Genomic DNA, 144,179 nt, shown 5'->3' on the forward strand with positions numbered 1-144,179 from the left:
TTTGTAATTCTATGTATTTTATGTTATGAATTTTAAAATGTGATTCTGCAAAGGTCTCTACCAGACTACCAGAGGGGTGGGGTGGGGGTCTATGACACAAAATAATTTATGAAGCCAAGCCTTAAATGGTCCCCCCACCTTCTGGAGCCTTTCTTTGTAAGGCTACTTTCTAAAGGTTTCTTTTGTATCTGTTCATATATTTTAAGGGAGGAGGTTCTCCATAGTCTCACTTGATGTGGTTATAGAAGGAAGTCCCATTTGAAGCTTTGAATGTGTAAATGAGATGCGTCTGTACCCTGATACCTTTGTGAGCTAAATATTGTATCCCCTGATCTAACAGTCAGCTTCTTGAAGGCGGGGACTGTTTTGGCCCTCCTTTGTGTTTGTTGACTAATTGCTGTTGTCCTTATACCTTCAGAACCTAGCACAGTATATGATGCACAATAGACACTTAATAAAAGCTTGTTGTTTGACTGACTTGATGCCTCCACGAAGCTATGATCTCTTCCACATGAGTATTCTCTGCTAGGGTGCAGGTTGCAGCACATTTATGCCTTCTCATCCTGTATGACTTTTAGCCATGTTGTCCAATCAGTCTTCCATGCAACGTGGAAGCCCTTCCTTTAAACCTCTAGTCATTGCCTGTGTATCAGTGGAGCAAGAGCTTGCTCTTACCTCTCCCTTCATGACTGGCCCATCTCCTCACCCGGGCTACTTACTGCTTTTTGGCACTCTCCTTGGAGTAGCGCTTGCGCGCAGGTCATCAGGGATCATTGCTTCAGCCTCTCCACATCCACCATATGCTTCTCCAGTGGCCTTGGGGAGATCTGTAGCTTTAATTCTTCAGAGACCGTGATACTCCATAATTAGCAGCTGTGTGTTCGTCCTTCGTTGCCGAAGACCATGCCATCAGAGAAATGATGACGCGACTTGCACTTGACTTTGTTTTGAGTAAGGGAGGGCTATACAGGTCACCAGCCTCACTTCTCCTCCAGAGCCATCTGAATCCAGTGACCAGATATTCATCAGGATGACTGGAGATGACCCAGGGTGAGGCAATTGGGGTTAAGTGACTTGCCCAAGGTCACCCAACTAGTGAGTGTGAAGTGTCTGAGGTGAGATTTGAACTCAGGTCCTCCTGACTCCTGTACTGGTGCTCTATCCACTGCACCACCTAGCTGCTCCAATTAGCAGCTGTATTGGCTAAGCAGATGAATATTGGGGTTTCAAAAGTGGACCTTTGTTTCACTGATGAACTTGGGGCATTTTAAAGCATTGTAAAGTCTTTCAGATGCGATCCAGACTTTTCCTTCTATTCAGTCATGGGTCCAATTTATTGTCTAACTCCAGTGTCTAGTCAAGATAGATATACTGATGGACCAGCTTTAGAGGCTGTACATCCCATTTTATGTCAGAGTCTGGAAACGAGGCACACTTTGTGACTGTGGTGGTTCCTTTGGTTTCCTGGACTGAACTCTGATGAGCAATGTTGGACCTCATTTAGTGGTCCTACAAAGTCCCAGGACATGTTGAAATCAGTACAGTTTATCTGCCAACCAGACCATGTGCAAGAGGTCACCTATAAGGAATCTCTCTTCAATGTGGATTGTTAACTGGACATTATCCATGATGGCGGCAGGCACCTTTGGCGAGCATTCATCTCCCTCTTTGATGTCACCTTTGATATTGCATGTTATTAAACAGTCATCCTTCCCATTGGAGTTTTCAAAGAATCTGTCCAGTGTGGACTTGCATGGGAGACACCCACCAGTGTAGAACAGCTTTTAAGGAAGCATTTTAAAGATTTTGCTCTTTTATTGTGCACAATCCTTTTGTCTTTCTGTAATCAAGCCCATCAGTCTTACCTCTAATGATTTCCATTTGACTGATAAAGAATGTCTCCCCTCTCCAAATCATCCTATTCATTTTCCTCTAGTTTTTCTTCTAATTTGTTATTGATTTTGATCTTTTCTTGGCAATCTGATTGTGTACTCAGGTGATTTGGAAATGACTCTCAGCTAGGGGGTGAAGTGCTGGACCTGGAGTCAGAAAGACTCTTCTTCCCAAGTTCAAATCCAACCTCAGACACTTACTACCTATGACCTTGGGCAAGTCACTGTTTGCCTCAGTTTCCTCATCTAGCAAAGGAGCTGGAAAAGGAAGCAGCAAACCACTCCAATATTTTTGCCAAGAAAATCCCAAATGGGGTCAAGAAAAATCAGACACAACTGAAAAATGACTCAATAGCACCAAAAACAACTCACATCACTAACCAATCTTTCTTGGTCTGAGTTAGATACATCTTTATCTTTGGTGACATTGTTTAGTGCTCACTATCCCCAAGCAACTCCCAACTGCCTTGAAGAACATCTTCATGAGATAGAGATGAGAGGTATCTACAGAGCCTACAATCCTTTGGTCTCTTTTGTTTCCTATTTTCTACCCTATTTTTACCATCCTTCACTATGCCCACCTTTGCACTGAAATCACCAAGTATATGTTGACTTAAATTGGACATTCGCACTGAGTTCTTGGCATAATTTCTCTTCCTTCAAATCTTCCGCAAGGTAAATTGCTGGGTAAGCATGAGCCCTGTAGTTTGAGGTGACTAAGGGTCCCATGGAAGGATGGTTATTTTTGCCTTTGGACATACAATAATCCTAATTCTGCAACCTCCGATATTTGTTTCTCCAAAGCAGACCTGTGAGCCAGTCTTCCTTTCACCTATAACTTGCTTTCATCTTCTGGTTTCATTTATAGCAAGAATGCCAAGATTGCCATGATTCAGTTCTCCAGCAGTATGTGATTAGCATTCATAGACCATCTAAAAACTGTCATTCTTTGTTCCCTCTGCCCCCTTTTCTGCCTTGCAAACAGTAGGCACTTAATAAATGTTTGCTGAGTTGAACTGAATCTTTGTAAGCATTAGAAATGGAATTCTGTGTTGTTCCATTCTGTTTCTGCACTGGCATTACTCAGGTAGTCGAATGAGATAGTATATTGCTTAAAGAGGGGAACATTGTTGATATCATGCTGAGGACCACAATGGGACTGGCTTTCTTTGTTGCCATGTGGGGCCTGTTAGCCAAAAGTGAACAGCTGGATTTGGTAACATAACATCTCAGGTGTGGGAACTTTCTCCAAATTTGGACCTTTGTCCTGGGGCATAGAAATTTGGTCTTTCAGGCAGCTGTGTACATTTTGATTCTCCAAAGTTTCAGCGTATATGTTTGCCTGCATAATATGAAGTTGCTTACTGGTGAAATTCCATGATGGCATCTGCCAGGAGGGTTCCAGACTGGATTGCAGGTAAGGCACAGAGGTGCTCGATATGTAGGAGGCAGAGATTTGGGCAAAATTTCTCCTTTAGCATCTATACAGGGGACACCATCATGCCATAAATAGAAATTTCAGCAGATTCAGCAGAGGCTGCTGCTAACTGGTACATACTTACTTCAGGAACAAGGGCTGTTGGTTTGGGGCAACTTTTGACAAGAATATTTCGTTCTTCCTTGATTCTTTGACCTTGGCATAGCAACTGTCATTCATAGGTATAAAGCAGAGATTTTTAACCCGGGCTCCATGAACTTTTTTTTTCTCTTTTAGTATTTGACAACTATTTCCACAGAATTGGTTTCTTTTGTAATCCTGTGTATTCTAGGCATCTAAAAACATGATTCTGAGAAGAGTCCCTAGGCTTCCCCAGGATGACTGCTACAGGTGTTCAAGGCCCAGAAGACGAACAGAACCCTGGTACAATAGCTGAAAGGTCCCAAAGGGTTTCTTCTGACAGATTCAAATATGTCCTTACAGGTGCCCAGTGGAACTTCATTGGAAGGCAAATATTTTTATTTTGCTTTCACATCTCTTCCTATGGAACAACACATCTGAGCCATCAACCCATCAATGGTCTTAGGACTTCCTTGCAACTTTGGGTTTGGAGTCAGGGAACCCAAATTCAAACCCCACTTCTGAAACCAGCCAGCTCTGTGAACTTCTAAGTTACCAACTTGTCCTCTGCAAAATGGGGCTAATAACAGTTACTATACCTGCCAATTTTAGCAGGTGACTCTGAAGCCCAAACTACAGAATGTATGTGAAGTGCATTGTAAACCTTAAAGTGCTATGTTAACATCACCCGCTATTATTGTCATCACTTGGTCTCTCTGCGTCTCTGATTCCTCATTGGACAAAGTGGGCTAATCAGAGTTACCTTGTCTAACTCACCAGGTTGTTATTAGAAAAACTCTTTATAGATCTGAAAGTACTATGAAAATGAGAATTAGAAGTCATTTAAATCATTTAAAATGATTTAATAGGTTTGCTGAGGCAACGGGGCTGTTACTCTGAGAGGTAAAGCAGATGCTTGCAAAGTAGCCCATAATATTGCTAGGAAGTCCCAGATAACTTCCTGCTTATCTTGTTTATTTTCTGATATCAGATCCGATTTTTTACAGTATTGTCCAAAAGACTTCCCTTCAAATTGTAATGGGACGTTATCTGGTGGTTTGGAAATGGAAAACACCATCATTTGGATTCAAAGGAATCCGTAGAAGACATCCATTTGTGGGATGTAAAAAAATATTGTTGATTCTGTTTTTAAAAAGTACGAGGGGGGTTTTGTATTCATCAGGCTGTAGGGCTAAAGAAACTAAATGATTGGATACATTCCCGGTAACATGAAAATAGGTGTGGAATGCAGTGATATAAGTTGGAATTCATACTACAAACAATGGCTTCTCAGGATTCAAATTCATGTCAGAACTTGATATAAATTGGGATAATCTGAGACTATTTTTAGAAATGATGTTCTGTGTTATGAAATATTGCTAACTGGAAAGTTTCAAAAGGTAATCTATTTGATTTCCCCTATTGTTTGTAAAACATTCCATTTGGGGCTTCCAGCAAAATGAAGCTGTTTCACACTCAGAGGGTTTTGCGGCAAATACAAATTTGGTCTATGCATATACCCATTTGTGATTCAGGATTTCTTTTTCAGTAAGGGTCTCTATGCTCTGTTATTTTCTCTCTTCTCGATAGGCTAACCCTAGGAACTACTTTAACCATGAAGATGACCAATTCTGGATTATCCATGTTAACAATATGGAAAAAGTCGCTAACCTAATGCAGCATATTTCTATTTCAGCTTCAGAGTGCATTATAACACCCCATCTCCTATTTTTTTTTTTTGCACCAACAGGTTTCCCTTGCTAAACACTTATTGCTTAAATATTAAGCTGAGCACTGAGAGTTACACTGGACAGCAGGGGGAAGACCAGACTGAGATGATGGATTTGATATGGCTAAACTTGGGAATGATTATATATCGCTTGGAGATTTATCTGTGTAAAGAGACGTACAATTTAGTCATTTGATAAACATTTATTGAATGTTTATTATATGGAAGGCTCTCTTCTCTTCTGTGTGCAAATAAAAAAAGATACTTCCTGCCCTCAAGGAACCTCTGATCTTGTAGGGTTAATAAGATTGTACATAGCTGAATAGAGATGTGAGTAAGAGAAGTACGCAGCACTACGAGCTCATGTAATGACCTTGATGCCATTACCTCATTTATCAGCCCACCTGTTTAGAAGTCCTGTTCATCCGCATCACTTTTCTGTATGAGTTTACTGACACAAGAACTTGTTACTCTGTGGATGGGGGCAGAGAGACTGTGCCTTTTGAGATGTCCATGTTCAGGGACGAAGGAAAGAAGGAGGAAGACAGGGAAGGGAGGGAGGAAGGAAGGAAGGAATTAAACGTTTATTAACCGTCTACTCTGTGCCAGGCAGCATGCTAAGCACTTTACAGATCTAATCTTATTTGATAGAGAAGAGGGGGGGGGGGGTCCAGGGTTAGAGGAGGCAATTCCTTTAGTTGGATATCTTCTCCTGAATAAGACCCCTAAGTCAATCCCTCTGTCATGGAGGGGGCAGCTCTTAAGACAACTCTTTATATTCTGTGAATTTTTTTGAATTTTGGGATCATGTCTGTATATTCTGAGATCCTAGTTCGCTGACAATGTGGTGATTTAAAGTTGGTTGAGTAGTGCAAATAGCAGTAAATCATCTTCAGCCACATGTGTGATCCCACCCACATAATTGAAGCCTTTTCAGCAGAGATTATTTTATGAGAGAGGGGGAAGTTTAGGCCTTGAGCCTGCTGCTGTGGCCACGATGCTGTTAATTGGGCTGCCTGCTTGAGACCAAAAATGTATTTTGTATCCTTCTCTGCCATCAGACTTGAAAATTGAAGTAAAGATTTTTCATTTCCACTTTTGATCTGTGCATCCTCTTTCTTCTCATGCAAATTATAATCTACAAGCTGTGATATAGCTTTCAGCATCTATGCTATAGTACATTTACCTAATAGGGATACCTGCTGACTTGATTATGTATGCTGGGTATGGAGAGGCTGAACATGTATGTATTCAACAAATCCCAACCTTCTAGGGCTCAGGGTGCTCACCTTGGAGGATGCTGGACAAACAGAGGGAAATGACAGCTTTATGTAGTGGGTAGGAGGTTTATACATATTTTTTAAAAGTCTGAATGGTAAAGAAGGCTTTACTTAAATTCATAGATGATTACTCGATCTGGTGAGGCACTTAGGAATGTCTGAATGGCAAACTTTCTGACAAAATCTTGGGTTGGATGGAGCACAGGCCTGACTGTAGGTCAGTGCTTCTGGTCTTCTGGATCATCACATCTCTCTTGAACTTTCAAAGACTTAATTCCACTTGCATTGTTTTTTATGTAAATTAACTTTTCTTGATTTATTTTCTCAATCTAATATTGACCAGTTGCAGTCTGGCTGGGATCAAGGCTAGACTGGCTGACCCTTAGGATAAGGGGGGATGTATGCTCATCAAAGCCTTCTCAATACTAGAAAATATAGTCATCCTTCTTTAGGCCAGGGTTCCATAGTAACAACATAGTCTGGGCTTTCACCACAAATCATTTCTATTTCTATCACTGATGACAAATTTTTGAGTTATGGAAAAAGCTCCTTTCCTCCCCCCTCCCCCCTCCCACTCTTCATTCCTGGATAATCTTTAATATACTGTATTGTAAGTCAGTCCAGGGCAAGAAACCAGAAACCTTAGGGGCACAGCTGGTGTTTTCATTACTGCTGTTAATTAAAGGTAGAGGCTTCAGAAGTGAAAACCAGATGTTCTCTTCCCAAATCTGGAACAAGATGGAGGACTAGACATTTTCTCCAGGTCCCACTAACTTTCAAGAAACCCCCAAAAGAGGAGTTATGAGCCCGAGGTATAGCAATTATGCCTCTAACAGCTTTATAAATTAACAGCCGAGAATGCTAATCCCTAATGTACTCACATGGTCACCCAGCATGGCACAGAACCTTTCCCACAAGCTTATGCTCTGGGAACCACTCAGCAATTTCCCTGCTGCTTCGGTGTCTGTTGGCACATGCCACTCCTGAACTTACCCAGCCTTCTGTTGCAACAAGCAGCTGACTTCAACTCTTTCTGGCCATATGTGAAGGAGGTAAAGGTATAGGCAGAGTGAATCACTTTCTACAAGGGGTAGTACTCAGCTCTGCCTGGAGTGGCCACTAGGTTAGGGAATCCCAAGGCAGCAGTGACTGTCCAGAATACCTCCTCCCCTCCAAGTCTGCAAATAGCGACAGATACTGACTCGTCCCAGTCAGGGAACTAAAGAATGGGGGGGAACTGGGGTTGCAACAGGCCTGAAGGAAAGGAGACTGGCATCCAGCAAAGCCTACTCCTAGACCCCCAGAATTTACCTGGGACTGAGACTGAGGTCAGTAAAAAGTGAATTCCTCAGCATGGGAAAAGTTTCTCCAAAGAAGTGAGAGAACAACAGATTGTGAATTCAAATATACTGAAGCAAAGGACAATATGAAAGAGAAGGAAAAAGGAATAATATTAAAGAATACAGGATCTCTGTACAATCAAAGCACATTGATTGAGCTGCAAGACAGCTTAACAACTTAAAAAAAAACTTAAAAATTGTAGACCTCCCAGAAGAACATGACAAGTAAAAAAATCTTGAGCCTCATAATGGAAGAAATAATGCAGGTAAACTTTTCAGAACTTCAGAACACAGAAAAAAAAGCACCAACAGAAATAGGCACTAGGTTGCCTATGGAAAAAAACCCAAAAAAACCAACACTATTCTTCAAATTCCAAGAAGTATAATGTTAAATTTCACAATTCCAATGACAAACAACAAGAAATAGTACAAGAAAATTGTCCAGAATGTCTAAATACAGAAAACAAAGCCTAATGGAAATTCTGTAATCTTCAAACTCCAAGACGCAAGTGATCAGGATAAAGACATTCAAATATAAAGGACAAGAAACCAAATACGATAGGATTATTTGGCAACCACCAGTGGCACAGTGGATAGAGCTCCAGGCCTACAGTCACAAAGACTTGAGTTCAATTCCAGCCTCAGACATTTACTAACTGTGTGACCCTGGGTAAATTGCTTCCCCCTGTGTGCCTCAGTTTCCTCATCTGTAAAATGAGCTGGAGAAGGAAATGGCAAACCCCTCCAGCATCTTGGCCAAGAAAACCCCAAATGGAGTTAGATACAACTGAACAATGACAAGGAACAGCTGGCTATAGCTAGTGTTTATATAGGTTTTTTAAGGTTTTTGCAAAGCACTTTGCAAATATTATCTGATTTTATCCTTACAACAACCTTGACAGATAGATGCTTTATTATCTCCATTTTACGAATGAGGAAACCGAGGCACGTAGCAGTTAAGTTCCTTGCCCAGGGTCAGAGTGTCTAAAGGCTGGATTTGAACTCATCTTCCTAATTCCAGGTCCAGCCCTGTTTACACTGCGCCACCTAACGCCCTCAGCTAGAAACTACAGAAAAGAATGGGATAATAAATTTCAAAAAGCAAAGGAGTCCAAGATGCAACCCAAAATGACATACCCTGTAAGCCCGACCCTAATCATTAATAAAAAAGATGGACATTCCATGTAAGAGAAACACTGGAAGCACTGCTACAAACAACCACCACCACCAGGCAGATGTGAACCAGAGAAATACAAGAAAGGTAAATAAATACACTACCAAGGAAAACACAAAAAATGAAATAAATCACTCTATCTCTAGAAACTGTCGTTCAGTCCTTTTCAGTTGTGTCTGAATCTCCGTGACCCCATTTAGGGTTTTCTTGGCAAAGACGCTGGAGTGGCTTGCCATTTCCTTCTCCAGCTTATTTTGCCGATGAGGAAACTGAGGCAAACACGATGAAGTGACTGGCCCAGGGTAAGTGTCTCAGGCTAGATTTGAACTCACGCCCTCCAGACTCGAGCCCTGGCATTCTGTCCACTGCAGCGCCACCTACCTGCCCTTCTCTTGCGGGGGTGGGGTGGGGTGGTAAAAAAACCAAACAAACCAGAAGGTGTTAAAAAAAACCTAGAAAAACACTTTTGGAATTAAAAAAAAAAATTTAAAGGGTCCATTAAGACATTTTAAAAAAAGTAGATAAAGGGATGAAGATGAAAGCAGAATGTTAAAAATAGAAGTGATGATGGAGAAGCAGGCTGGCCAGAAATACCACAGACTAAACCCTGCAACGCCCTCTGCAGGTGAGTCACTGTATTTTGTTGGACAAAATTGCATGTTGGGGTGGGTGCATAAAATGTGAGAGGGGATGTGGAGGATAGAGAGGATGGTATCCTAATTAAATCCATGGTAAGAAACGAAGGAAAAATAACTTCTGTAGTTTCTTAGCAAGAAGAAGGGCTACAAGACAATGACTGAGGTGACAAAAGGAGACATTTTAACAGGGAGTAAGGGAGAGCTGAGAGGGGGCGGGGATCCTACTAAACAGCTATCCCTTGGGGAAAGGGGTATATTCTTTGGTGAGGGCTGGAGACCTTAGACTGGATTTAATCTGCAGGAATCTGTTACACAGGTAGACCACTTCTGATACTGTGGATGTGTTGTCCTCCATGGACCACAGCTCGCCTCGGGTGAGAGAAAATGCTCCTGGGGGTGACTGCTATCTATAATATAGACAGGAGACGAAACAACATAAAACGCAGGGAAATGATCATAGGTAGGGCAAGGGGGAGAACTGGACTGAAATCTTGGGGACACAGAAAAATTTCTAGGCTGGGGAAATTCTTCTAGCCTCTTTACTTCCCCTGGGAACTGAGACTTCTAAGAGTGAGATACAGCAGAAAAAAGGGGAAGAGGGCATGATTTATAAGATAATAATAGAAATTGCTTAGAAAGGGGGGAATAAATAAGTATAAAAACTACAGACCAAAGAATAAAATTGTGATAATAGACAGATAGAGAAGAGAATTAATGAAGATAATAAGGCAAAGAAATCATTTTTAGGAAAAGGCACAGGAAACAAACCAAAAAAACCCTAACAAATAAAAAAACTGGGAGAGGAGGAGGTATTTTGAATTAACCATTTAACTAAGAGAGAAAAGAGGGAGAGAACACATCCCAAAATGTAGACTTATTAAATGAAATCCTAAGTAAATGGGTCGAAGAAAAATCCTAGTCATAATTAAAAATCGTAACAACATTTCTAGGATATAGCTAAAGAAATCCTCAGGGGAAAATTACATCCCTAAAAATATATGAACAAATTAGAAAAAGAGAAAATTAATCAATGTGCATTTTTTTAAAGTTGGAAAATCAACAAACCCCAAATAAGCACAGGAGATATTGAAAATGAAAGAAGAAGTTGATAAATCAGAAACCAATAAAGAATAGAAAAGCTATAAAACTAAAAGCTGGTTCTTTGAAAAAACAGACAAAGTCATAACCAATGTGAGTATAAAAAAAGGAGAGGGGACAGAAAATCAAATTGGTAAAATTGCACATGAACAGGGTGAAATAATAAAAAACTGAACACATGAAAAGAATTATCAGAATCTACTATGCTAAGTTATATACTAAGAAAACTGGGAACACAAAAGAAAAATTACATTCAAAAATATAAACTGTCCAAGCTAACGACACTAAATAGAGATCTTAAATAGTCAAATATCAGAAAAGTAAACAGAGCTAGCTATAAATGAACTACCAAATTAAAGAAACCGAACAAACCTCTGGGTCCTGACATACTCAATGGAGAATTTTTTTCAAATCTGCCAAAGGTATCTGAGAACTGAATTCAGATTTGGGGACCATAGGTTGGGATGTAGGAAAGATAGACTGTTGGACAGGGATGGAGTACATTTAAGAAGAATGGGTAAGCATACATTTGCCTGGGTTCATGAATCTGACTTGGCTATTTTATTTGTTTGGGGAAATTTCTGGTAAGGAAATGTCCTCTCCCAGTGAAGTGTGGCATCTTCTCTGTATTATATAGTCTTAGCTGCCTTGGGGCACTTGTTCAGACTCACACAACCAGTACATATCAGAGGCAAGACATGAACCTGCCTCTTCCAGACTTCAAGGTGGTATCTCTAGCCACTAGTCCATCCTACCCTTTTTGTTGTGGCTGGTTTGTTTTTTTGTTTGTTTGGTTTTTTGTTTTGTTTTGTTTTTTTTTTACAAAAGCTTGTGCGAATATAATTAAGAAGGATTTAAATTGGAAATGGAAGAGGGAAATATAGAGGCAAAATTCCCACATATATAGCCACCAAGCTAGATACCACAGGCACACTTGAAAAAAGGTATCAGTGGAGAGGACCAATAATTAAAAATAACATTAGCTAGCATTTATATCGCGATTTAAGATTTGCAAAGGGCTTCACAAGGATCTCATCTGATCCCCACAACTATTAGTATCTCCATTTGAAGGATGAGGAAACTGAGGCAACCACAACTCTGGGAGGTAGGTGTTATTATGATCCCCATTTTACTCTTGGGGAAATTAATGCATACAGAGAGAGGTTAAGTGACTTGCTCAGTCACTGGACTCATAAGTATCTGAGGTCTGATCGGACCTCAGTTCTTGCTGACTCCAGGGCTAGCACTGCACCACCCAACTGCTTCACAAAAGACAGTAGGCAAAAAGAGAGGCAGGAATAACTCATAGCCTCAGGTGGTCAGAAAATGAGGAATAATCAAGGTGAACTAGAGATTGGGGGGGGGGGGGTAAACTGACCATGCAGCTAGCTATTGTTAGAAGTCAGTGGGATGGGACTTCTTCCATACTGCGATGGTTTTCTGATATTGTGATGTGGATAAGGAATTCGGTACCAGAGCAAAGTACAATCCCGCCCCCCACCCCCATGCTATTGCCATAATATGCTGTAGCCCATGTACACCCATTTTGAGTCCCCAGAGTCTTGATTCCTTCTGCTCAGGTGATTCTTGGTGCGGAAAAGATGAGGTTTTGTGTCAGGATCAGATACTCTGATGTCTCATCATGGTATATGGTTGAACTTGGAGTTTCTAAAGCCATGCAACAGAATGCAAACTCTGGAAAGATTGACTTTGAGTATGGTCGCAGTAACAGACTTTATCTGCTGCCCAAGGACCACCCTAGCTGAGAGGAGAGAAGCTCATAACCCTGAGTTTGGTTGCTAGGTGATGAATTTTTTGACAATACAAGTCATTTGCATATATATATGTATTTGTATATATACATATACACGTGTGTATAAATACGTGTATATACATAATACATAAATTTCATATTTATGTATTGGACTTTTATGTTCATAAAACATTTATATATCTTATTGCACCCCATGTCCCCAACTGCCTTGGTCTCATTTTTAGAAGGAGCTCTGTTCCCAATATATTTATTAATCAAGGTATTGCTATATAGCATATTTGGACCATGTCTATAGTAGATAAATAAGTGTTGTTTGGAAAGACCTAATGTTTTCCCAAAGGTTTAGTGAGAATGTAATTTTTTTATAATGAAAGTGTTTGCAACATCCTAATAACCAAAATATTTTTTGCAAACATTTCCGCCAAACAGAACTTTTGGATTGGAAGTAATGTTTGGGAAATTTTTATAGATATTTTTGGTGCTATAAAAAAAAAAATAAACGTTTGTTTTGGCTGCAACAGCTGAAAAAAAACCCCAAAAACCTGTTACATTTGGCAAACACTACCAGTGAAAGAAATCAAATGTTTATTTGCTAAAGCAAATGTTTAGTGAGAAAGCTTTATGCAGAAACAGCATATATATTCAGCTACCATCAGTCCTGAATTTTCTGAGATGGTCCCCATTTCAGGGAAGTAAAGCATACTCTTAATAATGTTTTAGAAATGTAATATCCTTTGTCAGATCCTATCTCCTGATTTTTGTTTTGGAAAATATGCTCATAATATCTACTTATTGCTTTCTTTGGACCATCCGCAACACACTTTGTCATATGGTAAGGTGATAACTGCGTGTTTTTATTTGTAATATAATTTTGAAAACAGAATAGCTTGATGCAGAAGCTTTAAAAAGTTTTTAAAAATTTTAAAGCTACAAGTGGGATTATATGCATGCTATATGCTCTAAAGAAGCTGCAGATCGTAGATTTGAAGCTTGAAGGAATCTTTGAGCCTGTCTTTATTTTACAGAGGAAGCACTGAGGCCCAGAGAGGTGATTTGCTGAAAATCATACAGGTAATAAGAAATAATGGAGCCAGCATTCCCACCCACATCTCATCCTCTGACTCTTTCCAATGCACTGGGCTGCTCTGTGAGTGCTCAATTTTGTCCTAAAATAAGCTGCATCTTCCCCTCCCCCTCTCCCAATCTGGCTCATGTAAAACTTGAGTATGGCCCATGATTGTTACAATGTATATTTGTAGTTTGTGTCTATGTATCTTTTTTCCTCTCAGAGAGACCTTTTTTTTTTTCCAGAGTAGAGCTTACATTTCAATGAATATGGTCACAACTCCTTGGATTACATATGATGAAAGTAGTGAAGGTGAAATTTAGTGTAATTTGTATTAATTCATCCTAGATCTGTACAAGGAAAGGCAAATAATGATCTATTATCTTCTCTCTTTAAAAAGCTCTGATTGGTTTGCTGATTTTCCTTGGTTGGGGGAGTCCTTCCATCCTTGGGACATCATGTAGTATCTCTGTACTATACATTTAGAATCTTATGTGGCTTGAGATGGAAGAGGGCCATTTTCTGGTCACAGAAATTGCCGACGATTGTGGAAATTCTGAGTAACTAGATGCATTTTCTAACAATAATGTTGGAGTCTGTCAATGAATCATACGCTTAGACAAGTGGGTTCAGATTATTTTCTGAAAAAAACTGCTTATTGGGTTTTAAAGCATAGGCCAAGAATGACTTGATTGAAACAGTCAGATTGGGCTTGCTCTACCGGTAGGTAAGTGGAAAAATGTGAAAGTGTATAGCAAAGAAACTTCTAAATCACTAAAACATTTTGTCTTGGCAAATAACCTTGGTGTGCACCTTTGAGACCATGCCATATTAGGGTGGGCTGAAGGAACTAGAGAGGCCATAGGGGAAGGGGAAGGGTGCTGGGTAGAGATAGCAGTATTTCTTCAAGCATTTGAAAAGCCATCTCACATGGAAGAAGGATTAGGCTTGTTCTTCTGGGCCCTGAAGGGAAGACCTTGGAGTAATTGTGTGTGTATGTGTGCTGGGGTGTTTCCAGACAGCATAACTGGGCTCCTTGACCTATTAGTTAAAGCTATCCCAAAATGGAATGGCCTACCAGTCTGGGAGGTTTGGAGTTTGCCCTCGCTGAGGGGGATAGGAGAGGGGTTACAAAGCAAAGACCAGGTGTCTTCTTGTCCAGTATAGTGTAGAACATGGGTTCTTAACCCTGGGTCTACTAAGGGTCCTTTGGATAGATTTCAAGAGGGTCTGTGAACTTGGATGGAGAAAATTATCTTTATTTCACTAATTTCCAACTGATCAAATAATTCCTTCAGTTACTTACAGACATAATTCTGGCTTTGCCAGATTGCCAAGGGGGTCCAGGACACAAAAAGGGCAAAGAACCCTTGCTTTAGAAGGAATCCTGAGTCTGAGCTGAACTCAGAAGCCTCTGAGATCCCTTCCAGAGCTGTGATCCTGTGATAGGATATTTTCCATTATTTGAAATTTTCCCCAACTCCACCTGGAGAGACTGTGTTGGTTGCTCTAGAAATTGATTCTTGTCTGTTTCCTCAAGCGGATTATAGCAAATACACAGAGTAACAGGAGAAGACAGACAAAACATAGTGTCCCCCCCCCCCCATCTCCACCTCCCCCCGAGTGTCAGAGAAAGAAGAGTCATTAGAAATTATCTAGTCTGAACCCCACTATTTGAGAGAGAAGGAAAATGGGATGGAGAGGTGAAGAACCTTACTCATGGTCACACAGCACAGAGCTGAGATGGGGCAAGAACCCAGATCTCCTGACCCCAAGTCCTGGGCTCCTTCCACTAAACCACATTTAGACAAATTGAAGATATTAGGCCAGTGGGGCATGTATGTGAGCTCAGCTGGTGAACAGATGCAAATAGACTGAATTTTTTTTTTTTAAATTTAATACTTAGAAGCACATTCTCTCAAATGGAAAATCAAAGCCATATAACAATGTATTTTTGAACTACGATGCCTAAAATCAAATACAATACTTATTTATTTATTGAATTTATAAAATATATAATTTGGAGTTAGCTTAGATGCTGTGAACACTTTCATATTTAAACAATAAAAAGAAAGATCTATAGCTTATGGTCAGAATTCTTAAAATGTAACTAGCATAACTATTTATAATTCTCCCCTGTCTTAAAAATAATGGGGGGGGGGCATTTTCACAGGTGTGCAGTTTCTACTGCTGGTAATAAAAAAAAAATATAAAACTACCATCCCTCTCAAACCCAGCTGCTCATTTGTAAGCTATCTTAACCAGAAACACAAATTTTCTTTCTGCTGCAATTCTCAGAATAATTTTGAGTATGGGAATTCCACACTGGTGGTGCACATGGTGAACAGATTTTAATCTGTTGCTTGTTTCAAAAATTACTCAGACTTTAGGGATTGTGGGTGTAGTAAAGTATGGTCCCACTGTTGGCATAGTGGAGAAATAATCTGGAGAGCCACATTTCTCATGGATGCTAATTATTACAGCTGTTGTTAAAAGGGCAAGGTGGAGCAAAAGAATACTTTATCATTGGAGTTTGGGTGGACAGTCTCTAGTCATTTGGTTTTTCATTAAGCCGAAGCCAGGTATTCAGCTTTTTGGACACATTTTTTCTAGCTTTCAATTTTTCCTGAACTCAAGTTTTTTTTTTTCTCTTAATGTGAGAACATTAGATATTCTTATCTATTATAAAGCCTTTAACACTAAAAAAACCAACAACACCATTTAAACCAATTTTTCACCATGACATCTATTTGAAGAAGAGTAGTAAAGAGACAAAGTTTAAAATCTTATCAGTTTCTATAAAATAAATAGCAAATTTGGACAAAAACTCTACAGCAGCATTTAACCATTTATATCCCTGAAACACTTTTGCAAGCTTAAAGGTATCTCTATCTATTGGTGGTTTTCTACGTCTAAGTCAATAGGAAAAAGATCTGTGATATCGTCGGTTTGGATAAAACCCTTTACCAACGCAGATCGCAATCCTTTGCCACCTGGGCTGGGACGGTGGGTGACCTCAGTTGCTGGGGTCGGTCAGAGTCCTCTGTGGGCACGATGGTGGCAGCCGCCACCAAAGTCTTAATCTGTCACAGTCAAGACCATTGCTTCCAAGCCTGGAGACCGTCTAGGGGTCTGGTCTGTCCGAGTCCCGGGCAGTGCCGGTCGGGGGTGGGGTGGGGTGGGGGGTCGGTCAGGGTGTCATAGATCAGCTCACACTTCTCAGGTCGTCTTCTTTCGCTGGCTCCGGGTGTCTCGCGTTCCGGCTCCTTTCCTCGAAGTGTCCGTCGGGGCCTGGTCCGCGTCCTGTTCCAGCGTGTGGGCCCGGTCCAGTAGGGGGATGGTGGGATAGACAGCCAGCCTGCCGGCGTGCCTCCTCTCCATCCCGGCGCAGACCTCCCCGTCGGGTCCCAGAAGCTAGCTGCCAGCTGGGGCCGGGCTGGCCTGGCTCCTAGGACCCCCCTCCCCCGGGTCCCTGAGGTTGCTCTCCACCTCCAGCCGGGGTGGGTGTGGAGCTGGCGGGACTGGAGTGGCCGGGGCCCGGGCGGGACGGGACGGGGCGGGACGGGACGGGACTGGATAGCTTGGCTGGGGAGGTAGGCCGGCCGCAGGGGCGGTGGGGGGCCGGCCGCCCGGAGAGCGCCTCAGGCGTTGGGGCGCTTTTCGGGGCTTGCCCTGGGGGAGTCGCTGGCGGCCCGGGGCGGACTAGCGGCCCGGGACGGACTGGCGGCCCGGGACGGACTGGCGGCCCGGGACGGACTGGCTGCCCGGGACCGACTGGCGGTGGCCCGGCGGCGGGAGCGCTGGCTGACCGGCGGGGTGACCTGCGCGGCAGAGACGGGCTGCTGCGGAGGGGCCGACCCCGAGGGCTCCGAGGGGGCCGCCCCCAGCTCCATGGACGACTGGACCCGCCGCAGGGTGTTCACCACCAGCACGATGTGCCGGAGGTTGGGCTCGCCCTGGCGGAGGCCATAGTGGAGCTTGAGGAGGGACAGGTTGAAGAGCGAGCTCGGGGGCATCTGGGGCGGGGCGGACTGCCCCGAGGGGCCGGGGCGGGCGCCCGGGTTAGGGCTGGAGCTGCGGCTGCGGCTGCGGCTGCGGCTCCGGCTCCGGCTAGGGCTCGGGCTCGGGCTCGGGGCCGCGGCCCGGGGGCGGCTGGCTTCGTCCTCGCCCAAGCCCTCGGGCAGCCCCTGCACCGCGGGACCTTCTCGCTTGCGCTTCATACTCGGGCCAGGACGGATCGTTCGAACTCCAACTCCTGGTCCTCGAGCCGTCTCCTCCTCCGCACTCCCTCCCCCTTCCCTCCCCCTCCCCCTTTAAGTCCTCCCCGCCCGCGCCCCCTCCCCCAGGAGCGTCCGGGTGGGGGCGCCCTGGCCCTGGTTCCGGCCCTCCCCGCTGGGGAGGGAAGCCGCGCCCCTCGCCGGCGGGCGGCCCTGGCGACCCTGAAGTACCTACTGTGCGTCCAGCGCTGGGCGGGATGCGGAGCCAGGGCCCTCATTAACGTCTGTCTACCTGGCAGAGGGAGGGATGCCGCCGGGCAAGGTTGCCGGCGCTGTGACCTGTTGCGCGGCCACACGAACTTTTCCCATTCCTTGCTATCGTGCCAAGTGCTGGGAGCTGTGTCTCCTTTTCTCCAACGTCTGGGCCCCTCTGGGCTTGGGCAGGGTTCCCAGTGTGCTAGGGGCATCGGAATGGCCTTTCCCCTTCCTCACCCTCTGTGAGGAGACCAAAGGGCACCCAACAGACGGCCCCGGGGGGAGAGTAGAAGCGACGGCTCAGAGCCCAGGGGAGAGATGGTAGTTTGTTGGGACACGGACTCAGTTCTACCTCGTGGCAGCATTCAAGGCCACTCGGACCCTGGCCGATGAAAAGGCCACTTTATCCAGATTGTGATTAGGGTCTTTCAGCAAGTTTTATTGAGGGTCTTCTGTGGACCTAGCGTATTCTAAGTGCCTTGAAGGATAAAAAATTCAAAAACATAACCCTTGCCTTTAGTGAACCTCAATAAAGAAAAACCCCTAGAAGGCAGTGTGTGATTTTATCATTCAGTCTGTGTGTATGTACGTATATGTGCATGTGCGCACACGGGCACATGTGCCTGTGAAATAAAAACAACATAACTTTTGGTGAAAATGAGCATGGTGTATTTGGGGGTTCTCTTTGAGGATAATTCTTACTGAAGCAGTAATTCAGTCCACAAGCACTTATTAAGAGTTTACTGTGTGTCATTCACTGTGACTATGTGCCACATAGGCACCATGTTAAGTATTCTTTTTTACAAATATTATCTCATTTGATTATCACCTGGGAGGCAGGTGCCATTATCATCCCTATTTTACAGTTGCGGAAACTGAAGTAGGAGAAGGTTTAGTGTCTTGCTCAGGATCACGCATCTTGTAAGGATCTGAGGCTGAACCTGAACTCTGGTCTTCCTGACTTTGGGACCAACTTTCTATCCACCCTGCCACTAACTGGACAGCAGGAGACCACTGAAGATTTTGAGCTCCATTTTATATAGCTTCCAAAGCACTTTTTTTCATCACAGTCCTGTTCACTGGGGAGTGGAGTCATTATTTCCATTTTGTAGATGAGAAAACTAAGGTTCAGAAAGATTCTATCATTCAAGGTCAAATGGCCAGTATGTGCCTGGGCTGAGACTTAAGTTCTGGTCTGGCTGCACACACTGTACTCTTTCCACTCTGATGTACTGTGGGTGTCAGTGAAAGTGACCATTGATGTTACCCCTTTCCCTACTCCCCCACAAGATTTGGAGACAGAAGGCAGAGTAGAACAAACACAGGTTAAATGAAACATGACTTAGAAATTGAGCAATTTCACTGATGTGTTTCACAGCCTCTTACTGTAAGGGCAGACCCAGATAAAACTGTCCTTGAGGCAGATTTCTTTAGGGGGCAGGTGGGGCTGCCAGAGCCCCTCAGAGGACTGTCCAAAGGAGATGAGGGAATAGGCAAGCACAGGAAGGGGGTGCCCAGAGAGCCAACAAGGCAGTTGCACCCTGTGCCTTCCCAGGACCCAAAGGCATGGAAGTATGGAAAGAAAGCAGTTCCCACCCATTTCTCTGCCTTTACCTGAGTGCCTTGGGTCAGACAGCACCCCTTTCACCATGCCTTTGGTTAGAACTTTACAACTTGGTTTATGACCAATTTTTGTTGAGAGAACATTCATCAGTCAATGGTCAACTTAAGGTTCTTTGAACTCAACACAGAGTTGCCTTACCTTATGAGGCATCAGAGCAGGCTGTGGTGGAAAAGCATAAAAATATCAAACTAAATACATAGTGAACAAACTAAAATCCAGACAGAGGCTTGTCACCTAGATTAAGTTTCTTTAAAATGATAGTTTAGAAGAGGTCCATTGACTTAGAACTAAGCATTGTATGTGTGCTAGGGCAGATGACTGGCCCAGCCAGTGCGCTTTCTCTCTCTCTCTCTCTCTCTCTCTCTCTCTCTCTCTCTCTCTCTCTCTCTCTCTCTCTCTCTCTCTTTCTCTCTCTCTCTGTCTCTCTCTCTTTTTATTCAAGATGCTAAGAGTAGCATTCTCTAAATCCTTTGGGGGCAAAAATAACAGTAGCCAATCCCATGCCCCAAAGCCGCAGGACAGCTTTGCTTAAGTGGTTCCATGCCAACTCCACTTGAAGCCAGTGAAAACTTCTGTAACTTCAGCATGTTGAGAAATTGTCCTTCTTGGCACAATTGCTTTCTAGGCTTTAGAGACAACAGAGACAGCCACTCCAAACAGAGCGGGAGATTTGTCAGCGGAGTTCCTTCTTCACTTTAACATTGTCCAGGGATTCCCCAGAGATTCCTAACTGCCTCCTACTCTATTGAGAGGCTGGCTTTGAGATGATGGCTCAGAAAATAGAGTACCTTTAGGCACACAGAAGATAACACACTTATAACAGGATAAAATGAGGAGACACTCCTACAGAATTTTGAAGGGTCATTTTTTTTTAAGGGTCATTGAGGGAGGAAATAGCACATGTGCCTTTTTAAAAAAATTCTCTTTTCTAAGTAGTCACCTTTGGAATCATTGGAGTTATAGGCCAAAAAGGCTTATTCTTAACAAGGAATTAACATTCTTATTCATTGTAAAAAGAATTATCATGGACCAAGGGTCCACAGGGGTCTATGCATAGGTTTCAAGGGATCCAGGAACTTACTTTTTTTTTTTTTATCATTTTGATAAAAGTGTTTCAATATAAGTGGTTTCTTTGGCAATCTTATGTATTTTATTTTGTGCATTTAAAAATGTTATACTGAGCACTACATGCATAGACTTCACTAAACTGCCAGACAGGTCCATGCCACAAGAAAGGTCAAGAATCCCTGGACTAAAGTTTGTTGAACATTAGTTTCAAGGAAAGAGTTAGATGTCATTTTCACATCCCCCAAAACTTTTAAAGTCTTTTTGGGAATCAGTTTTCTATTCAGTCCATATTTCTATAATTCTATTTAATAAATTGATAATGAAGAAAGTCAGCATTTTTTGAAACTGTTCCCTCTCAAATTGTATATGTGGTAAATATGGGAATGGAAAATTTCATGCCAAAGGATAAGATTTTGAAAATCTTGTCTTAATGAAAATGTAAGGATAGGCCATAAATCAGTTCGTCTGTTTAAATCTGGCATTTCTCAGTCATTATTATAAAATGTGTGCATTAGGTGAGTGGTTTGGCAAGAGAATGACCCTTAATTTTTGTAAACTCTCAACAGCCAAATTCTCAAGGGGACAATTTAGAAAGCATTATTTATGGACCAAATCTAAACCCCACTGAGGTTTAAAGGAAAAATCAAATATTAATCATGCTAGGAAAGATTTTTTTTCTTTGAAGTAATATTCAAGTATGTCAAACCCAAGTGAAAGGGCATATATGATTATGGTTTCTATTTTGATCACTCACAATGATGTAACTTTCTTATAAACTTCTATGTAGGGTTGTTTTTTCCTCCTGATATTTACATGGATTTGATCTTGGGGTCTCTGCATGTTGACGGTTGACCAGTGGGAGCTATCACTCATGCTCTGAGGATGAGAATACTGAGCCATGGGGAAATTAGTGACTTGCCCTATGTCACACAAACTTGAGAAGTGGAGATTGGAACAAAGCTCTCTGACTCTTTAGTCCATGCCTGTCTCCAAGGTTATTTTCAAATAGATTTTCTAGAAGAAATGATGAGCCGGTCTTCCTTCTTCCACTTTGTTATGGGTTGGAATGCTCTGTTAAGAATAATATATGTTACGTTATAGAGATCTTAGAGATGGGGTCTTCTGACTTCAATTCAAAGGTTGGAAGGGATTTTTAAGTCCTGTAGTCAGTCTCATTCTTATGTTGGATGTAAATCAACCAACCACAAAAGATAAGTATCTCTTTTATTAAAAACCTACCAAAAAGGAGATTCTGCAGTCACCCACTCCAGCTTCAACTACTCTTACTATCAGATGTTCCTTCTTTAAATCACAGATCATCAGGGAGAGGAGAGAAAATTTAGTTCAGCCACCTGACAGAAGGGGAAGCAGAAGCTCCAAGAGGTCAAATGACTTGCCCAAAGTCATACAGTTGAAGAGCCAGGATTCAAACTCAGATCTCCTACCTCCAAGGGCAGCTCTTCTTCCCCTGTACTTTAAGTCTCTCAGATTCAACCAATCTCATCTGGGTCTGTCATATTTACAGGTGAAAAGCAAATGGTTGTTTAACCAACTCCATCTCCATCTAAGCACTGTGTAAGTGAGATCAAGTCATTTCCTTTAGAATTTTGGGAAAGGATTATAAAATGGAAGTGTTTGTCAAGATTCTACTGGAAAAAAATAAGCTCCCACAATTGTTTAGGCCTGATTGGGGTACAGAGGTGGTACCAGGCTCTCAACAAGCCAGGTCTCTGGAGGCCAGGCTCTGATAGGTGCCACAGAGCTGGGAAGGCTGAGCCTCTGTCTAATGACTGTCTAATGACTGGCTTGCCTTAGTACAGTAAAGGCTTCCCACTAAGGGGACTTAACTGCCAGGAGGACATCAATGCGTTTGTTTCATTGGCATTTCTCCAGTTCCCTTGGACTCGTCTTTACTTTTTAGTGTTCTTTCTCTGAACGAAGCCAATGGTTGGGCGTTTTGGAGAGTTAAAAATAAAAGAGGGAAGGAGAGAACAGCAAGGCTGGGAGTGAAAAGGCAAAGAGAGGCACCCATTTTGCCTCCTAACGATGGGATCCATGAAATAGGTCTCACTTATAAAATACAAGGAGTTAGGAGACATGATTTATCTCTGAGAAAACTCCCTGTGGCTTTGGGCCAGAGAAAGAGTAAATGCTGCACCACCTTCGATGCTAGAATTACCATGGTTGTCAGGGACGCTGGAGAATCACACACAGAATCCCTGGTTCTCTTGGGAGGACGGTCACACGCAGTCAGACCCATGGCACGTCCAGAGCAGTGGTTGGCCTCTGACATGGCTACCAAAGGATGGTTTATAGGGGCCTCCTGGGGGACTCAAAAATCTGGCTTTAAAAACATATGTAATATCCATATGATGTATTAACATGTACATATATTTGTTTTATGCATGTGCATGTGAATATATGCATATGTATCAATATGTACATATATGTGTTTTGTTATTGGTTAGTCATTTCAATCATGTCCAACTATTCATGACCCCATTTGAGGTTTTCTTGGCAAAGATGCTGGAGTGGTTTGCCATTTCCTTCCCCAGCTCATTTGACAGATGAGGAAACTGAGGCACACAGGTAAAGGGACTTGCCCAGTGTCATACAGCTAGTCAGGCCAGATTTGAACTCAGGTCTTTCTGACCCCAGGTCTGGTGTTCTATCTACTGTGTCACTTGATATTCTCTCTCTGTCTCTCTCTCTCTCTTTCTCTCTTTCTCCTGACACACACACACATATATGTAAATACACAAATATACATATATGTACATACACATGCATATACCCATGTATATATGTGTATATACATACATATATATATATACACAGACATATCTATTCTAAATGGTTTTTCATCTGTCCAGAAGTAAAATAAAGTGACTCTTCCCCCACCCCACCTCAATTTAACCCAGAAGATTGCTTCACCTTTAAGCTCTGCTGTCATAGTAATATATGCACCAAAAAGTCTCTGTGATGCTCCCTCCTTTTAGGTGAAATCCATTTCTTCTGAAAGCCATACCTGTGCACTTAGAGTAATAGCTCCCATTTCTCTAGCTTTTGAAGGTTTCCAAAGCACTTTCCCCAAACATTCTGGGTGGTAGGTGGCATAAATATTATCCTCCTCAGTTTACAGAGGAGGATATGGGAGCCTCAGAGAGGGGAAAGGACTAGCTCAGGGCCACACAGCTAGTGTTAGAATTGGAACTCCAAGCTAGATGTCCAGACTCCCAGTGGGTACAGGTGCTCACTGCCCTAAGCATTCAGCCTCTCACTGCACAACTTAGTGGGAATCCAAGTCTACTCTGCAGCTTTTTTTCCCCCTTGTCATTGGGAGGGGAGTATAGTTATAGATGGTATGATATAGCACATTACCTAGTAGATGTAAGAAACTCCATTTATCTCATAAAAAGCTTCTAAATGCCATTACTCTTCCTATGACACCCCCCCCCCCCAACAACCTTAAACACTGAGAGGACTGGCCAGCTCCAAATGCAAGCCACTTTGCACATAGAATGAGCCAGGTTTCTCTGGCAACTCCCAGGTGCCATCAGGCCTTCGGTTTGGGGATCTCTGTTTTTTTTCATTTCCTTTCTTCTGATAGGCAAATGAGGAGTTAAGTCATCAGAATTTTAGAAATGTGGCCCTGAACTTTGTGGAGAAAGGGGACATATCTAAGGTGTAAATACCCTTGCACTCTTTATGAAAACATTATTTGCTGTGCTGAGTAACTGAATAAGTAAAAATCATAAGTAGTTATTAAGCACCTACCATGTACAAAACAATGTTCTAGAATAAAAAGATGGCCCCAAATATAAATCTTGCCTTCATGGAGGCTGCAGTGTAATAGTGGGATGACATTACACATTATACACATACGTATAACACAAGCCAGTATAGTCAGGGCAAGGCAGAATGCCATCAGTGCAGACAGGGGCCTTGGAAGAAACTGGGTAAGGGAGAGATCCCATTTGGATGGCCTGACTGGGGGCAGTAAGGAAGGCTGCATGAAGGAGGCAGTTCATGACTTACACCTTGTAGCAAACATGCTTAATCTATTTCAGAGAACAAACTTTTCAAGGACCTTTAATCACTCTAGACAACCCTCATTTACTTACAAGGAGATGACAACACACACAGAAGGCCCTGTACAGTGAGGTTTTACTGTGCACTGAAGCGGTAACTTACTAAATAAATTGTACTCAAAGAGTGAATATTTAATTTACTCCCTTTGAGTAGTATCTATTCTGGGGAACACGATGGAACGTTTCCCTGAACAAAACTAAATACATTTACTATCCCAAAACCTTGGCAGATTTGTCTCTGAGATTGTGAACAACAAACTTAGCAAAATGAAAATAATAAAATGTTCAATGTGTTCCATGACTGCAAAGTCTCAGATAAGAATGTTTTACCCACCATGTGACTGATTTATTTATTTAGTTGTTTGTTTGTTTTTGTGTTTAACGTAGACCCCTATTGACTCTTACCCTGCTCCCCGTGTTTTCTTTCTTCAGCCCATCATTGGCAGATTAATATTGCTACTATGTAGCCCTGACCACATACCTCCCCATTGTCTGCCTACAGCAGGTGTACGAGCACCTGCTGGTCCAAGCTTTCTGTAATTTGTCTCTAGCCTGCTTGTTTTCCACTTCCCTTTGTGCACTCTGCCTGGACATCTATGTGCATGTAGAATAACTTGGATTAGAGTTATTTGTGTATCTCTCTGAGTCCTCTGCTTCCTCCATTAGAGCCACTTGAGGTTAGGTACTGTGTCTTCTTCTGTATTTGCATCCCCAGGTCCTAACACAATAGACTCTTACTAGATGTTTGTTAAATTGAATTGAGTCACATACCCCCATATGGAACGATGTCCAGGCCCTAATGGAAGGTATGCACTGAGACATAGTGAAAGGTGAGGACTACTCAGCTGATGTAACTGAAGTCTGTATTCAACTTCATTTGATCAAAAGGTTAAAAATGTATTCAAGAGACTTTCATTTTTTTCATGTTCTTTCCTATCAAGTATATTCCACAATGATTTAGAGAGCTGCCATAAGCAATATCACTGAGTTTTATGGCAGAGGGAGAAATTGTGTGGTGTAGCAAGGTAGTAGGGAAAAAAATCAATGAGGTCCAAAGGAGATGATGAAATGAAGGCACAGGGACAGAAAATTCTGTCCAGAGGGTTGTTCTCATGCTATTTCTGTGGCTGTCCAGAACAACATCCACATAATGAGAAGCAGCTTAATGGACTGGTGAGATTCCCTTGACTAGAAGTCAGAAAACCTTGTTTCAAGTCCTAGGTGATCAACTTATTAGCTCTGTCTTGGAATTTCTCAAAACCTTAGTTTCCACATCTGTAAAATGGGGATCATGCTATGTATATTATTTATCTTTCATAGTTATTGTGAGGAAAAATCTTCGTAAGGCATGATATAAAGGTGAATTATTCTTAGTCATTTTTCAGTCATTGGGGGTTTTCTTGGCAGAGATACCAGAGTGGTTTGCCATTTTCTTCTCCAGCTTATTTTACAGATGAGAAAACTGAGGCAAACAGAGTGCTTACCCAGGGTCACACAGCTAGGAAGTGTCTGAGGTTAGATTTGAACTCAGGAAGATGAGTCTTCCTGACTCTAGATCCAGCACTCAATCCACTGTGCCCCCTAGCTGCCCAAATTATTCTTATTACAACCAAATGAATAATTTCAGACATTTGTGAGAGCTGCCGAGAGCCTGTGGAAATAAAACCACATAGAGGAGAGGAGCTTGACTGATTAATTCAAGAAATCTCAGGACCTTCAGAAGTATTATCCGCTGATAAAAATGTGCATTTCTCTTCTGGCATTTCCTGCTGCCTTTCTGATCTTTCAGTATTTCATCACCTACTGCTCCCCCCATAGGACCAGACTAGACAAATACCTGGTATACAAAATTCCCTCCAAACAAATCCCCATGGAAACTAATAATAAAAAGTTATCAGTAGATTTGAGCTCCTCTTTTAGAATATTTGCTTAGCTTCTCTTAGTATGTTTCTGATTTCCTATATGGGACAATGGCAATTGAGGTCTGCTCTGACAAATACCATATTGCCTGTCAGCTTTGTTGGGCAACATGGTATCTTTACTACCCTGGCTAGAAAGTACTTTTACAAATGGTATATCTCATTGGATCCTCGCAACAACCCTGGGAGGTAGACGCTGTGATTATCCTCATTTTATAGATGAGGAAACTGAGGCAGATAAAAGTTAAGTGACTTGCCCAGGGTAACACAGCTAGTAAGTATCTGAGGTCATATTTGAACTCAGGTCTTTCTGATCTAATAACCGTACCTCCTAGTTTCTCCTTATCCCTCCCAGTTCCTTGCATAGGGCTGTACATGCAAGAAGTGTTCAATAAATGTTTGTTGAATGAATTAAAGCCTAGGAAATGAAAACTCTATTTACCTGATGATAACTAAGGAAGGGGGAAACAAGGAAGTGCTGACGTCATGATGATGTCAGCATTTTCTGGTTTTCAACTGGAACATAGGTCAATCGAAGGTAAGATAGCAACTCATTCTAAGGAGAGCTTGTCCTGGGCATTAGATAGTCCTAGTCTAGGCTAATTTGCATTCCTGATACAGGAATGAAATTTTCCCTAGGATACTAAAATGGATGAGAAATGAAGTATAATCTTAGAAGAACTATGGTTTCTTGAATAAAGTTTTGATTAAAAATAAATTGGAAATTATATGAGTTGGTTGATATATGTAAGCCATACACATTTAACATCATTACTGTCTATGTGGGTATTATAAATTTTTCAGTCTCTCACTGATTAAAAGGCTTTAATAAACTTTATATGAGTAAAGGAAGATAAGAAATCACTTTATTCAAATTGATGAAGCACAACATGAATGTATTACTCTCCCCACAAACTTTCTAAAATATACAGCAATCATATTTAGATTGCAAAGACCAATTTCCTTTATTTGAACAACTGTTTATGAAAAACTGCATTAAAAAGGAAAATTATTAAAAAAAACCCATGGCCCCTTAGGACAACCTATTGCAATTTTTTTCAGACTTGCTAATGTGCCACATAATTATAGTTGGGTAACATTTCAAGCTTGAAGGGCTCTCAGAGATCAGCTAGTCCAATTCTCTTATTTTATGGTTGAGGAATCAAAGGCCTAAGAGGGCAAATAGCATTCCCAAGCTTATGTAGGCAGCAAGTGGTAGATCCAGGTTTCAAACCCAAGCCTTTGGGCTCCAAATCCATTTAGCTCCATATATAGTGTTGAAAATACAATAAGACTTTGGTATTTTACAGATACCTCCATTGACACATATGGCTTCCCTCCTAGTGCTTTTTGTTAACCAAGTTCAGGAGTTTCTGTGGCTAAAGATAGTCACCTAAACGATCACCCTTCTTGCTGTGATCCATTCTACGTTCAGCCAGGCTGGCCTTCAGCTAACAGAAAGATAGTCCAAATGTTTCCAATTGGACAGGACCTGCTAATGCTTGAGATCCATTGGCATAATCTCGGACAATCCAGAATCATGACCTCCAGGTCATCATGAAGAGGCATCAGAGCAAGACTTAAAGCCTTATCACAATGTGATTGAGGGTGTATCAATTCTCTATGTCTTGTTTTTCATCAGACACTATCTGGTTTTTAAAATGACTATTACTTCATTTTGTATATCAGGAATTTTTCAGTGCTTTAAATTTTGAAAATTTGTTCAATCAACCAGTAATTCTTTATCAAGGGCCTACTGTGTGCCAAGCACTAGAGATACAAAAACACAAATGAAATGAGCCCTGCCACCAAGGAGGTTGCATTCTGTTGGGGGAGACAACATGTGCACATGGAAACAAGAATAGCAGAATATTAACAGTCAACCACTTTCCAGTCTTTACTATTAGTTCGGAATGCTTTCGTCCTGACTCCAAATAGCTAGTGTACCTAACTAACAAATGGGAAATATTTTGGACCAGTAATGCAATTGCATTCTGGAATACTATGACACTGGCCACTCAAAGACGATTATATTAGCTAAAAATGGCATCAAATTCTTCCAATTGACCAGACCTGCAAATTCAGGTGCAGAACCACTTTGGTGCTTTGTTCTGGATGTGGACCAGACAACTTAAGTCTCTTCAAATGTGGATTTGCAGGTTACAACTTAGGCACCAATATCGATTTCAGAGGATGATGTAGAAAGATGCCATCATGAATTTGCTAAGATCCTCCAAACCAAGTTGACATAAACAATGCTGTTCAGTGCCTTCAGTGTGAAGGTGAACATGGCAGAAGGCCACGAAAAATGTGTTGAAAAATAATGGCTCAGGATAAATGAATGAAAAAGACCAAAGGCTTGTAAACTACTTAGAAGCCTCATAACCATGCATCACGAATATTTTCTTTGAGAATGTGGTCAGGAGATATTGGACATGACAATTAACTTGATTATATCTTAGCAGACACCAAACAACTGATCACCCATATGGAAATTATTTCTAAATCAACTGTCTATGTGTAGTCAGACCATCCGCTCATTGGAGTAGAGGTCAAAATGAACAGCAAATTGGGTGAGAAGATGCAGATAAGACACTATATGCAATTGTGGTTCCCACCCTCAAATATCCAAAGAAACAACTGATGTTCAAAAATGGGAAACAGGTAAAGGAAAAGAAATCAACATGTGCTCTTTCCTCCAATCATTATAAAGTAATCATCACAATGATGAAATTAAAAGAGCCCAGAAGCTACTTTAATGGAGACATGTGGCAGCCCAGGGGAAAAAAACACAATTTAAAAAATAAAATTTATTTGCCAAATGTCACAGAGGAGAATGAGTGAGGAAAGAGTGATGGACAAGAAAAAGAATGTTCAGAAAAGTTGATCTGAAATCCAACTAAGTCAGATTGTCCCAAGAACATTTACGATGAATCCAGGAGCGGAATCAAGAGATTAAAAAAATACAATAAAGCTACCAGCATTTTTGTAACAAACTCTCCTCGAAATCCCTGACAGTGTAGCCACCACATTTCGAATTCCTAACACCTCCATATTCGATATGCTATCTGAAAAGATAGGAATGATGCCAAAGCAGAGAGACAAGAAAGGGAGGCATACACAGAAACAATGCTGGTGATGATGCAGTTTTAAAATGTTAACAAAAAGTATTTTATCAACATATTTTGTTTTTCTACTCCCTTCATTTGCAACTATATACTTCCCCTGGTGAGATACCCTAGTTATGTGGCCATGCTAAGCTGCAGAGGCTGGCTGGAGATCACAGTAGGGATTCAAATATGGCCCCTCAACATAGCCCTCCTCCCCCCAAAACAGCCAAGCCTTCCCATATTGGAGCTGTGAGTTTTTGTAGGGGTTCGAGACTTCAGTTGCTCCTGGGGAAATGGAATGAGCCAGTACTCACCAGAATGGGAGCTGTGGTGATTTTCTATTGCTTTACAGTTAATTTCTGTCCCACATAGATGGCTTTTGTTTCTTAACTTAAAGGAAGCATTGGTTTGCTAGTAGGCATGGCACAGAATGCCTTACATGTGAATCAACTGTAGAAGTTACCTGAGGAATCTAAGTTGGGACAAAATGAGACATGGAGGTTATTTGACACTGAGAATCTCCATGGTTTGGATATGGCCTGTCATGGTAGAGAAGAGTTGTTGTTGTTGTTTCAGTCATGTCTAACTCTCTGTGACCCCATTTGGGGTTTCCTTGGCAAATATACTGGAGTGGTTTGCCATTTCCTTCTCCAGCTCATTTTACAGATGAGGAAAAAACTGAGTCATAGAGGGTGAAGTGACTTGCCCAGGGTCATACAGCTAGGAAATGTCTGAGGCTGGATTTAAACTCAGGAAGAGGAGTCTTCCTGATTCCAGGCATGGTACTCTATCCACTGTACCACCCTGCTGCCCCTATGGTAGGGAAGAGCTCGCAGCAAATTCAGTTATGTCCTGGGAGCCTGTCTGGTCTGTTTTAAAGAAATAGCGTTGTTGTTCTAAAGTGTAGGCTACGTTGCTATTTTAGAGGTCCAGGATGGGATGCCTTCACTAGAAGGTGCACTACTGATCCCTTACATATATGTTCTTGCAAACACTAGGGCAGGTAGGAGCCTGGCAATATGATCCCCAGATATAACCTGTAGCCCATAATTGAAAGCCTTGGATTCACTCCTACCCAAGTGAAGATTTAGGGAGCTCTAAGTAATCATTGTATTTGGCTCATACCAACCAAGAGGAAAATCAGAATTTCATTCATTTCTAACTCTTATCTAGGTGTCCATAGGGCAGCTAGGTGGCTCAATGGATAGAATGCTGGGTTTGGAATCAGGAAGACTTATCCTCATGAATTCAAATCTGGTCTCAGACACTTTGTAGCTGTGTGACCCTGGGCAAGTCACTTTGCCCTGTTTGTCTCAGGTCCTCATCTGTGAAATGAACTGGAGAAGGACATGGAAAACCACTCTAGTATCTCTGCCAAGAAAACCCCATTGGGGTCATGAAGAGTCAGACATGACTGAACAACAACAGGTGTCCACATTTTACTTACAAGCACCAAGCTGACAAGGCATAGGACACTGGACAAATTTAGTACACCTAACAGAGGATACAGGAAGAGACTCATATGGAAACTCATAGCCACTCATGAAAACTTTCCCTTCCCCCAGGGACCTATACAGTCTTTATAATCTCATAATATCACCTTGGCATTTAAGTCCTCATAAATGAGGCATGAAAGTGGTCACTTAAAGAATCAGCTTCTTTGCCTAGCCCTGGAGTTCTTAATCTGGGGTCTATGAATCCTTTTTCTTAATATTTTGGTAACTATTTCAAATACGATTGGTTTCCTTTGTAATCCTATATGTTTTATTTCGTGCAGTTAAAAACATGATTCTGAGAAGAGGTTCCCCAGGCTTCATTAGACTGCCTAAGGGATCTATGATGCAAAAGAGGTCAAGACTCCCAGCTCCTAAGCTTCCAAGTGCACTTGGGTCACAGGGATCTCAGAGGCCTTCTAGTCCAGGCCTTGATAGGGAAAGTGACTTGCTCACGGTCACAGCTGTGGCAGGGCCTTTGAAATGGCATCCATTCTACAGCACACAGTAGGTCCCTTCCCCCCCTCTCTTTATGGCTCTGGGGGATTCATTGTTTCTCAGTTCTACCTCATGCAGCTCCAGGGGTAGTAAACCCCACCATTAAACACTTGCACCTGCTGCTCCTACCCACAGTATGTTGCATTCTCCTGTTTGTTACTTCTGTCCTCCGCCCAGAAAGTTTCATAGTTCTGTTTTAGCTCTTTTGTTAGGGACACAGCGGAACTGCCCTCCCCCCAGGGGTCCTTGGGGCGACTGTGCAGACCTCTCAACGTAAGGCAACTGAATTTTATTTGCCTCAGTGTACAAACAGTACCCTTCCGCCATTACCACTTGTCTTTTCAATTCACCTCGAGATAGCACTGGACACATCACATCAGCAAACACTGCTGTGTCCCTTTAACAGACACTCCCACAGTTTCCTGACCTTTCCTCTTTAGGGGGCGGTTTTTCCCCAATCTTATTACCTCCCCCACTTTGTCCTAACAGGTGCTTGTCTCTGTGTTCTTTTAAAAACAATTTTTGAGCGAAATGTAACAAACCACGTGGAGGAGCCAGCCTTCCCAGGGTTACTTGCAACATTGTTATACTTTACCTCCACCTCCACGACCTAGCTTGGGCTTGATCTGGACATCATGTGCCAGGCCCCCCCTTTATGTGGTAGCAAAGAAATCTTGCCTTCATTGTGCAGAATGTGCTGAATTAACTGAAATGTTTTTTACTGACGAATTTGTTGAGGGAAACCAGTTTGGGCACTTACTGCCATGATCAGTGTTTATTCTGCTATGGGCCACACCAGACCTCTTGGACGGTTCAGGGTAGTTTAGTACCACAGGAGGTTTCTTGTTCACGTTTGCTATGTTTTATTTGCTGCATTTTCCTACACAACTATGGCTGGCTGGGATTCCTGAGTGTTTATTTTCTTTTCAAAAGCCATCTTTCACCTAGTTCAGTCTCTCCATGACCATCTCCTTTATTTTAGGCAGAATCACATTCCTCATCCTGTCTGACTGGAGTGCAAACTGAGATTCACCTTCTCTTCCAAAAACTTTTCACCTGTGTGGGTGGGCACCCCTTTGCCCATCTTTATAAGGGTCTTTACATGATTGAGATATTGTGCACAGTTTAGGGGCATGGAATTTCTTGCCCAAGCTTATATGTGGGTTTTTTTCCGTGGCCTACCATGAAATGTTAAGGTACATACTAGCAGGTAAGCTAAGATTCCATCCAGCTTTGGCTGTGAAATATTCAAAAATAATTGGAAATAAATATTTTGTGGTGGTCAAATAATTTTTCAGCCATGTCCAACTGTGACCCCTTTTGGAGTTTTCTTAGTAAAGATAATGGAGTAGCTTGTCATTTCCTTATCTAGCTCATTTTACAGATGAAGAAACTGAGGCAAAGAGGGTAAATTGACTTGCTCAGGGTCACACAGCTAGTAAGTGTTTGAGGTCAGATTTAAAGTCAGGAAGATTAATCTTTCTGACTCCAGGCATGGCACTCTACCCACTACACCACCCAGCTGCCTTTACATTTTGTAGTTGGATCTCTCCCCCTCCCCCCGCCCCGGTTTTGTGAGAAGACATTTCTATTTTCAATCAATTAAAGAAAGTCTGATTTCCCATCATTTTCTTGTGAAGACCAGGCTGGGCATTCTCATACCTTGTTCTGAGTCCTATGTATATCTGGACTCCCATTTTCAGTATGTGGTTGGGCAGGATGGATAAGATTTGGAATATATGTGATTGAAAGCTCTTCATCCCTTCAGTGCTGAGTCCTAACTGCCTCTGTGTGTCTTCTTCCTGGTGCCACCTTTAAATCCTTGCCAATATGGCTTCCTACCACCCTACTGGAACTGCTTTCTCAAAAGTCAACAATGAGCTATCTTTTTATGGCTATCACCGATGAGTCTTTCCCCAGTCCTCAGGCTTCTTGAACTTTCTGTAGCATTCAGCACTGACTGACCCCCTCCTTTTGGATATTCCTTCTTTCCTTGGCTTCTTCTACCCACCTCTCCTCTGGTTATTTTCCTGCTTGGTCGTTCACTCCTTCATTTCCATCACTGATTTGCCATCCTTCATTCATTCTAAGTGAGGGTGTTCTGGAAGGCTCTCTAATTATAGGCCCACTTTTCATCTTTCTCTACCCTCTCTTCCTTGGTAGTTTCATCTACCACCATGGATTCAGTTATATTTCTTCACAGATGACTCTGGATCAGTATAACCCATCCCAATCTCTCTCTCCCCTGAGCTCAAGACCCATTTCTCCAACTACCTACTTTAATGGCTCTACCTGGATATCCTCCTACCATGCCATTGAACTCAGCAACTGAAAACTGAACTCATCTTGTCCCTTCGGCCTTTTCTTCTTCATAATTTCCTTATTTCATTTTCCCAGTATGAAGGAACATTCCATGATGGGGGACAGGAAAGGCAAGGGAATGAGAGCTAGAATGTTCCATTTGCTGTGTTGTAGAGCAGTAAAGGGGAGAGTCAAAGCTAAGAAGACTAGATAGATAGAAAGGGGTCAGATTATAAAGAACTTTTAATGTATATCATTTGACTTGATATTTGAACCTGGATAAGGAGCCTGTGGGGTGGGGTGAGAGGGGAAATAGGGTCATTGGGAAGGAGAGGAGAACTGGGCAGTGGGGAGGGGATTGGGACAAATCAGCTTGGCAACCGAGTGGAGGATAGATTGGAAAGGGAGAGCCTTGAGCTGGAGAGCCCAGTTAGAAGGCTGTTGTAGGAGTCCAGCCTGAACATGAGTGAGGACGAGGGGCCATGGGTGTGAAATATGGTGAAGGTGGAAACGATGAGATTTAGCAGTAACTGGACACAGGAGCTGAGTGAGCCTAGGGGAGTTGAGGATGCAGTAGCAAGGCTGAGAAGCTGGCTGACTTGAGAGGATGTTAGTTAGAAAACAAGCATCTATTTATCGTGTTTACTGTGTGCCAGATACAGTGCCAAGCAGTGGGTATAGAAAGAAAGGTAGAAATATAAACCCCAGGCCTCAAGAAACTCCCATTCCAAAGACAACATGAACAAATTGCATATACTCTTGTACTTGGAAAGTTGATTTTTGATCTAATAAATATTCCCTTTAATCTTATTAGATCTGACCTGACAGAGTCTAGCCTGCTGATACCTTTTTTGGATCTGTGTTCTGATCCAAGAGTCTCATCACCTAATGTGTTAGCTGTCCCTCTCAGCTTGATACCACCTGCAGATCTGCTGATCATACAGTTGTGCACTTTTCTCCATGTTATTGTTAAAAGCAGCCAGTAGCACAAAGTCACTCATTTCCAAATTCACATTGAATCATTAATGACTGCTCTGTAGGTCAAATCATTCAGTCAGGTCTAACTGTACTTTTCCCCCAAGAATTACGTGATTTTTTTTTTTTTTGCTGTAAGCGTTTTGCTAAAATGTATCAATATCATGTCAGTTACAACTTTGGTGCTGAGATCTGAGGTCATAAATCTTTGGAAACCCCCACCAGGTTACCAGAGCCTTTAAAAAGCCTCCCTTGGAGCGGAGAGTACAGTAGCATTGGGCTACTTTGTGGAGAGGTGCTGGGGAGAGCTGAGCTCAGTTTGGGCTTTTGGTGTCCTGTGCAAAGGATTCCTGCCTGAGCTTTGAGACGCCACCCAGAGCAGGCTGAGACAGAAAAGGCCAGATTGGAGAAGATGAGTGAAAGAAAACCCCGAAAGGTATGGTGGGCTTTTGGGGACTGCAAGGGAGATTGGACCCATTTTTCAATTGGGGCACCTGGTGGGAGTAAAATCTGTTCTACACTTCTAGTATTTTCCCTGCTTCCCCCAATGTACAGTATTGGGAAAAATTCATTCTTTAGCAATGGACCCTGTCCTTTCCCCTACCCCTGTGTACTTTGAAGGAGCAGAGAAAGAGGTGACCCTGGTTACAAGTCTCATTGTGGTCCCCCAGACCTTGCTTTGAATGTTTGTTTTGTTTGTTTTTTAATGCTGTTAATAAATTGAATATGTATTGCATTTTTGACTAAATGTATAAGTTTGTAATTTGAGATCTAGAGAGGGGAAATGGTCTCATGGGTGATGAAATTGTCCTAATTTTATTCTAGGTTGAAGACCAAACCAGTTAGAGAATTTTGAGAATTTGGGTAATTTCTAAGATTATTTCAGGGTGTACCTACTAGACTGCTTTCTATTCCTGGAGATAATTAACAGTATGAACTAGTAGTAAAGAGGTATAAACATGGTTAAGCCTGGTTTTCCTTGAATTCACTTGGATGGTATTTCTCACACCCCACAAAGCTGTACTTAAAAAGTGGGGGATTAGTTTCTCATTACTTCTTTTAGAATTTAAGTTAGTGCTTTGAGATCCCCACTTACATAATTTTGCCAGGAGTCAAAGATAAGCTCTGGAGCTTGTGATTTGGTTCATTCCCCCCCTCTCCCCCCCCACTCCCCCCCCACCCCACTGCTTTTTTCTTTTAAACAAGTGCAAGCCAAGCCCTTCACTAGTCCTGTACTGTACCACCCATCGTTGACATTGTTAAGTCACCATATCCAGCTGCCCTTTTAATGCCCTGGGATGGCAATCCTCTGGACCTGGTTTTCTGAACTCCTCCAGAAACATGGAGCTCTCTTAACTCTGTCTCTCTTTATCTTAGTTATCAGTTTCATAGCAGCCATTTTCTTCTTGTCCTTTCCTGTCCAAAGACCATCAGCAGAGAAAATAGAAGCAAAATTAAACCTGTACAGTTAGGTCATTCCTCTGTTTTACTTTATCATTTTCCCATGTTCCCTGAGCACCGATCCCATTCCTTTGGGACCTTCTGCCTTCCCACTTTGGTTGTCTTTCATTGTCTTTGCCAAACATTGCCTATCCAGTCATGACTTCATTGTATAATGTAGGATGCTTCAGGGGGAGATGTGGGGCTTGGAAAACCTTGCTGAAATCCCACTGTCTGCAGAAAGAGTGCATGAGTTAACCATTGCAAATATTCATTTGAATTTGTCTTGAATTTGTTTCCTTTTATATATTTAATGTGTTTTAATATTGAAATTATTATAATAATCTCCAAACAGCTAATTGAAATGTACTTTTTTTTTTCTTGAATTGAGGTTGAGAGGGAGAATCTATCTAGTACAGTTATTCAGGGATATTAGCTAGTCCAGTACAGTTAGCTCCAGGGTGAACCAAAGCCACGGTGTTCTCTAGTGAATTGTTCTGGTTTCCCCCCTCCCAGATAATAATTAAAACTGTAATAGTAATAGATAACAGATGAGCTTCTACTATGTACCAGCATTGTGCCTGACTCCAGGAATCTATTCAGTATGCCAGATTAGCAGCAGGGTATAATAGTATGCCCACAAATAGTCCTAGGTAGTTGGTACAACTGAGTGAGGCCTTGGAACATCAGTCTAGTGGGCTTATGGACACAGTGGATCTGGAGTCAGGAAGAGCCAAGTTCAGATTTGTCCTTAGACACTTATTAGCTTTGTTGATTCTGGTCAAGTCAATGAAATGCTGTTTGTTTCAGTTTTTTCATCTGTAAAATGGGGATAATAATAGCACCTGCCTCCCAGGGTTGTTGTGAGGATCAATTGAGATAATATTTGTAAAGATGCGTATTTAGCACAGTGCCCGGCACACAGTTTGAACTTCATAAAAGCTTGTTGTTTGAAGTAGCTGAATTCAGCAGTGAGCCTTTGACATCTTTAAATGTTGAGAATTTTGTCTGTCTAACTAGATGTGATAGGATATGTTGTATATGAATTGTTTGACTACTTTGGTCCTTTGGTGGAAGCCAAGATAGGAGGTCATAGGAGGCTTAGGAAAAATCCCAGGGATTTGCTCAGCCAGTGTCCAGAATCGATCTTGCTCGGTCTGAGGCTTGGCTGGTTCTTGTTAGCCTTATGTCCTGGCAGTACTGAACCAGGGGGATTAAGAGGGGAGACTTCTTTGATTATACACCTTATCTCAATTATATTTTGATTATACGTCTCATCACAATTGACCAAGCTAGCCATGTCTGAGTGATTAAATCTGAAATAAAGAAATCCAGTCGCTAATTATGAAATGATCTCATCTTCCATTCCGTTAGCCTATTTTATTCCTTTCTGTTATTTGGTCTTGACTTACGAAGGAAAAAAACTCCAGAAAATTCAAAGACCAAGACAAAAAGCCACATAAAATAGAACAAGATGAAAAACCCAAATGAGTCCCTTTCAAAGGTGATTTTGAGCCTTCCCATGCTTTTTCAGTATTTGAAAAGATGTCTTATTTTTGTGAACTTGGGCATTCTACCCATTGGCATGGCAGGGCTTTGTTCTATAGGGTGTGAGTTTCCAAAGCATATTACCCATACCAGCCTTATGAGGCAGGTGGTGTGGGTAAATTGGCTTTCTAGAGAGTTACCCTAGCCCCAGACAGTCACCCTTGGGTGGCCAACCTTCTGGCATGAAGCAACAGAGGCCATCCCCAGGCCTGGATATGATGCCCAGAATTACCCCAACAACAACCTGGGGATAGGAGCAGGGAGACTTTTGTGGAGGATTCTCCTACTATCTTTAAATAATATCATATTGTGGGAGTCAGGGCTTTTGAAGCTTTTTCACTGTTCAATTTAAAATTGTACTGCTCTAATTAAATATCAGTTTGCATGTAGCAGTTCTGAGCACTTAGGAATATCCTATAGTATTGACCCACGACCTCTTTTAGGTTTTTAATGCCTTTTCTCTGGGTAATTTCTGTCTGATTGTTTTCTCTTGGAAGAGATTAGCACATGGAGGGTGACTGGAGTGAGTTTATTGTTGGGAATCCTTTTTTCCCAGTAGGAGAAAAAGTTGTTCAGGGAGTTACCAATCTGAGTGCTTACTAGGGGCAAGAGCTAAGGGGCTTTGAAGTAGAAGATACAGCTCTTTCTTTTTTTTTTTTTTTTTATTTTGTAATGTTTAACAGTCACTGCCATACAATTGTGATTTTATCCCCCCCACCTACCCCCCACTCCCCCCCTCCCTCCCCACGACTGCATACAGTTCTGTATAGATTCTACATATACTTTCCTATTGAGTATATTTTCACTATAGTCATGCTATGTAGTCAGACTAAGATAAATGAAAGAAATCGTATAACAAATCAGAACATGATACACAAACACATACACATACACAAACATGATCTGCTACAATATGTGAGTGACTTCCATATTTCTCTCTCTGAGTGTGGCAGGCATTTTGCCTTGAGATCCTCCATTGGGATTTTTTTTTTTTTTTTTTGGTAAGAAGTTCTTGTGTTATTACAAAAATCTAAGTCTACCAGAAAAAACTCTCACACACTGTGGTTGTTGCTGTGCATAAAGTTCTCCTGGTTCTGCTCCTTTCACTCAGCATCAGGTCATATAAGTCCTTCCAGGCCTCTCTGAAGTCTTCTTGTTCATCATTTCTTATGGCACAATAGTACTCCATTACATTCATATACCATAATTTATTCAGCCATTCCCCAATTGATGGACATCCCCTTGACTTCCAGTTTTTGGCAACTACATAGAGTGCTGCTATAAATATTTTTGTACATGTGGGACCCTTTCCCATTTTTATGATCTCTTGGGGATATAGTCCTAGTAGCGATATTGCTGGGTCAAAGGGTATGCACATTTTTGTAGCCCTTTGGGCATAGTTCCAAATTGCTCTCCAGAATGGTTGGATGCGCTCGCAGCTCCACCAACAATGAATTAGTGTTCCAACTCTCCCGATACAGCTCTTTCTTACCCGTGAATTGCTTATAATCTAGTTGAGTCTAGTCACCCCCAAATTCCCAGAAGCATACTGGCAGAAGATGGGCTAATGTCCCTAAATCAGGGATTTAAGGAGTCCATGAACCTAAGTTTGTTTGCTTTTAAAAATGGACATCTGTATTTAGTGTAATATGGGGTTTTTGTATGTTCCTACATACTTCTATTTTATGCATTTAAAATATTATTCTGGGAAGGGGCCCATAGACTTCACCAGACTGCCCAAGGGGGTCCATTGAGAAACAAGGTTAAGGACCCTTGCCCGAAATGATAGATTTGTGATTTTAGAGATACACAAATATTTTGATCACCCAAGTGATTGGCTCTGCCACTTACTACCTGTGTGACCTTAGAATAGTGACTTAACCTCTTAAGGTCTCAGTTTTCTCATCTGTAAACTAAGGGACCTAGGCTAAAATACCTCTAAGATCCCTTCCAGCTGACTCGATCGTCCTATGATTAGAAAGGTATGCCACAAATCTGACAATTTAGTATAGGAAATATTAGTAATACACATGTATCAATCAATAAACACCTGTTAAATGCTTACTGTGTGCCAAGCGTGGTGCTAAGCAATGGGGATACAAAAGGAAGCTAAAGACAGTCCCTGTTTTTAAGGATTTTACAATCTTAAGAGGGAGACAACATATAAACAAATATAGACAAAGAAGCCGTATACAGGATAAATAGGAAATAATTAACAGAGGAAAGGCACAGGAATTAAGAGGGGTTGGGGAAGGCTTCATATCAAAGGTGGGCTTTATGTGGGACTTTAAAGGAAGTCAGGTGGTGCAGGGAATAGAGTGCTGGGCCTGTTCACATCTGGTTTCAGATGCCTACTAGCTGTGTGACTGGCCAAGTGACTTAACCCTGTTTGCCTCAGTTTCCCCATCTGTAAAATGAGCTGGAGAGGGAAATGGCAAACTGCTCTAGTATCTATGGTTAAAAAAAAACTCCAAATGAGGTCATGAAAAGTCACATGTGACTGAAATGATTAAATAAGACAAAGGAAGGTGGGGAGTTTAGTAGATGAAGTGGAGGAGGGAGAATGTTCTAGGCGTGGGGGACAGCCAGAGAGATTGCCCAGAGCTGAGGGACGGAGGGTGTTTTTTATATAGCCACCAGGAGGCCAAACAAGCACATGAGCAGAAAGAATTTTTATTAACACATAACCCTTGTTTGCTTCAGTTTCCTCATCTGTAAAATGGGGTTAACATTATCTCCTTTCCAGGTTTGTTTTGAGGGTTAAATGAGATAATATGTGTAAAGTACTTAGCACAGTGCCTGGCACATAGCAGATTCTAAAAAATGTGTACCACTACTACTGTTGCTGTTACATGCCAGCATCTTTAAAGTGCATTGTTTGTATGTGTGTACTGTCCATTCAGGGACTTGACAAGTATCTGTTAACCACATACGATCTGCAAATCACCGCTCAGGTATTGCTCTTGCTACTGTTCACATAACTCGCTGTTTTCTTTTCTTAATAGGTACAAGACAAAGGAGTCCAAACCATGCCGCTGACTGACTTGGCAGAAAGTGAGGAGCAGGCTGCGCTGGACATTGTCCCGGGAGCAGGCCAGGCCACCTCCATTGAGACCACACCACCAGGTAGACTTCGCAGGGACAGTGGGCACTCTGGCTCTCTGGTTTTCTGTCTTTGTCTCTCTGTTGTGTCTCTGACCGTAACCCTTTTTGTCTCTCTGGGGCCACTGCCTTTCAGTCTCCCTGACTCTGTCTCTCTCCTTCCTCCTCCTCCTCTCTCTCTGTCTCTTGTGCCATGTTCTCTCACCTCTCTCTCTCTTCTCTCACTCTCTGTCTCTCTGTTTCTCTCTTTCTCTGTCTCTCTCTTCTCTCTCACTCTGTCTCTGTCTCTCTCTATTTCTCTCTGTTTCTCTCTGTCTCTCTGTTTCTCTCTCTGTCTCTGTCTCTTTGTTTCTCTGTCTCTCTGTTTCTCTCTCTGTCTCTCTCTCTGTTTCTCTCTGTCTCTCTCTGTTTTTCTCTGTGTTTCTCTCTGTCTCTCCTCTCTCTCTGTCTCTCTGTCTCTGTCTCTCTCTGTCTCTGTCTCTCTCTCTTTCAATTAAATGTAGACACTGCAATCCCCAGGGTCAGGGGTATGGGCACCCCAGGCTCTCCCAAAGAAGCTGGGCATAATGAGGATAATAGCTTGCAAGTAAAAAGGCAACTTTGAAGAAACAGAGGGCAGACTCTCCTTGGGAAATTCCTTCCAGAGCTTTCCGTGTGAAGTACAGAAAGAACTGGCTGTCCAGGTTAGAGAGAGTTGCTTGAGAAATCAGCTCTTTCTTGTTCAGCCTTCTTGGTGGAGCGCAGTGTGATGGCCTCTGGCCGTCTCCAATTACTCTGGGTAATAAAGGTCAGGCAGCTTTGCAGGCAGGCAGCATGCTAGTGCTTTGCACCTCTGGGTGCTCATTGTGAGATCTTGCTCTGTGTCGCCTTCTCCCTCGGAATTCAGGCCAGTGCAGTGAAATGATTACCTTTTTAATGTACGTTTAATGTACATGTAATTTTTTTACAGAAGACTTTCAGGGTCCTCTTTACAGTTTGTCAGGCATCAAGTGGGAAGGAAGCGTGGTAGGTAGGCAGCTTTGGGCTTCAGATGGGGACCCCGATTCCAAACAGGCCTACTCTGCCCAGTGGCTTCCACCACCCCACCCACCTGGATGGCTCAGTACTTCAAAGCAATGAAGTTTGTGTTCTCATCAGGTCAGTCTGGTGGTTCCTATCCCCTCAGTGGGCACCAAGCCCAAAGCCTCCTTCCGGGAGTGTTTCTTTACTTATGTTGGCAGTGCTGGGATTTTCCTAATCCAGCAGATGGCTTCCCATCATCCCAAGGGTGAGAGCATTGTCAGCTCCTAGAGATCAGAACTGGAGAAGTAGAGTTGCTGGAGAAGAGAAAGGGTGTGCATTTCCCTTCTCAGCGATTCCCCAGTCTGAGGTAGAGGATGGGAGGAGGAGTAAGAGTTGGAGCACCCTCTTCCTGCTTGGGGTCAATTGCATTGCATGAGAGTCCTCAGCACTTAATGAACCCTGCAGGAGAGAGGGGGTGAGTTGCCTGCTATCTCATCTGCAATGTGGGGTGCTACATTTCTCCCCCCTTTTTTCCGAATTAATAATCATGGCAGTACAGTAGGATCAGGAGAACTGGGTTTACTTCCTCATTTTGCATGTCTTTTTATCTGTAAAATGGTGTGGGGGTGAGGGGGGTGTCAGACTCCATGACTTTCCAGGTCTGATCCATGATTCCCATATCTTCTTTACCCACCTAAGAGGGCTTCACTTAGGAAGGTCAGGCTCCGTACCCAGCATCATGACTTGGTAGTGTTCTGTAAGCCACTGTGTACTAGCAAGGCCCTGTGTTAGGTTCGTTCATTCATTCATTCATTCATTCAATAAACATTCATTCAGCACCTACTGGGTGCTAGACTCTGTGCTAAGCACTGGGGATACAGAAAGAGACAAAAGCCAGTCCCTACCCTCAAGGAGCTTACAATCTGGGACATACAAAGGAGCTTACCTAACCCTAACAAGGAGCTTACTTGTTTGTATGGAGGACTTAAGACCTGTGTGCAAGTGGCTAGGATGAAGGAGAATTTGCTACGTGTATGGGGAAGGGGAAGGAGCTTTATGTCTGCACACAGAGAATTCTCTGACTTGTCCTTAACGTTTATTTTGAATAAATATATTTATTTATTTTGATTTATTCTGAAAACCTAAACCATTGTAACAAATATGTATAGTCAAGCAAAACAGATCCCCACATTGGTTGTGTCCAAAAATGTATGTCCCATTAGGACCTCTGGGTCCACCACCTCTGGGTCAAGAAGTGGGTAACCCTGATTTTTCAATTGGTCCTCTGGAATTGTGGTTGGCTACTGCATTGCTCAGCGGCCTTAAATCTTCCAGAATTGTTTGTCTTTGCAATTTTGATCTTGTATAAATTGTTAGGATTCTGTTCCCTTCATTTTGCATCAGTTCCCTGGTTTCTCTGAAACCATCCCGTTCATCATTTCTTACAGTATAATAATATTCCATTACATGCATATGTGATAATTATTCAGCCATTTTCCAATTGATATCCCCCTTTGTTTCCAGTTTTTTGCCACCACAGAAAGAGTTGATATAAATATTTGTGTACATCTGGGTCCTTTGCAACCTTCTTTGATCTCGTTGGGGTAAGGACTCAATAGTGGTCTTGCTGGTTAAGTGACTTTGGGGGCCTACTTCCCAATTGCTTTTCAGAATGGCCGGACCATTTCCCAGCTTCATCAACAATGTATCACTGTTTTCCTTCAACCCTTCCATCATTTTTTCTTTTCCTTTTCTTGTTCAGCTTTGCCAGTCTGATGGGTGTGGGGTAGAACCTTAGAGATGCTCCAATTTACATTTCTCTAATTATTCGTGATTTAGAGGGTTTTTTCATGATTGTTGATGGCTGGGATTTCATTCTTTGAAAGTTCACTGTTTATCCTTTGACCATTTGTCAATTAGGGAATGACTCTTACTCTTAATAGTTTAAATCCATTCCTTCTATATCTTGGACCTTTGTCAAAGAACCTTGGTCTCAACTCTCCCCTGCCCTTCAAGTTAACTTTCATTGCTTCTCTTCTTTCTTGTGGGGAACAAATTGGCCATTCCCCAACTTCTGTTGAAGATAGTGGGCGTTCAACTCATTTAGGAGACCAGGATGACCATGAGTTTATTTCTTAAGTGAAGAGAAAGTTGTGTACCTGCACTGAATGACCTTTAAAAGCCTTGAAAATACATACATTTGTAGTGGATGATTATAGATATCGAGTGAGGCTTTCACAATAAAGCACCTAAGATTAGTTGCCCATCCACACACCACATTAGTGGTCTAATGGAATTTGATGTCACCACGCTCTGAAAAGCACTTTGCAGAAAAAATGCTTGGTAAGTAAAGGATACAATTAGTCATATCACTTAACGCTTAGTCACTACCAAGAAAATAAAAACTGAAGAACTCACCAAAATGCTCTGTTTGAATTTCAGAACCTAGTTGCTCAAAGGAAGTGATGGATGAAGAAGAAAAGGACAGGCTGAAGAGGTAAGAGAAACTTCCATAGCCTTTTCATTCATGAGATTGCTGCTTGGGGCTGGAGGCCTATCTAGCCAGTCCAAAGAGCTCAGACAGATTGAGGTTCATGGATCAACAAGTAAATACTGCTTAGATGTATGCGTGTGCATGCATGTGTGTGTGTGTGTGTGTGTGTGTGTGTGTGTGTGTGTGTCTAGTTCAGCCTTTTTTCTAAATTTCTTTGGTGCTGGCTTTGCTCTGGCTCTCTCTTTAATCATTCCTAGGGTATAGTGATGGCTAGATGGAGTGTGTTGTGATATGATCTTTCGGTGGCTGCTAAGACAACATGATGGAATGGAGGCCATGAAATGGGTTCCAGGAAATTTGGAATGTAGGCTATGGTATGTTAGGGAATGAATGGATAACATGGATGGCAGTTGCTCCAATGTTACCCTTCCCCCACCCCAAGATGAGTCATCACCTTATTCCTGTCCCTTCGCCTCCCTTCCCCGCCAGTGCCTTCTCTCTGAATCCCTAGCACCACAGTTGCTGGTGACACCATTGTATTTTCTTTAACCAGGGCATCCCGGAACAGGTCAGAAAAGAGAAGGAGAGATCAGTTCAATGTTCTCATTCAAGAGCTTTGCAGCATGCTTCAGGGGCAAGGGCAGCCCGTCAAGATGGATAAGGCTACCATATTACAGAAGACCATTGACTTTTTACACAAGCAGAAAGGTATCTTTGGGGGTGCCTGGTGGTTTTCCATTTTCAATATGAAAATAGATCCTAGTCAGTTTCGTTATGTCAGTCATTCTCCCAGGAGTATATTCCGGGGGGGGGGGGGGGGGGGGGAAGCAGTCAGGGCTGGGAGGCCTCTGATGGTCTTGTCCAGCTCTTAGCATCTAGTATTCTCGGATGCAGCAGTTTGTTTGTGACAGGTGCTTAAATGTCATTGTAATCAATGCAAAAGAAGAAAAATAGAGTGGAAATAATTAGAAGCGTAACTGGGCAAAATCTCATCTCTGCTGCTGCCACAACCTTCCACTTGTATTTATCTAAGAGGTAGTAATGGAATAATTAGGTTAGACTACAAGCGATTTTGGGGATTTTAATCCTTTGTTAAAAGGGCAGCATGGGGGAACTATTAATTTAGTGGTACATTTAGAGGTAAGCAGAATTGAACACTGAAAAGGTCACAGAATCTTTCTCCAGTGAGACATTTAACAAGTGTTGTTGGGGGGAATACATTATTCTTTGCTTCTAAAGACAAGGAAATGCAGTGAATTGGAAAGTTGGGGTTTTAGTCCTGTCCCCTGTCACTGTCATCCTGTGACCTGGATAAGTCACTTCACTCCTGTGAGTCTCAGTTTCCTTTTCTGTAAAGTGAAAAGATTGAACTAGATGGTTTCTATAGAGCCTTCTAGCTCTTACCATTCCATGATACTCTGAAATTGACAGTACATGTACAAGGGACATTTCCTGGGTCAGAATTCCAAGACCATGAAAACGTACAATTTGTTTCTGGTTTCCCCATTTATGTAGGTAACTTTTATAGCCAGGTAATAGCTGTTGGGCTGCAATTTTGATTGGGTATTTTCTGAGCCAAGGAAGTAGGGAAGTAGCCACCTAAGGGATATATTGAGGTTCACTAACATAACACTAGAGCTTGTAGGCCTGCAGACTTTTAAGTCCCTGCATGGATCAACAGTAGTGGCTCAACCAGAGGCAAGAGCTCAGGCCCATATTTTACCACCTCTACGGGATTTGGGGATGATGAAGTGGTCAGCATACATTCTGGCCAAATCACTGACAGAAAGTACCCTTTTTAGACCAGATGTACCCACTTAATACACTGTGGCTTTAAGCACTGATTCCTTTGCTACAATGGAGTAAGCCCAAGTTTGGTGTCAACGGCCCTGGGTTTGACTGCTGGCTCAGTTACTTCAACTTTTTGGACCACAGTTTCTTCACCTTTAAAATTAGGGGGTTGAACTAAAGGATCTTTGACACCCCTTCGGGCCTTAAATCCATGATCCCCTTTTCCTTAAAGTAGAGCTGCAGGCAGGGGGGCTGTTTTTGAATGTGTTTAATGTAATGCCAGTTTGTTTTTGGTGCGGTTGGCTAAGCTGCTATAAGAAAAATTTTTTTTAATCTGACCCCACGATTTCATGAGGGAAGGAATTCTCCCTCCCAGTGAGGAAACTCCTTCTCCTATTACACATGGGCACCTCTCTGCAACTTAAGGATCTTAGAACTTGTGGCACCAAAAAGTTAAGTGCCCAGGGTCACATAAACAGTGTAAGTCAGAGGCAGGACTTGAACCCAAATCCTCCTGTCTGAGGCTGGTTCACTATTCCAGTGGTCACTATTCACTGTCAGGAAAAGGAACACAGGAAAATTTGCAGCTAAGGTGTCTTTTTAAAAAGCAGTTGCTAATTGTTACTAGTAAATAAGTAACCTACCCATATCTTCTGTAGGCTTGGGCCATGTACCAAAGGGGAGGGATCTACATGCCTCCTTACTCTGGTACTTCCAGACTCCATGCTTTGGTTTGTGTGTGGATACCTTTTATTGTCCTCTGGAGCTTCTGGAGTCAAAAGAGGTGGTTAGTTGGTGGGTACACTCTTGGTGTGAACTGGCCAAGCTTGGGCTCTCCAGGCATAGCCTTCAAGAACCCAACCTCAAAGAGGCATCAGGTGTGTGGGGGAGGAACCTTTGTCTTCAACAAGAGTGAGAATAGGCTGAAATGCTTCCTTTGGTCAAAGCTAGACACAGGGTCAATTTAAGTACCAAACAATTAGCCACCAATAAAACCTCAGTATGATTTCAGAGGATGCTCTGCTCCAAAATGGATTGTAACTTTGGAAAAAAAGAGATATTCCCTATAGTCATTTCAATGTCTTCTCTTTCCTTGTTTGTTTCTCCTTTAAAGAAAAGGAAAGCCAGGCACAAGCTGCTAGTGCCAGAGGGGCCTGGAAACCATCAATTCTTAGCAATGAGGAATTTACACAGTTGATGTTTGAGGTAAGAAACCTTCTAAAATGTGTGTGCATTGTACATGGAAGATATACAATAGACCTTGTCACTGGGATAGGAACTGGAAATTTCAGCCAAGTTGTGAGGAGTTTAGTGATTACCTAGGGGATTCAATCAGTGTACAGAGCCAGCCTTGATCATGTAAACTCACAGATCCTCCTTGGGCTCCCAAGTGGAGTTTTGCATCAGGCCAGCTGTGTAGAGGAGAATGTCACAAAGTGTACTCCTAACCTTGGTCAGCCATCAGATCTGTGATACTAGAGCTAGAAGAGACCTTGGAGACCAGCCAATCCAATCCCTTCATTTTACAGATGAGGAAACAGGCCTATGGAGATTAAGTGACTTGGCCAAGGTCATACAGCTAGTAAGTATCAAAGGCAGGATCTGAACTCATGTCCTTTGACTCAAGAGCCAGTTTTCTTTCCACTGTGCTTCACTGCCATAAGAAGCAGAACTCTGGGCTGTGGGCCATTGGTTGTAAGTTGTAAGTAGCTGTTCCTGTTTGAGAATATTTCTTTACAGGGACTCAAACTAAGAAAATATGGCTGCAGGCTGATGTCCACCATTGGGAGAATAGTGCAAAATGCATGCGGGCCTTGCTTCTAGTATATATGCTAAATCCACCCCCATTCAGGTAGCATTTATTATGCACCTAGGGTAAGTGTGGCACTAGGATAAAAGTGGCTTTTCCACTTGGACTAATTTATAGACATTTGGCTGGCCTGTAAAAGCCCCACTTTGTTTATAGGCCTTTATTTCTGTGGATCCAGGGTTGTGCTCAAGCCAGCTTGAACTAGTTTGGGAGAGCCAGTTGTGAAATTTTCACCATGAGTGTTTGCACCTCAGAAATCAGCAGATAACTCAAGTCAGGGGTTGTTGATTTGTTGTTGTCTTGCCCAGATTTAAGAAGGTAATGGAGAAAATATTAATGCAGATTAAACCTAAAAGTGTGTGGTGTGGATTTCCGCCTCCCCTCCCCCCAGAGAGCTGGTTGTTAAACACCCCTGAATGTATCCTCCCAACAACTCAAATGGCTCTTTCCATTTTGCTGGTGCTTCTGTTGATTATAGAAGTGATAACTGTGAAGAGGCTGCAACCTATGGGTCTGCAGCCAATGGGTTGGATCAGTTGGCCTCTGACGACCCTTCCAATTCTGAAATGCTGTGATTCTGTGAGTGATTCTTTTTATGTCACCACCAAAGAGTTATATTGGGAAAATGACAGAAGGGACACCATCAGAGAGCTACATAGCTGGGTGTGGGTTGAGAAAGCACAAGGGATACCTGATGCTTCACTGGCACCCATGATCTAGTGAGAGGTCTAGATGAGGGCTCCCCAGCATGTTGGATGAATCCCTTTTGGAGGATATTCCTGGGTGGGCCTGGACAGGAAAAAAAACAAAAGAGCTGAGGCCAATTTGCACCCCCTCCCCAGCTCCTACCTTTCATGATCTCTTGGGAAAATTCAATGTTCCCCTCCTCAAAACTGCCTCTAGCCGGACTCAGCTTGGAATCTGGGCCTGGGGTGAAGGGGCGGAGGTCTCATGCCTCAGCAATGACCCTTTTGAATCTGTTCTGAGGGAACTTTGGCCTCATGTCACGTTCCCGATTGCACCATCTGCTTGAGGCAGAGCAGAGCCGGTAATGAGGGACGGCTGTTGCGACTGGGGATGCGAGAAGAAGCTGCCAGCTGCCCAGCTCCTTGATGAGCCTTGTTGACTTGACTCCAATCCCCAGCAACATAAGCATTGGCTCTGGGGGTTTCAGTTTTTGCCTACATTGCTGGGAAGGGAAAAAATGCATAGATAGGGAAGATGGAAATAGCACAGTAGGAAGGATGCCAAATACAGTGAGTGGAGGGAGGGACAGTGACCCTCCCTATGACTGCACATGCTCTGTGAAGACCTTTATTCATTTGTCTGTGTGTTCCTTTGTGGAGCTGGACCTGTGATTTCCCCAGTGTAGGGAACCGGGTATCATTTTAAGAGCTTTACCTATTTTAGTTCTTTTGATCCTTACAAAAACCTCATGAGATAGGTGCTGTTATGATGCCCATTTTACAGTCAGGGAACCTAAGGCAGAGGTTAAATGACTTGCCCAGGATCATAGAGCTAGCAAGTGTCTGAGGCTAGATTTGAACTGCTCTCTTTCTGAATCGAAGTCCAGTGTTCTGTATACTGTACCACTCAGTTGCTTTTAGAACCTAGCTGATAGTGAAAGGTTGGATGACTTTCTGTCCAGTTTGCCTCCCTGCCTCTCAGGGACCTTCCTATTTAAGAAATCACCTTTGACTAGGAGCAATTAGGAATTTCAAGATTTTTAATAATTCTAAGAAGTGTGTCCTCAGAAATCCTTCTAGCAGTTTTTTAAAAAGGGAGCTAAGGTAAAACTGAAATCAAACACAAGGGTAAAGTTGTTCAATTTGAACTACAGGGTTTATGGTGCAAAGTATGTTATTTGGGAATAGTTGGAAACAGTGGCACGTGATTTATTACAAATCTCTTGCTTAACGTGAAGTTTAGTACATGCTGAGACATGAGGAATGTGACTTCACTAACTTCTTGGTACTGTACAATAACTGTGGGAGTGAGGAAGCCCTGGGTTCAAGTCCTGTCCCTGTGCTCCTGGCTGTGGGCTCTCTAGGATTTGGAAGTTGAGGTATGGGCCCTGCTTTGCCTCCAAAGCCTATCAATGCCATCAAAGGCCTAGCTTAAGAACCTTTTAATGATTTATACCTTCAGGTACTACCTGTGGCATTTGGCGTTATACTCCTTTCCTCTAACAGACAGGCTTCAGTGTGGCGGGGAGGGGCAGGCGTGGTTCCAGAAAATAATCTGTGTGGTTCATGTTTGTTCCCACCCAAGACTTAGACTCTGGGACTGGCAAGGTTGGACTTCTTAGTTCCAGGGATAGTTCATTTTCTTGCAAGCATTTCAGGCTAACAAGGCCTATGTAGGACAGGTCTTATTAAAATGCCACAATGACAGCATGCCAGAGCCCATAGACACTGAAGACACTTGGTCTCCTGGTGTGCTCCCTGCCCCCTAGGTGTCTATAAAGTCACTCTGTCTGTGGTGCTTCCCTGAAGTTGAGTCCCCTCTCCCACATCTACCTCCCATGTGGGAAAAGAACTCTGGATTGCTCATCATACCTGTGGTGAGCACCACCTTCCCCGGGGATCAGGACGCTCATAGGGGCAAAGGACTTGCGGGTAGCTCAAGCACTAACTTCCTCACCCTTATCTGCACAGTCTGCAGAACTCACAGTACCTGGAAAGGCCAAAGCCCAGGACTGCCTTACCACCCTGTGGCTCTGCTTTCTGTTGCTTCTTGGTCTGGTCTCCACCTCCAGTCCTCTGGTTCCCTGCCATACCCATGTCTTCTCACGTCAGCTCTCCCATCATTGCGCCCACCTCTCTCCAGCAGTGTCCCATCTCTCCCTCCTACCAAAGCTTGGAAGTATCCATCGTTTACCATGCTGCTGCCAGTGCCATTGTCACTGACTCCAGGAGCAACTGTGGTCAAGAGAGAGCTAGAGTTTTTAGTAGGATAGCCAGAGTCAACCAGCCACTGGGCTAATCCCCTTAACTCCAGCTCTTGGATTTTAGTCAGGCCTGAAGCTTTGCCTGCTTTATACATAAAAGGGACCTTCTGATTCGTTCCTGATGGGTCCCCAGCCTACTTTCTATGTAATTAAAACTAGGGGAAAAACCTAATAACTTTTGTATATGTTTTCATTCATGTTTCTAGTCAATCAATCAATCAATCAATCACCAAGCATTTTTTAAGCACTTACTAGATGCCACAGTTCTAGGCACTGGGGGATACAGGGACAAAGAATGAAGTGAGTTCTGTTTACATTATTTCTAATCTTTTTCCCAGTTCCTGTTGTGTTCCTTTCACCCGCCCCCACCCCCTCCCCTAGCTACCCCCTAGAATCGAGTCTTGCACATGAGAGGCCTCATGAAAGTACTAGAAACCCTGGGAGGGGAGGGGCCAAGGTGGCAATAGCCCTGAGGAGGCACAGAGCTGAAGTCCCATGTTCATGTCTCTTTTCTACAAGAAATAAAGCTTAACATGGTATTGTTGTATTAACATTTGGGTGGTACTGTTTTCTTTCTCCAATAGGCACTGGATGAGTTTCTGATTGCCCTGACCACTGAGGGAATAATTATTTATGTGTCTAATAATGTCACTTCTCTCCTGGGCCATATACCGGTAAGTTCCAACACCCATCTGAGACTTTCTCAACCTGTTCTTTTGGGCTCTTTATTTTTAGCTGGATGAAGCAGATGATTGAGAAGAGAAGGTGTTTAACATAGGCATACCATGTGCCCCTGTTCTGACAAGTGATCTCCATTGTTGAAGGGTTTGTTTAAAGCAGTCTATATAACTGAGGTGGGTCTAGGAAGTAATGAGACTGGGCAGGCTCACTTGGTCTCTGATGGCCATTTTTGAAGAGTGTCCCTATAGCATGTATGACACAGCAGTGATGTTGTGGGACTGGATGGATCATCCCAAGGGAACTCTTTTGAAAGGACCACAATGTCCACTTAGATAAAACCTGCTTGTTAAAACAGCTCCAACAAAGCACTAATCATATTACTTTAGAGCAGGGAGTCTTTGCCCAAGATCTGTGAATTTGTATTATTTTGATTATCTATTGCCATCTAATTGCTTTCCTTTGTAACACTATATATTTTATTTTATGTATTTAAAATCATGATCCTGGAGGAGGGGAGGGAGTCCTAGACTTCCCTTGACTGCCAAAGAGGTCCATGACCCAAAAAAGGTTAAGAATCCCTGCTTTGGAGACACACTTCCCACATGAAGGGACAATTCATTAAACAATAAAAGACTGGATTTGTTTATTGCCAGGTCATGGCAGCCATTTCCAGGTGTAATTAGCTACTTGTCTTTTTCTGTTGAAGGGCAAATTATGTTCTCGTTTAGAAACTTAGAGAAGCAATTACATGGTTAAGCACAAATACTGGCTCTCGGGCAACAGCAGCTGGAAAGGGGTAGCCAGTCTCTTCAACAAGTGTCTGTGAAAGGGCACATGACCATTATTCTTTTAGTTGCCAGCCCTGGCAGCCTCTGGTTGGCTGGAAGGGCTTCCAGTGTGGTGCCTTTGCTAGACATTGCCCGCCTCTCTACATTCTAGCAGCTTGGCCACAAGCACCTTCAGCCATAGCAACCCAGGAAAGGGAGAGTAGACACATCCTCATAAAAACTGTCAAATATAAACATAGCACATTCTCCCTGCAGCCCAGCTAATTGGGATGGTGATTTTAGCCCTAACTGGCTGGTGTCCCATCGCTGCCTATTCCCCACTCTTGCCTCGGGTTTCTTCTGACACTTGGCAACTGCTCACTCCAGACTTCAGAGGAATGCTTGGAGTCTCCAATGGCACATCTCATCACGAGGGATTGGAGGCAAAGACAAATCGGGAGTTGCCTATAGTCTTTAAGGCCTGTGAGAACAGCCCCCTTGGACACCCTCAGTGCTTTCCTGCATTTTTCCCTTTCCTAAGAAATGCTGGAATTTCCTCTCAAGTTTCTTTTTTAAAGAAGTGGTTTCCATTATTTGAATCCGTTTATACCCCTAGGATCCTAAGAACACTTGAAAGAGCTCTAATTTTTTTTTTATCCTATTGAGTGGGTATAACTCAAGGTCCTCCTAGATCTACTTCATATGGAAAACGTGAGCCATAGTAGCCCAGATTCGACAGCAACCCAATCCCAAAGGAATACCCGCAGTCTTTTGTTGGGCCACCGTGGGTGCATTGGGTGCATTAAGCTTAAAGTAAGGGGATTATTGATCAGGTTTAAGTGGGTTGGTGATTCTGTAATCGACTAACCCTGGAAAGTCTGTTCGACCCGAATGTCTTCATTGTAATGGCATTTGTTGTTGTCCCTTTATGTGTTAGGAGTCATACAGACTCAACTTTCAAAAGACCTACCCCTCCCCCCCCACTTGATCCTGCACTTGGGGTACACTGCCACCAGGTGGCAGTGAGGTCCTTGGTAATATGGTGCAAACTACTAGGCTTAAACCATAAGCACCCTCAACTGAGAAATGAGCATCGTTTTCTCATCCCCTGTTTTGAAAGTCAAACTATAACTTTTTATTAAAATGACTAAATTTAAATATTGAAGTTGAAAGTCATTGGACTTTTAAAGAAATGAACCCCATACTGTAATTTAGTACCTTTTCCACAAGCCTTGTTATCAATTTATCCCTGATCTTATTCACACTTTGATTGGGATATTCTTTTATCATTTACCCTGTTTATATTTATCGACATCCCCGTCCATTCCAAGGTCTGCATAGCTCATTTTTTTCCTCACCAGTAAGAGATCTAATTGAATGTTTTCAAATTAATCAAAGGGCAGGCTTTAGTTAATCAACAAACATGTATTAAGGGCTTGGAAAATACAAAAAACAGCTCCTGCCCTCAAGGAGCTTATGTTTGAATGGGAATGACAAGGTTTACATAGGTACATACAAGATAAATGCAGCTTGGCAGGGTCAGAGAAGAAAAGTCACCTTCCAGGGGAAAGTTCTAGTGGCTGAGGGGCCTGGAAGGGCCTACTGTAGAAGGTAGTGCTTGAGCTGAATCTTGAAAGAATCCCAGGATGGCAAGAGGTAGAGGTGAAGAGGAAGAGGGAGAAAATTCTGGGCATGAGGGATAGCCAGGGCAAATGCTGAGAGATGGGAAGCGGTGTGGTATGTGTAAGGGACAGTGAGCAGGTCAGTGCATCTGGATCATGGAGTGTGTGGAAGAGGAGAAGACTGGCCAGTGTGTGAAGAGCCTTAACTGCCTAACTTGGTATTTGATCCTAGAGGTAATAGGGAGCCATTGAAGTATTGGGAGCAGAGGGTTATTGTGGTCAGACCTATACCTTAGGAAAATGACTTGGGCAGCTGAGTGGAGGATATGTTGGGAGTAGGGAGAGACTGGAGGCAAGAAGACCACTTAGAAGGCTATTGCGTTGGTTGGGTGTTGTCCTTTGTTCTTGAAATGGACCAAAATGACATCACTATATTAGAGTTATTAGTTTACCTTTTGCAACTCACCTTGTACAGCTCATTTCCTCTAAGGGGTCACACAACATTGCTTTCCAAAAGGCCGTGTGGGGTATCACCACACAGATAGCAGCCTCTGCCCCAATTTGCAGTCTATAGCAGCTTTTCCCCCATCACAAGTTTCCTTGGCTGCCTCCTTCTGGGAAAGAAAGACCCAGGGAAGTAAGGCTATTGATTTTAACTGGGCATAGCTCAAAGACATCCGCAATAAGCTCCCTTCGCCTATGAAATTTGCAAACTGCCTTGGCCAATGGTATCACACTCCAAAAGAAATAGAACCATTAAGAGGTACGTAAGGATCCCTTCCAGCTACATATTGATTTAGAAAACGACTTGCTATCTATGTTTTAGTATGTTTTTATTTTGTTAAATATTTCCCAATTGCATTTTAATCTGGTTAAGGGCTGTACTGGTAGCCTGGGCGGTGCTAAGAGCTACGTGGGGGATAGGCCCTATATTTGACTCTGACTGTTTTAACAAGAGAATTCCTTAGGATTGCTTTCAATTCCACTCAAAAGTGTTTATTGAACAGTTTTGTAAGCAACTTTACATCTCTGGGCCTTAGTTTCCTCCTATGTAAAATGAGAAGGTTGGTTGGACTAGGTGACCTCTGAGGTCTCTTCCAATTCCAGACCCTTGAAGCAAGGGAGACATTTCAACAAGGAGAGATTGTAATAGAAGCATGGATGGAATAGAATGGGATCCAAGGCTTGGATGGAACTAGGCACCCTCGGACTCATGGAATGAGTCTGATGAAGACCTTTATGGTGCTTATAATCTAGTGGGAAGAAAAGATTAAAGAGATTAGGGGTGCAGGGCAGAATATCAAACAACGTAATGGTTTTGAAATGGTGTCTTAAGGGCTGACGTTGGGATCTCCTCTCCTTTCTCCTCTCCTTTCCTTCCCTTTCCTTTCCTCCTTTCCTCTGGTCTCCCCTCTCCCCCTCTCCCCTCTCCAGAGACCTTCAGTGCAATGATGATTTGCTGATGCTCTATTTCAGTGCAGGCCTGATTAGCACCTTCCCCATGAAGCTTCTCCACCTCGAATGGGAAGGAAGCCCCTAAAGATGTGCCTGTTTCTTAGGTTCTCAGTTTGTCTACATGGCTCATCAGCTAGGATATGCTCCCGGAGCTTGGATCACCTACTATCTTTTTTTGATAAACTTACTGGACTGGTCTCTTTCTGCCCATTACTATTGCTCTAACAAGAGATGGGACACAAGGGATTGACATTTGCACTGGCTCTTGACCTCCTGGAAGGCCAGGCTTTCTCAAAGCCTCAGTTCAAATGCTACCTCCTACAGGAGGCCTTTCCCAGACTCCCCCAGCTATTTGAACCTTACTCTCTAAAGCCGCCATACAGCAATGGCAACATGTATAGAATGCTCTGAGGTTTGTAACCACTTCACGTGTATTTTTTCAGTTTATCCTCACAACAACCCTGGGGAGGCAGGCAATGTTATTATCCTCATTTCATCATAGATGGGGAGACAAGCAGACAGTGAGTGGTTAAGTGACTTGCCAGAATCACATGGCTAGGAAGTATCTGAAGTGGAATTTGAACTCAGGCTTTTGGACTCTTGAGTCTTACACTCTCCTAACCCTCATGGCTGCCTTCCAGCTTCTCTGGATGTATCCTGGCTACATGTTGACTTCCTCATCAGAATATAGGATCCTTGAGGGTAGGGACCATTGAGGCTTTTTCCTTGTAACCTCAGCACTTAATGGGGTACCGGGCACATAATAAGTGCTTGCCAAGGCTTGTTGATTCATTGAACGATTGTTAATGTATCTGCCAATTTACTTGCAGAGAAGTGAGCCCAGAGCTTTGGTTAAACACTTAACAAATGAGCGAAATCAGGAAATGAATTCAGAAACAGTTGTCATTGTCCCTATCCCCTTGAGAATCAATGCTATGAGAACGGAGTTACTCTGATTTCTCTTAAATGAAAATGTCACCTCTCATTCTACTTTGAAAAAATAAAATAATGAATGGATGGGCACAGTATTTGATGTAGAATGGCCCATATGCAGAAACTGCCAGTTTATGTGATCCAACCCATCTGCAAATTGGAAGGGCAGTGCTTTTCCAATAAAGTAAAAAAAAAAGCCAAACATTATGAAGAACAAAATTAAACAAAACAGAGGTATTTTCATTGAGGTCAGAAACACTAACAAAAGCTATGGCATTATTTTTATAACTCAATAAGATGATAATTTTTCAAACTTGTCCACTAATTCAGATTTTATTGCCTTTCCCCCTCCCCACCCCCCCAGCAAGCTTTTCACTTGGGCAGGCTAAACTGCATATGAGCTAGTCCATAGCTGATTAAGGGACTACAGCTCTAGGATTCTATTGGTACCCCACTGATGTTGGAAGGCCTCCAGTGTATCAAGTGGACCCCCTCTGGGGAACTTCCTCTCTGGAGGCATATAGGGCAGACAGGTATGGATGAGTTGCTTCATTGGAGGGCATATCCACAGATCCATTGGGATATTGGAGTAACCATAAATAATTAATGCTACTTTATTCAAATGACAAATCCATCTTAATTTTGGACTCATCCTTAAAACAAACTATTTAGTTCCAAAGGATACTTCGTACATTATTTTCTTGTGTGTTTAAAAAAAACATTGCCAAGACTTGCATCCTAGTTAATTTACCAAAGAGCTGCCATATCCTGACTGTGTTGTAACAAAACATGTATATGACAGGCTTTTCTTTTATATCAGTCAGAGCTGGTGCACAAGAATATATTAACCCTTCTCCCGGAGCAAGAGCACAGTGAAGTCTTCAAGGTACTCTCTCCGCTGACAATACTGCCAGCCCCTGTCTCTGCTGATTTTCTAAATGGTAAGTGTTTTGATTTGAAGGGGAAGGTAGCAATCAGAGAGGAATATAAGAAGCAGTAAGAGCCAGTACCTATAATGAGCTCATGGCACAAACATTGATCAAAATACTGACATTAGAGGATCAGCTCCTAACACCATCATATCAGTCCTAAGGGGTGATAGTCATAACTGCTCATATGAATTACATTGGGCTGGCTAGTGTACAGGAATATTGGAAAAGTTTAAAAGGGATCGAGTGCTTTGTGGTCTTATAAGAGGTGGTAAAAAGACAAAAAAGAAATCCTAGATGGAAGGGGTAGTTGTTGGAAGGTTAAAGTGCCTCAATAGCTACTTTGAAAGCAATGCGTAACCAACCAAAAAGGATTCTGTGAACTTAGAGCCTTGCCGGGTAAAAACTTCACTGAAAAGAAGAGGCAGAAACCTTTTCAGTCCCGAGTGTGCCACTATGAGAAATAAGTAATGACTGGGGGCCCACTGGCTGGCCTAAAAACATAGACAGGGAAGTAGGAGAAAGGATAGAAGGGAGAAAGAAGGAAAGGAAGGGATGAGGAGGAACCGTACAGGCCCTCTCTTATTCTAGCTTCTCTGTTCCAATTTGTGCTCCTCAGGAGGGCCTTTACTCCTTGGGCATTTGCTTGCTGGCTGAAGAGGCTCAGTGCCAGGCTCATCTTAGGGCATGAAGGTCACTCTCGGGTGGTTACAAGTAACGCTGCCAGGGGAACACCAGCTGTTCAATCAATTAATCAATCAACAAGCTTTTCTTAAGTGCCTACTGTATTCCAGGCACTGTTTCTTGGTGCTGGGGAGACAAGCACAAAGAGAGAAAAGGTTGGATGGGAGAGATGTTTTGAAGGGAGAAATGACAAGATTTGGCGAGTTTGGGGGTGGTTCTTTGGCCCTCCTCTCTCATAAGAGTCTAAGGCACTAGATTCTTTAAGCTTTTACAAGGTTTTGTGGTCAAAAGCTGGAAATGTACCGTCATTAATATGTGGGTAGATAAAAGGAGCTGGGATATCTGGCATCCAGAATTAATGGACGGAACTCCCACTATGGAAACATCTTCCACTATGACCCTTCTGTAACTTAGTAGGGAAGCCCTAAGAAGCTGCCTGAGACACACACACGGGAAATGACTTGCCCAGGGTCTTACCACTAGTAAGTGTCAGAGGTGGAATTTTCACTGCGATCGTTCCTGACTCTAAGCCCAGACTCTCCTGTATGCCACAGAGCCTCTACAATGAACGGGTGACTTTTCATTACTCTACCATTGTTATCCATTTCAAATATTACATTTTTTCTTATAAAAGAGGTGATGTAGTAGAAAGAACGCTGGTTTGGAAGTCTTCTTTCCCCATTCTGCCATTTATGGTCTTAGGAAAGTTATTTCACCTTGTTGGGGCCTAGTTTCCTCATCTGTGAAATGAATGGGTATGGACAAGACCATGTCCAGGCTTTTCTAGCACTAAGACTCAGCGATTCTGTTATAGATTGGTTTTCCTCCTCTTCTCCCATCTCCACTCATTTCTTCGGTGATTTAGATAATTAATGGCACATAATTCTCTTGATGATGGTGTCAGTGAATGATAACAATGAATAATCTCTCCAGTGTGTGTGTGTGTGTGTGTGTGTGTGTGTGTGTGTGTGTGTGTGGTGTATATATATGTGTGTATACACACACACAGCCCTTTCCCAACAGCCCAGTGAAGTCAGTGAAACAGACATTGCCTCCATTTTATAGATGAGGAGGCTGAGAGCACACTCAAACACAACAGTAATCCAGGCTAGATCAGAGAATATTTACCTATCTTGGACACAAGCAGACAGGACTTGTCAGGACTGAAAAATAAACTTGTTGTATGTGTTTGTTTCCTTTTCAACAGGTAAACAAATCGAGTTTTCCTGCCATTTAGCAAGAGGAAGGGTGAACCCGAATGATCCTGTGATATATGAATCTGTGAAATTTTTTGTGAGCTTCAAATACCTTTCTCACCGTAAGTTCCCTTTTTCTAAAGACAATTCACCCCTTCACTGAGACCTGGCCCTCCTGGCTCCTGAGCTGACTGTTTTGTTTCCCCTCGGGCCTCTCCCTACCCCCTGCTCTCAGAGACCCTCTCAGATTCAACACAAGCTTCTTAGAGTGCGGTTATTACATGGCTCAGCAGGAAATAGGTCAGGTCACACCCCCAGCACACAAGCAGTACATACCTGATCTCCCATGGTCACCCAAATCTCTCCCTTCATACCAGTGTTACAGAGGGCCTCATCCTGTCGTAAAAGGCCAGCATTGGAAAGAAATGAATCGGAGCTAAGAGTGTGCTATCTAGGGTATGGTCTGAATATCCCTCATGGCATCGCACTGTCCCACTGCTAAGAGTTCTTCCATTCCCTGGGCAGGCCAGGGTGTGCCCTTCCCAACCTTGTTAAGCAGCAGCCAGGCCTTGGTCCACTGCCCTGGTGGCAGTGTTTACGCCACAGTCTGGTTTCCGAGCACTGGGCAAGCCATCAATGACAGTTAGCTTGCCGCCACTGGTGTCTTGTAAAAACAGTAAATACTTTTCTTGGCCACAAAGAGAAAGGAACCTCTGTCTCCTTCTACTGGCAGTGTACCAAACGCGCCAGTTTTTGTTTTAGCTCTGATTCTACCTCTGGTTATTACAGGGCTTTTAGTGGCAAATTGTTTTGAAATATGGATTTTTCTCGTCAGCCGGTCTTTTCTTGTCTGAGTTCCTCTCAGGAGTTTTCGGCCCACCCTCTGGAAGATGGATTAACCAGTTCAGACCTCTTGCAAATTACCTGTCAAGTGTACTCTGGCTGACTTAGTACTTGGGAAATAACAGTGACTACAAATCACTGGCTTCTGAGTTTAAACTCCATCCTTCTGAATCAGGATAGAGGACTCTTGTGTTAGTCATGGCATTTGTCACCAATGGCTGGAGAGGCCAGCCCACTGGTGCCTTTGGGGATCATTCAAGCTTGCTGAGGCATCTCGCATGAGCCACAACCATTCATGAGTTATTGGCCCAACCTAAGGGTAATGTAACAGCTAAACAGTCTTAAATCCGATTAACTCTTCTTAGTCCTGTCCTCATCTCTCCGCATTTCCATTAATACCATATTTGCTTTCGCTCCGAATCTGCCGACTTTTTAGACACATGCCCAGAACCAGAGTGGGACATAGACAGGTTCCGTCTCCACTGAATCCCCTCTCTTTCTCCCCAGTCAGGGCTCTTCTGGGCCTCCCCTTCTCTCAGCTAGCCCAACCTACTTTCAGATTCCTCATTCTCACTGAAATGCGATGACTACTGCAATTTAAAGTGTGACCCTTTGCAGCGGGATCTGAATTCCAAAAGGGATAAAGGCCTTAAGCCAAAGGGTAGAGTTTGTATAGAAACCTAGACTTAGATGGTGTATTAAAAAGGTGTATTAGATTGACCTATTGCTTTTACCCAGTTTTTACTGTAAACATACCAAATGCTAGCAAGCACAGTGGCAGACATATATAAAGCAAAGGAGATAAATCCTTCTGCAGCCCCCTAGCCTTCAATGAGGAAAAACTGAAAGGATCAGTTGGGAAGGAAACAAGAGGCCCTTGTTCAGAATACCCGGCAGGCAGCTACAAAATGTTGCCACCTTTTACCTAACTGTTCGTTCTTTCTTCTTCTCCTTGAAAGATGTTTTAGCATATAGCAGTTTAGCAATCTGCTTTTGTTGATGTTACTCATGCGAATCTTTCCATATTTCCTTGTACGTTTCATATTTATATTTTGTTATAGCATTGTAATGTTCTATCCTATTACTGCATCAGTTAATGACTTAACAAACCTTCACTGAGCACTGATAGACCAAGCACGCTGTTGGATACTGTTGATAACATTGCGAAAGTGGAGGAGGACCTGTTGGCAACATTCCATTCAGAGGGCTGCAAATCCGTAGAGCCCTACTGAGTCCTTGGAGAGATTTCGGAAGTCCACAGAGTTCTTGTTCTAGTTCAGTTGTTTCAGTTGCATCCAACTCCTTGTGACCCCACGTGGGGTTTTCTTGGCAAAGATACTGGAGTGATTTGCCATTTCCTTCTCCAGCTCGTTTCACAGAGAAGGAAACTGAGGAAAACAGAGTTAAGTGACTTGGCTAGGGTCACACAGCTAGTAAATGTCTGAGGCCAAATTTGAACTCAGTAAGAGGAATCTTTTTGACTCCAGGTGTGAGATTCTATCCACTGTGTCATCTAGCTACCCCTGTATAAAGAATATTGAACCTAAAATCAGAGGATCTGGATCTGAACTTAGATGAGAAAAATATTTTGACAATTGTATTTGAATATAATTAGCTTCCTTTGTAATTCCATATATTTTATTTTAGTTATTTAAAGATGTGATTCTGAGCAGTGGTCCCTAGGCTTCCCAGACCAACAAAGGTGAAGAAGTATAGAACGTAGAACAAGATATATACTTTTGTAATATAGCATATTTAATATATCTATTGATATACTTGCGTATACCCCAAACTATTCTACTGTTCTCCAGTTGTTACGCAGATAGGTTATTTCTAATTTTCTGATCTTAGAAACTATGTGTATTTTTCTCTAGGACATTCCCCCTCTCTCATGGTGTTTTTGGGATAGTGTGTTAGCAATGGAATCATTGGTATGATAACTAAGTATGATAAGTTTTATGACTGATTCCATTTTGATTTCAAAATTTTCTACCTACCAACAATGTATTCCAATGGTTGTGTCCCCATAGCCCCACCATTGCTGGACTTTGTCACTTTCTGAAAAAAATCTTTTTCCCCATTCTAATGAGTGTAAAGTGATATCTTTAGTTAGTCAATTAACTTTTATTAAATTGCTATTATGTGCTAGGCACTGTGCTGAGAGCTGAAGCAATACAAAGAAAGACAAAATGACAACAACAAACACAAAATGACAAACAAAACGAACACACAAAAAAAACTATCCTTTCTCTCAAGGAACTAATAGCTTTTTACCTATGTATAAACAACACACACATGCATGTGTGTGTGCACATACACACACAGAAACTAACTTGACAGTAATCTAAAATGGAAGGAACTAAGATTAAGGGGGGTTGGAAGAGGCTTCTTTTAGAGCATGAGACTTGAAGGAAGCTGGAGAAGCAAGGAGGGAGAACATTCCAGATATAGGGGCAGCCAGTGAAAATGCCCAGTTGGACGACAGAGTATTGAAGGAGCCATATGGAGGCCAGGGTCACTGGGTCACAGAATATGTGGATGGGAGGAAGGTGTAAGAAGACTGGGAAGGTAGGAAGGGGCCAGCTTAGGAAGGACTTTAAAAACAAAAGCTTTTCTTAAGTCTGTGTGGAAGCATTTCTTCCTCTTTCTGTTCCAATCATTTTGAAGCTGTCATCTTAAGTCCTCTTGTATGTCTTGAAGTGTCAGCATTCAAACATTTTCTATAGTTTGTCATTATTGAAAAAGGCATTTCTATTTACATCAACACCTTCTGATTCTTGGTTGAGGTATATCAAAATGCATATGATTTTACGGATTTATCTTGGATCCTGCAAGCCATGTATTAAGTCCATTAATTTTGGGGAGGTTGACCATCTTGGGCTTTCTAGGTATATGATCATGTCAACCATAAATCGGGATCTTTTACTTTCATTCCCAATGCTTATTCCTTTTTTTGTGCCTTATTGCTAAACTATCTAAAACTATGTTAAGCAGGAGTGACAATAGGAGATCCCTATTAACACCTGATTTAAGGGAAATATTTTTAGCGTTTCTCCAAGTATCATCTAACTTTTACCTAGACTTTCTCTGGAATCTTCCTTCTTCTCTACTGGTCCATTGACAACTGGAGAACCTTCCTCCCTGGTCTCCTTCTCTCTTCATTAATTTCTCCTTCAATGGGACCACCATTTTGGAAATGACCCCCCCCAGGCATGCTTCCCCTCATTTGCTTGCAGCTCTCTGGAATCCTCCTCATTTTCCTCAGTTACTTCATTACCATCCTAAGAAATGTCCAACCTGGGGGTCCTCTTCTCCTTATCAATGACTCCCCATTTAGACAAGACCCAAGCCTTGCTTTTACCTCACTAACAACTCTGCTATCTCCAGAATTATCTTCCTTATCCTCCATTGCCAAATGGCACCCTGAGAAGTCTCTTCCTTGGAGTTTTCCTTTCCTTTCCTTGTAACTCCTTCCCTGAAACCTCCATTTTAGAAAGGATCCTAGCCATGTTTCCCCTCATTTACAACTTGACTTTATCCAATGTTCTCTAGAATCTTCCTCCTTCTCCTTGACTGTCAACTAACTAGCCATGGAAATCTCTGCTCTAGGATCCTCCTCTCCCTTTTGGTGACTCTTCCCTTGAGGTGACCATTTTAGGAAGGACCAAAGCCTTAAAAATATTAAGAAATTATCAATACATTGTTCGTTCTCATCTTTTGTCATCTGTCCAGTTTGTAGGGTATGAGGGGAAGCTTGAGGGTTATCTTGATTTGTTTTTCTCTTATTAGTGATTTGGAAACTATATGTATCATATAGTTGTTAATAATTTGGATTCTCCTTTTGAGAATTATTCATGTTCCTTGTCCACTTATTTATTGGTGAATGGATTTTGGTCAGGAAGTGAGAGTGAGGCAGAGCAGCTAATGTGAGTGAGAGAAAGAGGAATTTTGCCTTGGGGAACTTGTTCGTAGGGAGGCCTAACAGGAGGGAAAGCTTGAAGATGTCAATGCTCCCTGGATTGGTAACATGTATAAACTTCTTTGTTACCATGGTGGGATTGGCTTTCTGCTGTCTGAGTAAATTTCTTGGTTTCATCCTTGAGGAGGAGAGTTTGTTATATTTTGTCATTCAACCTTGGAAATATGTCTGCATATTCGTAGCAATTGCTTTTGGTATCGAATTGGTGACATATTTGGATATTATATATTATGATGATGATGATTTAGATATTTTTCTTAGTTGTCTGTTATCTCCAAGATGCCAAACTCTTATCTGAGGAATCTGATGCAAACCATTTTCCCATTTAGTTGATTTCCTTCTTATTCCAGATGCATTATTTTTGTTTGTGCAGAAACTTTTCAATTTCATATAATGAAAATATTTGGTCTTCTGTAATTGCCTCTATCCTTTGCTTGGTTAAGTAAGAATACATCTACCTAGAGTTGTGAAAGGTAAATGACTTCTTTCTATTTTTTTAAAGGTGTGATCTTTAATTTTCACGTTATGTATCCATTGTGAATATTTTTGTGGAATATGCATACATCTAGTTGAATCCCCAATGCTTAGCACAGTACCTATACATAGTTAGCACTTAAATGCTTTTCCTTCTTCCTCTGTTCTTTCATTCCTTCCTTCCCCTTGTTCTCTCTCCTCCTCCTCCTCCTCCTCCTCCTCCTTCTTCTTCTTCTTCTTCTTCTTCTTCTTCTTCTTCTTCTTCTTCTTCTTCTCCTCTCTCTCTCTCTCTCTCTCTCGTGATTTCTTATCGTATTATGGAAAGGTCATGTCTTACTCATTATATGCAGTACTTGGCATTGGGTTACCATTCTGAATGTCAAGGGTACACCACAGTAACTAGGAAACTTGCAGCCATCCCTTTGTTACCACCAAGCTCTTTCCTCAGAGCTATTCCATAGGACCCACTAATCCATAAAACATTAGTTAATACAAAAATTCTTGTACAAGTCATGTCCTTCTAGAAACATAGTCCTTCCAGGAGCTAATATTCTAAAACAAACCCTAGCAATAAGGAAATAATAGGAATTTATTCAATTCACAAAGTTTTAGACTCAGAAGGGATTACAAACATCATCTAGCCCCTCTTACCTAGACCAGAATCACTTCTACAAGGTTCTTAGTAAGTAATCATCCAGCTACTATTCACGGATGTCCAGTGATGGGGAACTCACTACCTCTTGAATATGTTTGGACTCCTTGGCTATGTTTGGAAATCTCGAATTGTTAGGACCGCTTTCTGTGAGCCCAAATCTACCTCTCTAACCCACTGCTCTTAGTTCTGCCTTCTGAGGACAAACGGCAGACCAGTCTTTTTCAAGTGACAGCCCCTTAAATTCACGGAGACAGATAGAAACCCCACCCCCCCATCCTTGGCCTCGTTTCTGCAGGCTGTCCTCATGTGGCGTGGTTTCACAACCCTTGACTTTCCTGGTTGCCCACATCAGGAGGTGCATGCTGCAGCTTGTAAATATCCTTCCTAAAATGTGGTGTCCTGGTATGGTCCGACAAGGGCAGAGGTTAGGGGTACGATTTTTTCCTATATCACCTCTCATCTCCACGCCTTTGCACAAACCAGTCCCTTATGCTTGGAATGTACGCCTTCTTTACTATCCCCTCTTAACCTACTTCAAACCCCAGGTTCAAGTGCCACTTGAGGCCTTTCCTGATGTCCCTCCTCTATTTTACAGAAGAGGAAACTGACGTGAAGCGAATCACTTGCTGTTACATGACTAGCAGGTGATGGAATCAAGAAAACCCATGTCTTCTGCCTCCCCTTCCAGATATAACTATGAAGTAAAATAAAAAAAAGACTTAAAAAAAGACTTAATTTTTAAAGAAAAATAATACTAAGCACCTTTTGAAAAGCAAAGAGAAGTAAAATGTAGGGTTTTCCCCCGGAACAATTTCCAATCTGATTGGAATGATAAAAACATCTCCTTATGAAAAGTTAAATATGTGGGCATATAGAAGCTTATGAATCATGTCTTTCAGATGCCAAACAAATTGCTTTATAGTTATATCGGGGAAGGGTGTATGCCACTTAACTGTAGATCAGGGAAGGTGATTGATCTAGCCAGTGTGCGCTCCATGGACCCACAATTCCATTTCTACCTCTACCTCTGATTTTTGGAAAGTCACAGGCTGGGGCCTTTAAGTCTCTCACTCATAGATTATAGGATAACACTGCCTGTCTCCCTCTCCCATCTCATACGGGTATTTTAAAAAAGATGACTCATCTTCTTCTATCCATACTTATTATTAGCAGTAGCTGTAATAATGACGAGAATAGCGGTTCCAGTTTCTATAGGACGTTTTGGTTTCATAGAGCTTCCATCCCAGCAAGTCCCACAAGGTAAAGCTATCTCAGCCCCACAGACAAAACACTGACCCTCAGGACAGAAGGAAGAAAGTTTGTGGAAGTTTTTTTTCTGGTTAGGAGTAATATACTTGCCTTGCCCTAATATACTTGCCCAGTGCCCTATGAAATACCAAGTGTCAGCAAACACTTAGCTTAGACACCAAGGAGGAAACAGCATCGTTCTCAAAGCAGCAAATGGTCAGAGTCCTTTTAAAAAAATAACCCCAAGCCTAATTCAACTCACTGTACTTTTAGTCTGCCTTTGATTCATTTTCCAAACTCATTTCTCGCCTAGTACCCATCTCAGAGCTCCTCCTGTCTCTTTGATCTGCTCCTACTGGGCAGTCAGGTCAGGCAGGAAAAATACCATTTACTTGACCATTTGAGTGTTCAGCCTCTCTTGTTTCCAGCCTGGGCAGTCCCCCCACTGACTGCAGGATGATTACAATGACTCTTAAGAGTTCTTCTGAAATCTTTCCTCATCCTGTTCATGCTGTTCCATCTGCCTTAAATATCCCAGTTCTCTTTTCTCTCCCTCCATTTTTACCTCAGTCTTCTGAGCCCTGCTCAGATCTCGCCTCCTTCACAAAGAGCCTTCTCAGCCTAATCCATGTCTGTTTCCCCCTTTTCTTAATTCTTACTGTTCTTATAGGCAAGCAAACCCAGTGCAGCATTTAATTGTTCTCAGTTTTGTTCATATGGGCATAGAGGACACCAAAGAAATTAAAAAAACCTAAGTCCTAGGAGTTGTCTCCCCAACTAGATTGGCAAAACATATACAATAATTAAGCAGCTAGAGAAAATGACCAGGCAGTGACTAAACCAGGGTATGGGAGCAAACTGGAAATGGTGAATAATGAGTAAAAAGAACGCTGGTCTGCAAGTCAGATCTGGGGTCAAACCCCAGGTGATACACTTAAAATATGGAAATATGGGAGAAAGATTTTATGCTATGCACATATTTATGTAATACATGTATGTGTAAGTACATATAATCACATATATACACACAACTCCCATGGGGACTCACTTTTACAAGAAAGACCCTACATTGACCATTGGACTAACCAGCTACTCTATGTTGTTAATTTCTTGCAAATAGTCAGAATTTCTGGTGTTCTTTTGATTTGTGTTTTCACTATGTATCCCTTTACACAAGCCTTTCAGTATTTCTCTGTATTCTTCATATTTGCCATTCCTTATGGCCCAATAATATCCCATTGCATTCATGTACCACAGTTTATTTAACCATTTCCTAGTCATGGGGCACATAATTTGTTTCCAGTTTTGTTCTATGATGAATAGTGTTGTGATGAATGTTTTTGTGCAGAAGGATGGTTTCTTTCCCCATGTTGTTAACTTCCTTAGGTTATAAACCCAGGGATGGCGTGGCTGGATCAAAGTATATGAACGCCTTTGTAACTTTCCGTGTATAGTTCCACATCGTTGATACTTATGAGTTGCATGACCCTGAGCAAAAATCACTTCATTTCTTTTTCCCTCAGTTTGTTCATCTGGAAAATGGTGCCAGTGATAACTTACACCATTGAATCTATAGGATTGTTGTGGAGAAAATGCTTAGGAAATCCTAAGTCACTGTATCAATGCTAGTTTTTGTTATTACTTTAAAGGGTGGGTGGTCTCTCCACTGACAGAGGTCACAACCTTTCCATATCTTCATGGATGGTCTCCCTGAGTTACTGTGGCTAGAAAAGGCCACACTCTGTGGCCAACCTGGTGCCAAGTCTCTTTGACCTCAGTCAGATTGGTTCCAGTCACTGATGATGTCAGTAGGCCCACACTTGAGGCCTTTTCACTCGGCGGGGGGAGTTCCTCCCCAGCATGTTCACTGTATAATGACATTGCTTTTAGAGCCCAGGGTCTCCTCTTTGTCAGGAGGAGGCAGGAGAGGAGCATTCTTATTATGGTATGAGAAACCAAGTGCCAAAAGGAATGGTGGTAAGTAGAGTCAGAACCCAGCCTTCTCAAGAGAGGTAAATTTTCAGTTAATTCCTGTGGGAAAGTGAGGGACAGGATTTAATGAAGCAGATGTGAGAGGGGCCTCCTGGTGGGTTAGGAAGCTTCAGGAACTTGTGTCTTCTGGTCTTTTCTCCACACTTGCTGCCTCTGCTTCCTCATTCCCTGTTCAGCCTCTTTCAATTGCCTTTGCTGCTCCAAATTCTCTTGAAATAGCTTTTTAGCGTCTATGTAATTTGACTTAATTGTCAGATTCAATTCCCATTTCCTCGGTTCTAATTTTCTTTCACCTTTCTGTAACACCATTAGCTGCCTTATCCTTCTCAATGATCTCACCTCTTTTAGCACCTAGGATATTGAATCAGTAATATTGGAGTAGGAAAGGACCTTAGTGTTTCTCTAAAGCAAGGGGTGTTTCACTTTCCTTGTGCCCTGGCCCCCTTTTGCAGTCTAGAGAAGCCTAATGTCTCCTTCTTTGAATCATGTTTTTAAATGCATATGATATAATACATAGGATTGGAAAGGAAACCAATTATATTGAAACACAGTTATCAGTACATACATATGTATATACATATATACGTACATATATATACACACACACACACACATATACATATATATATATTTTAAAACCAAGTTCATGGATTCCAGGTTAAGAACTCCAGATCTAGACCAATTTCCTCATTTAGCATAGGAGGAAACTGAAATCCACAGAGAGGTAAAGTGACTTGTCCAAGCTCACACAGCTACTAAGGGATAGAGCCAAGGGTCACAGAATCTCAACGAGCTTTCATCCTGCCTTTGATTAAAGGTCCAAGAACTTGAACTCATTGAGAACATTCAGATACCACCTGAGCATTTCTTCTAATAATATGAGCAAGAGTGACAGCTTGCATGTATAGTACACCTTAAGATTTGTTGTTCAGTTGTTTCAGTCACATCTGACTCTTAGTGACTCCATTTGGGATTTTCTTGGTAAAGATACTAGGGTGGTTTGCCATTTCCTTCTTCAGGTCATTTTACAGATGAGGCAAATGGGGTAAAGTCACTTTCCCAGGGTCCCACAGCTAGTAAGTGTCTGAGGCCAGATTTGAACTCATGAAGATGGATATCCACTGCAGCTCCACCTAAAGGTTTACAGGGTGCCTTACATACATTATCTCAGCTCAGCTCATCGTGAAGACACAACCAAAAGAGGGCAGGAATATCACAAAAATCAAAGAAAGTCCAAGGCTGACCAGCAGGCCCTGTGCATGTGCAAGGATCCCTCTTTTACAGTATATTTACCGAGTGGTCAGCTGGCCTATGACCTCCAATGAATCATTTCTCCTTGTGCTTTTAGAAGTTCATTCTTGAGAACATGCTATCCCCTCCTGGACTGACTTTGCCTACGCAACGGTATTAGAACGTTGGCCCCAAATCTGATTCTTACAGTCTTTACACCACCCACATCCTCCTTCTTCTACCTATTGCTCTCCATTTTCTCGTCCTTTTTTAAACAGGGGTAGGCTAGCAGATGTTCACCAGCTATCTCTCTCAAAGAAAATGTAGGTGCAACATACCTTTACGTTTAATCTGTGGGATCACCATTTTTCTTATCACTTTCTTAAGTCCAAATAATCAACCAAACAATAGATAAGCTCTGACTTGTTGAATTTGTTGATTTCTGAGGTGCTGATGCTCACCCTAAAAATTGAATAGTCTGTTCCTCTGAGGAATTTAACAATTGGTTCTCATGAGTTGATGTTACCCTACTCCAGCACACTGTTGTCTAACCCACTCCGACTCCTTAGCCTCTTTTACTGGTTAATATTTCTTTTTTGATCCCCTAAATGGAAGTTCGCCCCAAAGCATCAGCCCTCTTCTTTTCTGTGGACACTCCTTTTCTGTGATATCCTTCCCACTCCTAAACTGATAAGTCCCTAATCTCTTATGTGTACTTATGTGTGTAAGCACATTTTAGATGTGTCAGCGTCCCCTATCTCTCCTCTTAGCTCCAGTCTCCCATTTCTAATTTCCTGTTAGACGTCTCTGCCTAGATATCCCACTGGCCTGTCGTACTCAACACCTCCCAAATGGAACTCATTGTCTTTACCCCAACACCTGTTCCTTTCACCAATGTTTCTGTTTCCGTTGATGGTATCGCCGCCCTCAAAACTTGGGAGTAGGCCTGAGTTTTCTTTATCCTTGTCCCAACATCCAACTACCTCCAGGCTCAAGCCCATTCCCTCCTCTTACTTATGCTGGTCTCCCTGTTTCAGATCCTCCACCCACATGGATGCAGCCTTCATTGCTTCTCACCTACACTTTTGTAACGATCTCCTTCTAATTGGCTACCCAGACTCTAGTCTCTTCCCCTCTCTGATCCATTCTTCTTATAGCTGCCAAAATCATCTTCTTACTACGTCTCCCTCTTTTAAAAAGTTTTTCAGCAAATCATAGAATGTCATATTAGAGTTGGAGAGTCTCATTCGACTCACTTAATTGAGCCCCCTCATTTTGAAGGCAAGGAAACTGAGGGCCAGAGCTGTTAAGTGACTGACCCAAAGTCAAACAGGCTGTAGACACAGAACTCCTATTTATATTCTCCAACTCTGAATAACCCAAACTTTTCAGTTTCCTATCACTTGTAGGATAAAATGCAAACTTCTTATTCTAGCATTCAAGGCACTGTACAGTCTGGTTCCCACTCTCTTGGGTGGTTTCCATTCCAGGCAAGTAGGACTGCTAGGTGCTCCTTCATCTCATCCCGCTCTCTCCTCCTTCTGGATCTATTTCTGGAGCATCCATACCCTTTCAACCTCCTGGTCTTCTCTTTCATGTTCAGGACCATGCTCTGGTGACATTTCCTCCATGAAACTTTCCCTCATTATTCCCTTCAAATGGAAATGAGCTCACTCTCTTCTCTTTCTCTCTCTGTGTCTGTCTGTCTCTCTTGTCTTTCTCTCTCTGTGTCTCTGTCTCTCTTAATGTCTGTCTTTGTCTCTGTCTCTGTCTGTTCCCTCCTCCCTCTCTCATCTCTTTTTGTCTCTGTTTCTTCTCTTTGATTCTCTCCTGAAATGTTTTCCTAGAGCACTTTGTCTGTACTCCTCACTTTTACCTTGGATCCTCCTTGGATCCTAGTACCCAACATGGCTTCCCATTCTTTGGTGTGTATCTGGAACACTGGGGCCTTGCTCTTTTTCCCCTTCTTAGCCTTGGCACCAAGCACAGTGCCTGACTACACAGAGTAGCCACTTTCTAAGTATTTAAGGAATTGAATTTCAGATTTTTGGCCCCCTTCCTGTACCCAGGTACCCTGGGTGCCTTCAGTATCTCTTTCAGGACAAGGCTGTCCTATCTGGAACACCAGACTTTGGAAACTGAGAGCTGTATTAACGAAGAACAAAATTTAGTGGTTTGCACTTTTTAAAAAAACCCATTTTTTGGCTGTCTGTGTTGAGCATCTAACAATGAAGCAGGTTTCTAAAGTTCATTTCTCTCATTAGTACAGCAATCAGTCACCTGAGTGGAAAGATTTTCACCACTGAAGGTTAACACAAAAATGTACAAATCAAATAAACTCTCCAGTGCAGTACACCTCCAGGCATCATGAACCCAAGCCTGCCTAGACTCTTTTCATTACAAGAATGAAAAAGGAATAACTGAAAAGGATGAGAGCTATTACAGGGGGAATCTTGGAAGCTGCAAAGATCGTAAAAGCCGCAGAGGGGGTTGGCTGACGTGCTGCTTTGGAAGTTGGAGTGTAATAGCACTTGATGCCTTATTTTCTTGGTTCTAAAAATCATAGCTTGATACCCCTAGATATCTAGATATTTACATGGCTGCATTTGCCTCTGGGGGAAGACATGTGTCTTTTACAGGGGCTGAAAAACAGTTGATCCTGGGGCCAGCTGACTTGCCTGCCTGCTGTCCATCAACAGGTCAAGAACACAGGCAGTAACACAAAGTCTCCCGAAGAAGGCCGATAAACTTACATTGGGTATCGGGGGCAGAAAGAGAGCCCGGGGTTCTGAGTTACTGTGCAGATTAAAGATGGGAAGCCAAGTAGCCCTTGGTGTTAGGGCAGGTAGATCGGCTTTTGCATCAGATAAGTGGGCCTCACTTTGGAGAAAGAATACTACTCATTAGCCTTCTATGTGTTTTTATTTCTTTTAGTGCCTATACCATCCTGCAGTGACTTTGAGGCGGTGGTTGCCAAGGCGTTCAAGTCCCCCAAGGATGATCCACTTTGTCTGATAGCAACAGTTCGCCTCAACTTGCCCCAGCTTTTAAAGGTGAGCCATCCCTCCTTGCCAGCTTGGCATGAGGCTCGAAGGCTTTGGTGAGGACCAGTCCATGCAACCCTTTTCCTCTTTCCCTTTTGCGAGTTGTTCAGGCAGGAGGGAGATCAATGGAAGGCTTTGAGGCCTGGTCCTGAGCACTTAAAAGTCTGTTTGGGGCAGAGAAGAAGAATCCGGTGAGATACTTGGGAAACGAAGCTCATAGGATACTTCTGGTACAGGAAGGGAATATTAAGCCCTGCCTGAACTGTGCTCCAGGTCAGGAGGTGCATTGGCAAAATTTCCCCAATGTTTAAAGGTAGTTGAATGATTACAGAGAGGTTTGGCCACTTAGTAGTAATGATGTGACCAGAAAAATAAATCTGGGAAGCACTTAGCCTGGTGCCTGGCACACAGTAGGCATCATATAAATGCTTATTCCCTTCGCTTAATATCGGTTGGCACCTGCTCAGTAACTTCTAATCTTAGCGAGTCACCTAGAGCATTGAGAGGTTCAATGACTTGCCTAGGGTCATGCAGCCAGGCCACGTCAGAGGCAGTAGCTGAACCCAGGTCTTCCTGGCTTCAAGTCTGACTCTGTCCACTATATCATGCTGACTCTCATTATTTAAAAAAAATTAAAAGAACATGTTTGTTGTTATAGTCTTCAAGGCACTTTCACAGATATCCCATGTGATCTGTGAGATTAGCTATGGCTAATCATGTTACAGGTGGGGAAACTGAGGCTCATAGAGGTTTAGATTAGATGCCAAAATTGGGTAGAAGGGAGCTTTCCTCATTAATAGCACAACATGGCAAAAGGCACGATGCCAAATAGGAAGTCAGATTTGATTTGGGTTCCCAGCTATTCAATTGAATGGATGGCCATGCTTGAGTGAGTAACATCCACATTTGGAGATTTTTCAAAGTCTGTACGAATATATTAGGATTCAGAGCTGGAAGGGACCTTGGAGATTGTCTGGCTCTACTTCATTTCACAGAAGAGGAAAGTGGGTCCCCAAGGGAAGGTGACTTGCCCAGTGCCTTTCCCCACTAAGAGGCTTAGCAGCTGCCCCTTGTCTTCACTTCGCTTACTTTCTCAGGACCTCAGTTTCCTTATTTGTAAAATGACAGGCTTAGACTAGTTAACACAAAGGTCATGTCCAACTGGAAATCCTTGCTTATTGACCGACTTACTGGCTGTATGGCTTTGGGCCAGCTATTTAAAGTCCTCCCTGGGCCATAGTTACCTTAGATTAGAATGGAATTAGAATTGAATCTAATTAGAATTAGAATTCCAAGAAAGACCCTTAACTAAAGGCCAGAGCATCCAGTCCCCTCATGTTACAGTTTTTAAGATACAAAAGTGAAGTGATTTGTCCAAGGTCACGCAACTAGCAAATGGCAGAGCTGGGCTCTGAGCCCAGGTTTTCTCCCTTTAGGTCCATGTTATACCTTCCTCCCTCCCTCTCTCCCAAGGGCTGCGCACATGTGAAGGGAAAGGGAAGTGCTTTTTAAACCCCAGAGCACAACATAGATGTAAAATATATTTACGATTAGGATTATAATCTTTGCTTTAATATGCACATCCATATATGCCTACTTTTCTACAGGAAATTTGCCCTGTTGATGAACCTGGTGAAGAATTTACCTCAAGACATAGTCTGGAATGGAAGTTTTTGTTCTTGGATCACAGGTGAGAATTTGGTTTTTTTGATATGAGTGTATTTTGGGAAGCAATGGTCTCTTCTCTTCAAAAAAAAATGTTAATTTTCAAAAGAAATTCTTTCGAAACCAAGACAATGGGAAAAACCGTCGCAACCACTTCCTAACCAGAATCATTGGAATTGGAAGGGATTTTAAAGCCCATCTGATCCAACCTCAAGGAACAAACGAAGGCCCCTAGAGAGGAGAGACGTGTCCAAAGTCACTAGTTAAGAATTGTCTGTCCCTTTTTTGGCAAACGAGATTTATCATTTTCTAACCAAATAAAGTAGGAAAAAAAGAAAGTAAATACAAGTGTCTGAATTGAGTGAAATTCGAGATAAGGGAATACATATTTCACCCAGCAAGGGCTGGCTTACTCTTTATTTGATCTTGATAAAGATAAAGTTGAGGCAATATTAAAAAGAAAGAGAAAGTTGAAAGGACAAGTAAACACTCCGAACATTTTGTGAGTACTTTTAAATGATATTTCAATTTTAATAAATCGAGTTTAACAGAAGGAAAATGAACTCAGTGGTCAGAATCCATCCCATTTAAATTCTCCAAAGCCAAATGTTATCCATTAGGAGAAAGAAAGGTTTCCTAACCAAGGTCTTTGTAAAATTACTTCTTCTCTGAGGACTTCTCTAAGAAATCGCTGTTCTCTCTTGTATTTGTGTATAAAAGCACCGATAGAATAGTTAATGATTTCATAATGAATTGCTTAATGTTCATTAAAAACAAACACCAGGTATTAGGGTTGTTTAATGTGAATCAATCAAGCTCAGGGAAAATATTATTTCTAAGTTAACCCATTTAGCCAAGCAGATCCTCCCAGAATGACATCCTGGTCATCCATTTAACACTGAGGTCACTAAGGTACTACCAGAAGAGTTAGTAAACGATTGTAAATATTACCTTATTGTCTTCTAATTCCGCATCGAATCTTTGTCAAAGTCTTCTACCATAACAGTTTGAAATAATGGAAAGAGTGTTGAACTTGGAGTCAAGAAGACCTGGATTCAAATGCCACCTTGATCATGTACTAGCTGTGTGATCCTGGGCAGGTCACTTGCTCTCTGTGAGCCTCAGTTTCCCCATCTGTAAAATAGGGTTACTGCAGTTATGTGGAGCAGTAGATAGAGCACTGGGTTCAGGAAAATCTGATTTCAAGTACAGCCTCAGATACTTATTAGGTGTGTAACCCTGGGCAAGGCACCTAACCGTCCGTGTGCCTGAGTTTGCTCAGCTGTAAAATGGTACCTGCCTCTCAGGGTTGTTATGAGAATCACATGAGGTAACATTTGTAAAGCACTTGATTTTGCACAGTGCCTGGCACATAGTAGGTGCTACATAAATACTAGCCATCATTGTAATTATTGCTATTATATTCCTCGTAGGGCTGTTAGGAGGCTCAGGTGAGATCACATCTGTAATGCTACCCTATATAAATGTAAGAGGGCTTTGGAGCTTCGGGCCTAGGCCACCTTTGGCAAGCAGCACCTGCTTTGGGGAAAAGCCAACTCTTTGTAGTAACTTAGTAGAAATGCAGTCTCCTCTCCACTTGCATAGCCACCAGCTCCCTCACATGGACTGTTGCAATGGCTCTGCCTCTCTGTTCTTCCCCTTCCAGCCCAGGATTTTGGTAAAGATGACCCCCAGTGCTGGCATGGAATCTGGCTCTTTGAGGAGGAGGTCTATGGACTCTATCTCAGAGTTAGGTTTTTAAATACCTAACGTAAGATATAGAGGATTGTGTTTATCAAAATATATTTTCCATCCAACTTCTTAACTCCCCTGAAAACTAACCACAGACTGTCTACGGACCCTCGGTTAGTTAAGAGCATTCTTGCTCCAGACCATCTTTAACCCAGCTACCCAAATTATCTTTCTAAGGCACATGTTTGATTGGTCACTTGCCTGTTCAAAAACTTTCAGGGGCCCCCATTGCCTATAGGATCAAATGCAGATTCCTTCACCTGACATTCAAGGCTCTACACTATCAGGGTCCATACCTACATTTCTAGCCTTAACTTCCCATGACATTCCCATATACATCATCTACATCTTAACCAAACGGAACTTGATTGTCATTCTCCTATCTCATCATGCCCCCCTCCAGCCCTTCTGCCTTTGTGCAGCCCCCCCCATGTTTCCCTAGTCCTTAAGGCCCAACTCAGGTGTTACCTCTTCCATGAAGTCTTCCTAGATTTCTTCAGCCCAAAGTGATGGCTGCCTCTACCAGTTCCTCAGGGCACTCTTACCTGCTCTCTGGATTTCCCCTATGATCACTGCTGCCAGTTACCTGTGCACTTGGCTCATTGCTACCCACCCCAGCATTATTCATGGTCTTCTTCCTTCCCTTTATTTGTATACTGAGTGTGGCTTTGGGTTGTTTTCTCTTTCTTTCTGTTTATATAGACTTCTCCAGCAGTTCCTGCATTTTATTCTCCATTTTGGAATTTTACCAGTAATGACTTGTTCTGTATTAAATTACATTCCCCTTGTCAGCTTTCATTGGAAAAATTTGGGTAGAATTATCCATTCCTAACATAAGGAATTGCTTCTAGTTATAGTATTTGAATGATCTGTTTTATGAAAAACATTTGAGGCAACATGGTTTGTTGGAGGAAGAGATGGGCTCGGAGGGGGGCACTTGATCTCTCTCTGGTCTTTGGTTTGCCCCTCTGTGAAACAGGGACCATCCTTCCTTCACCATTCCATCCCACAAGATGGCTATGAGGAAAGTGCATCACAGAGGGTAAAAGTGTAGGTTTGTGAGCTAGGATGCTGCCGAAGGAGATGCTATCTCTGTCATAGCTTTTCTTGAGAGAGCATGACATTAACAGTAATAACTTTGAGGAAGAAAAGGTGATGTGATTGTATCATATTAGATTTCAGTCATCCCCTCTGATGGACCACATTCATCCAGAGAAGACAATGTCCTCTGGGAAAGATCCTAGGATCTCAGATCCAGAAGGGACCCCTGGGATATTTAGTCCATCCTATATTCCAGCTGAAATCCCTTCTATCCCATTCCTTTATAGGTCCAGCCACTGCTGGGAAACTCACTGCCTATCCTAGGAGACAGTTCCACTTTTGTATTTCTCGAGCTTTTTGAAAGTTCTTCCTCATATTGAAGTTGAAATCTGCCTCACTGTAACTTATGATTATAGATTCAGAGCTGGAAGGGTGGGGGGGACCTTTGAGGTCATCTAGTCCCATCCCTGCCTTTTAGAGCCGAGGAAACTGAGATCCGAAGGGTAGAAGTGATTTGTCTGAGGTCACACAAGGAAGAAAGGGCAGAGCCAGTATTGGAACACACGTCCTCAGATTCCCAATCTAAAGCTCTACTTCACTTGGCCCATGGTTCTTAGTTTTTCTCCTTTGGGCACATGAAGAGAAGTCCATCAATTTCCCTAAACTCATGCATTTGGTTCTGACTAAAATAATACAGAGATATCAGAAAAGCAAAGTCCAAATGAATTCCCTGATATGCATCATTGGCAATCCTTTTCAAGGTCTCTGTTTGCCATTAGCTCAGTTTGGTCTTTGCTCTGGACACGTACCCTTCATATAGACCCTAAGGTTAGCCAAGTCAGACCAAGGAATCTGCTCCCTGATTTGTGTAACCGGACTTGGATTAGTCTCTCTTCCATGCTTGCTGTGTGTTCACAGGACTGACAGCCAACTAGCTAGCCCTTGGGGCCATCTTCAGTTATGATGAAAACACTTTGATTAGTTGAAAATGCATCAGATCAGTGGGTGTTTCTATGAAATGTGAAATTTGATCAGAAAATAGTACTTGTTTAAAAAAATGAACAACCAGGGAAAAATTATCTTCAAGAGGCTGCGTTCAAAGGTTTGCATTAAGACCCCTCTGAAAATGAATATTGAAGTGACTGAGGCTGAGTATTAGGAGATAATGAGAGGCTAATAAATGTCCTGGTTTCCAGAAATCTGGGCCAGAAGGAAAACAAGTCATGGTGGGGCACCAGTTCAATTTGAGAAGCATCTGTTGTATATGGGATACCCTCTTAGGCCCTATGGTCAGTCATCACTATGGGCCAGGCACTGTGCTGAACTAGGGCCAGGGGGCATACAAAGAAAGTCCAAAATAGGCCATGTGTCCAAGGAGCTTGCATTCTCCTGGGGGAGACAGATGGCAATTTCATTTGAGAATGGAGAGAACACTAAAACTAGATGTGGGATGGGGGCAAGCAGTCAGGAAAGGGTTCCTATTGGAAGTGCCCTCTGAGCAGAGCCTGGAAGGGAAACCAAGATGAGAAGGGAGAGCATTTTACACCTGAGGCACAGCCCGTGCAAAGGCATGGAGGTGGGAGATGGAATATCGTGTTCAGGGGATAGCTGACAAATTAGATCCATACCAAGGAAGGTAAACCTCTTTTGTAGCAGGTTTCCCTAGTTAGAGGTTTAATATTTTATGTAATCCTATGGGGGCAGCCAGGTGGCAGACTGGGCCTGCTGTCAGGAAAACCAGAGTTCAAATTCAGTCTTATATACTTACTAGCTGTGTGACCCTGGGCAAGTCACTTCACCCCTGTCTGCCTCAGTTTCCTCATCTGTAAAATGGAGATGATAACAACATCTGCCTCCCAGGGTTGTTGTGAGGCCAAAATGAGATAATAATTGTAAAGCACTTAGCACAGTGCCTGGCATACAGTAGGCATTATAGAAATGTTAGCTGTTCTTCTAATTATTGTCTTTCATTTTTCATCCTGGCCACACACATGTTGTTTCCAAAAGCCGGTGAACACTTCAGCTCTCTTTGAGCAAATAATTTTTTTTTCTTTTTCTGGAATCCCTTTTCATCCTAAAATGCTTTATGAATGGTGCCCAGCTAATACCACAGCTTTGGAAGGAGCTAGTGGTGATTGCTTGCTGTCTTGGGGAAAGGAGGGAGGGAGAAAAGTTTAGAACTCAGTTATACAAAAGTGAATGTTGAATCTTTACATGTAATTAAAAATATAAAATAACTATTAAGAGTGAGCGACAAAGATTTATTGGTATCAGTAATACAGCCAAATCAATTAGGGAGCAGCATTCCAGAGATTTCGTTCTAGTGGAAAGCACCCTGGCTTTGGACCCAGGGGACCCAGCTGTGCTGCTTATTACTGCTTGGATGATCTTGGACAAGTCCCTTTCCCTCACTGTGCCTTGATTTCCTCATTTGTAAAGTGAGAAGTTGGACCAGCTGGCATCTGAAGTCTTTGTTAGCCTCAGAGCCTCCTTTTTTTTTGTGGAAAGTGCCTTGGACCCAGAAATAATGTCCTAGGCTTCATGCTGACTGCTGTCTATATGTTCTTGTCCTGGGAAAAGTCATTTGCTCCTTCAGTGTTTCTGGATGCCTATTGTGCACCCTGCGTAGGCCTTTAAAACTTTGAAATGTGACTGGCTTTCAGGAGCATCAGGGCAGTCAGTGTCATTTGCTTGATTGGATCTTTTGGTTTCCGTTTTCTGAGCAGCCTTTAAAGTCCTCCTAACCTGCCCAGGTGGGATGTTGCACGTGATAATCACAGACTCTACCTTGAGTCCCATGATACTAAAACTGTGGCAGTTACTCCAGGTTCAGTTTTTTAGACACCAAGAGAGGGAAATGTTTTTTCTCAAGGTCAGAAATTGAAACATTAGTGGACCTGTGTGGGAGGCAGGAAATGTGGATCAGATAAGGGAAAAGGACATTATCATATATGAGTCAGCAAGGTGACACGGTACATGAAGTGCCTGGCCTGGAGTCAGGAAGACCTCAGTTCAGATTGGTCCAGAGACTCACTAGCTGTGTGACCCTGAGCAAGTCATTTAACTTGCTCTGTTTTACCTTGATCCACTGGAGAAAGAAATGGCAAACCAAACCCCAATGGACCAACTAAATGCCTAATCAGTGGTAACACTGTAGTAAGGGAGCATGTCTTGATCTCCTATATATGTGTATAATAGACATTAAAATGTCCCCAACTTGATGATGATTAAAGATGATTGATGATGATGGTCTTAATAACACCTAGCACTTTTTTTTTAGCACTTTAAGGTTTGCTAAGTGCATTTGAGCCCACAGTAACCTTGGAGGAGGGTAGGTGTTATTAATATCTCCATTTTGCAGATGAGGTAACTTTAGACAAACAGCGATGAAGTGACTTGTCCTGGGTCCTACAGCCAATAAGTGTCTGAGGCCAGATTTGAACTCAGGTTTTCCAAACTCCAGGCCAGGCGCACTGAGCATTTCCCTATCCGGCTACCTCTCACATGTTAACATTCTACTCTATAACTGGATGTGTGGACAGAAATGACGTAAGCTCACACTGAGACTTCTGACACGTTTGACCCAGAAGTCATCTTGGTTCCACCTCCTGATTTAACAGATGAGGAAACTGAGGGGTTTTGTATCAGAGGCCTCTTTCCCCGCCTCTAGCTCTCTTTCCATCTCATAGCCCTGTGGTCGGTCCTCTTCTTATTCTTTCAAGTGCAGTCACATGGCTGATTCTCCACGCTCTCAGGATTATAAAGTCAGAAGTCACACATGTGAATCAGTCTCCTTATTTCCTAGTCATTTGAGTTTGCTCAGGCAAAGATTAACTTGAGAATATGAACAGATTTTTCCTCTTTTTTCACATATACAGCGACTCCGCTGGTCTGTTCCTTTAAAATATATGCTATTTCCCCTGCTAAAACATAAGCCTCCAGAGGGCAGGCTGTTTCCTTTTTGTCCTGGTGTACAGCAGGTACTTCCTAGGGAGGTTTCTTTTAAAAGGGTCACTTGTTACTGACTTGAATCAACAAGGCATAAAGATGGGAAACTTGGCCTACTTGGGCCAATCTTGTTCTCAAGAAGGATTTGAGTCCACTCTATTCAGAAATAAGTGCATTTTCCTGTGTGTTTTCTTAATTTAAGAGTAAGTTTTTAAGTTTCTAAGGGTATGTTTTTAAGTTTTAAGTGTGGAGGCAACAATTTTGACAAAACTCTGACTGATGGAGTTCAGGTCACAAACTTAGATCGCAGGTCATCCAATGCTGGACGAAAAAGTGATAGTATAAGATTTGATATGATACTGGATGCTTTTTAAAAATAACTTGTGAATAACTCTCAGAGTTGGGTCTTAAATGAATGAAACAGCATTTATTAAGTGCTGACTATGTGGCAAGCCCTGTACTGTACGAGTAGAAAGATTGAGATAGTCTCTGGCCTTGAGAAGCTCTCAGTTATAACTGAGAAAGACAACGTATAAAAAAAGTTCAGCTGTACATACAACAAAAAGGCCCAGGTGTGCCAAGGAGTCTTAGGCTAAAGGGAACCCCAAATACTGGCTGTTTCTTGATGTCAGGAAACCACCATCTGCAAAAGAAGACCTGATAATGAAATGGGGTTACAGATTCACATTTTGATGGTTACAACCCAGACTCAGTTCAGAACTTTGTTTTTCCTCCAGGTATGTTTTGACACGAAATGTTGATTTCAGTGTCTCCTTGCTTTTAATGAATGAGTTTCTTCCTGGGTGATTGAGATTGGTCACAAATACATGTTGGGCTATTGTGTAATCTGGAAATTTGTTCTGCATAATGAATGTCTTCAGTGTTAGCTGCTTCCTCAGGCAGTAGGCCAAACATGTTCAAGTAGTGACTCACCTTCCAGTTGAATTCAATCTCCACATATTAAGCAGGAGTAAAGCATGCAACACCAACCTTCTTCTGAAGGAACCATTTGGAAGAGGCCAGTGCCTGTGATGGGCGTTGGGGGAAGGGTGAAGCTTGAAATGTTTATCTTGGATCGGCCAATAAGAGACTGAGATTTCATAGCCACCTAAGTTAGATCGACTCATTTTCTTTCTCTTTGGTCCCAGGGCCCCACCCATCATAGGCTACCTACCTTTTGAGGTGCTGGGAACATCCGGCTATGACTATTACCACACCGATGACTTGGAGCCTCTCACAAGATGCCATGAACAATGTAAGTTTCCACCTTTCGAGTCTCCAAAGGAAATACTAATGAGTGCCCTTAGGTTCTTCTTTCCTTGTGTGATGTCTTTGTGAAACTCTTTAGTAGTGCTAAAAATGAAAGCACTGAACTAGCCTTTGCTGAATCATTTGTTCAGAATTACTGTTAAATGTTATGGTATGTTTAGTGAGTGAGATGGTACTTTAGGGAGGGGCTAGTTTGGTTTTCTCCAAATTTTTTTAATTGATTGATTGATGGTTTTCTGATACTCTATGTTGCTTATAGAATAGTCATGTCCTAATTACCAGCACACATGCACACACACATACACACACACACACACACACACACACACACACACACACACACACACACACACACACACCCTCCACGTAGACTTATCTCGTAACAAAGAAAAAAATGATCTGAAACAAACCAACATCTTGACCACGTCTGGTGACATATGCAACAATCTACCATTTTGTAGTCTGTCACCTCTGTTACTTAAGGAAGAAGCTATGTGAGAAAGGAAATGGAAACGAAATGATTCATTTTTTAATTTTCCATTTCTTTCTGGGTTCCCCCCACGAACCCCCAGCTTACATGGCTTCCCTTCTAAAGCTACCTTCTGTCTCTTCTGTATTTATCTTGCATATAACAACGTTTGTACACGTCTCTACCATTAGAAAATGAGCTTCTTGTCGCAGGGACTGTTATTGTTTTTGGTTTTTTTGGTATTTCCAGGGTTTAGTGTAGAGCCTGGAACATAGTAAGTGCCAATGAATACCTGTTGATTGATTCCCTTGGTCACCATCTTCAGTTTGTGCGTCAGCGGCTTTTTGATATTTCTTTACAGTTCCGTGCTTGGGGGTTTGGAGGATTTCTTCACATTTGTTTTTGTCTAGGAAAAGGTGGTGAGATCCCCATGGCGGAAAGGTGTGCCACACTACTGGAAATAGAGTCCCCAAAGGATCTGAATATCTCTCCTACTTCAGCTGATGCAGCCATGTGATAAGATTCACTTGCCTGTCAGATAATGAGAAAAGGGACCGTAGAATCAAAATCATTTAAACTCGACATTTTCTCTTTTGTCAATGTTTACAGTATAATATGTAACATCCTTTGCACTGCTCTTTGTATTGCAGATTCAGTTACACAAATGTCAGCCAGGGCTCCTGGAAGATAGATTTGAAAAGCAATCAGAATATATCCTCACAGCTGGAGGCGTGATGGGGGGAGGGGACAGGAGAGGAGTAGGTTGTCCTTCCTACCACTGGTTCTGGTGGCTTGATAAATGTATCCCTCCATTTTAGCAGCCCCAAAGCACCCTAGATCTTCCTCTTGGGGCCAGGATGTGATAGTGCTTTAGAGGGTACCCCGAGAGTGGAGCAGTCACGGTGGGGAGAAGGGGCAATTCTTACCCAAAGCATTCTACTTCCAGCTTTGCCTACACATATTTCTACAGAGATGGTGGGTCCAGGAAGGCAAATATGCCCATCATATTGCTAGGACTTTCCTCTAATCGTGCTTGTATCAGCTATTGGATAGTAAAACCAAGAAAGCGTTGGATCCACAGCAGCAAGGGACTGGCCATTGTCACATCCCCATAACTCATAATTTCTGTATCAAATGATATATTTTGCCTACACAGACTTTCCAATAGTAAAATTTATTGTTGAGGCCAAAAGTAAATTTAGGGAAGCTGGAATTTTCTAGAAGGCCAAAGGAAAGGTCTGTTCTTTGAATGATGAGATTGGAATAAACAGGATTTCTTGTGCATCTGTTCGTGGAAAATGCACACTTGAAAGAATTCTGTTCAGTCAGAATCTTGCCAAGTTAAAATGGGCTGGGCTCCTTTAATGTGAATCTTGACTGGAGCCCTAGAGGTACAATAGGCTTCAGTGCTCACGAAGGGAAAATTAACCTTGAGGTTTTTTTCCTGCTTGTGCTATTTACTATGAGCTTTGCATTTTTATGTTTGGGTTTTATTGGTTTAGGCAGATGAATTCATTTTAGAAGTCGCCACCTAGGAGAGGAGAGGCAGTATAGCATTGGGTTTGAGGAGCCAGCCTCAGGGCAAGAAAGGTCACCCCTGACGCATCCTAGTTGTGTGACCCTGGCCAAGTGCTTTCAGTGCTAAGAAGATGATGATCTGGACTAATAGAGGGGATTTTCTTTATCTAGCAATTTCCTGTAGCAGTGAATGCAATCACAAGTCCTGGCCCTCTTCCTCTCCCACCATGGCGATGAGAAACTTCCCAGAAAATTCTACTAAGAAAGCCTCAAGATGACTTGTCAAACCAGGGCCATTAGTTTTGTCCAGATGACTCTTAGGATCTTTCCAGCTTTGCAAGTTAGCAATTCTGTTGTCCTGCCAGCAGGATTTCTCAGTGGAAGGTCACCTGGGGACTTGAGTGTCTGGCACAAGCTGATTGGCCTGAAGTTCTAAACTCCTTGGCCTCCTTTCAGGAGGCTGCCATTCTGTTGTAACTCATACAGAAAGGGCTGTGCCAGGTCCTTGAACTCTAGAACTTGGGAAACCCAAGTCATCAGGAGTGAAACCTTGGGGTAGTCTTATTAAAGAAGGATATGCGCTAATCATTAGAGCTTTAATGGCCAAGTACAGTAGGTAAAAGTGCCTTCCCTTTGCTTCTGATTCTGTAGAGGTTTGGAGCATTCTAGATATGTAAGGGGTAACTGGAAAACCATAAGACTCATGTTTATACATATGTTTCCAAAACCAAGAGCATGTTATGTTAAAATCAGATGAGAGCATGTTACGTGGGTCTGACCAGGACAATCTAGAAGTGCCCAGCTGGATTTGAACAAATTCAAAGTCCCAAAGTTCCTACTTCTCTCAAATGGCTTAGAAAAATCTTGGTGCCCGCTAAGCCAGCTACAAGGAAGGACTGTTTCCCATGTTCAGTATTGCAGAGGGGTGAGGGGTAGGTTGTCCAGAGATTGTTTTGGAAGCCTTGACATAATTAGGTAGGTCTTTGATATCTGAAAGCATCATGAAGCAATGTAAGATAATTATTTAGCATCTCTATTAACGATATATCCTCTCCCCCCTTCCCCCATTGCCTGACTATTCTGGGGGGAAGTGCCTGAAGGAGAAAAACATGGTTTCACAACATGGCTGCTAGAATTAACCAGAACACCATAATAAAAGGAAATATAAGCAGACATCCCATTCGTTCAGTGAATATTTATTGAGCACTTATTATGTGAGATAAAAAATTTTAGATGAGCCCCCATCCCTGCTCTCTGTACTTACAATACAGTAGGGGATAAGGATAAAGTTATAATACACATATTATAATAATGATAGGATGTAACCAGACGTCATATGAGATTTGAGAGGGAAGGTCATTACCCATTGGGGACTCAGAGGAGGCTTTTTGGAGGAGACAACCCTTGAATTGGACTTTGAAGGATGTGGTGGGAGGCAGGAAAGCATTTCAGGCAAAGGGAACATTGTGAGACAAGAGGCAGAGGTGAAAGAGCTCAGAGTCTTTTGGAAGGAGAGAAAAGTCCAATTTGGTGGGAACATGAAGTATGTAGAAAGTATGAGATAGGACTGGAAAGATGTGGTGGCACCAGATTGTGGCAATCCTTGAGTGACAGGATGAAGAGTTTGCATTTTATTTGATTTACAGTAGGGAGCTACAGAAGATTTTTGAATGAGGTAATAGCATGACCAGATCTATGCATGAAAAGATTAGTCTTCCATCAGTTTGAACTCTGGATTGGTGGGGGTGGAGAGGACAGCAAGGACAGCCTGTTAGAAGGCTATTTCTATGATCTAAGCAGGTGATGAGTAGGGACTGGTATAAGATAGTAGCAGTAGAGAGGGATGGAGAGGAGAGGAATGGAGAATAATTGCCGAATACATAAATTCACATTATGCAAATGCTACTTCAAAGAATTCTGAAAGAAATCCACATTCCAAAAAAACACCTATGTGAACTTTACCCTACTGTGCTCTCTCTACTCCTGCCCCTTGGCTAGGCATTCTGGGCCTCTCGCGATCTTCCCCCCAAAAACAACTAAAACAAAAATCTCTCCAAGTGAAAGCATCATAATGGAAGCTGGGAAAGACTGCCCTCAATGACTGATCAGAGGCTTAAGACTTTCTGAGCTGAGGGAGAGACTTTTACCCTGATCCACCCATCCCAACCTGAGTGCCTGTCTTCCATTGGTACGCTCCCGAACCCCATGTCTTTCCCCAGCCCTGCCTGTTGCCCATCTTCTCCTGTCTGTATCTCTTGTCTGGCTCCCATGTGTCTGTCTCCACCCCGTTCTTCCTCTTGTTCAGGTCAACACCAGCCTAGTTGCAGGGGTGGGACTTTCCTACCTCCCTCCCTTTCCATGTCTGCAGACAAATTCATATTACATAAAAATCATTTTAAGTATAGGTCTGTGGAATAATCCACTTAGGTAAAGTGAGAACTGTCTCTCTCTGTGTGTGATAGAGAATGTGGGGAAAAAAGAGTGACAGGAATGAGATGAGGTCAATAAAGGAAGACTATTGGGGTGCTTGAAATGAATTTAGAAGGAAATGAAGGACATAGTTTGAGGGTAAGAAATTCAAAGGACATTTCATATAGGAATTTCATGGAAAACCCACTTCTAGTAAGCTGGTAAATTAGAGTTTGGTGACCCTTTGAGAGACTGACTCCCAAAGTTCTGGCACCCAAGCTGGCAGATAGGAAGAACATTGGCATGAGAGGAAACTTTGCTTCTGATACCAACTGGACTGCCCACTTATTGTGGGAAAGCCATTTGCTCCTTTGAGTCTCAGTTCGTTTCTCTGTAAAATGAATAGTTTGAAATCTAGTTTTTCTCTTAAGTTCCTTCCAAGATTTTCCATTATAGAAATCTTTGAGATTCAGTCACTTGTGGAAATAGAAATGACTTTTCAAGGTCCTCCGTACAGCTTGGTGAATCCAGTTGCCAGTAGGAAGAGCTACAGTTGAATTTCCCAGCCCAAGGTGACTTTGAGCATCCTTGCATGGGGGTAGTGGAAGATGGGGCAATCCAGGGCCATTCTACTTTGATTTTTGCCATAAGTCACTATCGTGAGTGGACAGTGAACATTCTTACCTGTCTCTTCTGCGGGTGAGCATCTCAGCTGTAGGTTAAACAAGGAAAGGCTTCTTGGATTATATTTCTGCTACCTTCAACTTCAGCCAGAAATAAATGCTCAAAACACCCTTAGATTTGTATTCTGTTAACGTAGGAAAGGACAGTGCTCGATTGACATCTTTTGATATTTACAGTTCTCTGTATATAGCAAGTAAAAGTAAATGGGTTTTTTTTGTGCATCCAAAACAACCTTACATTAAAGTAATTTAACACTCCTGAGGACTCTGCCAATGGATAGTAAATTTTAAACTTCAGCACAAGATACAGTGTGATGTCACAAAAAAAGTGGGAGGTTTAGAGTCCTCGAAGAACTTGGGTCTGAACCCCTTCAATCACCTCTTCCATGTGTTACCTTGCAGGAAGTCACATCCCTTCTCTGGGCCTCAGTTTCTTCTTTTGTAGAATGATTGGATTTCCTTAGGTCATCTCCATGGTTCCTTCCACCTCCAAAGCTAGGATTGGAGTTGTATAAAATTCCAGTCTAAGATGAGAAGTGTATAAAGTAGGTAAGGACTATGAAGAGCTCAATTCAAATGTACCATCTTGTGATCTCTCTCTCTCTCTCTTTTTTTCTTTTTTGAAACCAAGTGATGCAGTGTGGAAAAGGAAAGTCCTGTTATTATCGGTTCCTGACGAAAGGCCAGCAGTGGATTTGGTTGCAGACTCAGTATTACATCACTTATCACCAGTGGAATTCCAAACCTGAATTCATTGTTTGCACACACACTGTAGTTAGGTAGGAAATTTGACTTCATGCTTTTAAGAAAAAAACCCAACCTCTGTGTTTGTCTATTCACTTTTCCCTTTTGGTTAGAAGGTAAATATTTTACCATCTGTATGGTCTCAACTGTAAAACTAATTCATGGAAGAACTTGGAAAATTGGCTTGTCAGACTTGGCTTTCACTTCTCGATGTCCAGGTCATTGGAATGCAAGTCCACCATAGCTGCAGCTGTTAATGCTCCGTTGGTGTGAACAACAGTGTCACGTGGAGGCATTCGTTGTATCCATTGTCTCTTTCCCTGAAATGATTTTGATATTGACTATAGGGCTACTATACCCCAAGAAAGATCTAGAGATTTTCCTTCTTTTCTTTTCTTTTGTGTTTTGTACAGAGAGTAGTTACTTTCAATTTATAAGCAGCCTTTAGGCTAAGGATATATCCATCTCGATCCATTTGGTGCAAGCTTTCTGATTGAATTACTGGTCACTTCTGTCGAGGAACTGATCATTTTCATTTTTTAAAACCCAGCTGTTTGCATTTGCAGATCCCTATGTACAAGCCATATTAAGATTTCCATGGCTTTGGGGTTTATGTAAGGGTCTATTAGGGATTAATTCCATCGAAAGTTATGTTTACATGATGCTGATACATGCAATCAGATCTTCAGGTCAGTAAGAAATGCATGTAATTGATTTGGTTGACATGTGTAAACAGAGTATCCAGAAAACTTACTTAATTGACTAGATATTTTAATGCCATGTAAATAATTACTTCTGAAATACAATATACTTTTAAAAGACCCAAATATATGTACATCTATATGTATAATCAAACTGCCTTCATATTTTGAAAATAAGAAATATATGAATTCAGTCAAATAGAATTAAGACTAGTGGTCTTGAAAATGTCGAATGGAAAATTTCCATTGTCCTTCCCTTTTTGAATGATCAGGTCCCTCCCTTTTCATTTCTTGGCTTCTGTCTCCATCAGGGGACTCACATATGTCACTGCACTGCTAGCTTCCTCATTTATGACCTTATTTTTTATGTATGTCCTAACAGTCTCTGAAGTATACATTCTCATCCTTGGAAACCACAGGGATTTTTGCTCTCTGATATTCACCAGAAAACTCCTCTAGAATGGAAATGCGTTACTGCAATGGTTCCTTCTCAGTTAGGAAACTCGTATTTATGCTTGCAACACTCCCCTCCAAACAACTTTAAAATAATAAATACTGCTTGAATGAGCCTGGGACTAGTGGGAAATAAAGTGTCTCCCAAGAAGATGATGCTCGAATCTTACTGCAGCCATGGGGATTCTTGTTTCTGAGGCCATGAAAATGAATTGCAAATGCACCAAAGAAGGGAGGGTTTTTAGAATTACAGTAAAACCAAATAAAATTTGGGCTGAAGTAGTTGGGCTTTTAAAGACTGAGTAATGGAGAGTTCCCCCACATGCCATCTGTTAGCACAATCAGGGAGGCAGGACAGCTGATCTGTGAGCGGGAAGACAGCAGCAGCTGCTGTCATGAGCCTAATGAGGGTACCGGCCTCTGCCCCAATCCAAGGCTGGCTCTTGGTGGCTTAGCAAAGCAGAGATTGGCCTCGCCAGGGAGCCGCTGTTCCCTAACCCAGCCTCTGTATCGTATCATTGATGATTTCTAAGACAGTCAGATGAGGCCCAGTCTTGGGAGAGCAGTGAGGCTGTGAGGAGTCTAGTTCCCTGGATAATTTTCCCTGTGCGTTCCTTGAGAGTGCCAAGCAGTGGGCTGTGCAATAGCCTAAACCACATAGAATGAAGAGCCTTGGGCACAGTGGCTGTGTGCTTGGCAGTCTCTTCTGTGCCCTTCCCTATTCAGATGCTGCCTCTGATGCTTGCCCACCAGCTTGGTGACCATGGCCAAGTCACTTCTGTTTTCTTCTCTGGAAACTAGAAAAGTACCTCTCCCATGGTTGTTGTGAGGCACAAAGGAGAATGATATCTCGGTGTCAGATTGTTGTGACTGTATTTGGGAATAAGGGTAAACTCTGAAGGATCACTGAGAAAAGTTGACTCTCTTTTCTTTTGTCTAGTCATTCCCAGATTCAGTCAGAAAGAAGAAAAGAACTTGGGCTTGAAGTGCCATCGGTAGCAGAAACAGTCACTGTGCCCTTCAGGGTATGTAGATGGAAAAGCACAAAGACTTTTCCAGGGTTATAGTTTCACACCCTTTCTGGTGGTGGTTCATGGGTAATTATTCATTCCACTTCCCATTCCCGACCCCCCAGCTGTGTGTTTCTTTGTACTAGACCAAGCCTGATGACATAGGAATCCAAACCAAAGGCATTTAATGAAATAGCAAGGAATTGAATTGGGTATTGAGCTCTCTTGGCACTCATTCTCAAATGGCTACCATGTTCAGCATGTCTCCTGCACATGCTAGTGGCATCTCTATGAACTCTCCTTTGTCCCCAACATAGCAAGAGAAGGACATGTCAGTTCACCCCCAGATAGGGGCTAGAGAAATGGTCGTGGCTCTTAGGCGTAACACCCAGGGAGCAATGTGGAGATCACGTTTGACGTTACTTGGTATAATAATAGTAGTGGTCTCATGTGCACTGACCCCTTTCTGGGCTGAAGCCTATGGTTCTTCCTGATTCCCTCAGTTGTTAATGTCTTCCTTTAAAATAACTGTGTTTATTTTGTTTCTATCTATCAACAACATGTTCATCTCCAGTAGGGTGGAAGCTGTCTGAGGGCAGGCACTATCTCTCTTCTGTAGCTGTATCCCCAGCACATGGGACAGTGCCTAGTGTACTGCATGTGCTTAATAAATGTTTGTTGGTTGAGGTCTCTCTTGCTGCACATGGACAAAGCCAGTCTTTTTCCCTTTTGTCACTTTTATGTCTCACGTGCTTGAAGGATGCTTACCTACCCAGAGCCCTTGGGTGGGCAACATCGCTATGCTGCAGAATCCACAGTGCCTTCTAAGAGGGTATCCAAAGAGAATTTCCTTCAGTAAGGAAGGCTTTCTCAGCTCTAGCATTATGGGAAGAGGGTGCATGCATAGGCACTCCCAATTATTTCAGAATAGACCCTTAAGTAGCTTAATACTTCATTAAGCCAGAATATGTCCAAACATTTCTTTTTAAGGCTTTCTTCCTCATAAATTAATGTCTTTTACTTGCTGCTTTGGTCCGAGTGAGCTCATCAAATTTCTTGAGCTCCATGTAGTAAAAATCAGTAAGAACTAGGTCCTTTATTTCACATGTAAAGTTCTATAGGTTGGAATTTGTTGGCTAATAACTCTCTTTTTGAGAAAATTTGGAATCTTTACCTGTCTCTTGGGCTTCTCAGGGCAAGTCTGGTCTTGCTACATGATGACTGGAGGCTCCTGGTAAGGACAGCCACTTTCCCCCAAACTCCCCAATTTATTTATTTTTTTACATTTTTTCAATTACATATGAACAAAATTGAACATTTAAAAAAAATTTTGAGTTCCAAATTCTTCCCCTCCCTCTCCCATATTTGAAAAGACAAACAATTTGATATAGACTATACATGTGCAGTCATAAAAAACATTTCCCTATTAGCCATTTTGCAAAAGAAAACAGATTTTACAAACCCAGGAATAGGAAATGATAAATAATAATAGTAAGGAAGGTACAAAGGTATGCTTCAGTCTGCATCCAGACTCCATTTAGACTGCAACAGTTCTTTCTCAGGAGGTAGATAGTATTTTTTTTTTTTTACCATAAGTCCTTTGGAAATAAAAGACAGCTAATTTTGATAGCAATTCAACAAACATCTATTAAGCATCTTCTGTACAGAGGAGGTATATATTCATTACCTTGGAAAGTAGACTATTTGGATAAGACATGGTGCCCAGCTTCAGGGAACTTATACAGAATCTCTTGAGGAACGGCCTTGATCACAATTCTCCTATGCATTTGCAGAAGTTTCTCTATTTAATCTGGAGCCCCATGGATGCCCCTTGTCTAAGGCCACGCCCATCCAAATACCTTTAGGATGAAAAAACTCAACCCTAATTTTAGATAGTCTGTGCAAACTTCATTTTCCCTGTTCCAGATGACTTTTACCAAGTCAGGGTGAGTTAAAACAGAGGTGTCGAGCAGGCATCCACAGCACAGTGAAGCCTGAACTAGATTAAAATGTAATTGGAAAATATTTAACAAAATAAAGTACAGTAAAACATAGATAATGTTACATTGTCAAACTAAGTCAGTATGTGCCTGGCCTGCAGGGATCCTTCCGTAGGGATTAGTGGCTCCCTTTCTAGTTGAGTCTGATACCACTGAGCTAAAACATCTCTTAAGCAGAAATGTTGAAAAAGCATGTGATTGCCTCCCTGGCCACAATTTCCCTTAGTTCAGAGGTTCTTCACCTCATTTGGCATCATAGTCCCCTTGGATGCCTGGGAAAGCATATGTCTCCCTCCTTGGGAACATGTTTTTAGATGTATAAAATATAGATGATGAGAAAGGAAACCAGTTACATTGACATACTGCTATCAGAGTATCACAAAACAAATAAAAACCAGCTGCTTCACACACTCCAGCTTAAGACCTCTCGGACTACATGAATTGGGAAAAGCCTTGTACTCCAATTCTGCATTACATATGAATTTATTCAATTGAACATACATTTCTTAAGCACCTACTCCGTGCAGAATACCATGGTAGTCTGTCTAAAACCCCCAAATGATAAATCCAACCTTGTTACTCTGGCTGGGGAGCATGAGCTGGCACATGTGAGCCATCCTAGGAAGCAGAGCCCTTTGGTTGACTTGGCCCAGTCTTACTGTCTTCCTTCTCATCCTCTCACCTAAACCTGTGGGGTTCAGCACGCAGCTACCCTTACCATTTTTTTCACCACCATCCTTGGCTGCTGCTGGAGTATCCCCACTCAGATCCCATTGCAAGGAATCGGTTTTGTTCGACCTTTAGACTTGAACCAATTTATTTATTGTGATGTTGTCAAAGGTTCCGTATTGGCATTGTATTTGAGCTTATTTTGAGAACACGTAGTTTATGATGCCCATGATCTCTGCCCTTTGTCACATTAAATCATTTTAGGTGCCAGACGAGAATGAGTGCTTCCATGGTAGGCGCTAATTTCCAAGGTTGGGTAAATGTAGTGTGTGTGAAAAGAGCCCCGCTTTGGGCGGACTGGTATGTTGAGTTTGGAGGGTGTTTTAGTCCTTTGAAGTGAAATGTTTTATATTGTTTTCTCTTTCTCTTGAACAAACAAAAATACAGAGTTCTGACAGTTCCATGGATGTTTCCGAGTGTGGAAGAAGCCCGGATGTGAGGAGGAAGACACCATCAGGGTCATCCCATGGCCTCTGCAAACCATCCCTTACGGGCCTGTCCAGTTCAGCATGTACGTATACTACAAACTTGGTACCTATGGTGTTGCCCAAGAAAACAGAATTTACAAAGTAAGAGCCATCACAAGGAAAATGCTCCTGTAAATGCTATCCTGTTTGACCATCAAAGCTCTCATGAATTTCCCTAATCTTTAGGTTTTGAGAATTGTTCCTGGGCCGCCAAACCCACGCTGAAAATTGTTTTATCAGTGATTAAAATGTTAGCAAATGTAATGTTTTATCAGCTGTTCCTTTCACTTGCATCTGATAAGGATTTATAGTCTTTCTTACAGTTCTCTGGAGGAATAGGATGAGTTCTTCAGTTTTCTCCATTGTACCAGTTATAGGTTTTGTTTTTAATTGTTGATGTGAAGTTGCTTTATTTCTTTCTTTGTTTTTTCCCAAGAAATTGCATTTGAGAAGGATTGCTGACAACCTGGAGAGTTTATTCATCCACTTCAGAAATAGTAGAAGTGTAGGGGACATCATTGTGCCTAATCCTGTGCAATTCCAGTGGGGCATCGCAAGGTTATCCTGGGCAGGTGTAACTCCTTGGGCACTGATGCCTTTGGACAAGTTGGTTCAGTTTTTTCTTCTGGGATTTTATAACCCCCGAATTTGACCTCCCAGCATTTACTAGTTTTAATTGTAGTTAGGTGGGAGAAGGAGCGCATGACTTCTTTTAGGGAGAAGGGGTGCGAAAAGAAATAGTCATCACATGGGCCTCTGCTCCTGGTACCACTCCATCTCTATTGGCTACATGTGTCAGAAGAGGGCAGGCAGGCAGGCTCAGCTACTGTCAGAATTTTGGGATGGTGAGGCCAGATATCACCTCCTAGAGGACCTTGACTCTACTGTCACGGAATCCTAGTGAGTAGGGGCTAGCAAGTGATGGCAGTAGAAGAGAGGGGTGGACTGGTTCCGAATGGCACAAGGCTAATATGGAGACGCTTGTCACCTAGAGCTTTGATACATGTTGGTCGGAGAGCCAGGTAGGTATGAGACTGAGGGAAAAGAAGGAGGGTTAGAGCTTCCATCTGGGGCTGCTTGGCAGTGGTGGCCCAGGTGCAGGGGATAGCCTAGCACAGGAGTGGGGAGCCTACAACCTTGAAGCCACATGTGGCCCTCTAGGTCAAGTGAGGTCCTTTGACTGAATCCAAACGTCACAGAACAAATCCTCTTAATAAAAGAATTTGGTTTGTAAAACCTGGACTCAGTCAAAAGGCCGCATCCAAGGACCTAGAAGGCACATGTGGCACATAGGCAGGTTCCCTACCCCTGGCCTGGCAAACAGCTCACATTCCTGAATTGCCTTACAAGTTTCCAAAGTACTTTCCTACTACAGTCTGGCTTGGTAGGGCAAATTTATATCCCCATTTTTGGATGTTGAAATTGAGTTTTAGAGACATGAAGATCACTAATGCAGATCAGAGGCAGGACTTGAACCCAGGTCTTCTGACTCCAGTGTTATTGTAGTTGGTTTTCATTATATCTTACCATGCAGGGCACAAAGGATAGGGGCAGGGCAATACAGGGTGTCCTTGTAGATATTATAATAGGGTAGCTGAGGTAAAAAGGGGTGGATGGGCTGCAGAATTCAGTGCTGTTATTTTCAAAGGCGGAAAAAGGACCAGGAGCTATACACTTCATAAACCCAGATGAATTTAGGAGTAGAAGTCCCCAGAGCAAGACTCTGCCCCTCGAAGTGCTAAAAGTAGTGGTGGGCCTTCACGCAATACCCTGAGCGAGATATTCTAAATGTAACTGAGTCAGAAATGGCCCAAGTTCCAGATGGAAGGGTTGTCAAGTCTGCTGAGATTTTTTGTGCAGGTCAAATTGTCAGGGGCTGAGATTTCCTTTTCCCTGTGACTTCAAGTGCCAAGAATGGTGTTGGCAGGATGGTGGGGACAGTTGGGTTTCAAAGGACTAATGAAAAGGTGTGATAGTCGACCCTTCCATGTCTGTAGGACCTTTGAGTTCACATTTAAGAGATCATCTGAACCTCGCATTTTTGGGAGGTGGGCAAGGCTCTCATTTTACAAATGAGGAAACCGAGGCCCAGAAAAGCCCATAGCAACTTAGCAGCAGAATTAGAACTGGACCCTAGGTCTTTAGACTCTAAGCCCAAGCTGCTTGTCTGCTATGGTTTCCCTGAACCACTTGTCAGAGTCCTTTTTATTTAAAATTATAGGTAATAACAGTGCAACTTTGCCATCTGGAGGTGGATTGTAAGTGGATTTAGTGTTCTCTTTTGGAGGATCATATGATATCTTTTTTTCCAAGAGCAGAAATTCTGCAAACAACCCTTTTCTCTGCCTCATGCCCCCAGACTCCATAGAGTTGTAGGAAGGAAGGGAAAAATTGATCTTTCTACAACTCTGGGGAACAGAAAGTAGCTGGTGATGAGGCTAGGGATATTTGTGTGCCAGGTACAAGCAAACAGGTGCAAGGACCGGCTCATGACTCTGTGGATGGAATCCAATCCACGGCTGCCTTTTTTAGAAACGAGTTCTTAGCAGATGTTTGCGTGCTGTGCTGAGGAAGTCCAGGTGCTCAGTTGTCATCAGCCCATCTCTCCCACCTTGTCAGGGAAAGAAAGGAGGACCGGACTTAGTCATGAGATTAGAAAACAAAGCGCCCTGTTCTCTTTTCTAATACTGATATTCTGATTTGTTTGTTGCTTTTTGAATTTCCCCCTGTCAGCCAAATTGCCACTGCCACCCAAAAAACCCAGCAAGACTTTTATGAGGTGGGGTCTGCCCGTGGAACAGCCAGCTAAGAAATATGACAAGATATTTCTCAAGGAGGCAGCCAGCAGCAGCAGCAGCAGCATCAGCAGCATCAGCAGCAGCAGCAGCAGCAGCAGCAACAGCAGCATCATCAGCAGCAACAGCAGCAGCAGCAGCAAGATCTACACCCAGGTACCTCCCTCCAGGCTCCTTGGGGTGGGGGGGCCTCCATTTCCCCTTCCGCAGTAGTGGAACAGTCTCGGTATTATGGGAGAACAAACTCGTCCTGTTGGGCCTGAAATCCCCTAGCAAATCACCCTACGAACAACCTTTGGGACCATTGTCATCACCCCTGATTAAGCCATTTACTTGTTCATTCCTCGATTCAACAGAAATGCATTCAGGTCTCTTCTCTATGATTAATCACCTGTGCTAGGTGCTGGGGAGGGGAGGAGGCAGGGGAATACAGAGTCTTTGCTTGTCTGAAATAACTTGGATACCTAATCAAATGTGCGAAGTATGTAAGAGCGTGTATACTGGGGAGGTCGCAAGAGGTAGCTATCCCTTCTGACTGGGGTAGAGGAGTGCAGGGCCAGGGAGGCTGGGTAGACTTGCCATTGGATGTTTGGCTAGCATCCCTATTTCTGTTCACTGGGTTTCTGAAGTGGGGTCTGCAAACCAAGCAGGAGTTGGAGAAGGAGCTTTTAAACCAGAACATTTAAGGATCCCTCTTCTCCCAGGGAAAGTGTAAGACAGCAAGCTTGCCCAGAGAGCAAGGGAACAAGCTTTGCTTAGGCCAGTGTTTTCCATCAGTCTTAGGGGTTCATTCTGCCCATCCGAAGGTAGAAAGGGGGAAAGAGAAATGAATTGAGGTCAGTGTGGAAGAAGGTTGGTAGCAAGATGAGGAAGCTTGGCAGGTATTCCCATAGCACCTTCTTTATTGGAGTCCAAAAAGACTGAATTTCCACAGTATTAGATATATACCTAACTAAACAGAAATACAGTCTACACAGCTGGGCCTCTGCCTGCACAGCAGTGTTGAGGGAGGTTCTTAAAGGGATTTAGTCCAACACATGTTAACTAAACACCTATTATGCACAGGGGTGTGTGCTAGGTGCTAGCTGAGGATAAGTAGCAAAGGTCCATAGTCCAAGAGGAAGCAAATGGAGCAGATCTTCTGACTCTTATCTCCAGTCTTCCTCCATTGTACCACCCTGCCTCCTGTGTCCTCCAGGCTCAGATTCCAAATTCCATGAGACTTCACTAGATCAAGTATTGTGGGCTGTTGTTCTCTTGCTGTTTCCCATATGTATTCCTAATCTCCCCAAACAAAACTTACCACTGCCACTATCACCACCACCCCAATCACCACCAACAGTAACAGCGTCACCACCACCATCACCACCACCACCCAGCAGCGATTGTGCTGTGGCTTCTACTTCTTTCTTTCTTTTGGTGTGCCCGGTACCCATCTGAATATACTGTATGAGTTCAAGCATGCCATGTTGATTTGCCCTGTTGATTGATATCAGAAAGCTATTTCTCCACATATCAGACCCCTTCCCCTCAATGTGAACTCTCTAAAAGGGCCACCCCATGGTAAAGGCAGGCAAGCAATGTGAGGCTTCTAATTTGTTCATGTCTCTGCTTTATGTCCCTACACAGGGCCAGATGGTTCCTCAGACCTTTGCTGACCATCTTGCCGCACACCAGGTGGCCTCGATGAGAATACCTATGGCGTCCACTCTACTAGAAGATGTGGTACTTTTCTTTTCACCTTATTTTCCTTCCAGATGAAGAGACAAGTCAAAGTATGAGACAGAGTGAAATAGCATACTTGGAGAAGGGGCTTTTTCCATTTTTTTTCTTTTTGCCCCTTAGTCTTTTATTTTTTTTTCTAATTCAGTTGAACAGGTCTGATGACACTAGCTAGCTGTTTCTAGTCTGCACACCACATTTTAATTCTTCTTACCCATACAGATTTTAAACAGTCTCCTTCCTTAAATTGTGTGGTGAGTTGACTGTATTATCCCAGTTAGGAATTGGGGAAGGGGGTGGAGTAAGGGGGTGCTGTTAACTGCCTCATATTAAGTAACTGGCCCAAGGCCCCACCAAGTAAGCCAATGAACCAGGAGGAGAAGATAGGGAGGGAGAGAGAGGAGGAAAAGAAGACTTTGAACAGCCATGCTATATCAGAGTACCTAGTAGTGCTGGGCTTGGACCGCAGCATGGGAATGCCATTTGCCTCATAGGCCCAGGCCTAGAGTCTGAGTGAGTCCGAACTCTGTTGTTGAAATCTGGAGATCTGAGTTCAAGGCCTGGATCTGACATTATTGGCTGTGATCACTTAGGCAAAAGTACCTTAATTCTCCCAACCTCTGGATCTGGGTCCATGAAAGCCAGATAATCATAATTGCCCTAGCTGGTATTTCATAAACCTTTGAGTGCTTTAGAAATGTTCTCTGTTGCTTGTCCCCTGCCCTCTTTGGGGGAAGCTGGTGTGATGTACAGTTTGGAAGAATGGATAAAATAGAGAGCTAACAGCCTTCTGCTGGATTAGCAAGCTTGACTCAGGGGGGAGCCATGGCCTCCTCCGCTTCTGAAGGTGGCTGCTGAGAAGGGGCAATCAGAGAGAATACAATTATTGCCCCTTCGCATGGCAAGCAGAGACTTCTTCCCCCCGTCCCAAGCCATCAAAATGCCACTTACATGATGATTCATCTAAATGCTCAGCAAAGAGGCAATTTTCCAAGATGAACATTAGATTTTTCAGAGTAAAAAGGAGAGGTATTAACTGAAACACTATAATTTATATTGCTAACCAGAGAACCAGATTAGATTCTGAATTTGCCTCACTGGTGTTTGTGATCCCACCTGAGAACAAAACTTTGTGGATTTCTTTCTTGCCTCTTTGTATGCTGTGCTGTATAATGGAAGAGTTCTGGCCTGGTAAGGCAGGGAGCTTCAGTTTCAATGCTGGCTCTGCCACCAACTCACAAATGCCTTCCCCTCTAAGCCTCAGTTTCCTCCTCTGTAAAATGGGGAAGTTGGACGAAATGTATCAGATGACATGTGAGGTTCTTTTCAGCCCTAACATTTGGAGTGCTTAGTGCTGGAAAGGCCCCTTTGGAAGTCATTTGGTCCAGCACACTCATTTTACCAAAGCTGAGGAAAGAGAGACCTGGAGGGATTGGAACTGAACCTATGTCTTCTGCCTTTCCATTGGTGCTCTTTCACTATACTCCACTGTGTCTCAGCACCTAAAAGACCCTCATTTCCCTAGCCTTTTTAAGGTAGGATTTGCATCTGGAAAGTAGCCAACCCTGCTTTTTTTAACCAGTGGCTTCTCCTTGCAGCCTAATTTCCCCTCCTTCGAGCGGCGCCGGGGGGTGCAGCAGCTCAAGGAAGAGCTGGGAGGAAAAACTGGGGCATTACAAGCTGACATTGAAACCCAGAAGCAGGAGCTCCATACAATCAAGGAGAGTCTGCAGACTGTGCAAGATCCTGACTTCCAGATGCGTCAACAAGGGCCGCCCGGCTCCCTTCCAGCAAAGCCAACATCTGGCCTGCACCCTCTCAAGAGCAGATCTCTTTCCTTGGAACTGCCTGTGCGTATAGTTCCATTTTCCTCAAGTCATTCACTTGCGTTCCGTGCATTCTCATTTCTCGTCCCAGGTCAAAGAATTGGGAAATAAGCCCTTTCTCTGCTTTAGCTCCCACTTGGCATTCTTACTTTGGAGTGGCAGGAGGATTGTCTGTACGTGGGAGAAAAAAAGGCAGAGCCCCCACCTTGGCATTTTCTCTGACACAAGAGAGCTCCCTACTTAACAGGGCAGCTGATGCAGAGAGGTTCATTGACAAATTGGAAGCAGCACATAGAGTCGGTTTCCAAAATTAAGCATGAGGCCTTGAAAGGGAAGCAGCTTTGCTGGTGATTTGTTAGACTACAAACCTGTCTGTTGCTTTTTCAGTCAGGACTGGCCAAAGCAAATCATAGGAATGGGTCCACATGTGGTAGAGCCTTGTTTTGGTGCTGGAGAAGACAAAGAGTTTAGGAAAGACCTGATCCCTGCCTTCCTAGAGCTTGTAGTCTAACAGAGGGATGAGGCACACACACCGAGAGAGCTTTGAAGTGCATTAGAAGTACAGATCCAGTGCTCTGGAGGGTCTGGAAGAGCAAGTCAACAGGAATGAGGAGGGCATGAGGAAGAATTCCATATGGGAGGGGAGGGAGTATCTGAGTTAGACTTGAAAGGATCAGTCCCCTAAGGACTAGGTGAGTGCCAGGATCAAAGGTGCGGAGGCAGGGCATGCCCGTTTACAGGCACAGAGCAGTCTGGCTTGCTGCACCTCTGGTCCAGGCACTCAGGTCACACTCAGAAAGCCCTTTCTATCTTGGGCTCTCCTGAACTAAGTCATTTTCAAATTGTTGGACTGACTTTTAAGGGTCCCCTGGAGGCATAATTCAATCAAGGAACTCATTCGCAACCCATAAAGGCATCGGCTGGGCATGGCTGGGCATCTTTTAGTTAGTTTAACCCCTCATTATCATCTTCTTACTTTCTGTGATTTCATTCTGGGCTTTCTTATCCAGGAGGGGTCAGGAAGGGACCAAAGACAAATTCCTTTCTACTGGTAACAGACCTTGGGGAAATTAGAAGGAAAGAAATCATGTTGGTTTTTCAGAAATGCTTCATTTTGAGGGAGGTCAATCTCCACATGGGTTCAGGTAATGCAGGCCAACTGCCCTGTAGAGAATAGTCCAGCATGGTTCCTAAAGACACTGCAGGATTATCCATGTCGATCAGAATGAGCCCATTCTCCCAAATCCGATGGGTTCCTCCTGGCTAGATTATCAACACTGTGTTCTTGTTGCCTCTGGTGTCAGGTAAAAGGGAAAGAGCTTGAGTCTTTTTGACTGAGCTGCTAGGGTGGGTTCATTACCTCCTTTGGCCCTCAAATCCCAGCATGGGCATAGCAGACTCTAAGGGAGCATTCAGGAATCCAGGTGTTGGTTCATAAGGTCATAGGATCTTAGACCCAGAGTCAGAAGGGACCTGAGAGCTCATTGAACCCAACTCTCTCATGTTACAGTGGAGGTCCAGAGAGGGGAAGTCACTTGCCATGAGGCACACAAGGTGGAAGGTATTGGATGGAGCATTGGAACTCAAGTTTTCCTGGCTCCCAAGGCCAAACCTGTCTCCCCAGGCCAAACCTGTCTCCCCTCTGTCTCATGCCTCCTGTGCAAATGCAAAGATCGGTAGCTTTGGCAAACAGGAAGCCAGGTCAAAACCACAAGGCATCCAGCAAAGCGCTAAGATCACTGGAGAGTGCTTCTAGACTGTGAGGTCCCACTTGCCCCTAAAAGTCTCCCATGTTGTCCTGGCAGTACCTGAAATTCCCATCTTTGGGGTCAGTGCCTCAGGTTTCAGTGTCTCCTCACTCCTGGGTCATCTCAGAGTTTGTGTGATAGAAGTTGTCGATAAGCATATTTGTGCCACTAAGGGCCCTTGGGAAGCAGGTTCCTAGATAGTCAAATGCAGCCACAGCCCTGGTTGGCTTCTTGGCAAGTCTTCTCCTAGTAGGGAGGCCAGCAAGCAAGCCACATGTGGCCCTTCTTACCTTTGGGTAACCTTTCATCTTGGCAACTTCACAATTAGTGTGTGGGGATTAACTCCAAGCAATTGGTCTGACATTTGGAAAAGCACTTAAGATGGAGAGGAGGAGGTGTGGAGGTGATGCTGGTCACCAGTAGTACAAGGAAGTTTTGTTTGGTGGTGGTTTTTTCCCCAATTTTTTGTTGGTTTTTTCCCCATTGAATCTTTAAAGAGGTTAAATGTCTGGCATCCAGCTTTAAGGTTTGCAAAGGGCTTTATGAATGGTAACATCTCATTATCTCATTTGATTGTCACAATAATTCTGTGAGGTTATTATCCTCGTTTTACAGATGAGAAAATTGAGGCTGACAGGCTCAGGGTCACACAGCTAAATAGGTATCTGAGAAAGGTTTCAAACTCAGGTCTTCTTGACTCCTAGGCCAGCGCTGGTACCCTGTACCATCTAGCTGCCTGAACTTTGGACAAGCAAAGAGACCTCTCTGATGTTTGATTGTGCCTTGCCAAACTTGAACCCTGGGTTTTTCTTATCATCTGACTCCTTGACTCCTACTCATACATTACTAAAAGGAGCTGGAGGAAGTCAGGAAACTTTGCTAATTGCATTAACTGCAAATTTTTGCTCTCTAATCTCTGTCTGGCCTTTGGGCAGGAAGGCAATCCTTCTACTGCTCTCAAATGGTTTTTTTGGCCCACTCACCCCTCATTGGTGGTTCTCTCTCTTCCTGCCTCCCATGATGCCCCCTCCCCTTGCCCCCGATTCTCAGCAAGCTTCTCCTGCCATCACTCCTTGACAGTGCCCTCCCTCCCTATCTTCTTGCCAAGGCCATGCTCCCTTTACGTGTACCTTTTCCAGCAGATTGCCCCCACCACGATCCCCACTCTAATAATCTCTAATCTCCCCCATTTGCTGGTTCCTTCCTGTTGATGACAAGCATGCCCACATCCCTGCTGTACTCAGAACCCCTCACTTGATCCTCCCATTCCCTCAAATTCTCATCCTAGATCTCTCCTCTGTTAAGCTGTTTGAAAGAATTGTTTATTCTCTGCTCCTCTACTGTCCTCTCGTAGTCCCTCCAGTCACCCAGCCTCCAAATCTAGGTTTTGTCCTTGACTCCTCACTTGTACTCACCCTGTATATTCAATCCGCTCCAGGTTTTGACCTTCATAATGTCTCTCAAATGTATCCCCCACACCTCTGACACTGCCTCCATTCTGATGCAGGCCCTCATCACCTCATACCTTGATTATGGCAGTAGCTGCTGGTGGGACTGCCTGCCTCAAGTCCCTCCCCACCCTAATCCATCCTCCATTCTGCTACCAAAGTTATCTTCTTAAAGTACAGGTCCGATTATGGCAACCCCCCACCCCATTGACACACACAGTCAAACTCTTATTACCTTCAGGATTAACTATAAAATCTGCTGTAGGGATTGTAAAGGTCTTCACAACCTGGTTCCTTCCTACCTTCCAGTGTTCTCGCACCACGCTTCTTTCCATACACTATGACCTTGCACAGGACACTCCATTACTCCACATGACGCTACATCTTTGCCTTCATTCTCCATGCCTGGAATGCTCTCCTTCCTCGCTGCCATTTCTTGGTATGTGTGATTTCCTTTAAGACTTAGCCATCCCTCCAGAGTTCCCTTATATTTCCTATGTGTATATGTGTATGTAAATAACACACACATATAATATATACAAACATACGTATATACTCTCACCCCATTAGAATGGGAGCTCCCTGAGGACAGGGCTTGTTTTTATCTTTCTTAGTCCAGTGCCTGGCACGTAGTCAGTGCATACTACTCACAGATGGCTTGATGTTGAACTGATGCGAAGTGTAACCAATTTTCATATTCCTTGTTCTGGATGGTGAACGAGCCTGTAAGCCAGTAAAGAATTCACAAGACTGTGCTGCCTGGGTCTCCTATGAGTGTGTTATCCAACCTCAGCTGGGCTCTCTTTGCAGCAAGGCAGTCCTTTTATTGCTCCCTAATCACTTCCTGATCTCACTGCCCACAAAACCTTTTCCAAATCCTCTCTTTTCTCCCCAGGCCTCCCACCTTCTTAGCTGAGGACTTTGTCCCTTTCTTTACTGAGAAAATTGAGCCCCCTTTCTTTCTCTGTATTTCAAGTGCGCTTAACATGGCCCCACACTCTCTCTCCCCTTCCTCTCTCTGACAACGATTCGGCCCTTCCCTTTCCCGTGGCCACCCCTTCTACACTTGGTCTTGATCTTATCTTTTCCAGCAGATTGCCTCTTTTCCTGACCTCCCTCCACCCTCCAGTCTTCAAGCATTTCTGCTCTACTTGTTCTTTCCCTTATGCCTTGAAATTACCCAAGTATCTCCCATCGTTAAAAATTGTTCAATGAAATATTTATAAAGCACTGACCATGGTGCCTGGAACATAGTAGGAACTTAATAAATGTCTGTTCTAATTCATGTATTCCCCCCCCCCCCAATAAAATCTTCACTAGGCCCTACCATACCCTTAATAAACTCCAATGACTCCCATTGCCCCTAAGATCAGGTGTAAACTCTTGTATTAGGCTTTTTGAACCCTTTGCAGCCTGAGCTCACATTCTTTTCCCCTTCAGGCTCATTTTGCATTCATCACTCACCTTCCCCACACTCTCTAGTCTAGCCAAATTGGCCTTTTCTCTGTTTCTCAGCCATTGCATTCCATTTCTAATTTCCATGCCCATTCTGATAACCAGTCTTCATTCCCAGTATGTACTTACTTGCTGAGAAGTTGGGATAGGGTAATGGTTCACATCAAGGTTAATGCTAATTGGAAGTGCAGCCTCAGACTTTTATCTACCTTTCTCCCTCTCCCCCTTGATGGTGTTACAGCCACCTGAATCATTGAGCTTCAGATTTCTCAAGCCCCTGAAACCAAAAAAGGTGCACCAGCGGAGAACCAGAGTACTCAAGACAGTGACAAAATCCCAGCCTAGTATCCTGGAGCCCAAAACTTTCAGAAATGCAACTGTACCTTCAGTCCAGTTCCTTCAGGAACCTCGTATTACCTCCAGCCAGGTAAGGTAAAGCCCTTGGAGTAATTTGGGAGTTGGGGGATCCCAGCTTTCCAGGAATTCTGTGAACATTGTTTTGGGGATGTGGCCTCAGGGCTTACAATTCTACCTCTGCTCTACTAGTTGTTCCCAGTTTGCATTTAGGAAGCTCATGGATTACACATTTAATACACATTTGGCATTTGGACAGTGAGAAAGACTGAGATGCCCAGGCATGTAGGGGGCCCATGCAGTCTTTGAGCTGGACACCAATATCCATAGATAGAAAGGTGGGAGGGACATTTCATTAAGAAGCTGTGATGACATGTCAGCTTTTGTCATGTGATTTTGTTTTCTGTTTCATCAATAATTAGAAATCTCTTTTGTCTTTAAAGCTGCAGCAGCAGCAGGAACAGCGGCAGCAGAGTGTAGTAAATGAAAATGAGATACCGGAAATACGTCTGCCAGAGAATGCTACAATCTCCATGCCTCTCTATCGTGACCCCATGTTGTTTTCTGAGACATACTCCATCACTGTTTCGACGGAAGTGCCAGTTGATATCATTCAACAGCCAATTGAGCGTAGACGAGATATCACTCTTGGGTAAGACATTTGCGGACTGGTAGCAAAGTTATTGGATGGGATGCCAGGGAGTTACTTCTCTTGTCTCTTCCCTTACCTTCAGCTCCTCTTGGATACTCTGTCCTCTCTGCCCCCTCTTGGTTCTTCTCCTACCTCTCTGACCTCTTTTTCTCAGTATCCTTTGCCTCTACATCTCAATACTACTCTCATCCAGTCATCAAGATCACCCACCCAACTGTGATGTTCCCCAAAGCCCTGTCCAAGACCCCCCTTCTCTTCTCTGGCTACACTCTTGCTCCTAGAAACCTCATCAGCTCCCATGGTTTTCATTCTCATCTCTGTGCAGATGACTCCCAGTCCTATATATCCAGCCCCTAGTCTTGTCCTTGATCACCAAGGGGTGACTTCCACACGACCACCTGAATGTCTCTCTTCGAGATGTCATACTCAACATGTCTAAAGCAGAACTTGTTGCCATTTCTATATCCAGAGCTCCCCTCTCAGCTGGCCCCTTTTCTCTACTCGAACAGCCCTCGTCAACTCTCTCTTAGTTTATTAGATTGGCCTCCTAATTGCTCTCCCTGCCTCCAGTCTCTCCCCACTCCAGTCCTTCCTATACACTGCTGCCAAAGTGATTTTCCTGAAGTATATATTTGACCGTGTAACTTAGTATATTGCCTCTAGAATCAAAGATAAATTTCCTCTGCTTAGATTGTGAATCCCTTCAGAATTTTGCCCCCACCTCTCTTTCTGTCCTCACTGCACATTCCTCCCCCTGTTGTACTTGACAGCCCAATCAAACTGGCCTCTCTGTTCTTCACTCACCATACCCCATCTCCCACCTCCATACCTTTGCAGTGGCTCTCCCCATGCCTGGAATATGCTTCCTGTTTACCTCATAGAATCATTCTTCCTCTAAGACTCAGCTCAAGCACCACCTTCTGCATGAAATCTCTCTGCCCTCCCTCTTGTATTTAACTATTTTGTATTTATTTTCTTTTTCTTTTGTATATTCTTAGGCAACTATGGCTCACATTGATCTCCTTATTAGGATGTAAGTTCCTTACAAGCAGGAACTAGTTCAGTTGTATCCCCAGACAGTAGCACAGTACCTGGCACATCGTAGGCCCTTAGCAAATACTTGTTGATTGGTTGTTTGATTGATTGTTCTGAATGTTCTGAGCCTCAGTTTCCTTATCTCTCTGGTGAGGGTTGGGACTCAGCAATTTTTCCAAGTCCTTTCTAGCTCCAAGAACTGCTAGTTCTATGATGTTCCATTGTTTAGACCAGGGGTGGGGAACCTGTGGCCTCTAGGCCACATGTGACCTTCTAGGTCCTTGGGTGTGGCCTTTCAACTGAGTCCAAGTTTTACAGAAAAAACTCCTTTTATTAAAGGAATTTGTTCTGTGAAGTTGGGATTCAGTCAAAGGGCCACACTTGAGGACCTAGCAGACCACATATGGCCTCAAGGCCACAGGTTCCCCACCCTGGTTTAGATCGCTTGTTTTTATTTATTATTATCTCATTCAAAGCAGTAGCTTACTCATCCATTGTGGTGTAGCTCAGTGGGACATAAAGGTAGCGGAATGGCATCTGGCCACTCTAAAAAGAGGATGGCCTTATCTAACCCCAAAGCACTGGTCATGAAATGTTGCTATGCCCTCCAGGCCAGTGGTCCATGGAGGCCTTCTCTGATGCTTGCCCCATATATGGTGGGGAAGCTGAGTGAAATCCAGACCCTCTCTCATTTTATCCCAGTGGAGATAAAGAGCTTTCCTTGAAGGAAACCTTCACTCATATTAGTGGTAAATGACCCATGATATGACTTCAGCTCAGCCCAGATTCATGTTGATTTGGATTACGCTAGAGGTCAGCTTTGATATCCATTCTTAGGGCTTCACTGGAAGTCCTAAAGGATGTTTGCTCTGAATTTGGAAACTTTTAGAAAAGAAGGAGATGATGGTTTGGTTGTTATTTGACCATGCTTTTTTCAAAAATCTTATTTCTTATATGATTTGGCTGCCCGAAGGTCATGCCTAGTAGGGAAGTCAAATGGTGTGACTTATTTCTCCCCTCTAAGGTTTTGTCTATAAAGACCAAGTGACCTCAGTGATACTGGGCTCACAAAACTGAGCCAAAAGAGGGGCCCTCCAAGTGGGAGCTAGGTCCAACTGCCCCTTCTTCCCTCTGATTGTCATACCCAGCCCCCAGGAGTGGGCAGTTCCCCTAGAACAGCCCTAGCTGGCTTCCAACAGACCAAGTACTCTTAGTTGTGACCTTTTGCTGGTGGTTGGATCAAAGCATAAGACCCATTGTGTTCTAATCTTTTGGAAAATATTGAAGGTTACCTCTCTGTAAGAAATGGGAAGAAGTAAAGATGAGAACATCTGACGAATGAGTAACTAGGCAAAGACTGGCATCCTTTTTAAGATGTAGAATTAACCGAGTCAGTGAAGTTTTGAAAACATCTAGGACTTGTCAGCGATCCAGTTGATGTCCCCAAATAAGGACAGAGTTGGGCCCTTCTTATAACAACCAAACTGCTATGCTGGGCTCATAGCAGCCCAGGCTGAAGGTACAGGAAGCAAAGGCTTCAGTTTCTCCAGCCAAATGCTTCTGAAGCCTGCAGCTGGTTCCCAAACTTGGACAGATCCAGTGATGGTTTTTACCCCTTACTGCTGATTAGTCAGGGGAATGGGTTTAAATCACTAGCAGTATATTCATCTGTGTGCTTAGACAGACAGACCCAGCTGGGCTAATGAATGGAGTCCTAGGGAGGGACTCAATGAGTGTGGCCATCTTTTCTGCCCCCTAACAAGAAGTAGAAGTCCAGGGGGCCTTTGGAGTATTGGTCCATCAGTTTGAATAAGAATCTGCCAGACCCAGCTGGGCTAATGAATGGAGTCCTAGGGAGGGACTCAATGAGTGTGGCCATCTTTTCTGCCCCCTAACAAGAAGTAGAAGTCCAGGGGGCCTTTGGAGTATTGGTCCATCAGTTTGAATAAGAATCTGCCACCTTCTTCTGGAAATTAGAAAGTTAGAGGTTAGAGACCTAGGAGTATCAACCCCTTGCCCTGCTTTCCGGAGCTCAGTTCCAGAAGGCCTTTAGGCTTTTTCTTCAGCCTGCCTTAAAATCCAAAGATAATGACACCTTATACAGTCCACTGAAAGGAACGTGACTAGAAGCCAAAGTCAGGAGCCCTGAGTTTGAGTCCCCAGCTCTTCCACTAAGTAACTAGATAACTTTTGCTCCTTCCCTTCAAAGATGGCTAATTAACACTCATACCATATGGTGCTTGATAGCTTGCTAAATGTGGTTTTTTCTTTTGATTCTGGCTCTCCCTATCTCATCCAGGCTGGAAGTACAGCTGCCTGCCACCTATGGGCCTGCTCTCACTACTGAGTGGAGAGCCCTGGGCTGGTTTGTCCCCCTGGTGGGGCATGGTCTGGTTGGCCCCCTGTTCTTAGCCTTACCATAGCTCCTAACTCCTGACTTCAGGCAATCCCCCAGCCTCAGTCACCCTAGTCGAATTACAGGCCCGAGTCACCATGGCCCCACAGCCCACATGAAGTGCTTTCCTCCAAACAGCTGTGTAAGATAAGAAATATCAATACCCTCATTTTATAGATGGAAACTGAGGCTTAAAAAGGCAGAGCAACTTGTGTGAATTCATACAGTAAGTTCTGGAGTAGTAACCTGAACCCAGGCCTTTGAACTCCAAGTCCAGTATTCTCTTCATTGGGTCCCATGATGGTTGTCCCTTCATTAGGAAATAATAAGTGCTCGATATGAGCATATATTGTGATCATACTGCTTCATATTGCCTATTTATTGGTGGATGCCTTGTATTTCCCCAGTGGGATACAAGTAAACTCCTTGAGTGCAGTAACTGTGTTCATTTTTGTCTCTGAATCCCCAGCACCTCCCCTTATGCTAAATTGAACTCATGGAACGAATGATTGAATTTCCTATGAAGTCACTTTGAAACAAGTTTGGTTAAGGCTATTTAAATATACTTCCGATTCTCCAACCCGTGGGGTAGAGCAGGCCTGGTCTAGAGGCTTGGCTGGCTGATTTCAACATTCATGGGCAAGGTTCATGTGCATTTAAGGGAGTGGTTGAAGCCAAGAATCTAAGACTTTTTGTAGAGTATGAGAATTCAGAAATTTTCTAAAAGAAAGACAAAAAAAGCCTGGGACACTATGGTGTGGGAGAAAGAACCTTGAACTCAACAAGGAGTTTCTGCTTTATCACTTTACTATAGTTACATAGGGAGTAAAGTTACTGGCTCTCCCAGGACTCAGTTTCCCTATCAAATCTGTAATAAGAAAGGGTTGGCTCAGATGATCTTGAAATTGCCTTGTAGCTCCGAGTGCCTGATTCTCCATTTTCTCCTAACCAACCTGTGTGGGGTAGATAGAATAGCTATTAGTATCCCTCTTTTACAGAGAAAGGAACCAGCACCCTTGGGAGTCAGAGTGACTACCCCAGAGTAAACTGGGAACTTGTGGGAGAGGCAAGCCTGACATCCAGCTTTATGTGAATTTCTCCCACTGCCTGAGGGAAGAGATTCTGCTAGTTGTTGGTGGGCACATTTGTTCCATCTTCTCCTTTCCCCAAAACCTAATCACCATGACCCACAGCTTGGAGATTAGTGATATCTTGTGTCCCAGGACAGCTTGATCTTCTTGTAGACTCAGTTGAACATGACTGGCAAGCCTTCATTGAGATAGAGAAATTTACATGTGCCTCAAGCATGTATTGGCAATAGTCTGAGAATGTTGATAAAATATATTTTTAATAGCATTTAATGGTGTTGGTCTGAGACCGTTGATAAAACACTTTTAATAGCATTTAATGGTGATGGTTTGAGGTTGTTGATAAAACACTTTTAATAGCATTTATGGTTGATGGTCTGAGGTTGTTGATAAAACATTTTTAATAACATCTGTTGGCAGGGATCTGAGATGGTTTGTGGAAACATTTTTAATAGCAGCACGGGGTTTGATTTCTGAGTTAATACCTGCATCTCACGTGCACCCCTTTCTGCTCCTACAGGTTTCTCCAAGATGATCAGCTTCTGCCTCCCCCTTCAGCCTTTACTCCCACCATGTTCATGCCAAGCACTGATCTAGCCATCCTTGACACACAGCCACTCCCTGTCCGCCAGTGGCAGCCGCCTCAGGTCTCCCGGAATGAGGTCTGCCTTCAGGTAATGTCCCCAGCAGGAGTAGAGGGACCTTCTGCTAGTGTTTTCAACCCACTCCCCTCCGGTCATCAGTGACATCTGGGCAAGAGAGGCTAGAGTGAAGAAAGGACCCTCAGTGGCGAAGTGTAGCTAAGTGTTTGTGGCTGAGGACGCAATGCAGCTGTGAACCTGGCGTTCCCAGGGGAGCTTTGTGTCCCCATAGAATTCAGACCTCCCTGCTTTTATGAAATCTGGACCTTATTTTTTTTTAAAAGGTCACTAATTCACAGTTGTCAAGTGGAAAATGCCCCTGGAATCTAATCTTCCATCGCTTTACCAAAGGATTTACCCCAAGGATTATTGAACGAATGAGCCCCCACTATTCCATTTCAAATAAGATGCAGCTCTCTAACCTTTGCAGAAATACCCCAGCACAAAAGGAAGTAGCTTTGTGTTTTCGGAGCATTGCAGCTTTAGAATAAGCTTCTGAGGTCATTAAGTCCAGCCCACACCTGTACAGAAATCCAGGCCCACCCCCCCATCTCTGAGAAGTGGTCCACTGGTCTCTAGTAGTGGGGATTCATTATTTACCAAGCCAGTTCATTTGCACTTTGGACACCTATGACCAGGAAGTTTTCCCTTACATTGAGCTGGGATGTGCCCTCTCTGGATCTTCTACCCAATGTCCCCAGTTCTGTTCTCTGCGACCGAGCAGACCAAGTCTAAACATTCCTGTTCCATAGGGCAGCCCTTCAGAAACTTGAAGGCAGTTCTCACCCCCACTCAACCTCAAAGAGAAAAAAATCTTCTCCAAGTTCAACATCCCCAGTTCCCCCAACCATTCCTCCAAATATGGGCTCCTGTCTCCTCTCGATTTTCTTTCCTCCATTCCTCAAACTTGATGCTTTGATCTTGCCTTGGAAATCAGAGTGTCTGTGACAAATGAGCCTCTCTAGTCTCAGTGGCAGCTCTCAGTGATTCTGGAGGAGATAGAACAGTTTGCCAAGAGAACACTTGCTTTGGGTGAGCTACGCCTGAGGCTGCCATGAGGTTCTGGTGGCTTCAGACTGAGATATCCCCCCCAAAAAAGACCCCCTTGAAGAAAGACTCTGTGGTACCCAGCAGGTTGGCACCAAACATTTGCAATCTGATTAACTGAAGTTTCCTCTTAGGAATAGTATTTTTTGCTGTCCCTGGATGTGCTAACCCAGTCAGACCTCACTAAACAAAACTGATGGGCCAGGTTGGGGGTGGTAAAGGCCATTCTGACTTACTGATGTCTGAATTAGAGAATGCTAAAGCATGGCAACTCTCCCACTAACACACACACACACACACACACACACACACACACACACACACACGGTTAGCACAGGGCTATACAGAAGGGGCTGTACTAAGTCCCACGGATCTGTTTTAATAACGAGAGAAACTAGGGATTTTTTATACAGCATTCTTGTCTGTTAGCGGGTATAGTGCCACAGGAGCATTTGAAGGCAGTTTGTTCTTTTAACATTCTACCTGCACGCTTCCTTAGACTATTCGTTTGTTCACCAAATCCCACTGTTCTGGACAGTAAACGAGGAAGTTTCATTCTGTCCCAGTGGACTTGGAGCTTCCCAGTCAATATGGTCAGAAGCTGCCATTATCACTTGCTGATGCCTACTGTGCTCAGCCCTGCTCTCATGTAACTTACATCCTCCTTAGTGATGCAAGATGAACACAAGGTAAAGAATGCAACAGCATCCTAGCTGGGTGACCTAGGCAAGTCTCTTCACCTCAATTTCCTCATCTTTACAAGAGGAATAACAGTAGCTAAATGGCCTCCCTCAATAGTGAATTTGCTGCAGTTGCTGCTAATACCTCTTCATCTAGTGCTTTGATGGTTTCCAAAGAACGTATATTAGAAAAACTCTGTGATGTAGGTGACACAGGTGTTATTGTCTCCATTTGACAGAACAGGCTCAGAAGGGTAGGAAGTGACAGGGCCGGAATGCACCCCCAAGTCCCCTGATCCCAAGGAATGTTAAGTGCTCCATGAGTTTGAGGAAGGCAGGAACAAGTGAAGGACTGTGGGGGCTGGAGGAAGTAGGCCTTTAACTAGGTCCCAAAGAACGAGAAGAGGAGGGGAGGGGGGAAGCCTGGGGTCTGGGCACGTGACAGCAAACCCTGCCTCTGCTCCCCACATGATGATCTCCAGGCCTAGATTGTCTAAAATGGGCCTCAGTACCTCAAGGGTTCCCCATCCAAGATGGTACTTCTTTAGGTTATCAGTCAAGGAGCCAAAGGCATTGGGCCAAAGACTCCATCCTCTCTCCTTTTTCTTTCTACAGATTCGTACTCCTGAGGCTGTCCAGGAAAATCAGGCCTCAGGGCTTTTCCAGGCACCCCAAATATTACAGCCATCTTCTGTGGGCTGCTTCCTGCAATCCCAGCAGCCCAACGACGAGAAGAACTCTAACTAGAGCCCATGGCAAAGAGAGTGAAGAGGGAGCGGACGCTCTGGAGGAGAACCAACACAGGAGGAGGGGGCCTCTGGGATGGGAAGGGGTGGGGTTGGGGGTGGGCTTGAAAGACTGGCACAGGCTAGAAGTGCTCTAGGGGATGCAGTGCCAGGATATACTTTCTTTTGCTGGTGTAACATTTACTTAGTATTTTAAAACTAGAGAGTACATTTCTTTAAGTAATGCTGTAAAAAAAAAGCATCTGCTCAGTGGTGTGATCTAGAACTTGAAACTGTGAGTAGCTACCATCCATCTCTCCCAACACACACACACACACACACACACACACACTCACACACTCACTCACACACACACACACACAGGTTTATACACGTTGCAGTTTTGCAACAATAGCTAGAGTTGCTATAGCCCTTTTGAGAATCCCTTTCCCTTCAAAGTCAGTCTTTCAAAGTCCTTAATGACCTAGGAGCAAAAGTGATTCCCATAGGTAGGTGTGCTATCTCCTCATTCATCAAAGCGCTTGGGACCTGGCCTTGGATTTATTACCAAGCCCCATCCATCACTTTAGGAGGATCCCACTGGTGCCCACTGGGCACTGAAATGCTCAACCAGCTGTCAGTTCGATGACCGAGAATTTAGGGCTTTGGAGATTGCTAACAATTCACTGTGAATTTTAGACCAGGTTCTGGAACACCAACTGTAACAAAGCAGCAGGATCATACTTAAATATTACGTAGAGAACTCTTTTCCTTCAGGGAGTGGGAAGTTACAGCTTGCTTCACGTGATGCTTTATTTTTCATACCTCAGTCCCATATCGTTTTTCCAAATCATTGGATAACGCTGCTAATTTAACACCACTCATGCCTGAAATTCTTTTTCTTGTCAATGAAACTGTTAGATTTGCATTTGGATGTGCAAGTCAACTTGTCCAAGTGTGTGCCTGGTGGCCAGCTGCCTGTCACCTCTGCAGCTGACAGTAGCTTTAGGCCACCAAGATCAACTATCTATAATGTTAACAATCCAAGAGTTGTACTGTAGTGGGTTTGACTTTTTTCTTTTAATATTCATTGTTTTGAATTGAAATAATGCTGTTGGGTGGGTATTTTTCAGTTAGTTTACTTGCAAAAGAAAATGGATTTTTCTTTGTAAAGCGATTGCATAGTGTGCAACCAATTGAAGGAGCCAGCGTTATTAAAAGAATGCTTCTGGTGTTCATAAATCTGCGTAAAGAAGTAATTGTTTGTATTGATGCTGAACTCATAAACCAATACCATGGCTAGAAGTAGAGAACGCATGCTTAACTGCTTGAATATTGCTGTGGCATCACTGGGTAGACTGGGTCAATGGGAAACTGATATTGGAGATACAGGCCAAAGTCTGGGGCCCTTGAAGCAGGCCTGTTCCCTGATGCCTGTTCCTTGATTGGGAATGGGGTACGTGCCCATTTCTGTAACTTTCATTTCAGCCTTGGGAGGCAAGCAATGTGTCATCTTCATTTTACCCTCAGAGAGGTTGGGTGACTTGCCCAGCATCACGTGACCAGTAAGACCCTGAGGCATAGAGTTCTACCCTAGATCTTTCCTTCTCCCCCCAAGGCCAGCATGCCTTCCACAGGAACTAAAAAGTCCTCATACCTCCCAAATGGAGAGTGGTCTATGATCTTCAGAGCCTTTGAATGAGCATTCTCTTCCTTGATTTTCACTCCAAAATAAGCAGGCTGGAGACAGTTAGTTCCACATTACAGATAAGAAAATTGAGGCTCAGGCAAGTGACAAGTTTTCTAACATGACTGGGTAGTGTCAAGAGTCAGGGCCAGAAGCCAGGCCTTGTGACTTGGAGCACTTTGCTGGATATGGTTCTGAGGCAGCTGGGTAGTATAGTGGATAGGGCTGTCCCTGCGGTCTAGAAGTTCTGAGTTTAAATTTTGCCTCAGTCATCTTACTAGCTATACAGCCTAGTCAGTTAACCTCTCGGCCTCAGTTTCCTAATCTAGAAAGTGAAAATAATAATAGCACCTGCTTGCCCAGAGGAATTGTCATGATAAGATGAGTTGCAAAGCACTTTGTAAACCTAAGTACATGGCTCAGAGAGGGAAAACCTCAAACATGGCTAAGGACGGGAGCACCTGTGTACCTGTAGAATGGACAAAAAGGGGCTGAGTTTGCGCTTTGGGAAATACCTATCATGCCCAGTTCGCATGGCTTTACTCGCTGGCATCTTACTCCCTTTGAAATCTCTAACCTGAGAAAAGGTTGAAGACACCCAAAGCAATTCCTCTGCCTGCCCTTCCTGCCATGGAGAGCACAAACCTCAGAAATTGGTATAGGCAGCCTATCTAGCTCTTCCTACTGCCGCAGGGCTCATTGGTCCTGTTGTGTCACAAAAGAGATAAAACCCAGTGTTGTACTTGAGAAATTATATGTGAGAGAAATCATGGAAGAGTTATAGAGCTACCTTCCATGATGCGGAAGCCCTTCTTCCATCCCTTCCCCTTGACTCAAGCTTAGGGGAAGTAGCAGGGGACATATTTCAGAATGGTCTCCACAAGGTGATTTAAAGGTTGAACTTGGCCTTGGCAGAAATGGTACCTCTTCCAATCTCATGTTACTGGGCTATGGGAACCCTGAGAGTGTGGCAACATCTCTAACTGGTCCGTGTGAGACCACTGTTGGTATCATGCTGCCGCTACTTCCTCATCTGACACTGCCCAGCGGGATGCCAGGTAGACAGGAACGTTCCTCCCATCCATCTGGGCCTAAGTCTACTTTGTTCTAAGAGGTCTTCATTGTCAACCTTCATTCGCAGAAGCACAGATCTGGAAATGGAAGAGACCTTAGAAATTATCTAGTATAACCTCTTTATTTTATAAATAAAGGAACTGAGGCCCAGAGATCGTGTAGGAAGTAAATGGCCAAGGTGGGACTTGAATCCAAGTCCTCTGCCTTCAAATCCTGCCATCTTGCCACTGTACTACATTATATCTTATGGAAGAAGAAAAATGGATCAGAGCAAGAAACATATTCAGAGCACCAACTGTGCTTTGTCATAACCATTGGCCATTCCTGGGAACAATACAGCCAATGACACATTCCCTTTTGGGGGGCAGGGGTGGAAGGGGAGCAATGAGTATGCCTGACAGGAAGTGGCATCCATTAAGGAGCAGGAGGAAAGGGAAGAAGACAACTAATAGACCTAAGCACCCCATGTAGTGCAGCTGGCCTGTGCAGGTCACAGCTGGCAACATGGCTCATGATGACTTGGGTTCAGATCCAGCTCCCTCTTAGTACCCATGTGACCTTGGGTAAGCCAATGTCCTTGAGTCTGTTGCCTTCTTTACAAAATGTGAGGCTTAGGCCTACCTCATCCCTAAGCCCCCTATGACTATAATGCCCCTCTCTCACAGAATAAAAGAAGCAGGTCTAAATAATGTAAGTTCTAAGGCACTGAAGACATTTGGGAAACTTAGCTAGGTGGCATCCCTTTTTTAGAAAGTCAGGTACAAGAGAATGGAAATGGAGATTTTTTAAAAAAAATCCTATTATATGAAAAAAGACCTTGTAGGCATATTGCCTTCCTTGCTGTGGCAGTAGCAGACAGTCATGGCAATTATTGGGCTTGCCTGGGAGCTAAGTGCTGGGCTCACAGTAGGCATACTTGCTTGTATTGTGCATGCTTTGATGATCTAGTTGCCAAAATATTCCCATGATACACCATTCCATTGGAGGCTCATTTAAGTAGGGAGATATTGGCAGCTCTGCAGCATCCTGACAAGCATGGAGGGAATGCAGAAGGTCATGTCAAGTATCATCTGCAACAGAAGAAAGGCTTGTTTGAGTTAGTTAGACCTGTTTTCTTCACCCTCCCTCTAAAGGGCAAGGAAAAGAGGGGGAATAACCTCAGGTGAAACTTCAAAAACCTGAAAAGCTTAGCCCTAGCTCTATAGCCCATTGAATTTTGAAAAATCATCTCATTTCTCTGTCATGTTTTTCCCACATGAAAAATGTCGCACGAAAATGCCTTACCCTAATTAGTTCATGGGACTTAGAGAAGAAATCCATGCATGTGAAAACTCTTTGAAGGAAAAGGCGTGACAGAAATGGGGTCACCTGGGCACTCAGGTTGTCTGTTTTATTTATTTTTGAAGGGGGTGATTATACCATCCACTCCTCCCCAAAGTTTCTTAGCTGCTTTTCTGAATGTGCCCATTTTCACCATGTCCAGTTGACCAATGAGGAAACCAAGACAGAGAGAAAATTACCTGTTCGGGGTCTCACAGCTAAATACAAGTGGAGGTGGAATTTGAGTCTTTGACATTCTTATTTCTTGTTTGGCTATGACAAGTCAGGCCATTTTAAGAAGGGAATGCTGATATCTTGAGGAGTAAGCCCATGTTTCCAAGAGATTGCCTTTTAGTTGCCATAGAAGGTCAAGGGAATGAGGAATGATGGACCATATCTCTCAGTCACCCCACCGAACAAGTGCCTCTGTGACTAGACTCCATTTTTTTTACCATGAGTTCGATTTGTTCTAAGGCAGGAGTCCAGTTCCAGTGCTGAGCTTGTGGTTCCCTGTGGAACCTGTTCCATGTCAATCTTTTCCCATTCAATCGAGTTTGGTGTGGTAGTAAAGGGTGACTGCCCTCACTGATGGTCACAGGCGGGCTTAGGAGAGCTGCCTACAGTTAGCCGTGGACAAGAGAGGCCCCAGCTTGAGCTTAAGAAAAGCTCTCTCTAGTCTTACCAAGACAGGCAGGTCTCTTTGCCACCTCCCCACTTTCTGTGGGTGCTACACTCGACTAGCACAAAGGCAGATGTTATGGTTCCCCAACCCCTTACTGCCAAAATCAGAAAAAATGCCGCCAGACTGTGGGCAGGAGGGGTGGAGAATTTTCCAGGGAGCTGCTCGTGGTCTGCCTCGTAAAGAGCACAGGGATGGCACTATGGCCTACAGATGGAGACAACCAAGTCAGTCTGATGCCTTTTAAGACAGAAACCAAGAGGAAGGGATGCATGTGGAGAATGGTTCAGTTAATGTGGCCATTTGTGGATTTAATGTGCAGCTCAACAGCATAGGGGAGTGTGTGGGTATGGATGCCAGTGTTCAGAGAACGTGTGCTATGGTAGAGAGTAAATGAGCACTAGCTGGGCAGTCAGAGAATCCTGGATCACATAACATTTCTGATACTCCCTGTATCACCTTGGGCTAAATCACTTTGCCTCTTTGTGCCTCAGTTTCCTTCTCTAGAAAATTAAGGGTTTAGACCCAAGGGCCTTCTTGCTCTAGAGCAGGAGTGAGGAACCTGTGGCCTTGAGGCCATATGTGGTCCTCTAGGTCCTCAAGTGTGGCCCTTTCAATCCAAACTTCACAGAACAAATCCCCTTCATAAAAGGAGTTCTTCTGTAAAACTTGGATTCAGTCAAAAGGCCATACCCAAGGACCTAGAAGGCCACATGTGGCCTCAAGGCTCCAGGTTCCACACTACTGTTCTAGAGTCATGCCAAGTATACCCATCCCATACCAGGCACACTCATGTTTAGCATTCACTTTTCTTTCAGAGACAGAACAAAGCACCAGGGGCAGTAGAGGAGGGAGGGGAGAGAGCACAACAGCTAAAGTGGGAGCAACAGCCTGTGTTTGTCTGTGCTAGATGTATATATATCTTTGATGTGATTTAAAAACCTCTATAAGAAGTTTAGGGTGACTTTGCAGATAATGTCAGAGCTAAAAGAATGACTTCAAACCATAGTTTCATTAGGGAAATCTTACAATGAGCACCATAGCTGGCACTACCTTGGGTCTAGTATTTACTGGTCCTTTTTTCCACCATTCTTCATGGGTTATATTTATAGCGGATGGAACTAAGGAAACTGAACTGTGTCCTCGGCACCCAGAGCCAAGCACTCCGACAAGGGCTGTCGAAGGTCAGGTCAGGCCCATTCCCTTCTTCCTCCCCCTTGTCCGCCCCTAGAAAACTGAGCTTAGATGAAAATTGAGCAAAGACAGAAAACATGAGACTCAGAGCCCAGAAAGCTCCAGGCCGTCCAACGCCAGAAACCACCTGCTTCGGGCTCTTTGGCCTCACGTAGGTTGGATGTCATTCAGCCAAACTGCTTTTTTTTCTCTTCAGGGCAGACTGGGCAAAATTCTCAAAATCAGATGCTGGGATTGGAATGCCAGGTGAAGCTTTTTCTTCTATGTGGCAAGGATGGCTCTTGTCACCCAGCAGAGATGGCAGTTTCATTTCTCTTTTGTCTTAGTCACAGGATTGTCTTCTCTACCGGTGGGTGAATAATTAATCCTCATGGTGTGACCGACTAATGGTAGCATCTGGAAGCATAAACAATGATTAAAAAAAGATGGGATGAGTGCTAGTTCAGTAACACGGACAAGATGAGCATTTTTGTCTGTCTCCCTATCACCAAGCGCCTGCCTAGTGGCCACCAAATAAATGCTTGTTGAATGAATGAATGGGTAGCATGACACTGGGGAGCTTCTCTTCCCCATAACTCGCCTCCTTCTGTCCCCATTGACAAACTATCCACTTGAAGTAGCCCATTGGGCTTTTAAAGGCCCAAACCAAGGTTGGTGAGCTCAAGTAGCAGCTGGACAGGGAGCCCAATGACTTACCGCTAGAGCAGCTGCTCTCAGGCTGAAACAGCCCAGTAGTTTAGACAGCAGTAGAGTCTAAATGATTTTATTAAGGTACATTTTGGGCATCCAGTCTTTCCCTCTGTGTTGAGGGCATGTCCTGGAATTCTGTTGAAGTCATCTCTTTGGAAAAATGAGCTCCACTCTGGGTACCTTGGGAGTAGGAGGGGGCAGCAGCCTAAAGCTGCTTCCGTCTTCTCCTTTGGGACTTCACCAGTGGTTTAAGGTTTTACTTGGCTTATCATCTTACCTTCAGAATATTCTCTGCCAGATCTGGGATTCCAAACTCCCGGGGGCCTGAAGCCTCATTGGTTTGCCACATAATTCTAGACCTCTGAAATCAAAGTCAGCTGTGCACTTGGACAATCTTTGTACAAAAACCTCAAACTCAGCTGACCTAAGCTGGTGATTCATCTGGATTTGAATAAGTCAACTTGTGTATATTGAAACATTCCATGTAAAACCTTGGCATTCCAGGTGAATTTTCATTTGGTTTTCTATGATATGAAATGGATACCTTTGTAATTGTTCTTTAACGTATTTTGTAATGGGGCGGGGGGAGAGTGGCCCACAAAGGCGATCAGCTAAGACTTTTTTCTGCTCTTTTCTATGTACATGTGGACTTTCCTATCACCAGCTGTGATTTGTTGTGCTGATGTGCTTTCATGAGATGTGTAGAGTATTTTGCAAGATGATAATAAAGGAAGAAATCCTCAAAATACCTTCTGGTTTGGAGTTTTCTGAGATGGCTCAAATGAGCTGGGATGAAAAGGTGGAGACAGGTGCTCTTGGGGCATTAGATAATGTATATAAAGTGTTACTGTATATAATGTAAGCTAGGGCATAATGGATAGAGAGCTGACCTTGGAACCAGTATGATCTGGATTCAGGTTCTGATTCTGATGCATACTGGCTTTGGGGGCATGGCTAAAAAAGGCACTTGACCCTTCAATGCCCCAAGCACTGAATCTAAGACTGTGGACTGCAGAGATGGTGTCAGTCTGCATTGGTTGAGAGTTTCCTCTTTGGAGTGTTCCCTCCACCTAGGAAATACCAGGTCCTGTTCTTAGCCCTAGTGTTAATTAATTAATTAGAGTGATGTGTATTTAGAACCGCTGCTCTAAAAAAAAAAAGATCGGAGAAGTGTTTGAACTGGAAAGGACCTCAGAGAGTAGATAATCCAAATACCTCATAGTGTATAAAAGGAGACTGAGATCCGAGAAGGTGAGAGATGTCAAAAATCACAGAGCACTGGTCAGTTGTGGCTCATGAAGAAGCCAGGTAGGTTCAGATGGAGGCAGTGTGGAGCAATGGAAAGGGTGCTGGCTTTGAAGTCAGAGGCTCGGGGTTCGAATCCTGGCTCTTTTACTGTGTTACCTGTGTTACTTTAGGCAAGTCACTTCCCTGGGACTCAGTTTATTTCTCTGATAATAATAGCTAGTATTTTCATAGTACTTCAATATTTGCAAACTGCTTTGTAACTATTATCATTTGATCCTCACAACAACCCTGGGAGGTAGGTGCTGTTATTATCCCCATTTTACAGAGGAGGAAAGTGAAACAGAGAGAGAGGTTAAGTGATTTGCCCAGAGTCACACAGTAGTAAGTAGCTGAGGCTAGATTTGAACTCTGGTCAGCCTGACTGGCAGCTAGGTGGTGCCATAGTGCATAGAGCACTGGGCCTAGAGTCAGAGAGACTCATCTTCCTGAGTTCAAATCTGGCCTCAGACATTTACTGGCTGTGTGACCCCAGCAAGTCACTTCACCCTGCTTGCCTCAGTTTCTTCATCTGTAAAATAGGCTGGAGAAGGAAATGGCAAACCTCTCCAGTATCTTTGCCAAGAAAACCCCAAATGGGATCACCAAGAGTCAGTCACAACTGAAAAACAACTGAACAATGACAGCTTCCTGACTCCAGGTCCAGTGGTCTAACTACTGCACCACTTCTGTACTTAGGTACCTCTGTAAAACGACTGGGGTAGATTAGATGGACTCTGAGGCCTCTTCCAGTTCTAGGTCCTATGATCCTGTGATTACTTTTAGTCATGGAGCTGGAGGTCTCACCTATGACTTACTACAAGGTGGCAGCATCTCTGAATGAAAGGCCAGAGCAGCCTGATGCTTGATGATTCAGTCCCTCCTGGGGCTGAGCCCCATCAGGAGTTAACCCCAAGACCATTTGATATCAGGTACGTGGTCCTCTGGCCTTTCCCTCTCCAGATTCCACCCACTGCAGCAAGAACAGTAAATGCATCCAAGTGCCCTAGAAGCGATCACATTAAATAGAAGAAACCATTACTTCAAAAGACCTAAGAGTTCCAGTGGTGAGTTATGGGGGGCGGAGGGAATTGACGTCCAGATCTGTGATTTTTATCAGTGTGAGAAATCCAGTGTGGCAACTCTCTCTACCAGTGCAGGTCACCTAGGTGGCACAGTGGATAAAATGCTGGGCCTGAAATCAGGAAGACCTGAGTACAAATCGGGTCTCAAGCACTTACTAACTGTGTGACCCTGGGCAACTCACTTAACCTCTGTCTGCTTCAGTTTCCTCATAGGTAAAACAGAGACAATAATAACACCTACCTCTCAGGGCTGTTGTGAGGATCAATTGAAATAATATTTGTAAAGTACTTAGCATGTTGCCTTCCACATAGTAAGTGTTTAGTGAATCCTCCTCCCCCTTCCTTCCTTCCTTCCTTCCTTCCTTCCTTCCTTCCTTCCTTCCTTCCTTCCTTCCTTCCTTCCTTCCTTCCTCCCTCCTTCCCTCCCTCCCTGCCTCCCTCCCTCCCTTCCTTCTCTCCCTCCCTCCTTCCATCCTCTGTAACTTACAAGCTTATAGAATTGCCCGGGTTACTGACAAATTCAATGACTTGTCCAAGGTGACCCAGCTAGTATGTATGAGAGTCTTGACTTGATGTCTATCTATCCACTGTCTTTCTATCCACTGACACCACACTTACTACCTCTCAGCTCACACTGGCTTGATGCTTCCCATTTTGTAGGGTCACAACTGGAGGGTTGGAAAGGACAGTTTCTAACATGTTTAACCCTGATATTTTACAGAAGAGGTCAAACCCACTACCCAGACAAGGGAAATGACTTTCTCAAGATGACACAAGGCAGGCAGAGTTGGGATTTCACTCTGAACCCCCAGGCACCAAATCTGGGGCAGATTCTGCTACTTCACACAAAGCACCCATAAAATAACCCTGGGAGGCATAGCTAAGCGTAAGTCCCCTATTCTGCAGATAAGAAAACTGAGGGACCTGTTAGCAAATGGCAGAATGGGGACTTGAAGCTAAGTCTTATGATTCAAAGTCCAATGGTTTTTCTTCTGTCCTGTGTTCCATCAATAATTGGCCATCTATGCTTTTAGAGATACACTACAATAAACCAATCACCTCATTTCTCAAAAAATCAATGGAGTTGAGTGTTGAGCAAGAGCTTTGGTTTCTATCTACAGCTTGACTAAATGTAGCCGAAAACAAAGTACCCAGATGATACCACACAGACTGGTTGTTAGCACACATTTTGCTGTTTGCATCAACATTCAACACCTTTATTTTAAGCAACTTTTCAAATGGTTCCAAAAGCAAACTTCCATCTCTACAAATTGCATTTAGTTTATCAAATGGAAATGTCATGGGAATTCACTTGCATTCTTTCTTTAATACTCCTCAGTAAATCATGACCAATTATAAGAGGCCCCTCCCCACCTACCCCAGCTAGGATGCTAAATTTGTTACATTAAAAAAAAAGGAATGGAAACATCTCTACCAGTCTTATAACTTAGTACTCTTTCAACAGAAGCTTTTAATATCTATAAATGCTCATAAAAAGGGATCAAAGGTCCAAGCAGAGCTAGGCTTGACCTTTAGAAGATCATGATCAGGGGTTTCTAATGCCTACTACCTGTGTGATATTGAGCAAGTCACCTAATCTCCCCATGCCTCAGTTTCCTCAACTGTAAAATGATGGAGATGGACTAGAGGTGCCTTCTAGCTCTAGAGCAATGATACCATGAATTCTAAGGAACCTTGATAAGTCGGGATGAAGTGGGGTGGAGGGAGTGACTGTGGCTTTCTGGACATGCCAGGTCAGATCCTTTGGGTAACACTAACTGGCATGAGAAATTGTTGCCCCTCAACTGCTATCATGGCTGCCCAACATTACTAAGTAGATGGGAAGAGTCCTAGATTTAGCTGGTGCAGTCTGAGTTCTTCCTAGCATCTCCCCAGGGGGCCACATTACACTCTCCTCTAATGCAGACTCACAATTCCGTTACTTGGTCATTGCCCTGAGTTCCCCAGCTCACTTGGTGTTTCTCCTTATTACACAGGCATATCAGCAGAGCGGCTCCCCCTTGCTTTGCCCCTGGGCAAAGGTGAGGTAGCTTCCCCCTGGGCGTTGTCTTTGGGTTCCCATCGACTCTTCTCTTTGCCAGGAACTGATTCTTTCCCCTCGTTCTCTTTACCCTTCTTACTCTACTCGAGTAGTTCTTAGATTGGTCTTACTCTTTTTAAACTCTTAAAAATTGAGGATTCTACCTCCCCCCCAAAAAATAAGGTTTGTTTATATGGGCCATATCTATCAATATTTACTGTATTAGAATTTAAACATCTTCGTATTATCATGAAAGTAGTTTTGACCTCATAGATCCCCCCTGAAAGGTTCTTGGGGACCTCCAGGGGTCCCCAGACCATGCTTTGAGAACCTGGTGCTCTAGTTCAAACCAGATACTCAATCATGGATCCTTGGGAGGCAGTCACCTCCCTCCTCCCCTCCCCTCTTCCTGCTGCCCCTGGGCCAGGCCTAGGGAGAAACAACACTCCTCCTAGCTCTTGGTCAGTTTGCTTCCTTGGCCCATATAATCTTCCCACCTTGTAAGCTATTTTTCTGCTAAAACAGAGCCTCCTTGTCCCCTCTCATTCCCCAATCCAGCAGCAAGGCCGCTTTTGTAACTTAAGTACCATCAACAGGCCACCCCTAAGCCAAGTGTCCCTGGTCTAAAAAGTGGAAATCCCAGGAACATAGGATCCATCCCTTCTCCCAATCAGGTCAATGCCTGTCCTTTACTGGGAGACTGCAGCAGCAGGATCTGGTACCAGAGATTTGAGAAGACAACCTAGGCTGGAAAAAGTGAGATGGAGGGGGCCTCTCACTAGGCCAGGACCACTGGGCTCCTCTCCCTAACTGGCGCATTACCACATGGGGGCCCTCTCACTTGAATCTCAGAGATCCTACCTCCCTCCAAATCCTTGGGTAGCACAACTCAGGAAGCCAGCCAAAGGGGCCTTGGCCCAGCCTAGCCCAGCATCTCTCGCAAGCTCCTTATGAAACAGCCTTTACCATACTCTCCAGGCATTCAAGTTGGGCAGGTGGGCACAGGTAAGAAGAAGAGAGATCTCTATAGCACTTTGCTGTTGTTGTGCAGTCATTTCAGTTGGGTTTTCTTGGCAAATATATTAGAGCCGTCTGCCATTTCCTTCTCCAATTCATTTTACTGAAACAAATAGGGTGAAATGATTTGCCCAGGGTCCCACAATTAGTAAGTGTCTGAGGTGGGATTTGAACTCTGGTCTTCCTGACTCTAGGCCTGGCACACTATTCAGGGCAATGCCACCTAGCTGTCCCTATAGGGCTTTGGGGTACACAAAATGCATTTACATAGATGGATTGTTTTGGGCCTTATAAGTACCTGGTGGGGTGAGTATAATGGTCCCCCATTTTGTAAAAGAGGAAATTGATCTTTCTGGGCCTGTTTCCTCATCTCTATAAAAAAGTGGGTAAACTAGACGATCTTGGAGGTCCCTTCTAACCCTAAATCTATGATCTTCTACCTTGCCAAAGATCTCACCAGGAGCGAATTAAAAGGTAAGATTCTAACCAAGGTCCTTCTTGGACTTCAAATCCAACACTGTCTATCCTTTGCACCAGCCACTACTGCTCTTCGGGTTCCATGATATCCTAGAGTTCTTGTGTCATCTTTGTAGGGCAAACTAGGCCTTCCTCCAGATCAGTGATATGGAGAACTCAGCAAAATCTGAGCAATAGTGGCCATGTATGTCCTCCTTCCCTATTACTGTCCCTATGAGCCTCTGCCACCTATAGGAACTGTTTCCTACCTCAGTTGGAGGGATCAGGCCAGTGTCTCCCAGCTGAGGCCAGTCCTGAAACATCCTCTGCTGTTTCCTGTCCAGGGTTCAAAGATGTTTGGGGATTTGGGGCCACATCTCAAATGGCAAAAGAACCGATTCTCACAGTCTGACCCCCGTGGTCCTCTCCACAGTACCTGGAGAGGGTTGGCTTGAGGAAGAAAATACTCATGATTCTCAGAGAGCCTCCTTTTCATCTTCTAACCAATAACTTTGAAATGAAAAGCAAAACCCTAAAAGAGATGAAAGGAGGATGTGGAAAGAATCACTCTCCTAAATATGTGCTTTTTTTGTTGGAAGCCAGTCAAAGAAGCAAGTCTATTACTCAGTAAGTTTTCTAAAAAATTGGCCTTAAAGTCATTTGGTAGTAGGAGTAGTGGAAGGGATTTCAAAAAATAATTTTAAAAGATTCTACTGCAGGGGTTCTGTTGAAGTCTCCATGACACCATGAGAAGCAATGTACAGTGACCAGCATGCTACATTTGGAGTCGGAAGGCCTGGGTTCAAATCTGCCTGTACTACTTACAACAGTGTGACTTTGGGAAAGTCCTTTAACCTCTCTGGGCCTCAGTTTTCTCACTTATAAAATGGGTGTGTGTGTATTAAATGGCCTTTAAGGTCCATTACAGCTTTCTACCTGTGATCCTATGAAGTTTCATGTGAAATAAAAGGTGAGAACCACTACTGTATGTTTGCGGTCAACAGAGTGGTTATAGTTGCCTGGGATTTTGGCCCCCACTGGTCCCCATGACACGTTTCCTTCACTTAGTGGATGAACAGAGATTCTGATCATTAGCTGTCTTCTGTGCCCTTTCTCACATCAGAGGTGGAAAAGGACTAGATGACTTTGTCCAACCTACCTGTTTTATAGATGAGGCCCAGAGAGAAGAAACTTACTCAGAGTCGCCCAGCTTCCAAATAGGGTCACCTTACTCCCAGCTCTTTCCCTTGTACTCTTCCATTGAGAAGAGCGCTGAACTTGGAGCCATGAGATCTGAGTTCAGATCCTAGCTCTGCTCCTTGCTACCTGTAGGACCCTGGATAAGTCCCTGCATTTCTCTGTAAAATAAACATGTTGACTTCTAAGTTTCCTTTCAGTTCCAGACCTAATATCCTAGGACTAGTGTTTCAAGGAAGCATGACTCGATGTTCTTAACTAAAATCTTCATGAACAAAACATGTAATATATAACTGACTGTTAATATTAAAAATTCATTTGAGAGCACCTCCTTCAGATTAATGTTCCAAAGAAAGAAACTTCTGATGTTACCCCAGGAACCCCAGAATTTCCTGTTATGTGACCCTGAAGTGGTTATCATTCTGTCTTGTCATTGCTAAGATCTTTACAAAACAGGTTCCTATAAAATGTCGGAATGTTCTTTTCTGATCATTTCCTCCCCCAATGCCCTTGTGCCAAGATGGAGAGATGTGAGCTTAGATAGAATCACTTGGATGAATTCATAGCTGGTTGAACAGCCATACCCAAGAAGTGTTCATCAATGGCCCCCAACTGGCCAGTTCCCCATTAGAGGGCTACGGAACTCTATCCTGTGGCCTGGGCCACATGATATATTGACCAATAGCTTAGAAAAAGACATAAGTAGAATGGATGGCAGAAATCTAAGACAGCTCAGTAATATCATAGTAGTCATTAAACACTTTAAATTAAACTGAATAGAAGCCCAAATAAAGACCCCAAATAACCCACAGGCTGAAACACTGAATTGAAAGCAACAAGGTCAGATTCAACAGTAACAAATGTCAAGTGCTCAGCACTGTCTGGGCAAATGGGAGCTCCTAGCTTGGGGCAGAATCGGCCAACAGACCAGACGACAGAATCGGGCAGGTTAGGGCCCTTGGCGATTGAGATAGTAGCTAGAAAGAGACCATGTCTGGGGAAAGTTGGGCACGTACATCCAAGGGATGTGCCATAGCTTCTCTTTTCAGGGTTTGCTTTTTCTCCTAAAATGGTCAGGGTAGGAGAGGCTCAACTCCTCAGAGTTATATAAACAATTCATTAGATTGATCTAAGATGGTGACTGTGGACCTGGAAACCATCACTGCTCCTATGCCCATCCCCAAGCTGTTGAAGAAGAAAAAAGTGAAATGCCAGGAGGTTGCCACCCCTGAATTCTATAGCAAATATCCACTATGGAACAGATGGGCACTCTGGTTTTGGAAAAAGAAGAGCAAAACTTGGCAAGCAAACCTTTATCTGATCTCAAAGTCTGATACTGTGGGGGACTTCTGGTCTTTAGATAACCATGTTCAGCTGGCTTTGAATGCTCACTTTTTAAGAATGGAATTGAGCCTATGTGGTAAGACCAGAAAAAAACCCACAACAAACAAGGATGATGCTGGCCAGTTACTTTAAACAAACAACAGAGATGAAGTGACCTCCATCGTTTTTGGCCAGAGATGCTGCTGTGTCTTCTTGTCTATGGAGCTGTTCTGAATGTCAGAGCTAAAGGCAATAAGGCAGCAATATGGACTACTGAAAACAGAGATGATCTCTGAGAAAACAGAAGTGATCTCTGAGAAAACAGAGATACTGTTATACATATAGGGGAGGTATTCAAGGAAAGTTTAGGACTTGTTCCAAAGCTAGTCATTAGTTGTCAGACCCATGCAGAGGCAGCTACTAAGAGTGGCTCTGCCACTAAAAATAGGTTTGTGGTTTAAGAAGACACCTTCTGAGTATTCTTTCATCAGAAATATAGGTATTCTTTCATAAGAAAGTATGGCAAGCAATCAAGGTTTGGGAGCAGAGTGGACTGCATTTAAATCTAATTTCCATCTAAATGTTACTCAGATGTATGAGAAGTCTTATTTGCCTTTGTCTCGTACTTCTGTGTTCAATTTTTTTTTCTATTTTGACCACAGTAACCATTATCCCAATCAAAGAATTATCTATACATACATCATCCTCAGAATCCGTAAATGTCTTCCTGACCCACCCTGTAATAGCTTAGTAGAAGCTTTACTATTACAAAACCATTATCCATCCACAATATTCAAAAAAGAACTTGCATTTTTTTACCTTACAATATTATACATTACATTGTATGCAGTAACAAGTTTTTTGGATTTGAAAGATTATGATGCATGCTATTTTCTACAATTTTCTTTGGTTCTTTCTTAACAACATTAGTTTTTGTTGTAATCTATGCTGATGGATGCTAGGTTTACTATGTTTGTTTCCCTATTTGATGTCGTTAGTCATTCTGGTTTCATTTATTTGCTTGTTTGAGTTTTTTGTTTGTTCTATGTAATATTGGTGAAGGATCTCGGAATATGACAAAAAGGTGAAATAAACATCAAAAAATAAAACAAATGATTCATCATTTCACAGCCAATTTCAAGAGTCAACGTGGAATTAGTGTCTGAATAAACTGTCCTTTTAATAAACCACATGTGCTTGTTTCATGAGTATACCAAGTTACACATGATATATCCCTAGGTACCTAAGTTAATAATAGTAGTAATAGCTAATATTTATAATGCATCTTAAGGTTCTCAGAGTACTTTGCATATGTTCTGTCATCTGATTTAACAAAGGATTTTAGAAAGATCTATATTCCCCACCACCAAAACAAGTAGCATCTAATTTACTTAGGTAGTTTCTAATTTACTTAGATATTTGAATAGATCCGTATGGCTGCACCCTAATGATCTCAGGCTTTGACATCTGCCATGAAGCCATACCCTCCTATGTATTGTCTCTCCCTACTAAAGTGTGAGCTTCTTGAGATCAGAGATTGCCTCATTTTTCTATTTGTAAGCACCTGATAATTTCTTTTTCATTAATTCATTCTTCCAACCAACCAGTCATCCCTGATCTTCTCAGTGAAGGTTGTGATGCCTTCTCATCTTGGCTGCAATTGTCCCTGCTTTGCCATCCCTCTCCAGATGATCTCCTCAATGCCCTGTTGACCTGCCTTGGGTTATTTCACTATCTTGTGGGGGGTGGGGGGGTAGGGGTGGCCATCAGTCCTAGTGCATAAGTTTTCCATCTGTTATCTCCCTTCTTAGTTCGTTCAGTTGGTCGCTATTCACTCATTTTATTTTTAATTATAAAAAGTTTTTTTTTAATTTTAAGCTTCAATTTTTTTTAGGTTTCAAGGTTTCCTAAAAATCTCTTGCATCTCTGCCAAAAATCAGGGAAAATGAATTTTGTTGGGAATGGGAAGGAGCTGTGGAGAATGTTAGCGCCGCTGAGTTCAGCGGGAAGGAAGTAGTTCAGGCTCAGTAGGGACAAAACACATGTGGCCGGGGTGATGCTGCTTAAACTACTCTTGTGAAAAAACCATCCCTGAACCTCTGCTGCAGAGTGAGGTCACCCCTACCAGACTTTTTTTCCATTGCCCTTTGGGCTACTTGTCATTTTGATTATTTCAGGATTGTGGTGTACCGCGATTCTTGGCCACAGAGCGTTTCCAGGAGAATGTTGGTGTTAAAGAGACGGATTTGCAGCAGGAAGCAGCTTAGGAAGCAGCTTAGGATCACTGAAACAGTGAAGTTTCCCAAATGAGATCCAGCTGGATCTCTTTCTCCTACTCAATTCTGGGACTAATCTGATTTTAGGTTAGAATTTTGTGGCCAAAGTGAAGAGAATGACCTATAAAGTCATGGCTGTAAACAAGAAGGTAGACACCTTGGCAGTGGTTTGTCTGGACTTAGCCAATGTCTCTGGTGAGTCATTGTTGCTTGGGACCAACCTCAGCCTACCGAAGGTAATAGCAGAGGACTGTGGTCAATGAGCTGGGGCTTGCTGCTTGGCTCCCCTGATCATCCACACTGCCATGGAGAAGTATTCAGGACACCAGAAGACAGAGGCAGCAGAGACCATGACAAGAATTCTCTGTTCTCTGCTGTGCTGGTAGATTCAGAAAAGTTCTGCTATGGTGACTATTCAGGATCTGCAGAAAGGAAGGGTTGTTCGAAGCAAAAACTCAGCCTAAAGACTAGTATGTGTTGGAGGAGCCCTACCCAGAATGTACCTCAACAGCTCTTGACCTGATCAAAAAGCAGCTGGCTGCTGCTGTGGAAAGACCACTGGGCTGGAAATCAGAGAAGATCTGAGGTCAAATCTAACCTCAGGTACTTCTGAGCCATTTGACCCTGGGCAAGTCATGTAACCTCTGTTTGCTTCAGTTTTCTCCCTCCCTCCATTCTTCCCTCCCTTTCTTCCTCCCTTCCTCCTTCCCTCCCTTTCTCTCTTCCTCCCTCCCTCCCTTCTTCCCTTCTCCTCCTCCCTCCCTTCTTCCCTTCTTCTCTTCCTTCCTCCCCCCAGTTACTGTGGGGTTCACTGAAGTGAAGCTTTTGTCATGTTCTGGTTCTGGGGCTCCATGTGCGTAGTACAGTGTCATCTGTATACAGCACGTGGAGAACCTCATTAGGAGAGAATCCTTCAGTTTGATCTCTGGGCCACACATCTTCCATGTCAATGGTGAACACATTTGGGTAGGGGTTCTGAACCTTTGCTGTATCACGGACCCCTTGGCCAGTCAGACTGGTGAAGCCCACGGACCACTTCATAGAATAATGGCTTTTAACGCATAAAAAACATAATATGGAGTTCATTTTTGTTGTTGTTCAGTCACCTGAAACATGTCTTCCTTCTTGTCTCCCACCCCAGCGTCCCACCAGGCCAGCACCCAGAGATGAAGAGGGCTGTGGTAGGAGCAGAGAGATATAGACAGGGAAAAGGCTGGAGCAGAGGAGCTCAGAAAGAAATGGGGGCCATTCATCCACACATAAGGATCTCTGTGGGCCACATATTGGCTTAGTTTTAAAATGGAGTGTTTTAGTGTATTTTCTTTGTTTTAGTGTATTTTTATTCATTTTGTTACATATTTTCTAATTCTATTTTAAATCTGATTTGGGCTACGCACGGGAATGTTGGGGGCTGGGCTGATACCTCTGCCCAACTTAATAACAGCATTTATACAGCAGCTTAGGATGCACAAAACATTTTCTCTGTTTTACTTTATTTCATTTGATCCTCACAACAACTCTGTGAGGTAAGTGTGATTACTGTCCCCAATCTATAGAAGAAACTGAGGCTGAGACAGGTGAAATGACTTGCCCATGGTCACATAGCTCGAAAGCATCTGAGGGAGGATTCCAAGTCAGGTCTTCTCAGCTCTGAGTGCAGTACCCTATTCCCTGGGCCTGGTATCTAAGCTCGAGGCCAAGGGGCCAGAAATGGGAGCCCCATCATAGGACACAATCCAAGTCGATCGCCTCACAGAGCTCAGGGTCATTTCCCTTGAGTTGGACATCTTCTAGTAAATTTATTAGTCCACTGACTCCTTCCCAGAGGAAGACACCCTTGATAGGACCACATCCACCCAAAGTACTGCCAAAATTCAGGAAACCACCACACAGCCCCAGACTGGTCTATTTCTTCGATGGTGTCGTCTTGCCACCTAGTGGAATGCTAGAGTACTGTCCCAGACCCCACTTCAGGAAGTGCAGTGCTGAATCTGCTTCTGCTACTTTCTAGCTGTGTGACCATGGGCAAGTCCCTATACCTCTCTGTGTCTGAGTTTCTTCATGTGTAAAATGGGAATGATATGAGTAGTACCTGCTCCTCAGATAGACAATAGATGCACAGAATTTTGGGAACTTTGAGGCATTTATAAACGTCAACTTTTATTATTATTATTTTCAAAACGACCTCAGTCTGTATTAGGAAAGTACTAAATTCTCCTCTGGAATTACTCTTGCTCTCTTAAAAAACATTTTTAATAAAAGGGAACTTGTATTTCTAAAGAGCTCTCACCTAGAATATTTCATCTGAGTTCTGCTACTTAGTACACTATCTATTCAACCTTGGGGAAAAAAAGTCCCTTCACCTTTCTGGACATCAGTTTTTTCCTCTGAAAAATGACAGGGTCAGAGCGGGTGACTTCTAAAGTCCTTCCTAGTTCTGCATTTATGATCCCATGACATATGATAAAAATGTATCTGTGAGCTAGAATGGAGCCAGGGTTATTGTCTAGATTTTACAGGTAGGGAAACTGAGGCCCAGAAGAAGAAAGGAATTGCTGATGGTCACACAGCTAGCAAGTGGTTAGACCCAGGACTAGAACCTCGATCTTCTGACTCCTTATCTGGGTACCCTGTGGCTAAGCTGACGTAGACATATGAGTTTCTAGCAGGCACATGAGAAAGCAAGAAGAGGAGGGCCTTAACAGTCTTGAAGGACAGTTGTTGTTCTGAATAGAAATAGCCCCCTTTCCTTCTAAAGAAAGGAGGACGAGAACCCTGGCTGTGGATATTAGAGCGTTTGGGTTCGATTTCTACTTCTGATACTTCCTACCTTTGTGACTTTGGGCAAGTCAATAACTCTCACCGGGCCTCAGTTCCTTCAGCTGTAAAATGAGGGCCTTTAAGGACCCTTCCAATTCTAGAGCCCTGATCCTTACAGCCCCTTCAAGCAATTTCATCCATCTCTTCTTCCTCTGCCCCAGAATTTCCAAAGAGAAGGGTCCAAGCTTTGGGAGGCAAGAAGGAGGGGTGGGAGGAGGAAGGCAGTGCCTGACACTTTCCTCTAGATGACCCTGGGCTTGGAACCCTTCCCTGGACAAAAGCCAATGACTGTCAGCTCCTTCCAGGTCCTGCCATCAGGGAATGGGATTTCAAACAAACCTAAGGGGCCAGAGGGTGTTGTTGAATTGCCTCACTTCAAAGGTCTGTCACTGCTTTGTGGGAGACCTGCCTTTGAGCTTTCAGAGTGTCTGGAGCTCTAAACATTTCATCTCCTCATTTCCTCAGCCTGCTGATGAGTCCCTTGGCACTTTACTGGAGATGTGTGTGTGTTCGTCCTTCATTGCCAAAGAAGACCATGGCATCAGAGAAACGATGACATGACTTGTACTTGACTTTGTTTTGAGTGAGAGAGGACTGTGCAGGTCACCAGCCTCACTTCTCCTCCAGAGCCATCTGAATCCAGTGACCAGATATTCATCAGGATGACTGGACATGGCCCAGGATCAGGCAATTGGGGTTAAGTGAATTGCCCAAGATCACATAGCTAGTGAGTGTCAAGTGTCTGAGGTGAGGGTGGGGAATAAAGGAAGGAGAAATGACTGCCTATATAAGAGCCTTGAAGAAAAGTAGGGAGTCCAAGAGGCAAAGTGGAGGAGAGGGTGTTCCAAGAATGAGATACAGCCAAAGCAAAGGCAAGGAGATGGTAGATGGAAGGGGCTGAATGCTTGCAGGCCAGTTTGACGGGAACATTGTGTGTGTGCATATGTTTGTCTGTGTTTGTGCTCATACATCTGTGTTTATGTGTACAGACAGTTCTCCATTTCTGTAAATTTGCATTACATAAGTATGGACTTCCCTGCTTTGAATAGTAGGACCAGGGCTTCAGACTTCAGCTATAAATTATAGGGGCTGCAGGAGCTGTGGCAGCATCTTCATCACCAGCAGCAGCAGCAGCATTGCCTATACAGCCCCAAGCCAGAGATCCTTTGCTCTAGGCATCCAGATTGCTCCAGCTGTGAGGGAGTCCCAGGTATTGAGGCAGCTTGGGCTCTGGGAGGTGGGGTGGAAGTGTAGATCCATGGAGGGGGCAGGGCCAGGAGGAGCTCTGTGAGGGGGATCCACTGCAGAGTCCACTTATGGTAAGCAAGAACTGGCTATAATCCCTGTCCTCAAGTCTATAGTGGGAGGGGGAGGGAGGACCCAGTACAACACACATCCAGGAATTTTAAAATTTCTTTTTGATATGGATTTTAGGGACATCTCCACACTAAGCAACTCACTTAGAACTTAGAAAATTGAAGTTCGACTGAGGCTTGGCTTAGGTGGGTCACTAATATGCCTATTGTCACCTCCGTGCTAAATGTTAGAGGCTGGATTTGAACTCAAGGGTTCCTGATCCCAAAATCAACATTCTATTGCACAGCACTTGCTTTAAGAGATAGTCCAAGGTAATGTAAGAAGGAGGAGAGGAGTATCTACCCTACGCTGGGCTTACTCTGAGCTTTTGACCAAGTTAAGCCAAAGTCCGAGCTTCCTCCAAATGTCAGAAGCCCCAAATTCTCTCCTATCCTAGGCCTATCAGTTGGTGAAACCACTGGGGAATATTGTTCACAGAAGAGGTGGGTATTGATCCAGAATAGGAGACAGGCCCTATTGGAAGAAAGGGTAGGTATGGTTGATATGATCTCAAACCTGATTTTAGCTCAACTCCCCGTCCCAGACTCACTGAGAGCCAGCCCTTAGGAAATTCCTTTTTGCCTCACAAGCCTCAATTTCCTCTTAAGTTCCACTCATTGGTCCTGGTTCTACCCCTTGGAGTCAGACCCACCAAGCTTATATCTCCTCTTTCCCATGCCCCTTTAGAAGGCTTCTCCAGGGCAAACTGGTCTTTGATAACTTCCAGGAGAATGTGTGTGTGGGAGGGTGAGAAAAGCTGCTTTCCCTATGTCATGCCTTACGTCTCCTGGCTGGGGTTGGTGGGGTTTGCCCCAGGCTAGAAAATGCCCAGTTCCATCTGGGCAAAAATCCCATTGTCCTCTGTCCAGGTCTGATCACAGGTGCGGTATTGCATTCAGTTTGGGGCACCTCAGTTTCAGAAAGACATTGCTAAGTTGGCCAGCTAGCACAGGCAGTGGACTAGGATGATGAGGGGACCGGATGATGTGCCATCTGAGGACTCCATGTTTAGTCTGGAGGAGAGAAGATTCAGTGGGCAGATGAGATTTAAAGATCTGTCTTCCAGTATCTGCCAGATTTCTTCTTGTAGAAGAGGGATCACATTGGTTGTACTGGGCCCCAAAGCGCAGAACCAAGAGCAATGGGGAAAGGGGCAGGCAGCAGATTTCTGCTCGGTGGGAGGAAAACCTTCTGAACAGTTGAAACTGGGTCAAAGCAGAAGATGGTGCTCCCACAGGTGGTGAGCTCCTCATGAGCTGAAGTATTCAAGAAGAAGCCATATGACCTTTTGTGGGGCGTTTGGTAGAATGGACGTCTGCACTGGCATGTGCATTGTGAAATACTGTGATTCTGAACTGTGTGTGTGTTTGAGGGTGAGGGGATGGGGGGCATTGGCCACTCTTCTCCCTTCCTGACCCACCTCCCCCACCCACCCTTAGGTGCCAGTGATAAGGTTGTGAGTCCCTCCACAGCAGGGACTGGCATTTGCCCAGTTCTGTATCCCCAGTGCTTAGTACTGTGCCTGGCATATAGTAGACAGTTTAGTTTGATTTAAATGTTTATGTATTTATCTTAGATGGCTCATTTATTTATTTATTTATATTAGATGACTATTTATATTAGTTCATTTATATTATTTATTCATATCAGATGGTTTATTTATTCATTTATGTTACATGGCTTGTTGACTAAACAGTAGTGGGTAGTCTGGGGCTACTGCTCACGCGTGGCCAATGATGTCATAAAGGGTAGGCCCGAAGGCTACAGGGGCTGGACAATCCTCATCCTTCTGATTGGCTGGCAGTGGGCCAAGGCAGCCAATAATGTAGGGTTTCCATGAATAAAGACTCTTCCAACTGGGACAGAGAAGTCAAACAGTTGGGGGAGGCTTCCGGGTGGCTCTCCTCTGGAGGGCTACAGAGGCAAGTCGTTCCCCACCGCAAGGAGAAGAAAAAGGTAAGGAGACGATGGGCCCTAGGTTGGGGTGGGGCTGTGGAAAGAGTAGGTGAGATGCTGAGACCTGAAAGGAAGGTTTTGGGGTGGGATTCAGGGAAGGGAAGGGTGACTGGGAGGATTGAGAGACATAAAGCTGGGCGGTGAGGTTAGATTTGCCCCAACGGAAAGGTTTCTAGAGTCTGGTCAAATGTCCATTTTAAGGGATGGTCGTGAAAGTGGTAAGACTAATGGGATGTTGGGGGTGTTGGGAGCTGGGCCGGAAGGAGTCCTTTCCTTGGCTGAAAGGGCCTTGTTGGTGGCCTTTCTGAAACAGAACCCTGGTTCTGATCTCCTGGGCCCTGGGTTCAAATTTCACCTCTGCTACTTAAGGTGTGAGAGCACTGGGAAATCACAACCTCTGTGGGTCTCAGTTTCTTCACCTGTAAAGTGAGGATGTTCTATTTTCTGTGCCCTCTTTGGAGTCCCTTCCAGGTCCAGAGCTCTGATCCTGTGACCTCCTCAGCTCTCCGGCCATTATTTCTCCTTTAACCAGCATTGGTGGCATAGCAGAGAGAACCCTGGCTTGGAAGATGAGAGGTTAACTTGCTTTGTGACCTTGGACAAGTCAACTTAAGATCAAACTCTTAAAATTTCCCTGTTGATAGTGAGAGATGGCAATTGAGCTTCCTCATTTTAGGGTATGAAAACTGAGGCCCAGGAAGGTTGTGCCTTACACCAAACAACACAAATTGAATTCTGAGCAACAGATCCTTTCAATTCAAGCTCAGCATTCTTATTAGGTAGGCTCCTAACCTCTCTTGGTCTCAGTTTCCCCATGTGTAAAATGAGGGTCAATCTAGAGCCTCTCCTTAGGCTCTTTTCCAGCTCCAGCATCCCGAGCTCTATGACCTAAGTGTGACTTCAGCAGCATTCTCTGACCTATAAGAGCCTTCCAACTGCCTCATTGTTGCTATGGTAACCCCCTATTGATGATGTATTTATAGTCAAAGGATGGTTAGCTCCCCAGCAGGGACATGGAATAGTTATAATATAATAATAGCTGACATTTATAGAGAGAGTTTTAAGGTTTGTGAGGTTTTTTTGGCTTTTATTTTTTAGATTGATCGATACATTTTGTTATGAAACAGCAGACAATTCCCAACAAACAGTAAAGCACTGTCCTTCCATTAAGTATATTTCCCCCAAACAGTTTCTCATTGTTAATCCAAAGGGAGGGATATGTCCTTTAATTTGAATGCTACATTACTAACATTGAGCGAGCAGAGTTTTGGTGCCTCTCGGTGCTGGTTTGATTTATGTTCTTGTAGTCATTTCGTTTATTCGTTTTCTGGCTCTGCTTTCTTTTCTCTGGCAAAAGCATTTTAAATGTGTGTATGTATATATATATATGTGTGTGTGTGCGTGCACATGCATGTGTATGTATGTATGTATACACATACATGATTTATGTATAGAAATATATTTAATATATATGAAATGAGATTTGTGTGTCTATTATATATTATTATATATAATTTATGTTTATTATTTATATAATATAATATTTATATGATAATATAAATATTATTGTAATATATATCATATATTACATATAAGATATAATTATTATATATCTTATACATAATAATAATATTAATATTGTTGTTGAATATTATTATATAATAATATTAATAAAAATATATTGTTTATGTAATATGTTATTTTATATAATATAGATATTATTTACTATATACACAAATCTCATTTGATCTACCCAACAACCTTGGCCTATAGCTGATTATGATCCTTACTCTGCAGTGACAGAAATGGAGACTTGAGTCTTTGCCCATGACCAATGGCAGAAGCCAGTTGGGAGCCCTGCTTGCCCCAGGAGTCTCTAAAGCTGATATTATTTCTGCTTTCCTGCTCCCATCCAGGGCAACTCTCTCCTTGCAGTTAGACTCTCAGTCTGGTTATTTGAAATTTCCTGGTAATGCTTATGCTTCGTGTCCTTTTGGATCCCAAAGGAAGTGGTAAGGAACACAGAACCCTCCTAGGCAGGTGGGACACGGGCACATATGTGTTGATCTGCTTCCTCCAACAGGCTCCCAAGCCAGCAACATCCGTCATGTTGTGACAGCAGGGCCCTCAGGATTAAACAAGAAAGCAAAAACCTAGCTGCACCAAGAGGGGATCATCCTGAGAAGTGTGAGGAGAAGAGCTATAATGTAAGGTGACCCCCTCCTAGTCAGCTCTGCACTTGAGGTTTGGGTGAGGGCACCTTTCTGTTCCTAAGTCCTTGAAAAAATACACCTGTTCAAGTCAAAGACCCCACTCGTTACCCTCTAAAGGAAGGAAAGCAACCCTAAGGGGAACAGAAAAAGGGGAACATTTTGTGGGTTTTCCCCTTCTCTCCTATCCTTATCCCTTCCCACCTGCAGGCTGGCTTCCTGCCATTCATGGGGAAAGGCCTGGAAGACAGACTGACTGGCTGGCTGGCTGCCTTTGGGGGGGCACCACTCCCAATATGTTCTGCTTTGGTATGAAGGGGCACATGAGGAGGAGAAAGGAAAAACTGGACATTGACAGTGTCCAGTTCCCCCTCTGAGCAGGCTTCTGAGGGTGGGGCTGCATGGAGGGAGGACTCTGGAAGGGACAAAAGTCTGGGCTCTGGAAACAAATAGTCATTCCAAAGCTGCTTCTTTTCCCCTATGCCAGTTAAGTGAAGAAGCAGTGTGGAAAGTAAGTATTTCCTAGATCAGGGCCTGGAGCAGGATGTGGGGGGTGTGAAGGGTACTGCAAAGGATGCTTGGGCAGGGGGAGGTAAAGGCTATTTTTAAGGTATCTTCCCAATTCTCCAAAGTACTGGAACGTAGACAGGCCTCTAATGTGCAATCGGGCTTATCACTGACAAAGACTAGAAAAGTGAGCCAAGACATCCCCAAAGATCATGGACCCAAGCATGGGAGGAGTGGCTGATATACTACTGAGTAGAAGAGGAGGACCTTCTCTCTCCTTTCCTTCTTACTCCCCTCTTCCCCCCTCTTGGTCAGAACCTGGTAATCTGTGGGGGAGGGGTGGGAAGGCAACAGGAAAGCAGATATTATTCAGCCCCACCCCAGCCTAGGCCCTGCCACCCATGAAGACACTCTTATATTGGCCATGGTCACTCCATCCCACGCATCATCATGGGAATAACCACAAAGGAAGGTTCATGAGAGGGAATGTAACCCAGTATGTCCCCATGTCCCCCAAGTGGGCTGTTTCATGGGATGGTTTTGCTTTTATTTCCAGATGTCCCCAAATGGCTTCTACCCTAAGTTTCTGCCAATGCAGGGGTTCTTGAACTTTCTTCTGGGTACCATGGGCCTTTTGGTAGCCTAATAAAGCCAGCCTTTCACAGAATCATGATTTTAATGCATAGAATAAAGCATACAGGATCACAAAGAAAGCAAGTCATATTGAAATGCAGTCAGCAAAATATTTTTAAAAACCAAATTCATAGATTCTTGGCTAAGAACCCCTTTGTTAATAGGAGATGCCCCAAAGGTTACTTCATCTTTCTTTACTGATGATTAAGATTTTAAGTGTCTTGATATTTGAATGTCTGCTGCCCTTCCTCCAACTGAGCCCCCTTGAGTTTAGGAATGGCCCCGGTAGTCGGCAGCACTGGTCCCTTATTCGAAGTCACATTCACTCCCCTGTTCCTGCCAAATGGAGAAGAGTCTATTCCGAAAGTTCTGGGGCCTGTCGGGGTGGTTTGCAGCCTCCATACTCTCCTATTGCTCTGGTAATTGCAAGGCCTTCAAGCCTAGCAATTTTTTGGGCTCCAATCTCATTGTGCCTCTTTCCTCTCAGTGTTTCTCTGGACCAAGAATATTTTGACTTCTAAACACTTTCCACTCTGGTGCTAGTGAGCTCCTGGAAGAATTAATTTAAGAGACTGTTGAACTGGAGGTTTGGAGAAGTCCAAAAAGTGTTTGAGGATAAAGAATTAATGGTATGTACCATGTCAGGGGTGGGCCTTGCAAGCAGGGGGAGTCCTGGGAATTGGAAGAGTGGGCCTAGAGCCTAGGAAGTGGGAAAACCTGAAGGGGTGAAGGAAGTGAGGCATGAGTCGACCTCACCCTATTTAGTACTGGGAGACAGATCAATTAAATGATCGTATCCTATAATGTCTACCCACCTGACTCCAGGGCCTTTGCTTCCCTTGGGAGTTTTCTGTTTTTTTCTCTTGGTCACCAAGTCCTCTTGTCATTAGCCTGCAGCTTCTCAGACAGTCCTTCCTGGTGCTTCCCATGGGGGTCCCACAGGACTCAAGGGAGGCCTTCCATTTTAGAGAATCATGGACTATTCACAGCTGACAGGGTGGGCAGGGAGGAGAAGAGAGTAGTTTTTGTGAGTTTCCCATTGTCCCTTTCTCTCTTTTTCTTCCAGTTGTATCACCAGAGCCATGAATACCTCTAAAACTAGCTTATCAGAGTTATGGAAAGGCTACTCCAAAATACTGTATTTCTTGGGGCAGACTGATGAAGACCCAAATATTGCACTTACCATCGTGCTCTTCCTGGGGTCAATACTGCTCATTGTGGGCCTCATAGCCTTCTTTATCTGGAAATTCTATAAATTTCTGAGCTCAAGCAAATTCTCAGACCGTACTGAGAGCCAGGGTTTCCCAGACACCCCAGCACCCAGCCCCCTTCCAACCCTTCTATACGAAAGGGCAGGTATGAGCCCCTGGTGTGAGTCAGAGGATTCCCAGGTGGAGGAGGACGAGGATGAGGACGAGTACCAGGACGAGGCTGAAATCCAAAGAGCAACTGGGCCACTGATGATTAATGGCAGCTTCAGCCCGGAATACTTTAGTTCTACACAGTCCAATATCACCCCTCCAACTCCTTACAAAGAGGTGGCCTCCATGTTCGAGGATATACCTCATTTTTAGAAGGAGACATGATGATTATTCACTCCTTACTCAGCCAAATAATTGGACTGTGATGTATTCTTGTGTCTTGTCTGTTTATTTCTATTTAAACTCCGCCACTCTAGCCTCATTTTCCTCATTTCATGACAGTAGCTTTTTAAAAGTCCCTTGGTATGGCCAAAAAATATCGTTTGCTCACAGAGGAGAGGAATTTGTACTCATAAAGCACTTAGTAGGAACCAGGTGACCCTCACAACAGCTTTGTGTAGCAGCAAGCACCCTGACACACCCAGGATGACCTGCTAGCACAGATCCTTGGATATGCTTTCCTTAAAGAAAAGCACCTTTTAAGGGGTTAACAAGGACAAAAGGTAGGTCAGATTCAGTAGACTGTAAGCAAGGTCATCCCTTGAAATAACACAGAGCTCCCCAGATGAGGTAGAGTGAGTGGGAGCTCACTCTCCCTCCGTACTTCCCCTGAGGTAACTGTCGGTTTCTGGGATCAGTAAGCAGATCTGTAAAAGGGGAAGTCATTAGAGGGCCAGATCCAGTCTGAGGGGCTGGGGCGGGTGAAGGTGTGTGCTAAATTCCCATTTCTTTCCCATTGTTTGCCTAGCTTGTCTCCACTCGGATCAGGCTTTTTGCACAGTCCTATTTGGGATTAATGAGTTATAGCTGGTTCTCTTTGGTTGTCTTTCTCCTTGTTTCTTTGGCTACATTTTTAGACATTTCCTAGAGTGTTTGCTGGGATTCTGGACTCCTGTGGCTCCTACTACGCTACCATCTTCCCATAATTCCCCACTGTTTCCCTTAGTCACATCCCAAACCCCACAGTAATCCAAGGGCCCCCCAAAGTTCAGCACCTGATTTGTCCTACCTCCCTCAGCCCTCTGGTTGGTGCTGCATACTGACACAGCCATTAGCCCAACCCACTCCCCATCCATTGGGTATCACACATCTGGAATGGAGGTGTTAGAAATCCATTATCCTGGAAAAGATTGAGCCTGCTTTGTGGCAAATTGCACAATAACACCTAACTCTCTGAACTGACACCGGGCTGTCCATATATGAAGGTAATGTTGCTAATAGTATCATTAGGAGGACTTGGGCTTGAAGGTTCTCTTTTCTGGGGGTAGAACTGGATTTGCCCTGAACCACTTACACATTTTCCACTGGTGCTGCTTGCTACCATCAGAGCAGTCATTAGAATGAGGTGCCTGGCTGAGCCTAGAGAGGCGGCTTCACAGGAAGAAAAGGAACTAACCCCATGACCTGGACGTCCAGAGCCCCTGTATTTGAACAACTTTGGGATTCTGTGTTCACACATCGAGCAGCCCCTCAAAAAACATTGGGCTCCAACCACTGTCTGAGTAGGAGTCCTTTCTGGAACATCCACCAAAGGTGGGCATCTACTCTCTCCTGCAAGACTTTGGGTGCCAATGGGTAACCCCTGGGACCCATTCCCAAAATGGGCTTCTTAGATTCTAAGTGTGTCCTCATGGTGAGCTGAAATCTGCTCCTCTGGAACATTTGCTTCCTGCTTTGAGTTCAGCTTTACAGGGTTAGGGATAGATACCTGCGATTTCATTGGTATAGAGAACTCCCAGGTGAGGAAATTCTCTCCACCAATGCAGTTCAACACCACTTCTGCAACTTTAGTCTTAGTTACCTCAAGCACTGAGATGTTAAGTAATTTTCCCAGCGTCATACACACACAGTGTGTGTCAGGGGCAGGCCTTGAAAACAGGTTTTCCTGATTCAAAGCCAGCTCACTGTCTACTATGTTCCTATGTAAGCAAAACATAAATAGGTTTCTTACAGGACAACCCTGGAAATATTTGACAACTGTGGGTCATTCTCCCCTGCTCCCCACCCAAGTTTTTTCTTCTCTAGGCTGAATAGGTCCAGTTCATTCCACTGCTGCTCATATGGCATGAGGCGGCAGCCTTTCACCATTCTGGTTACCATGCTATGGAGTGCTCCAGCTTGCCAGCGTCCCTTCTAAATCTAATGGCTAGAATTGTACATAGTCCTGCAGCTGGGGCTGGGCCTCTACCCATCTTACTCTGGCTTTCTTCTGTTGATGTCCTTCCAACATCACCTTAGCTCTTCTTGATGTCACATGCCACATGTCTGCCTTGTTCCTGAGTTTATAGACCCCAAAAACCTCTAGGGCTTTCTCCCCATCACCTGTTTTCTTACCCCATTTCTTCCATCCTGTGCTCAGGCATTTTTTTTTTCTTAACCCAAGTAAAGAACTTTTCATTTACCCCAATACATCAAGCATTTATCTTTCGGTCACTCTACTGGTATAAATTGCAACTCCTTTGTGACTTTGTAGATTGTCTTTAAGAGTGGTTGTGGCCCCCACGTTTGTCTTGGT

The 144,179-nt window shown here is 43.4% G+C and overlaps 1 protein-coding gene, 2 long non-coding RNA genes and 1 pseudogene across 4 annotated transcripts in view; all 4 read left to right on the forward strand.

Annotated features, from left to right (window-relative positions):
* The window catches only part of LOC140515479 (uncharacterized), a 22,199-nt gene extending 16,742 nt beyond the window's left edge, over nt 1–5,457 (forward strand). For both annotated transcript variants that reach the window (XR_011971043.1, XR_011971044.1), the window contains exon 4: nt 5,201–5,457. This is a non-coding gene — a long non-coding RNA (uncharacterized lncRNA). The remainder of the gene's footprint in view (nt 1–5,200) is intronic.
* Nucleotides 5,458–35,366: 29,909 nt separating this feature from the next.
* On the forward strand, nt 35,367–114,680 carry LOC140516449 (neuronal PAS domain-containing protein 2-like). The gene is made up of 21 exons (XM_072627431.1): nt 35,367–35,536; nt 41,094–41,214; nt 44,635–44,689; nt 45,240–45,394; nt 47,592–47,683; nt 51,822–51,911; nt 57,516–57,636; nt 59,516–59,626; nt 72,860–72,978; nt 74,577–74,659; nt 82,524–82,630; nt 88,355–88,502; nt 90,562–90,646; nt 93,748–93,871; nt 96,561–96,778; nt 98,252–98,347; nt 99,943–100,194; nt 105,063–105,248; nt 105,619–105,827; nt 110,866–111,019; nt 113,329–114,680. Exons 1-21 carry the CDS (start codon nt 35,513–35,515, stop codon nt 113,458–113,460), a joined length of 2,682 nt encoding a protein of 893 aa, XP_072483532.1. The 5' UTR covers nt 35,367–35,512; the 3' UTR covers nt 113,461–114,680.
* Nucleotides 114,681–124,159: 9,479 nt separating this feature from the next.
* On the forward strand, nt 124,160–128,946 carry LOC140516358 (eukaryotic translation initiation factor 4E pseudogene; annotated as a pseudogene).
* A 7,860-nt stretch (nt 128,947–136,806) lies between these two features.
* On the forward strand, nt 136,807–141,874 carry LOC140515314 (uncharacterized). Its single transcript, XR_011970938.1, has 4 exons — nt 136,807–136,893; nt 138,977–139,100; nt 140,731–140,872; nt 141,310–141,874. It is a non-coding gene; the product is annotated as an uncharacterized lncRNA (long non-coding RNA).
* The last annotated feature ends 2,305 nt before the right edge of the window (nt 141,875–144,179 follow it).

The sequence above is a fragment of the Notamacropus eugenii genome, chromosome X, assembly GCF_028372415.1.
Source record: "Notamacropus eugenii isolate mMacEug1 chromosome X, mMacEug1.pri_v2, whole genome shotgun sequence".
NCBI lineage: Eukaryota > Metazoa > Chordata > Mammalia > Diprotodontia > Macropodidae > Notamacropus > Notamacropus eugenii.

What these genes read in the sequence shown, in the direction of transcription:
- LOC140516449 (XM_072627431.1), top strand. Translation starts at nt 35,513, where the DNA reads ATGAGTGAAAGAAAACCCCGAAAG. An exon ending in GAAAAGGACAGGCTGAAGAG is followed by an intron (nt 44,690 to 45,239) that starts GTAAGAGAAACT and finishes TTCTTTAACCAG; the next exon opens with GGCATCCCGGAACAGGTCAG. An exon ending in ACTTGCCCCAGCTTTTAAAG is followed by an intron (nt 72,979 to 74,576) that starts GTGAGCCATCCC and finishes ACTTTTCTACAG; the next exon opens with GAAATTTGCCCTGTTGATGA.